Source organism: Moschus berezovskii, chromosome 2, assembly GCF_049115385.1.
Source record: "Moschus berezovskii isolate FMDL1 chromosome 2, NW_MosBer_1.0, whole genome shotgun sequence".
Taxonomy (NCBI): Eukaryota; Metazoa; Chordata; class Mammalia; order Artiodactyla; family Moschidae; genus Moschus; species Moschus berezovskii.
In genome coordinates, this window is record NC_142461.1 from 11,298,736 (window position 1) to 11,421,568 (window position 122,833).

Sequence of the window (122,833 nt, forward strand, 5' to 3'; positions counted from 1 at the left end):
ATGCACAAAAATTGAGGATAACCTGCTTTTAAGTGTACTGCATTTCAAATTGACCCTCAAGACTCGATGGACATGAGGTTGAGTGAACTCCGGGAGTTGGTGACGGATAGGGAGGCCTGACGTGCTGCGATTCATGGGGTCGCAGAGTCGGACACGACTGAGCGACTGAACTGAACTGAGTTTTGCTTCACACACACCACTCCCCCACCCGCCACCACTTTGGGAAGATTATTCCTGCCTGGAAAATCCCATGGAAGGAGGAACCTGGTAGGCCACAGTCCAAGAGTCGGACACGACTGAGCGACTTCACTTCATAGTTGAAATTCAGCCGGACAGGGGCTGGACACACCTGAACCCTGAGCACTCCCTGGAGCCCAGTATTGAACTCTCTCCTTCCAAGTCCAAATGCCTTTGTCCTCCTCCGGACCAGGAAAAGTGCCCCAGCCTCTCTCACACACAGCGGGCGGCGCATGCTGCGAGACGCCGTATGGAAACGAGCAGCCCAGAGCTGAGAGAAAGGTTCCCGCCATTTTGTCCGGCCCCGCTGTAGCCGGCTCCTCTCGGAGACTACAAGTCCCATGAGCCCCCGCGGCGGCACTTCCTACCCCTCGCTGTCCCGCCCGCCGCCTTTCCCCCCTCCTGGGGGCCGAAGCCTGTGGCTGCAGCCTGGCGGCCGGCAGGCCAGGTAGGATTTCCGGGGGAAACTGCTGTGGAGGCTGAGGAGGCGGCCGCGGCGCCCCGGGTGAGTTCGGCGAGTAAAGGAAAGTGAGCGGGAAGTGCGCAGGGTCGGCCTGCGGGTGCCCGGTAGGCTCGGGCCGCGCTCTCGGCTCCGCGAGGGGCTTGCGGTGCGGGCCGGGGTAACGGCCGGGCCGGGGTCGCTTCGAGCCAGGGCGGGGCGGGCGATGGCCGCCGCCTCCTCCTCCGCCCTCCCACAACCTTCCCCCGTGGCTTCTCCGCCTGCGGCGCGCCCCGCGCGGGCTTGCCCTCTCCGCCCACCGACTTGGCAGGGCCCTTTTGTCTCGGCAGCTTTGTGCCCCTTTGTGCCCCGGCGTGGAGTCACCTCCTCGGGGGAGCCCGCCGGGCCATTCCCTGATGGGGGCCGGTCCTTGGGAATCCGGTCACTGTAACCAGATCGGGTCGAAGTCCATTTTTCAAACCTGCCCTCCTTCATACCTCTGCATCCCAGCTGGGCAGCTCGAAAGCTTCGGAGCACTGGCGAGGCAGACGGAGTTTCTGCCGAAAACCTCGAGTTTATTGTCCAACTCTTAAACGTCAGCCCCGGGTGGCTTCAGGACACTTAATCTCCTCCAGGCATTTTTCTCGATAGGGGGATGGGCCTCTGGGAAAGAAGCGAGCCCCACTCCCAGAGAAACCGGGAAAGGATCGGATTTGCTGCTCTGTCTGTATGGGTCGCAGCTGTGATCGAGGAAATCACAGAACCTATGCGAATGGCCAGAATGGTAGTTCACATACCTCTAGAATCTCGGAGGAGAGAAAGTGATTTCTAGGGCAACGAGCAGCCTCTTCACAGCACGCAAAAAAATGTCTACAGTAGTTCATCCAACCGCTCCCTATTCGTCCATTAGTAGAAGAAGGACCTGCTTTATAGAGAAACCAGAAACCTAGTGGCTTCTAGAAAGCTCTTAGAATAGAAGTGACTTACCGCTGAGAATCCCAAATTGTGTTACTGATGTTGTGTAGGGGTTTGTTGTTGTTCAGTCGCTAAATCCAGTTGGTCGGACTCTTTGCGACCCCTTGGACTGCAGCACGCCAGGCTTTCCTGTCCTTTACTCTCTTCCGGAGTATGCTCAAATTCATGTCCATTGAGTTGGTGATGTTATCCACCGTCACGTCCTCTGTCGTCCCCTTCTCCTGCCTTCAGTCTTTCCCAGCATCAGGATCTTTTCCAGTGAGTTGGCTCTTGGCATCAGGTGGCCAGAATATTGCATCTTCAGCTTCAGCATCAGTCCTTCCAATGAATATTCAGGGTTGATTTCCTTTAAGATTGACTGGTTTGATCTCCTTGCTGTCCAAGGGACTCTTCAGTAGTCTTCTCCAGCACTCCAGTTTGAAAGCATCAATTCTTCCGAGCTTAACCTTCTTTATGACCCAACTCTCACATCCATACCTGACTACTGGAAATAGGAAATGTTCAATTTGTAATCTGTCAATGAGTGGGGATTGTGTTTTTCTGACTATACTTTGAAGAAGCATCCACAGAATTACTCTAGAACTTGACTGTTAATTATTTGTTCAAACATGACAGTGCTATCAGTGCCTTTTTTGGGGGCCTCACCACCTGGCTTGCAAGATTTAGTTCCCCTATCAGGGCTCAAACCCATGCCCCCTGCAGTGGAAGCCCAGAGTCCTAATGAATGGATTGCCAGGGAATTCATACAGTGCTGTTTTTTTAAAAGCAGTTCATATACAGTATATAATTTTTTTTTTTGGCTGTGCTGCGTGCAGGCTTTCTCTAGTTTCAGTGAGCAGGGGCTATTCTTTGTTACAGTGTGAGGGTTTCTCATTGCAGTGGCTTTTCTTGTTGCAGAGCATGGGCTGTAGGCTTTCTTGCTCCAAGTTATATAGACTCTTCCCGGACCAGGGATTGAACCTGTGTCCCTTGCATTAGCAGGCAGATTCTTATCAGTTGTACCACCAGGAAAATCCTACATTATATGATTGAATTCTCACTTCGAGATGGTGGTTCTCTCATTTTACAGCTATAAAGTGTTAAGTTTACAGCCTCTGAAACGTTAAGTGACTTGCTGGAGGTCACATAGTTAACCTGGGTAGGATAGAGTCGAGTGAACCTTACTCCAGATCAGTACTCTGTCATACATTGAGTTCAGTCGCTCAGTCGTGTCCAACTCTTTGTGACCCCATGAACCGCAGCACGCCAGGCCTCCCTGTCCATCACCAACTCCCGGAGTTCACTCAAACCCATGTCTATCGAGTCGGTGATGCCATCCAACCATCTCATCTTCTGTCGTCCCCTTCTCCTCCTGCCCACAATCTTTCCTAGCGTCAGGGTCTTTTCCAGTGAGTCAGCTCTTTGCATCAGGTGGCCAAAGTATTGGAGTTTCAGCTTCAACATCAGTCCCTCCAATGAACACCCAGGACTGATCTCCTTTAGGATGGACTGGTTGGATTTCCTTGCAGTCCAAGGGACTCTCAAGAGACTTCTCCAACACCACAGTTCAAAGCATCAATTCTTCTGCGCTCAGATTTCTTTATAGTCCAACTCTCACATCCATCCATGACTACTGGAAAAACCATAGCCTTGACTAGACGGACCTTTGTTGGCAAAGTAATGTCTCTGCTTTTTAATATGCTGTCTAGGTTGGTTATAACTTTCCTTCCAAGGAACAAACGTCTTTTAATGGATGCAGTCACCATCTGCAGTGATTTTGGAGCCCAGAAAAATAAAGTCAGCCATGGTTTCCACTGTTTCCCCATCTATTTGCCATAAAGTGATGGGACTGGATGCCATGATCTTGGTTTTCTGAATGTTGAGCTTTAAGCCAACTTTTTCACTCTCTTCTTTCGCTTTCATCAAGAGGCTCTTTAGTTCTTCACTTTCTGCCATAAGGGTGGTGTCATTGGCATATCTGAGGTTATTGATATTTCTGCCGGCAATCTTGATTCCAGCTTGTTCTTCCTCCAGCCCAGCTTTCTCATGATGTTCTCTGCATAAAGTTAAATAAGCAGGGTGACAATATACAGCCTTGACGTACTCCTTTTTCTATTTGGAACCAATCTGTTGTTCATGTCCAGTTCTAACTATTGCTTCCTGGCCTGCATACAGGTTTCTCAAGAGGCAGGTCAGGTGGTCTGGTATTCCATCTCTTTCAGAATTTTCCACAGTTTCTTGTGATCCACACAGTCAAAGGCTTTGGCATAGTCAGTGAAGCAGAAATAGATGTTTTTCTGAAACTCTCTTGCTTTTTTCATGATCCAGTGGATGTTGGCAATTTAATCTCTGGTTCCTCTGCCTTTTCTAAAACCACCTTGAGCATCTGGAAGTTCACGGTTCACATATTGCTGAAGCCTGGCTTGGAGAATTTTGAGTATGACTCTACTAGCGTGTGAGATGAGTGCAATTGTGCAGTAGTTTGAGCATTCTTTGGCATTACCTCACACCTATTGCAGTTATTTATCACAGCACCGCCAACAGCTTGTGGTTTGCTGAAATTTAAATATTGGAGAAAAATAATGGAAATATTTTCAAATGGAGCACCTGATTTATAAAGAACTGGAGTTTCTAGAACCGCAAACAATGTCATACTGAAAAGATATGCTGAACATTGCTTCCATTACCTTGTCTTGTGGTCTGCCGGGATCCTTGTCCCTAAGCAGAATGGCAGTTTTATGGGGCCCTGGAGGTGGAGAAGGATGGTGAGTTATTGAGCTGTGGTTTTGACTAATGGTTATTCAAAGTTTTATTTACTAAAAGGTTTTGACTAATCTTTGCTTAAAGACATATTAAGAAGTATGTTGGAGAACATATTTACAGCAACTTTGGCTATTGAAGAAAATCTGACATTCAGATATTTTTCTAGTCAAAGTCAAGACTCAAGAAAGTGCTTTCTTAGTTTTTGCTCTTAATAAAAACTTTTGATCAGTTTCAGACTTGCAGTTTAAGCCTTGGGTTTATGTCAGTACATGCCATGAATGTGACATCAGAAATAGAAACCTACTTCACCTCCTTAAATTCTTCTTAGATAAAATGCATTACATGCCAGTGGAATTGAGTCAATACAATTAGTCTAGCCTTTCTAACTAGTAGAAGCCTGTTTTAAATCTCTCTTATTAAACCATCATAATGGAAAGGAGTTTTTTTACCTTGTGTTTTTTGCTGTTGGTCTACTCTGTTTCACATCAGTTCAGTCAATGAATATTTATTGAGAGCCTGTTGTGTTTTAAGCTTTTTTGTAGTGCCTGAGAAGAAAGCAATGCGAACAAAAACCTTTTTTCTTTGGGGCTTACAAACTGATTAGGGGTGGATTGGGCGGGGGTGTGGTGGTGAGAATGTAGTAGTAAGACTGTAAACGAATATTAAATAATGCCTCTCTTATTTAGTGTGCAGTTTTGAGCAGTAAGCTCTTTGATCTTTTGTTTTCTCATCTTTACCATAGGTGTAATGATTCCTATTCTACCTAGTTTGAATTGTTTCCAGAATCAAGTAGGATAAAAATTTGGTTGCATTGTACCTTTCCACATTCCTGTGGTAAGTTATTGTTACTACTATTAGCAAAGGAAAAGGAACGTTGGGGGAAAGTTGTTTGTAAAGAAAAGACAGAATGGCTGATTCTGTATTCTGAGAGAACCTGATGTCCCATTGGTAAACCTTCTGTGACCGTTAGACACATCTTCACAGGGCTACCATAACCCTTCATGTAGGCCTTTTAAACAGCTCTATCAAATAAGACCATTATTATTCTGTATTGTTACAGTTATTAATAACTGTCTTAATGTCAGGTGCCATGCCCTAGCCTACATCCTTACTGCTTAGCACATAGCTTCAGGTATTGCATTGGAACTTCATAAATGTTTGGTGAATGAGTGAATGAGTAACAAAAATAGATAACAGTTGAGTGCCAAAATGGATCTTTTACTCAGCAGATATTTTTGTTTTGCCCATCATGTGCTTGGACCTGGGTTATGTTCCGGCGGTACAAAGATGTGAAGGTATACAGCTTCTGCCTTAAAGCTTACATTGCAACACCTAACAGTCTGGTGAGTGTTAAATAGGGATGTGCTATATTGATATGATAAGGGACTGAATGGTTCTGTTCTGGTAGACAGTGAAAGAAGGCATTAGAGAGGAAGTAATTTTTTTTTTTTTTTTGCGCCTGTTCCGGAGGGATTAATAAGAACAGTTACAGTTAAAGTTATTCCAGCCAGAAGGAGCAGTTTGAGCATAGGAATGGAGATGCTAATGTATAAGGTGTGTGTCTGATATGGCTAAAGGTAATTACAGTTGGTTTTTACTTTTTTTTTTTTGGTTCAGTTACCCCTCCCCCTCTAGAAAATTTGAGAATAGCAATAGATTTTTCATCCCAGAAAAATGCATATGAGCAAGCATATGCACATCATTCTAGACAGTTATGCAGTTCTTAGGGATCTCTGGACCAGTGGGACTGAGAAGTTGAAAAGTGCAATGGCTGGTGAAAGGAACAATTGATGGCTGGATGCTGAGAAAGATTCTGAATGCTTGTTGAAGACTTCAGGCTATGGGAGTTCCCTGGTGGTTCAGTGGTTAGGGTTTAGCACTTTTAGTGCTGTGACCTGGGTTCAGTCTCTGGTCAGGGAACTAAGATCCTGCAAACTGTGCAAAGGCTTGGCCAAAAAAAAAAAAAATGATGTTAGCCTTTATGATTAAGGAATTGTGCGACGAGTTGACTCACTGGAAAAGACTGATGCTGGGAGGGATTGGGGGCAGGAGGAGAAGGGGACGACAGAGAATGAGATGGCTGGATGGCATCACCTACTCGATGGACATGAGTTTGAGTGAACTCCGGGAGTTGGTGATGGACAGGGAGGCCTGGCGTGCTGTGATTCATGGGGTTGCAAAGAGTTGGACACGACTGAGCGACTGAACTGAAACCATCAAAAGTTTATTAGCAGGAAATTGATATAATCTGATCTGTTTTGACAGGTAATTGTTTGCTATTTTCAGGATAGTTTAGAGGGTTTAGGAGCATATTTAGAATAAGTGCTAAATAGGAGGTAGGATTGAGGGCCTGTTTTTTTTTTTTTTTGGTTTTGGTTTGATTTTAAATGATGAGAGAGACTTGACATGTTTAAAGAAAGGAAAAGGAGCAAGCAGAGAAGCAGGTATTGACGTTCTACACAAAAGAAAAGGAAGAGAATAGAGAAACCTTGGGAGGAGATAAAATCAAAGCTCATAGAGAGGTGATCCTTGAAAAGGAAACATGAAGATGGGATGGAAGAAGATATATTTGGAAATGATCAAGGTGGAAGTTGAATTTGGAGTAAGCTACCAACAGCTGATTTTTAATTTGTTACAATATTGTTTCTTTTTTTTTTTTGGCTGAGAGACACCTGGGATCTCATCTCCCCAACCAGGGATTGAACCTGGACTCCCTACACTGAAAGAAAAAGTCTTAACCACTGGACTGCCAGGGAAGTCTTCCCATCAGCCTGTTTTGTACCCAGACAGTGATCTAGGTACTTTTCTGTGTGCTATTTCATTTAATTTTACAAAAATTCTATAGCTTGTGTGTGTGATAAGTCACGTCTGATTCTTTGTGACCCTGTGGACTGTAGCCCTCCAGGCTCCTCTGTCCATGGGATTCTCCAGGCAAGAATACTAGAGTAGGTTGTGCTCTCCTCCAGGGGATCTTCCTGACTTAGAGATCGAGCCCATGTCTCTTGTGTCTCCTGCATTGGCAGACGGATTCTTTCCCACTTGCGCCACCTGGGACGCCCATAGCTTGGTTGGATATTCCCATTTGACAGCTGAAGGGAGGTATGGCTCAGAGAGATTAAATTTCCCAAAGACACCTTTATGGAACTGAAGAAATCTGGAACCCAGATATATATTGACTTCAAAATTTAATAATTTCTACCTTATAGGGTCTGTTAATGCTTTATGATTTTTTCTTTTTTAATATTTTCCCTTCTGAATGAATGAGTTATCTGCAGAATGATCAAAGGATAGAGTGGGCTAGAATACTCCAGTTCAGTTCAGTCGCTCAGTCGTGTCCAACTCTTTGCGACCCCATGGACTGCAGCACTACAGGCCTCCCTGTTCATCACCACCAACTCCTGGAGCCTACTCAAACTCATGTCCATCGAGTTGGTGCTGCCATCCAACTATCTCATCCTCTGTAATCCCCTTCTCCTCCCGCCTTCAATCCTTCCCAGCATCAGAGTCTTTTCTTTGCATCAGGTGGCCAAAGTATTGGAGTTTCATCTTCAGCATCAGTCCTTCCAATGAATATTCAGGATTGATTTCCTTTAGGATGGACTGGTTGGATCTCCTTGCAGTCCAAGGGACTCTCAAGAGTCTTCTCCAACACCACAGTTCAAAAGCAGTAATTCTTGGGCACTCAGCTTTCTTTATAGTCCAACTCTCACATCCATCCATGACTACTGGAAAAACCATAGCTTTGACTACACGGACCTTTGTTGGCAAAGTAATGTCTCTTATTTTTAATATGTTGTCTAGGTTGGTCATAGGTTTCTTCAAGGAGCTTTTCTTCAAGCTTTTTTTCAAGGAGCAAACGTCTTTTAATTTCATGGCTGCAGTCACCATCTGCAGTGATCTTGGAGCCCAAAAAATAAAGTCTGTCACTGTTTCCGTTGTTTCCCCATCTATTTGCCATGAAGTGATGGGACTGGATGTCATGATCTTAGTTTTCTGAATGTTGAGTTTTAAGCCAGCTGTTTTATTTATTCTCCTCTTTCACTTTCATCAAGAGGCTCTTTAGTTCTTCACTTTCTGCCATAAGGGTGGTGGCATCTACGTATCTGAGGTTATTGATATTTCTTCTGGTGATCTTGATTCCAGCTTGTGCTTCATCCAGCCTGGCATTTCGCATGATGTACTCTGCATATAAGTTAGATAAGCAGGGTGACAATAAACCGCCTTGACGTACTCTTTTCCTGATTTGGAACCAGTCTATTGTTCCATGTCCAGTTCTAACTGTTGCTTCTTGACCTGTGTACAGATTTCTCAGTAGACAGGTCAGGTGGGCTGGTATTCCCATCTCTTTAAGAATTTTCCAGTTTGTTGTGATTCACACAGTCTTAAGGCTTTGGTATAGTCAATAAAGCACAAGTAGATGTTTTTCTGGAACTCTCTTGCTGTTTCTATGATCCAGCAGACGTTAGAAGTTTAATCTGTGGTTCTTCTGCCTTTTCTAAATCCAGCTTGAACATCTGGAAGTTCATAGTTCACGTACTGCTGGAAGTTCACTGTTGAAGCCTGACTTGGAGAATTTTGAGCATTACTTTGCTAGCATGTGAGATGAGTGCAGTTGGTAGTTTGAGCATTCTTTGGCATTGCCTTTCTTTGGGATTGGAATGGAAACTGACGTTTTCCAGTCCTGTGGCCAGTGCTGAGTTTTCCAGATTTCCTGGCATATTGAATGCAGCACTTTAATAGCATCATCTTTTAGGATTTGAAATAGCTCAACTGGAATTCCATCACCTCCACTAGCTTTGTTCGTAGTGATGCTTCCTAAGGCCCACTTGACTTCACATTCCAGGATGTCTGGCTCTAGGTGAGTGATCACGCCATCATCGTTATCTGGGTCATGAAGTTGTTTTTGGATAGTTGTTCTGTGTATTCTTGCCACATTTCTTAATATCTTCTGCTTCTGTTAGGTCCATACCATTTCTGTCCTTTATTTTGCCCATCTTTGCATGAAATGTTCCCTTGGAATCTCTAATTTTCTTGAAGAGATCTCTAGTCTTTCCCATTCTATTGTTTTTCTCTATTTCTTTGCATTGATTGCTGAGGAAGGCTTTCTTTCTCTCCTTGCTATTCTTTGGAACTCTGCATTCAGATGGGTATATCTTTCCTTTTTTCCTTTGCCTTTAGTTTCTCTTCTTTTCTCAGCTATTTGTAAGGCCTTGTCAGACAACACTTTTGCCTTTTTGCATTTCTTTTTCTTGGGGATGGTCTTGATCAACTGCCTCCTGTGCAATGTCACGAACCTCCCTCCATAGTTCTTCTGGCACTCTATCAGATCTAATCCCTTGAATATATTTCTCACTTCCACTGTATAATTGTAAGGGATTTGATTTAGGTCATACCTGAATGGTCTAGTGGTTTTCCCTACTTTCTTCAATTTAAGTCTGAATTTGGCAGTAAGGAATTCATGATCTGAGCCACAGTCAGTTCCTGGTCTTTTTTTTCTGACTGTATAGAGCTTCTCCATCTTTGGCTGCGAAGAATATAAACAATCTGATTTGGTATGGACATCTGGTGATGTCCATGTGTAGAGTCTTCTCTTGTGTTGTTGGAAGAGAGTGTTTGCTCTGACCAGTTCTCTTGGCAAAACTGTTAGCCTTTGACCTGCTTCATCTTGTACTCCAAGGCCAAATTTGCCTGTTACTCCAGGCAGCTCTTGACTTCCTACCTTTGCATTCCAGTCCCCTATAATGAAAAGGACATCTTTTTTGGATGTTGGTTCTAAAAGGTCTTGTGGGTCTTCATAGAACTGTTCAGCTTCAGCTTCTTCAGCATTACTGGTCGGGGCATAGACTTGGATGACTGTGATATTAAATGGTTTGCCTTGGAAATGAACAGAGATCATTCTGTCATTTTTGAGATTGCACCCAAGTACTGCATTTTGGCCTCTTTTGTTGACTATTATGGCTACTCCATTTCTTCTAAGGGATTGCTGCCCACGGTAGTAGATATAATGGTCATCTGAGTTAAATTCACCCACTCCAGTCAATTTTAGTTCACTGATTCCTAGAATGTCGATGTTCACTCTTGCCATCTACTGTTAGACCATTTCCAATTCTCCTTGAATCATGGACCTAAAGTTCCAGGTTCCTATGCAGTATTGCTTTTTACAGCTTCAGGCTTAACTTCCATCACCTGTTACATCCACAGCTGGATGTTGTTTTTGCTTTGGCTCTGTCTCTTCATTCTTTCTGGAGTTATTTCTCCACTCTTCTCCAGTAGCGTATGGGGCATCTACCAGACTGGGGAGTTCATCTTTCAGTGTCATACCTTTTTGCCTTTCATTCTGTTCATGGGGTTCTCAAGGCAAGAATACTGAAGTGGTTTGCCATTCCCTTCTCCAGTGGACCACGTTTTGTCAGAACTCTCTGCTATGACCTGTCCGTCTTGGGTGGCCCTACACAGCATGGCTCATAGTTTCATTGAGCTGTGGTCCATGTGATCAATTTGGTTAGTTTTCTGTGATTGTGGTTTTCATTCTGTCTTCCCTCTGATGGAGAAGGATAAGAGGCTTATGGAACCTTCCTGATGGGACAGACTGACTGAGAAGGAAACTGGGTCTTGTTCTGATGGGCGGGGCCATGTTCAGTAAATCTTTAATCCAATTTGCTGTTGATGGGCGGAGCTGTGTTATTTCTCTGTTGCTTGACCTGAGGCCAAACTGTGGTGGGGGAGATGAAGATAATGGCGACCTCCTTCCAAAGGTCACGGGTGCATTGCTGCACTCAGTGCCTCCGACCCTGAAGCAAGCCACTCCAAAGAGTGTTAAAGTTTGGAGTAGCGTCATGGAAAAAGTAAGGGAGCCACCAGAGATGAGCAGATAAACAAAAGGGCTGTCGAACCTCAGGACCCTACTGAGGTTGGACAGATTACCCAGTCAGCTATCCATTCTGTCTCCAGCAATTCTCAGACGTTTTTGAATTCTGTTGATGTGGGCCTGAGAAAAAGACACACTGTGTTGTAATGGGAGACTCAGAGCAAGTCACATGTCTTGTGCTTCAATTTTCTCATCTCTGTAAGGGTCTGGATTTGTTGATTTCTCAAATTCTAGGACTTCTATGGTATTCCGAGGAGTTTTAAGAGAGGAAGTGTGTCTAGTGATTGATTTTTTTAGGGAAGAGGTGGTTGAAACCACACAGCTTTCAGATTCAAGCTTAGTTTTCAGTTTAACTTCTCTATTATAAAGTACTAAATGTTCAGTCTGAAAGTTCTGACATTTATTCAAAGTAATGTATTTACTACCTTTGGAGTCTGAAAACCTGGATCCTAATTTAAGCTCTATCACTTCCTGGATATGAATATCCAAGTCAGCTGACCTTTAGTTTCCTCATTTATAAAATGGAGCTAGTCCATTTCTTCAAAAGTATCAGGATAATGTATGTGAGAGTTCTTTGTAAAACTGTAGAGTATTTAGTAAATACAAGAAAAGATATGATTATACCTGGCAAGGAAAAGGATTAATACTGTGATCAGTGCTGTACAAGGGAGTGAACTCTGGTTTAAAGTGCATCTTTCAGTTCCAGGGTGCTGAGTGGTAAGAGAAGCCTCTCAGGTGCATACTGTCACTGCATTGAATTTAGACATTTATTTGTAGTATGTGATGTTACTGGATTTTTTTCAAGTGTACATTTAAAATCAAATTTTATCTTGAATCAAATCTGTGACTTAATAAAACAGCCTCCATTGTTGAATATTCTCTGTATTTATTCTCTCAAATGTGAACTTGTTAGCCACATTTCCAGGAGTATTTTTAAAATAGCTCTTGACTGTGTTTTGAGGGTAAATTTTATGATTATCTAACAGAACTTAATTACATTGCTTAGTTTGTTTGTTTCCTTTGTGGATGGCTGATTCTGATGGAACTCAACATCATCTCTTATAGAGAACTGTCTTAGCCCACCATGACCCTGCAAGTCTCATCTAGCAGATAACCAAAATACTTGATTCTGTCTACCCAGCTGCTTACTCTCTTCTTTGTACTTAGGTTGGAAATACAGTGTCAGAAATTGGCAGAAAAGGTTAATGATTCATCTTTACCTTGAGTGATCCCAAAGTTCTTTGTCCATGTCTCTGCAGGGCACTTTTCCCTCTGTAGCTTATTTACCTCTTTATTCTCCCCACTGAACAGTGACTGTTTATGAAAATAAACTGAACTGAGGGGGATTCCCTTGTGGTCTAGTGATTAGGAGTTGGCATTTTCACTGCCATCAGCCCAAGTGCTATCCCTGATGGGGAAACTAAGGTCCTGCAAGCCACGTGTGTGGCCGCTCCCCCAAAAAAGTTAACAACTGAGCTAAGGATTCCTTTGTTGTTGCTTTCAAATTATTTAACCATTAGGCTTAATGCTGCCACACAGGTTTTGCACATGTTACTTTTTTCTTTTAAAATGAAATTACTGCTACATTCAATATCCTATGATAAACCATAGTGGAAAATAATATGAAAAATAATGTGTGTGCACGTATGTATGTATAGCTGAGTCACTTTGCTGTATAGCAGTAATACAGCATTGTAATTCAACTATACCACAATAGAAATAAGTGTAAAAAAAGAATGAAATCACTGGATCAGCAGATATGAACATTTATATAGAGCTTCGTTGTTTAAACTTTTTATTTCCTTTTTTTGGCCGTGCTGCAGAGTTTGCAGTAGTTTTCCCACCAGGGATTGAAACCAGGCCACAGCAGTGAAAACCTGGAATTCTTACCACTGGGCCAGCAGGGAACTCCTTAATTTTATTTATTTATTTTAATTGGAGGATAATTACAATATTGTGATGGTTTTTGCCATACAGCAGCATGCATCGGGCATAGGCATACATGTGTCCCCTCCCTCCTGAAACCTCCTGTCACCTCCCTCCCCGCCGCATCCCTCCAGGTTGTCACAGAGCACCGACTTTGGGTTCCCTGCGTCATATATACAGCTCTCACTAGCTGTCTGTTTTACATATGGCAGTGTCTATGCTTCAGTGCAGTTCTCTCAAATCATCCCACCCTCTCCTTCTCCCACTGAGTCCAAAAGTCTGTTCTTTATGTCTGTCTCCTTTGCTGCCCTGCATATAGTATCATCGGTACCATTTTTCTAAATTCCCTGTATGTCCATTAATATATGACATTTAAAAATATGGAATGCTTCACAGATCTAATTTCAGCAAATTTCAGGTATGCAATACTTTGTTATTTGTTAGTACATGCTGTACTTTAAGGTCTCCAGAACGTACTCATCTTATACCCTTTCATCAGTGCCTTTCCTCTTCTCCTTTCTCTTCCCCCCAAACTAAATACTTTATTCTGTTTTTTATTCACTTATTTACTTTTGGCTGCACTGGGTCTTTGTTGCTACGTGCAGGCTTTCTCTGGTTGCGGTACACAGGCTCTAGGCACTTGGGCTTCAGTAGTTGCAGCACAGGGGCTCATTAGTTGTGGCTCTCGGGCCCTGGAGTGTGAAGGCTTCAGTAATTGTGGAATGTGGGCTTAGTTGCTCCTCGGCACATAGAATCTTCCCGACCATGGATCAAACCCATGTCCCCTGCCTTGGTAGGTGGATTCTTATCCACTGTATCAACAGAGAAGTCTCAAATTTTTAGCCATTGTGATAGGCAAGAAAAATCAAAATAAAACTCACTTTACATTGGCATTTTCCTTATTAGCAATCAGGCTGAACGTATTTTCATTTTTATTAACCTTTTGTGTTTCTTCAGTGAATTCCTTCTCATTATTCCCATTTATCTGTCCATGTGTGTCAATCACATAGCTATTTTAAAAGGTTAAGTTGACAACAAATATGAAATTTCATTTCTTTACATGTTTAGTTTTGAGTTAAATTATTTTTGGAGATTTTATAAATAGTATTTTCATCAGAGTTAATATTAATGCCAAAATTGTTTTCTGGGAAGATTTGAAATGTCACTGAATATTGTAGCTTTTTAAAAATATGTTTTGTTCTGGGGGATTTTCTCATAGTGTGATATATATATATATAACACGCCAGGAAGAAACCATGCTGTTTTTCTAGGTGTAGATTTTGTCATGGTCAGTGATGTTGAATTGCCTTTGCTGAGGCCTGTCCTTTATAACTCACTAATATATTTCCTGAGAGTACTTTTGCTTATCAGTAGGCTCCACCTCTATTTCAAAGCTGATTCATGCTGCTTAGTGTGACAGAGGACTGTTTAACCAGGAGGAGGAGGTCACAGTTTTTCTTGAAATGGAAAATTAGTTTCATTTTTGTCTTTACCCTTAATTAATGTTAGATGTTCATTATATGTTTTTAAAATTAAGTAATCTTTTTGCAAGTGTAACTTTTGCTGACTTCTAATTTTATTCTTTTTTTTAATCCAACAATAATTATAATATTTATTTAAAGTAATACATTTACAGCCCAAATAGTTCTACATTGTACATTTCCGGTTTAATCAACTTCATAAAAATACTTGAGAACAGCTGTATCCACAGATTTAGACGACTAAATTATTTCTTTGCCCATTCTTCTCTCTCTTTTCTTTCCCGAATAACCTCTTTCAGATACGGTTCAAGGTAGAATTTATCCTCCTCGTATTTTGTCCACTGCTCTTTAGGCAGGATCTGCTGCCTCATGCTGAGGTCCAGTGCTCTCTTAATGCGGAACACTCTGTCATTATAAAGGTTCTCAGGAAGTCTTCTTATGGCTTCTTTTACATCGTCATTCTCATATATTGTGTCATCTCGCATTAAGCCCAGTTTATTGAACCCAGCAGCGTTGTAATACCATTTTCGAATACCCTCCAGCCACCTGCTTGATGCTGAAACAGCTGGCTGGCCCACCATGTTGACCTTAGTTTTATTCTTTTTTTAACATTTATTTTATTTGGCTGAGTTGGGTCTTAGTTGCAGCAAGTGGAATCTTTAGTTGTGGCTCATGGACTCTCTAGTTGTGCTGTGCAAGCTTCGTTGCTCCAAGGCATGTGGGATCTTTTTTTTTTTCTTGGCCACACCATGGGACATGTGGAAATTCCCTGACCAGGGATTGAACCTAAGCTCCCTGCATTGCAAGGCAGATTCTTAACCACTGGACTACCAGGGAAGTCCCTGAACAGACCTTTTAAAAGACATTTGTGAAATTGTTTTACTGAGAGTGTGATTGTTAATCTCTATTTTAAAATTTTCAGTATTTTTTATTTCTACAAAATCCTATTTACATTTTTAATTTATCTATATCTCTTTATAATGTTCCATTTTCCCAAAAAAGCAAAATCAAATTAAATTCTTACGAACTATTTGTAGCTACCACATTTCTATGTAGTATTAACAAGAATAATTGAGAAATAGCAAAGAAAGTAATTTTAAGAAATGAAAAGTTTTCTAATCAAAAGGGGAAAAGTTTTCCAATCAAAAGGGGAGATTTTGTGGTGAAGGGTAATAAAGGTACATGTAGATCACAGTGTTAACTCCTTGTGTTAAGTAGTAGCATCTGTCTGAACAATTGTAGATCACTATAGAAGAGCAGTTGATACACTGTTTCTTTTTTTATAGGGAAAACTTTTATATTTGGAATTAGCCAATTGGACTCAGTTTAGATAGATGAGCCCAGTTTCATAGGCAACATCCAAAGCATCAGTCAGGAGCCAGTTGAACATATGCCTTCTTCTCTCCATCAGGCCTGATCAGGGTATTGACTTTAGCCACGTCAATGTCATAGAGATTCTTCACAGCCTGTTTAGTTTGGTGCTTGTTGGCCCTGACATCCACAGTGAACACCAGTGAGTTGCTGTCTTCTATTTTCTTCATGGCTGACTTGGTGGTGAGGGGGAATTTGATGATGGCGAAGTGGTCAAGTTTGTTTCTCCTAGGGGCGCTCTTCCAAGGATATTTGCGCTGCCTCCTGAGCCGCAGTGTTTTGGTCTGGATCTTTTGTGTGTGTGTGTGGCTGTGGACGCCTTTTGACATTGCTCTCTTGGCCTTCAAAGCTTTTGCTTTGAAGCCTCTTCATGAAAAGGCCACTGTTTCCTAATCTTGTTTATTCCTCTAATGGTTTGCTTTTCAGTAAAGTCCAAGAAATAAATGGAAATAATATTTTAAATTGTCCCTTCTCTGCTAATGTATAGTGGTTTCATCATCTTGATAATATTTTTAGATACTACTCATTTTGATCAAGTTTGACCTCTTGCCAGCTAAAATCTGCGTTGAGTTTTGTTTTGGAACTAAAATCAAGGAGTTAGGGGAGCTTTATTTAGCATTATGAAGAAGTACAGCCCTATTTCTCATCTGGTTAGAAAGGGAAGACTCTCTTCTTCGCTACCTGTATTTCCATTATTACACATATATTGTATTGATACCTTCTCCTTAATCTGACCATCTGTTTTTCTCTACTGGTATTGCTTTTGAGGTTAAGGACCATAAACTTACTCTTCTTTGTATACTATCTGGCGTGGTACTTGGCTCTTAATAGTCACTTGCTTAGCTCAACAGTTATTCCGTTCAGTCGCTCAGTCGTGTCCGACTCTGCGACCCCGTGGACTGTAGCCTACCAGGCTTCTCCGTCCATGGGATTCTCCAGGCAAGAATACTGGAGTGGGTTACCGTTTCCTTCTCCAGGGGATCTTCCCGACCCAGGGATCGAACCCGGGTCTCCCGCATTGGAAGCAGACGCTTTAACCTCTGAGCCACCAGGGAAGCCCCAACAGTTATTAAGTACCTACTGTATATAGGCACAGCTCAGTTTTTTGTTTATTTATTGGGCTGTGCGCAGTCTTAGTTGTGTCTTGCGTGATCTTTGATCTCTGTTGCAGTATGTGGGATCTTTAGCTGTGGCACGTGGGATCTAGTTCCATGATCAGGAATCGAACCCAGGTTCCCTGCATTGGGAGCTTGGAGTCTTAGCCACTGGACCACCAGGGAAGTCCTATTTTGAGCTAATTTTTGTATTTTCTATTTCATTGATTGCTACTGTAATTCTTATTATTTCCTTCCTTTTGGTTTATTTTGTTTCTCTTCCTACAGCTATAAATTTCCCTCTAAGCACTGAGCAACTGAGCACACAAACACAAGCACTGCTTTAGCTGTATCCCGTAAGTTTTGGTATTCTGTGTTTTCATTTTCATTCATCTTATCTATTTGTATATGTTGGGAGTGTAGCTGGAGGGCCTCTCTTCCTGGGGAATACTTAGAATGGAAAGGTTAATACTTTGTCTCCTGCTGCTGCAACTGTCTCAGGGTTACAACTGGTAATTTTTACGTCCTCCCACTCTCCATTTCGGATTCCACTTGCCCTCAGCTATCATCTCTGCCAGCCTCAATGACTTTACTTGGTGGCAGGACCCAGACCCTCATTCCTGAGGAATCTGAACCACTGGTTACATACATGCTTTTCTCAGATCAGTTTTCCAACTTGTCTGTTTTACCATACTATCAGAATTGGGAAAGGAATACCAGTAGACACCCAAGTGGATCATCTGGATTCTAAATATACTTTCACTGTCTCCTTTGCAGTGTAGAATAGCAACCTTCTTTGTGATAAGGAGGTTTAGTTACCCCTGCCAAGATGGTAGTTCCTCTTCTTGCCTGGTGATCCCTGGATGCAAGGACTCCACAATGCCCAGGCAATAGCCATAGCTTATTTACTCTACTAGAGTGGACCCCTTGTCATGAAGTGATGTTATGTGAGTTGATGCTTGTTTGCTCAGTCATTCATTCATGTCCAGCTCTTTATGACCCTATGGACTGTAGCCTGCCAGGCTCTTCTGCCTTTAGGATTTCCCAGGCAAGAATACTGGAGTGGGTTGCCAATTCCTACTCCTCAGGATCTTCCCCAGCCAGGGATCAAACACATGTCTCCTGTCCTGGCAGATGAATTCTTTACCACTGAGCCTAGGAAGCCTTGGGATGATGCTTACTGGTACATTAAACATTTCACCAACTCTCATGTACTGTTCCCTGGAGGAAAGGCAAATGTACACCCAGAAAATAGCCCCATTTCTTCCAGAGTTCAGTTCAGTTCAGTCGCTCAGTTGTGTCTGACTCTGCAACCCCATGCACTGCAGCACGCCAGGCCTCCCTGTCCATCACCAACTCCCGGAGTTCACCCAAACCCATGTCTGTCGAGTCGGTGATGCCATCAAACTGTCTCATCCTCTGTTGTCCCCTTCTCCTCCTGCCCTCAGTCTTTCCCAGCATCAGGGTCTTTTCCAATGAGTCAGCTATTCACATCAGTTGGCCAAAGTATTGGAGTTTCAACTTCAACATCAGTCCTTCCAATGAACACCCAGGACTGATATCCTTCGGGATGGACTGGTTGGATCTCCTTGCAGTCCAAGGGACTCTCGGAGTCTTCTCCAACACCACAGTTCAAAATCATCAATTCTTTGGCGCTCAGCTTTCTTTATAGTCCAACTCTCACATCTGTACATGACCACTGGAAAAACCATAGCCTTGACGAGACGGACCTTTGTTGGCAAAGTAATGTCTCTGCTTTTTAATATGCTGTCTAGGTTGGTCATAACTTTCCTTCCAAGGAGTAAGCGTCTTTTAATTTCATGGCTGCAATCAGCATCCGCAGTGATTTTGGAGCCCAAAAAAATAAAGTCTGACACTGTTTCCACTATTTTCCCATCTATTTCCCATGAAGTGATGGGACCAGATGCCATGATCTTTGTTTTCTGAATGTTGAGCTTCAAGCCAATCTTTTCACTCTCTTCTTTCACTTTCATCAAGAGGCTTTTGAGTTCCTCTTCACTTTCTGCGATAAGGGTGGTGTCATCTGCATATCTGAGGTTATTGATATTCCTCCCAGCAATCTTGATTCCAGCTTGTGCTTCTTCCAGCCCAGCGTTTCTCATGATGTACTCTGCATATAAGTTAAATAAGCAGGGTGACAATATACAACCTTGACGCACTCCTTTTCCTATTTGGAACCAGTCTGTTGTTCCATGTCCAGTTCTATAGAAGGGGCCAAATATAGTCAACTTGCCCTCCAAAGGCTGGTTTGTTTCCTTAAAAGATGTCTTATTGGAAGCTTCATGTTTGTCTCTGTTGCTGACCATTGGGGCTTTTGCTGTCATCAGTAGCTAGGGCATCTTTGGTAAGTAGGAGTTCATCCTGTTGTCTGTACATAGAGTTTATCTGCTGCATGACCGCCTTCTTGAAGTTGCTCAGTTTTCCAGCACGGGGGAGGCCATGAACAAAGATGGCTAATGTAAACGGATTGAGTCATTGGTTGTTTTTGTGCCTCTTTCAGAGTAGATAGTCTCTGATGACTGTTAACATGTGATCGGAAGATCTTCAGATGTGTCTGTTCCTGTATCCTCCCACATGCCTTTACCCTAAGACCTCTTTCCCCTAATTTTCTAATCATTCTCCTTTTATGCTCTGTGCCCAGCATGTCAGGACATTTACCTGTGAATCCACATATATTCTAACTCAAACCAATTCTTTGCCTGCATAGAGTAGACAGTCTGTCTATAGCTGCTGTCTAGTCGGTATCAGTCAGTATCAGTTCAGTGGCTCAGTCGTGTCCGACTCTTTGCAACACCATGAACAGCAGCATGCTAGGCCTCCCTGTCCATCACCAACTCCTGGAGTTTACCCAAGCTCATGTCCATTGAGTCGGTGATGCCATCCAACCATCTCATCCTCTGTTGGCCCCTTCGCCTCCTGCCCTCAGTCTTTCACAGCGTCAGGGTCTTTTCAAATGAGTCAGCTCTTCACATCAGGTGGCCAAAGTATTGGAGTTTCAGGTTCAACATCAGCCCCTCCAATGAACACCCAGGACTGATCTCCTTTAGGATGGACTGGTTGGATCTCCTTGCAGTCCAAGGGACTCTCAAGAGTCTTCTCCAACACCACAGTTCAAAAGCATCAATTCTTTGGCGCTCAGCTTTCTTTATAGTCCAACTCTCACATCCATGCATAACTACTGGAAAAACCATAGCGTTGACCAGATGGACCTTTGTTGGCAAAGCTGCTGTCTAAAGCTCTGCCCATTGGGCGCTGCCTTTAGTGCCACGTCCTGATGAGACTATAGTGCAGCCACTGTCCAGTTTTGACTTAGATTCTGTTATAGCCATCTGTAAATAAGGTGAGACCTTTTCCTTTGTCAGCTGGCTATGAAGGCCCCCCAGTGGCCAACGGTATATGCTAAGGCAGGGGCACTTTGCAGCAGTGGTAGGTGATACGAGGATTTGGGCTGTCTGCTCGTGCTCATGACTTCTGGTCCTACTTGTGCTTGATACTGGATGTATCACCTTCACCTGAAGGCTGGATTATTGCTGGACCCAACCAACCTTACGACTTGGTATATCTCATACTATCTAGGTCATGGTGGATGATTCTGGATGAATGGTCAACTTGGTATCACATCATCAGGTGTTCTATATCCGCCGATTAATAAACCCTCCTGCAGAACAACTCGGAGAAGGCAATGGCAAGCCACTCCAGTACTCTTGACTAGAAAATCCCATGGATGGAGGAGCCTGGTAAGCTGCAGTCCATGGGGTCGCTACGAGTCAGACATGACTGAGCGACTTCACTTACACTTTTCACTTTCACACATTGGAGAAGGAAATGGCAACCCACTCCAGTGTTCTTGCCTGGAGAATCCCAGGGACAGGGGAGCCTGGTGGGCTGCCATCTGTGGGGTTGCACAGAGTCGGACACGACTGAAGTGACTTAGCAGCAGCAGCAGAACAACTGGATTCTGAAGGCAGGTTTGGGCCTCAGCTTTGCTAGTCCCTGCCCCCACCTCACCCAGCCTGGACAGAGCTTCTCATGCATTGAGAGCTCATTCTGTGCTGATCGACTCGGCAGGTAAAGAATTCACCTGCCAATGCAAGAGACATAGGCTTGACCCCTCGGTTAGGAAGATCCCCTGGAGAAGGAAATAGCAACCCACTCCAGTATTTTTGGCTGGGAAATCCCATGGACAGAGGAGCCTAATGGGCTACAGTTCATGGGGTCTCACAACTTAGAGTCAGGCACAACATAGCAACTAAACTACCACCACCATTAATATAGTAGGTCAGTGTGATATTTTTCAGGAAGTCCATATTATCATAGGACTGGACTTCATGAGATGGTGGCAAAATTGACATAGTCCTGTGAAAGTATGGTGTAATCCATTCCATGTGAATTGTTTTTGATCCTACTTCATTGGGAGGAGTAAGAGAAAAAGAGTTAATCCTTCCATGTTTGTTTGCTTACTATGCTTGTGGCTATGTTAATCGGCTCTAGCAATGATACCGCATCTGGCATGACAGCTGCAGTTGTGGCTACTATTAGATTTTGTGATAATCTCCTACCTTCCTACAGGATGTGTCTGGTTCCTGCAGAACCCACATGGTAAATGCTGCATCCTGTAGGAGTGCAGCACTAATTTCTGTCATCTCCCCTCCATTGCCCCCAGAATACAATATTGTCTTCTTTTGTATGTATTATCTTGGAAAGTGGGATGGGCACCAACTTTTAGAGGCTTTCTTCCACATGGCCTTTCCCAGTATAATAACTCTTACCCCTTAGGCCAAGGACTAACTGATTTCCAAGCGTGTCTATTTCAGTATACATTTGGGGCCCAGGGAAATGACCACCAGGAGGTCCACACACCCAGTGGCCCATTGTGAACTGGATCTTAGGCAGGACTCATTTATTTCCTGGTCCTCGTAAGTCCATGATGATACTTCCAGACTCCCGATGTCAATGTCAACCTTCCCTTAGAAAGTTAGCATTCCTGTTTATGCAGTTTACAGTTGCCTGAGTAAGTCACCATAGACAGAGCTGACAGCATTATTTGTGTGCTGGGTACTCCTAGATTGAGAATGGTCAAGAGAAACTGCCCATCAGAAGTGCCATAGCACTCCTAGCCTGAGCAGGGAAAGGATAGCCAGGTGGGGCCAGAGGGAGGGGCCAAGAGACCCCTCCTGGAAAGACAGGAAGAGGTGGACTGAGTGTGAGGCTTCAAGCACATGCTTCATTTTCCCTATCAGATTTCACTATGGAACCGAAATTCATAGATAAAATTATTAAGGATTTTAAGACAGTGACAGTGTGTTAGTCCCTCAATTGTATCTGACTCTTTGTGACCCCACAGACTGTAGCCCAGCAGGCTGCTCTGTTCATAAGATTCTCCAGGCAAGAATACTGAAGTGGATTGCCATTCCCTTCTCCAGAGGATCTTCCCAACTCAGGGATCAAACCCAGGTCTCCTGCACTGCAGACTGATTCTTTATCATCTGAGCTACAGGGAAGATCCAAAGTCACTCAGTCGTGTTTGACTCTTTGCAACCCCACAGACTATACAGTCCATGGAATTCTCCAGGCTGCAATACTGGAGTGGGTAGCTTGTCCCTTCTCCAGCGGATCTTCCCAACCCAGGAATCGAACCAGCGTCTCCTGCATCGCAGGCGGATTCTTTACCAAATGAGCTATCAGGAACGCCAGTACAGTGACTGCAGAGCGTTAAACTTCAAATGCAGAACCTTCTGAGTGGAGTCCATGAGATCTATAGCATATGGGTCTCTTAGGCCATTGGAGAAGGGAATGGCAACCTCCTCCAGTATTCTTGCCTAGAGAATCCCATGGACAGAGGACCCTGACGGGCTACAATCTGTGGGGTCACAAAGAGTTGGACACACCTGAGCGACTAACACTACTCTTAGGCAATAGGAAACTTTCTTAGGGAATTTTTATACTTGCTTTGGTGTTACAAGTTCTTTTCTCTTGGGTACCTGGCCTGCTTCAGTCATAGGGGTCAGAATCTGAAACTGATTCAGGTTCAGCAATTGGGCACTGATTCTGATTTTTTTTTTTAATTAAGGTGACTGCCCTCAGCATCCTGATCTTTCATCCCTGATTTCTTTTGATGTGACAGATTTGAGAAGTGCTCTTATTAGCTGCTTGTCTGTTTTGCTTCTAGTGACATCAGGCTTTATTAACTATCTCCATAAATCTGTGAGTCAGATCCCTTTGACTGCCACCCTGACTTTGGTGATCTTTATAGCAATTGTGTCCATCTGGCTTCAAACATTAAGTACCACAGCCTGGTCTCCTTTGTTTTAGGATCGTGTCATCACCATTGCTATCAGTGGCATTAGTTTTGTACCAAACTCTTACGGAGAACAGCTTTGAAACTTCAAGTAACATAGTACTTGGATGGATTTTTCTGGCCGTTTCAGCAAGCCAGCTTCACTGTGTGAGCCTTTTAATCCCTTCCTCCCCCGTCTGCCTTTGCAGTTTGGGCATTGCTATTTATCATGGGCCATGACTTTTCCGGCTTTTAGGAACCATCCTAGTGGTAAGTTCATACCATATTCTGAGATTTTTGCCAAGGTGTTAGATCTTCTATCTTCGGAGAGTGATCAGGAACCTTGTGTTCTGGTTCTCACATTCAAGCCCCCTCAGAATTCACGTTCACTCTCACCTGGCCCCTGTTGGGTGCATGCTGGTTAAGTCTTCCATTGCCCTTGGGTTATAGTTCCTTTCAGACCTTATCAGGCATCGCACATCTGGACCGGGTTACGTCGTGACCTACTACACGTTAAAGGCCTCCTACCTAGGAGGCCTGGAGGTAGCAGGTCCTGAAGAGACATTGTTTACTGGGCAGGGTGGGAAGGCCTCTGCATTATCTACAGGTGAGGGGAGAGCGCCAGATCATATATGGATGATGGGCCCCTTTTGTCCTTTAAGGGGGCACTTTCACATTCACAATTTTGGAGGGGCATCAACTCAGTTGTCTCCATCTCGTGTTAGAGTCTCATTCTTTCCCAATCAGGACCCTGATGTTGACAGAGCATACCTCCCTTGGCCGAGAGTTAACCTTCTTTGGTGCTGGGCTACCCTGTTGATTAACTCCTGGGCCTGGTTTCTAGCTTCTCTCCTCCTGCTGCCACAGAAAAGAGCTTCTTTGTAAATTAAAGAGCTTCTTTGTAAAAGGCCCTGTGGCCTTCATATTTGATTTTCTTTCTTTCTTTTTACTTATTTATTTATTTAGGCAACACCATAGGACTTATGGGAGTTTAGCTCCCCAACCAGGAATTGAACCAAGGCCATGCTCAGTCGTGTCCGACTTTTTGAGACCCCATGGACTATAGCCTGTCAGGCTCTTCTGTCTGTGGGATTCTCAGGCCAGAACACTGGAATGGAGTCATTCCTTTCTCTAGGGATCTTCCCAACCCAGGTATTGAACCCAGGTCTCCTGCATTGCAGGCAGTTTCTTTATCAGCCGAGCTAGACTACCAGGGAATTCCCCATATTTGACTTTCAATTGACCGTTAATCACTCTTAGCTTTTTGTTGTCTTTTTCTAGAGCATCACTAGAGTTTAGCAATAGCCATTCAATTTCGTTCAGTGCAATTAGTCGCTCAGTCATGTCCAACTCTTTGTGACCCCATGGCCTGCAGCACACCAGGCCTCCCTGTCCATCACCAACTCCCAGAGCTTGTTTAAGCTCATGTCCATCAAGTTGGTGATGCCATCCAACCACCTCATCCTCTGTCATCCCCTTCTCCTCCTGCCTTCAGTCTTTCCTAGCATCAGGGTCTTTTCAAATGAGTCAGCTCTTTGCATCAGGTGGCTGAAGTATTGGAGCTTCAGCATCAGTCCTTCCAATGAATATTCAGGGTTGATTTCCTTTAGGATTGACTGATTTGATCTCCTTGCAGTCCAGGGGACTCTCAAGAGTCTTCTCCAACACCACAGTTCAAAAGCAGTAATTCTTTGGTGTTCAGCTTTCTTTATGGTCCAACTCTCACATCTGTACATGACTATTGGAAAAACCATAGCTTTAACTAGATGGACCTTTGTCGGCAATTCAGTTACATTATCATTATTATTTCCCGCTTACTCTTCAGGTGCCTCATAAATCCAATCAGCTAGAACATTCTGTCCACAGATAGATCATCACTCTTCAGCACTAGTGGAAGTTTAACTGGACCAGCACCTTGTGCAAGGGATTATTTCTGTTACACCTGCCACTGAGTGGGTCCTCAGTGCCAGCTAATCTGTGAGTGATTCAACTCCAAAACCCTGTCACACTCCTAATTTTCTCAGATCACTGCTGGCCCCAACTGTTAGGTATATTCACTCAAAAGCAGACTGTAGATTGTAGTTTAGTATTCAAATTGTTAACTAATTAAGCTATGAAAGAGATAAAAAGCAAGATTGAGCAGATTTGGTCCTTGTTTTGATTAAGGGTGAGGGATATTAAGGGTGTTGAATATCTATACTTACTCATCTTTTTTCAAAACTTTTTTTGTTTTGTTTTCACATTTGAGCATTCTTAATTTACTAAACTACTTTCTTCAGGCAAAACCAATTCCTTCATTCTATGATGTCCTCATATTCTTTCCCAGATATTTATGTGAGTTTTGTGGGGTTTATTTGTTTGTTTTTTGCATAAACGCTTAACTTTTGGACTTCCGTGGTTGTGGAGTGGTTGAGTCTGCCTGCAAGTGCAGGTGACATGGGTTTGATCCTTGGTCCGGGAGGATTCCATATACCGCGAGGGTACTAAGCTTGTGTGCCACAAGTACTGAGCCCACACTCTAAAGCCTGTGCTCTGCTACAAAAGAAGCCGCCGCAGTGAGAAGCCTGCACACCTCAACCAAAGAGAAACCCATCAAGAACCAAAAATTAAATAAATAAATAATCTTCAAACAGAGACGGCCTTTCCCGCAGCTCTCTATTTCTCCTTCTCGTCTTCCTTCTCCCCCTCCTCACCCCTCCCTTTTCCTGCTTGTCCCCCTTCCTAAAAATTTTTTTCTTAATTTGCCTTTTTCCTCACGCTCTGGTAATATTCAGGATGGAGATTGGAAAGGGAACTTATTTGAGGAAACTGAGGATGATGTATATTTTTAAATGAAAATTAGCCATGAATGTTTTATGATAATTTTATATGTATGTATCTCAACTCCCTTAAACTAAATCCCAGTTTAAATTATTACCAGTGTGACTTAATTGGGTCTATTTTTTAAGGAATATAAAAGGTGATGGATATTATGTTTTAAGTATATCATTTGCCTTTTTCTCTCTTTAGAAACTGTCTGTCACCTTCCTAAACTGGTTAATAGTGGCATGGAAGATCCATTTGGTAAGTATCACCTGCATTTTTCTTAGTAAATGATATTTGTGTTTTATCCTTACCTCCATTAAAACTTTGAGAGTAAATTGATTATTTTTCATATTTATTGTGCTAAACTCTCTATCAGTTCTCAAACTTTTTGACCTCAGCATCGTTTATACTCTTATGTATAATTGAGGGCCCCAAAGAACTTTGTTTGTATGACATATATCTATTGATATTTACTATATTAAAAATTAAAATAGAGACATTTTTAGAATATTAATTCATTTAAAAATAACATTAATAAACCATTCATATGTTCAGTTCAGTTCAGTTCAGTCGCTCAGTCGTGTCCGACTCTCCGCGACCCCATGAATCACAGCACGCCAGGCCTCCCTGTCCATCACCAACTCCCGGAGTTCACTCAAACTCATGTCCATCGAGTCGGTGATGCCATCCAGCCATCTCATTCTCCGTCGTCCCCTTCTCCTCCCGCCCCCAACCTTTCCCAGCATCAGAGTCTTTTCCAGTGAGTCAACTCGTCGCATGAGGTGGCCAAAGTATTGCAGTTTCAGCTTTAGCATCAGTCCCTCATTTTAATGAAAAATAGCTCCCCAAATAAAAAAGATTAACAGGAGGAGTGGCATTGTTTTATATTTTTGCAAATCTCTTTAGTGTCTGGTTTAATAGAAGACAGCTGAATTCATGTTTTGGCTTCCTGCATTTAATCTATTTTGTTGTCACATACCCGGCAGACTTTGGAGAACTGACTGTACAGTTTGGAGCTAATGAGAGTGAAAAGGCATATAGCACTTTTGTATTATAAAAAATAATTCTGACATTGCTGTGAGGCACCCACACTTTGAGATCTAGGTGCCCTAGAATGTTAGTTACTTCAAATAAAGCAAAGAACCATTTGACAAGTTAAAATAAGTTTTAAATTCTGTAACTAGCAACTAGTGACTAGCCAAGTCACTTCAATCGTATCCAACTCTTTGCAACTCTATGGACTGTAGCCTGCCAGGTTCCTCTGTCCATAGGATTCTCCAGGCAAGAATATTGGAGTGGGTTGCCATGCCCTTCTCCAGGGGATCTTCCCCACCCAGGGATTGAACCTGCGTCTTTTAAGTTTCCTACATTGCAAGGTGGGTTCTTTAGCACTAGCACCACCTAAGAGAGTATAAATCTAGATACACAAAGGTTTTATATTTACCTTTTTGACTAAAAAGTCAGTCACTGTGTACTCAACCCTGTTTTCCTATTGAAAACAAAGAGGTAATGTCTGGGATAATTAGTGGACCATTTTGAACATTTGTGCCTTGGGGTGTTTATTGAAGCTTTAGGAAAACTATTGATGTCTCTTTAGTATCCTTAAGGTTACCTCCATGCTTTAAAAAGTGTCTCTGAAAAAAAATAAAAATAAAAAGTGTCTCTGAGGAGAGACTTGGTATTACTACCAAAGGCGAGAAATGGTATTACTACCATGCTTTATAATTCTCTAGGATGAGACACCTTAGCTTTTTTCCAGGCTTTTAAATATTAAGCCACTCAGCTTGCCTACATGTTACTGCAGATACTTTTAAAAGTTTGCGATGTGGTCATCTAGAAAGCCCATTGGGGGAAACGTCATAGTTCCAGTGTCATTGGCATACAGCTTCATTAGAATTCTTGAGGCGTAGCTGAAATGAGCCTTCTATTATTTTTTAGTTCTCCTAGATACCATTGAGAACTTTGAAAGTAAAGATGATGGGTAAAAACTTTAAAAGGAGCCTTTCCATTATCTTAGGTTGCAGGCAACTTTGTAGTTTTATTTATTTATTTTTAAAATATTTATTTATTTGCCTGCATTGGGTCTTAGTTGCGGTGAGCAAGTGGGATCTTGGTTGTGGCGCACGGGCTCAGTCGTTACAGAGTGCAGATACAGTTTTTTAGGTTTAACGGATTGTGTATCCCTAAATTTACATTAATCACTATGCTAATGAGTATGTAAAACATTCTTGCACATTGATGAATATTATACCTCCCTCCATTAAAAGTATAACAGCCAAAAAATAAAAAAAACAAACCCAAACTATACACTGGGAAGACTAGTTAGGAAGTACTTTCCAGTTAAAATATGCACCACTGGTAGTCCAGTGGTTAAGAATCTGGCTTCCAGTGCGGGGGACTTGGATTTGAGCCCTGGTCCTTGGGGAACTAAGATCCCAAGTGCCTGGAAGCTTACACCTAAGCCTGCACAGCGCAGCTACTGAGCCCTCGCTCTCTGGAGCCCACATGCCACAACTGGAGAGGAGCCTGCACACCACAAGCAGGAGCCTGAGAGCTGCAGCTAAGAGCCAGCACACCCGAAGATAAATAATACAAAATAAGTAAAAATACGCATCAGCAAAAAAAAATCAACCAGAGACAGTTTTCCTTGATTAACCTCAGCCTGCTAGAGGCAGGTTTTAATGTGAATATTTTGTGATTTTTCACCAAATGGGAAAAATCCGAATCTCATTTTATGGCAGTATAACTTTTGAAGTGCGTGCTCAGTTACTTCAGTCGTGTCTGACTGTTTTCGACCCATGGACTGTAACCCAGCAGGCTCCTCTGTCCATGGGAATTCTCCAGGCAGAAATACCAGAATGGGATGCCATGCCCTCCTCCAGGGGATCTTCCCAACACAGGGATTGAACCTGCATCTCTTATGTCTCCTGCATTGGCAGGCGGATTCTTTACCACTGGCACCATCTGGGAAGCCCTTAACTTGAAGTAGTATAGTTAAAGTGTTCCAAGTGTCTATTCTATTCACACACAGTGAAGCAAAACTTCACTGGTGTGTCCGACTCTTTTGCAGCCCCATGGACTTTAGGCTCCTCTGTCCATGGGATTTCCCTGGCGAGAATACTGGAGTGGGTTGCCATATCCTTCTCCAGGGGCTTTTCCCAACCCTGCATCCTCTGCATTGGCAGGTGGATTCTTTACCACTGGGCCACCAGGGAAGCCCACAATTACCATAGATGACTGAAATTAGGCTCTTTGGGCTCCTGGTACAATTAAGTAATCAGACCTCTCAGATTAATAGCTATTGTCTTGTTTTGAAAAGACTGCTGTTTTAAACCTTGTCAGATCAGAATTTCTCCTCTGATTTTAATGACCCTGCTAAAGCTGAAACTCCAATACTTTGGCCACCTCATGCGAAGAGTTGACTCACTGGAAAAGACTCTGATGCTGGGAGGGATTGGGGGCAGGAGGAGAAGGGGACGACAGAGAATGAGGTGGCTGGATGGCATCACCGAATCAATGGACATGAGTTTGAGTGAACTCCAGGAGTTGGTGATGGACAGGGAGGCCTGGTGTGCTGTGATTCATGGGGTCGCAAAGAGTCAGACTAGTTTGAACACTAGAGGGCAGTTAGTACTTTATTCATAAATTTGTAGCTTCTGGGGCGTTATTTATGAACAATTTGGTAAATTGGGTTGATATATTAATAGTTGCCTGGTGACAAATCCTAAAGAACATGTCCATATGATAAATTAGTGTAACATATGACAATTCCAAAGGCTTTTATGGGAAATTTTTTTTTCCCTTTGCGGGACCTCTTTACCTCACCTAATTTAAGCATATTGTAAATGGACTTTAATCTGAGTAAACTTACTATTAAACTAATTAAATTCAACTTAAAATTAAATGTAACTTAAATTTGGGCTCCCTTGGTGACTTAGTGGTAAAGACTTCACCTGCCAATGCAGGAGACACAGGTTCGATCCCTGGGTTTGGAAGATCCCCTGGCGAAGGAAATAGCAATCCACACCAGTATTCTTGCCTGGGAAATCCCCTGGAGAGAGGAGCCTATAGTCCATGGAGGTCACAAAAGAGTCAGACATGGCTTAGCGACTAAACAACAATAACTTAGATTTACTAGAGAATTCCAAAGGGGAAGTTGCTATGAAAGTTATAATTGGCTAGTAGTCAGTTGAAATATAAATTAATATGTGCTTTTGATCACTAATATGAGAAAAGGTTTGTCTTCTATGCTAGTGAGAGGATTTTTTTTCCCCTTCTATTTTTTTATTTTTTAAATTTAATTTGGTTATAGTCCCTGCATTGTACAGTATATCCCTGAGCTTATTTTTATAGAATAGTTTGTAGGATTTTTTTAATTGCTCACAAAATGTACGTATGATAAGAATTTGATTTACTGGTTACAGTCTACTCAGTGCCATTAACAAAGAATAAGAATTCTGAATGCAAAGTGAGTTTGTTTCTGAGAAGTGGAGCCTTTAAAAAATGATTGATAATTTTGTTACAGTTAGATTAACTAACAGTTATATAGATACTTTGAAAAAGAATTATTTGTTGCATTCTTTTTTTTTTAATTTATTTTTTTATTTTACAATATTGTATTGGTTGGTTTTGCCATACATTGACAAGAATTCGCCCCAGGTGTACATGAGTTCCCCCTCCTGAACCCCCCTCTCACCTCCCTCCTCCCTTTATCCTCCCTCTGGGTCATCCCCGCACACCAGCCCCGAGTTGCATTCTGAAAATTAAAGTGAGAGATTTAGTGGGACAGACCTAAGGCCTCTAGGATGTTTCTTACTTACATGGACAGATGTTTACACAGTTTATTATATTTTAAAATTACATTTGTTAATACCACCACTGGTCTCAGTGCACAGTCTTTAGGTATTGGGAAGTTGGCAAGCTCACTCTGGTAGGTACGTTTTCCAAAATTCAAATTTTCTCTTGAAAGTTTGATGTATCTCACTGGCAGCAAGTACTGTTAATTAATTTTCATTTAATCATTCCAATAAAAATGGTATTTCATGAAAAAAATTACTAGTTCAGCTTGAGACTCAATTATACAAGTGCCTTTTGTGAAGGTGACCATTGTATTTATCATTTCATCATGCAAAGCAGTAAAAAGACATATAGAAGCCTTGAGATTTATTAAAACTAATAATTTTTACAAATTATCAGGGATTTTATTTCTTAAATTTTCATTATTTTTGACTATAATTATACAGTGGTGAAGATTATGCGTCCTACTACAGTTTGGTGCCACTGCCTTGATTTGTGTGAAGGTACCAGCAGTTTTGCTTGCCATTGCTTTTGTACCCTCAGTACAAGTGTCAGCACAGTGAAAAATACAATTCATTCTTTAGTATTATTAAGTAGATCGTTGTACCTCTTGGGTCCTAAAAGGATCTTAGGGACCCCCAGGCATCAGCGGGCCACATTTGCTTCAGATACCTACTTTTCACAGAGTCCCTTCTGTGGAAGTCATGGACAGAGTCAAGACTTAGTCCTGGAAATTGTTTTGGGCAGGGCTTCAGTCTTGGACACTTGGCAGAAGAATGGTCAGAGGGAGTGAGTAACTCTGTGGTCTCTCCTAAGTTGATCATGACCTGCCTGCAGCTTTTGGTGTTGCTGCTGCTGAGTCGCTTCAGTTGTGTCCAACTCTGTGCGACCCCATAGATGGCAGCCCACCAGGCTCCTCCGTCCCTGGGATTCTCCAGGCAAGAATACTGGGTTGTCATTTCCTTCTGACCTGCAGCTTTTAGGAATAGGTTAAAGAACACTTCTGTAGGATGAAATGAGTCTTCTGATCTCATCAGGAAGCTCAGTATTTTGAGAAGAAATTCACCAGCATTTAGTTAAGACCAGCTCACCTGAGCATTATCTTCCTTAAAAAAGAGAATAAACTGCAGCAGAGATCTTGGTATGACGGTCTTCAATATGTCTGTTGGGGCACACTGCTCCAACATGGACATGTGTCCCTGCGTGTGGTTCACAGCTGCCCTCCGGGGGTGTCCTTGTTCACCTGGGACTCTGTTTCTCTCCTGTATTGACTCTTGTTTCTCTCCTGTATTGACTTTTGTTTCCTAAATCCCATGTCTTCCTCTTTCTTGATTGCCAGTAACTGCTCGGTGATGGACCTCGTGAAATAGTTCTCTAATTTTCATGTCTTTTTTTCTCTAGCTCCTAAAAGATTTCTTCACCTTTATATTGTATTAAATTTTTCTTTTATACTATTATGTTTTTTTATTTCTAGGAGATTTCTTTTATGCTCTGAATATTTCTGTCATAATATTCTTTATTGTCTTCAACAGATTTACTTTGCCCTGCATAGGTTCTTTTCCTCCAAAGTTGCTTTCCTTTGTTTTGATCTCATGTAGGAGTTTTCTTCTGAAGTCTAGTAATAATTAGCTGTATGCTTATGATTAAGAGTAGTGAGTGAGCTTTAAATTAGCCTTTGGGCCTTACTGTAGGGTGAGCTTCTTGTCCCTATTGTTGAGGAAAGTGAAAATGAAAATGAAAGTCACTCAGTTGTGTCCAACTCTTCGCAACCCCATGGACTACATTCTCCAGGCCAGAATACTGGAGTGGGTAGCCTTTCCCCTTCTCCAGGGGATCTTCCCTACTCAGGAATTCAACCAGGATCTCCTGCATTGCAGGCGGATTCTTTACCAATTGAGCTATCTAGCTCAGTAGATTGTTGAGGAATATCTCTTTTTATCAGTAAAAGGGTTCAGGGGGTGGAGTCTTCCCAGCACTGGATGGTGAGGGGTGAGAGGGTTGCTGCAACCAGTATTCATTATGTTCCCTCAATTGCCCTCAGTTTTCCATGCTCTGTTCCCATCATCAACCACCGTTTGAGTCCCCTAGTCCAGAGACCATTTAGTTTTATCCCTTCCAGAAAACAAGCCTCCAGAGTTCTGCCAGGATTCATATGGGACAGACATTCAGGATCATGGAATGGGAAAGGTGATAAAGGAATCAAACAGCTTTTACCCTAAATCTCATTTTATTCCTTTTCTTTCAAAGGGACCTGTGGTAGAATGCAGTGAAAGTATTAACTGTCAACTTATATTGGTTTAAGCTGCTAGTGTTTTTTTTAAAAAGTAAGGGCTACATGGTAAGTGCTGAGGGAAGGAAGGGTCCAGAGAAGATATGTGTATAGTTTGAGCTAATGTGATGCTTCTTACCCCACTGCTTTTTAAAAATGGCTTATTCCTGCTTCTGCTTTCTTTCTTCCTCCCTTCGCAAATGTTTATGGGTTAGCAGTCATTCTTCTAACAGCAGACCCAGGAGGAGAGGTTCTGTGTATACTAAATTGACTTCTCAAAATGTTTTAAATTTTCTAACCACTTCATTAAGTTTCTGTATACCCTCCCTTCCACAGAAGTGAGCACAGTTTGTTGAAAAAAGTTTTTGGTTGTGTTTGATGAAATAATTATTTAATTTGAGAAAGATTGTTGGTGTGAAGCCTGAGTTTAAAGCTAGCTTCAAAAGCTTTAATTCATGTGCATGGTATTCAGGGAACAGATTGAACAGATTTACAAGGTAATAGCTCCTTTTGATTAGAATTTGTATCATATAGGAAATATGAGAATCAGTTTGTTGAAGCAGAAAACAGAAGCCATATCCTAAACAAACTTAAAGTCAATTATTCCTGTTCTAAATCTGAATTTATAAATTATTACTATGTTTTAAAGGGGGTTTTCCTAACCTTTCAAGGACATTTGTTGAGGAGCCATGCTCAAGACTAATGCATTTCACTTAAGTTCATGGGAAAATTTTTTGTGATATGATCATGTTGTTACCACTTGAAGCTCAAAATGTGCTAATAACACAGCCCTTTCCTCCCTTCTCTTTAAGAATGAAGGACAAAATACGAACTTAATTAGTTTTGAGATTCTTAAGGTGTAGGAGGTAAATGCCTCTGGTATTAAACCATGCCAAAAATGACGTTAGTTCTATTTTTTTCCTCTTGTGTTCAGTAGAAATTTAATATAACATTATTATAAAAGTAAATATCTTCTGTCACATTATTTCCTGATAAGAATATAAACTTATGGAGGGTAAGGTCTTTTTACTGTTCTATCCCACTGCTCCATAGTATTCACCTGTATTTCTTAGAGTGGTTTTAAATTTTCAGCATGAAATAGAATCTACGCTCTTAAGGGAAATAGAGTACGTAGAACCCCAGTTTGTAGTAGAACACTATGGATGTTAATAACACAGATGCCCTATTTTTTCTGTCAGTAGAAAAAGAGCCATCTCTGTAGTAATGCCAGCCGAAAAATAGTGATGCTGACTTTCTGGACTGTCTCCCATATCCTCTCACCACTTTTTATCACTTGTGACTGTTGCTTACTCCCTAGAAAATTATAGAAAGTGTAATAGGTGGACTAAATGTGTAGGGGGTTTTCCATCTGAATTTATTTCTGCATACTGAGCACTTTATCAGTGTGTCCTGGACACTACATAGGCGATGATGATAAGAATGAAAATTAAAAGGGAGGGATAGTGGGATTTCCCCAGCGGCCAGTGGTTAAGACTCAGAGTTTTCACTACCATGGGCTGGGGTTCAGTCCCTGATCAGGGCACTAAGATCCCCAAGACTGCGCAGTGTGGCAAAAAAAAAAAAGAGGGGGGAGGATAGGAAGGATGGCTGGTTTTCAGTTAACATTTTGTATATTCCTATATGGTTTGTGAATGTATTTTATTTTTTAACGTAGAAAAGGATTTTATCTGGATTGAAGGGTTATTGGCATTTTAGTTCCTTCTTTATGTTTCTGTTAAAAATTAAGATATATAAAACAAAGAGAATAAATTTTATATGCAGTAAACTTACCTTTTAAAGTATGTAATAGTGCCATTTGGCAAACATGGAAAATCGTGTAACTGCCACCACAATCAAGATGTGGAGTGTTTCCTTCACCACCAGAAGTCCCCTGCTTACCTTTTGTGATCAGAATTATACGTATGTAGCTTTGTCTGCTATTTCTGCTTAGCATAAAGCTGTCAAGATTCATAGATGTTGTTGCATGTATCAGTAGTTCATTCCTTTCATACCTTTTCCAGAATGTAATAACATTGGAATCATATAGTAGCTTTTTCATACATAGTTTTTTCAGAGTGACTTCTGTCATTTAGTGGTATGCATTTATGGCTCCTCCAGTGTCCTTTTGTGACTTGATAGCTCTTTCCTTTTTAGCTCTAAAAAATATCCCTTTGTTTGAATGTATTGTGACTTATTTATACTTTTACCTACTGAAGAGCATCAGTTTGCTTCCGAGTTATGGCAGCTGTGTGTAGGTTTTGTATGGACATTAGTTTTCAGTTATTTGGGTAAATACCAAGGGGTACCATACTTAGAATGTATAAGAGTATGTTAGGTTTTTAAAGAAACTCCCGGGACATCCGTGGTAGGCCAATGGTAAAGAATCCACCTGCCAATGCAGGGGACATGGGTGCTATCCCTGGTCCAGGAAGATTCCATGTGCCATGGGGTAACTAAACCGGTGTGTCACAACTGCTGAAGCCCCTGCACTGTAGAGCCTGTGTCCCTCAGTAAGAGAAGCCAGCACTATGATAAGCCTGTGCTCTGCAATTAGAGAGGCTCGCCGACACTAGAGAAAGCCTGTGCATAGCAACAGAGATCCAGCACAACCAAAATAAATAAATATAATATCCCATCTTGTCTTCCTGAGTGGCTGTACCATTTGGCATTCCCATCAGCAGTGAATGCGAGTTCCTGTTGCTACACACCTTCACCAGCGTTTGGTGCTATCAGTGTTTTGGATTTTGGCCATTCTAATAATTAATAGGTGTACAGCAGTATCTCATATCTCATTGTGGTTTTAATATGCAGTTCCCTCATGAGTAATACTATTGAGTAAGTTTTCATATGTTTATTTGCCATTCATATCTTTTCTGTGATGAAATATCTGTTCAAATTTTGGTCTTTTTAAAAATTGGCTTATTTTTTTGAGTTGTGAATGTTTTTTACATGGCTCACATATAAATTCTTTGTAAGTGTTACTACAAATGTTTTTTTCCAGCCTGTGGTTTCTCTTATTTGAGTTAACTTTTGGATATGGTATGAAGTTGAAAATACTCTTCATTGTCCCCTGAATACTTTGACACCTTTATTAATAAATTCTTGATGAAATAGGTAATTTTCTAGGGAAGTACAATTTGCCAAAGTGACTCAATATATGAAAATCCCATATAGACTAACAGGCATGATAAAAAAGGTAAAACACAGTGGGTTTTATGGATAATTTCATTCATATTTTGAAGAAGCAGATAGTTATAATGCTATATCAACCACAGTAGAGAAAAAGATAGATCGTATACCCATTTAGGGACTTTGCTGGTGGTCCAGTGGTTAAGACTCGATGCTCCCAATGCACGGCACACAGGTTCGATCCCTGGTTGGGGAACTAGATCCCACATGCTGCAGTGAAAGCTCCCACACCCGGCAACTAAGACCTGACACAGCTAAATAAAGAAAAATTTTTATTTTTTAAATAGAAAGCACATTTTGTATGCAGTTTTTTTCTTTTTTCTTTTTTTTAACTTAGTTGATTTTAAAATTGGTAACATTAGGACATGTTTTATAAAAATCAGATCTAATCTCCTTTTACCAGTTCAATGACAACGCATAACATGAATGTTGTATATATCCTTTTAGTTCATTTTTTTTCTTTTATAATGTGCTTATATAACCCTTTAATAAAGAACAGCTATGTGAAACCAAGAGACACTACTGAAGTTACCATGAAATATTGAAAAAATGTCTGCTAGAGCAAGAACAAGAAAAGAATGCCCACTGTTACTTTATTTAACATTATTTTGGGGGTTCTTGGTACAGTAAGATGAGCAATCATTAGAAATATGGTTCCAGTAATGAACAGAATAAGTATATACGTATTGGCTAATATTATTCTCTCTTTAGAAAAATAGTCCCAAAAGAGTCAGGTGAAAAAAAGTTCAGTAAAATGGCTGACTGAATGCAAATTAAATGTTCAAAAATGAATCATTAAAATTTTTTTATATATGTAGATAAATATCTTAAAAACTAAGGGGATTTGAAAGTATTTACAACTGAAATCAAAATACCTGTGAATGAGATTAATAAGAAATAGTGTTAGGCTGCCCTTTTTTATTGATTTATGATGCCATTTTGCTCAAGTTGAGTTTTAAAAGGTCTCAAGTGTATTTTTTGGACTATATAGTCTGTTCTGTTGAACTGTCAGTTTTTGCCCCAGTTTTACATTGTATTTATTATCATAGTCATTTTAAGATCTAAGAGAATATTCCTTATTCTCCTTAACTATTTACCTTGATAAAGAGCAGTGTGCACAGCACAGTGTATTAGCATATTCCCATTTAAAAGTGTGCATTACTTTTATTAAAGAAAACTTTAAAGTTCTTGAAATTTTTACGGTTTAATAGTCAGTGATAAGTGGGACTTTCCTGGGGGTCTGGTGGTTAAGACTCCATGCTTCTACCACAGGGGGCATGGGTTTAATCCATGATTGGATACTAAGATTCCACAAGCCACGTGGCATGGCAAAAAAAAAATCACAACTTCAAATTCAGATTGCATATGATCGGTGAGATTTAAAAGTTGAAAGTAAAACTAGTATGAAATGAAGTGAAGTCGCTCAGTTGTGTCCGACTCTTTGTGACCCTGTGGACTGTAGGGGTCACAGGCTTCTCCTTCCATGGGATTCTCCAGGCAAGAATACTGGAGTGGGTTGCTATTTCCTTCTCCAGGGGATCTTCCCAACCCAGGGATCGAACACAGGTCTCCTGCATTGCAGGCAGACGCTTTAACCTCTGAGCCACCAGGGAAGCCCCAAAACTAGTATGAACATTTCATATTAGGCAGGGGACCATTAGTTTCAAAACAACCTCAGTGGTTGGCTTCTTGGGCCTCTAGAGTTCTATCATATTAAAAATGACCTTTCATGATAGAGCTTTGACTTGACTCAAAGACAGGATAGGTTTTACAGGATTGCAATTTGAAACATCATTCGCACCCAGAACACAGACATGTGCACAACACATACACACCCCATAATGGAGGCTTCCATTAAAAGAAGGGGATAGTAGTGTAATGGACTGTCCTGTGGATGGTGTTCAGTTCAGTTCAGTTCAGTCGCTCAGTCGTGTCCGACTCTTTGCAACCCCATGAATCACAGCACACCAGGCCTCCCTGTCCATCACCAACTTCTGGAGTTCACTCAGACTCATGTCCATTGAGTCTGTGATGCCATCTAGCCATCTCATTCTCTGTCGTCCCCGTCTCCTCCCGCCCACAATCCCTCCCAGCATCAGAGTCTTTTCCAGTGAGTCAACTCTTCGCATGAGGTGGCCAAAGTATTGGAGTTTCAGCTTTAGCATCAGTCCTTCCAATGAACACCCAGGATTGATCTCCTTTAGAATGGACTGGTTGGATCTCCTTGCAGATGGTGGATGGTGTTAATGGCCTTCAATTCCTCATTGAAGACTGGTGTTTTGTTTTTTCCTCATCATACTAGTGTATATCCATTGCTGGCCAGAGTGACATCATATCAGATTGCAGTCTGTAGCTATAGCTTTCCTTTATTTCACTGCATAAGATTAAATAAATACTACATTTTACTTGACTATTTAAACATCTTAAAACTTCATATTCAGGTTTCTTTTGATGATTGTATATTTTGTTTTTCTTCTTTGATCTCTTAAAGAACTTTAATGCTGTAAAGCAGATGGATCTGCCTGCTTTGTTTGTCCATTTTGCCGCACCCTCAATCCCCACCCCTATCCTTTCCCTTTTCAGTCTGGAGCTTAATAATCAAAGCGCTTGAGTAGCAAGAACCCGTAAGAATTATGTCTTAATAGTAAAAGAGAAAAGTGGCAGCAAAGGAAAGACATTCTTGGCTGGGGTGAAGCATTTGGGGTGTGCTTGTTATTCTAGTTATAATCTCATAATGCATCCGGGCCAGTAGTTTAACGTTTAACAATAAAGTCCACTTAGTTTTGCTTGATGATTTATTGTCATACTTACAACATACCCTAACCAATCAAAAGGAGAAAAAGTAGATGGATGGTTGATTGGTTGGCTGAATGATTCAGTAATTCATTTAATAAATTTTCTTAGGCACATTACCCTAGCTGCCATGGGGTGGGGGACAATAAAATACAGTTTCAGCACTCAAAGAGGAGATTAAAAACTATTAATGCTACACAGAATGAATGAATGTTTTTATATAGATAAAAATAATTGTTATTGAAATTTCATGCCACATTTTTCAGCATGACTTATACTTAAGGAAATTGTTAAAACAAAACTTGCTTTATAGTATTAACATTCTTTTCTATACCTATGTTCTTTGAACACTTTAGAATTGATGACTTAAGGAGAGTTTGTCTTATTGTTTTTGTCTTGAATCTAACAGGAAAAATTGGTGGACATGGCAAAACAGGAAACACTAGGAGCTTCTTAAGTACCTTAGGTAGTGTGGGTGGACAGGACAGGTGGTAAAATTTGGGTTTCTCGTGAAATACTAGGACTGAAGTATTTTTGTCCTAGATTTGGTTTGAGGAGTAGTAGAAACGGTTCTCTCCCATGTAGTCAACTTTTCTTTATTCTGGACCTTTCACTTATTTTCTAAGAAATCCCTTTAAAATTGATTTTTAAATAAGAAACATCACTCTTGTTGGTGGTCATACTGGAAAATATCAGAGATAAACTGAGAGAATTAATTTTTGGTGTTTTTTAATTTAACATTGTCATTTTGGGCAATTGACATAACTCTTCTGTATCTGAATTTTACTTTTGTTAAAGTACTATCTCCTAAAGTTTTTCTGAGGCTAAAAATAAATGTTCTTATCTGACACCTAGAAGGTTTTGTGTGAATTCAAAGTCTGTTTAGTAGTAGTTGGGAGTGGAGATTTACACCCACTTAGATGTGCTTACTGTTTGGATATGAAGATTACTTAGGTATGAAGCGTAGCTTTGCCATTTATTAGCTATGAACTCCTTGGACAAGTTTATCCCTTGTTGACTCAGTTTCCTCAACTATTAAATGGGGATAATAAATGTTATCCTTCTTATAGGCTTGCTGTAAGAGTTAGACAAAACTCAATGTTTAGAATAGTCCCTGGTGTTATAATACGTGCTCATTAATGCTAGTTGTTATTCTGAGAGAATGGGGAGAAGGAATGCAAAGTAGTTGAACGTAATTTATCTTCCCTGAGTTTTAGCTTTCTTTTTCATCAAATCTTTTGTTAGAGATGTTCATATGTAACAGTAAACCATTTTGTGTAGTATAATTTATGTTTTGATTTTTTTTTTTTTTAAGGGAAACTTTTACTATCTGAGCAGCAGCAGTGAGCACAGCAGAAAAGCACAGAGGTCAGGAAGCCAGATGTGCTCAGTGGGTTGCTGTTTGTTCCCCACCCAGGGGTCAAACCCGTGTCTCTTGCATCTCCTGCATTCTCAGGCAGATTCTCTACCACTAGTACCACCTGGGAAGCCCCATTTAGTGAAATGATCAGAAACCAGGAAATAGGAATGAAGGGGAGAAGAAGCAAAGACCAGAAATCAACTCTGAGTGATTAGAAACTGGTAGTGCTACTTTCAGCCCACTCCAGTATTCTTACCTGGTGAATCCCATGGCCAGAGGAACCTGGCAGGCTGTAGTCCATGGGGGCACTTGTGTTTCTCTTAGGAGCTAAAAGAAAAGCTGAGCTTTTTTAAAAAGTGTTTTTTATAAATCTAAAAGCAACAGTAATAAAAAGATTGTGTTGCTGTGTCTGTGGAAGTGAATTTATAATAACATGTAACGTATAACCAAGCTAGCAAGGTAATCTCAATTATGTCTTTTTCTTTCCTGTTTGTCACGAAACTGTTCAGTGATTATTATATGTTCAGTACCTACAGGCCTGGCATGTTTCCCAACACAAATACTCCATAACCTGAAAGGGACACTTAGAGTCTAACCTAGTGAAAGATCTTACTTTTCCCTTTGCCCCCCTCCACTTAAAAAAATATATTTATTGAATGCCTGCTGTGTCCTGAGAACTATGTTAGTTGCTGAGAATGAAATGTATAGACAATTTCTGCTTTCAGAGAATGTAAGACAAATATGTGGATAATTATAGCAAAAATGATTTATACCTACCCCTGTATGTAGCGATATATACAAAGCAACTTTGAAGCACAGAAGAATGGTGCATAATTCAGTCTAAAGTACAGAAAGGTAGATGTTCATGGAAGGCTTCCTAGAAGAAGTGGTACATAAACTGAATTTTGTGGGAGTGGGAGTTAGCCAGATTAAGAAATAGATGGAAAGGACATTTTAGGCAGCTATAACAGCAAATGCATGGGTCGGAAGACCTGGACAAATATGTCATAGTTTAGGAATTCCACGTGTCTTGGAATAGGACTAACAACAGCAGCCATAGGAGAGTGGTGAGAGAAAAGTTTAGGTAGAAAGATGAGGCGCTGGTGCAGCAAGATGGATGGACCAGAGATTTTCATACTGAGGGAAGTAAGACAGAGAAAGACAAATGTATAATCTGAAAGGAAAGGCATTGGGCCAGGTATCGACGTATTTTTTATAAACTGTGAAGAACCCTATCGGATTTGTGTTTTTATAAAGGTCATGGTGGCACCGCTGTTGAGACTAGATCAGAAAGGGACAAAACTGAGGCAGGTAAGAAGGAAATTATTAGTGTCCCAAACGCACATAAAAGATGTCACTTTCGAACGCTGTGATCCACAAATTCTGTCAGATTGGGAAGATTTATAAGATTTTTTTAAGGATATAGAAGATGTTTGGCCCAAGTGAATAAATCCCAGAAGAATCATTTTGTCGTTTTTCTTTTTCATTCACTACAAGTTAACACAGCAAATTTGGTTATCGGCAGTTGGGTTTTAGGATAGGTGGTATTCTGAAGGCTCTTGGTGCCTAGGTCTGGGAACAAGGTGAAAATGGGTAAAGTACTTAATAGCTAGTTGGATCTTGTTTGATTTAGGGCTTTTTCAACAAAAGACATTATTTTATTTTTAGGATGAAAAAACAGTAATCAAATTTGTCTCTTGAAAGATTTTATTTGGTGACTCCATTTTTGTAGGCTTGGTAGTAGCCCTAATAAAGATTAGCTTTTTAGAAAGGTTAAACTAGGAAAGGTTAAACAAGAAGGCAAAGTGGTTGTCTGAGGAGGCCTTACAAATAACTGAGAAAAGAAGGGAAGTGAAAGGCAAAGAAGAAAGAGAAAGATAACTGAATGCAGAGTTCCAGAGAATATCCAGGAGAGATAAGAAAGCATTCTTAAGTGAACAATGCAAAGAAACAGAGGAGAACAAAAGAATGGGAAAGACTAGAGATCTCTTCAAGAAAATTAGAGATACCAAGGGAACACTTCATGCAAAGATGGGCCCAACAAAGGAGAAAAATGCAAGGACCTAACAGAATCAGAAGAGATTGGCAAGAATACACAGAAGATTTGTACAAAAAAGGCCTTAATGACCCAGATAACCACAGTGGTGTGGTCACTCACCTAAAGTCAGACATCCTGGAGTGTGAAGTCAAGTGGGACTTAGGAAGCATTACTACGAACAAAGGTAGTGCAGGGGATGGAATGCCAGCTGAGGTATTTTAAATCCTAAAAGATGGTGCTGTTCGAGTGCTGCACTCAACATGCCAAAAAATATGAAAAACTCGGCAATGGCCACAGGACTGGAAAAGGTCAGTTTTTATTCCAATCCCAAAGCAAGGCAACGCCAGAGAATGCTCAGACTAGTGTGCAGTTGTGCTCATCTCACACGCTCGCAAGGTAATGCTCAAAATCCTCCAGGCTAGGCTTCAGCAGTTCGTGAACCAAGAACTTCCAGATGTACAAGCTGGTTTTAGAAAAGGCAGAGGAACCAGAGATCAAATTGCTAACATCCACTGGATCATGGAAAAAGCAAGGGAATTCTAAAGAAAACCATCTGCTTCATTGACTGTGCAGAAGCCTTTGTGTGGGTTACAACAAACTGTGGAAAAGTCTTAAAGAGATAGGAATACCAGACCACCTTACCTGTCTCCTGAGAAACCTGTATGCAGGACAATAAGCAGCAGTTAGAACTGGATATGGAACAACAGACTGGTTCAAATTGGGAAAGGAGTATGACAAGGGTATATATTGTCACCCTGCTTATTTAACTTATATGCAGAATACATCATGAGAAATGCCAGGCTAGATGAATCACAAGCTGGAATTAAGATTGCCAAGAAAAATATGAACAGATTCAGATATGCAGATGATCCTGCTCTAAAGAGAGAAAGCAAAGAGGAACTAAAGAGCCTTTTGATGAGGGTGAAAAAGAGTAAAAATGTTGGCTTATCATTCAACATTCAAAAAATCATGGCATCCAGTCATATCAATTCATGGCAAATAGATGGGGAGGAAGTGGAAACAGTGGCAGATTTTGTTTTCTTGGGCTCCAGATTCACTGTGGACGGCGACTGCAGCCATGAAATTAAAAGACACTTGCTCCTTGGGAGAAAAGCTATCCTAGACAGTGTATTGAAAAGCAGAGAAATCACTTTGCTGACAAAGGACCATGTAGTCAAAGCTGTGGTTTTTCCAGTAGTCATGTATGGATGTGAGAGTTGGACCATAAAGAAGGCTGAGTGCTGAAGAACTGATGCTTTTGAAGTGTGTTGCTGAAGAATAATCTTCAGAGTCTCTTGGACAGCAAAGAGATCAAGCCAGTCAATCCTAAAGGAAATCAACCCTGAATATTCATTGGAAGGACTGATGCTGAAGCTGAAGCTTCAGTACTTTGGCTGTCACATGATGTGAAGAGCTGACTCATTGGGAAAGACCTTGATGCTGGGAAAGATCCAGAGCAGAAAGAGAAGGAGGCAACAGAGGATGAGATGGTTGGATAGCATCACCAACTCAATGAGCATGAGTCTGAGCAAACTGCAGAAGACAGTGAAGGATAGGGAAGCCTGGCGTGCTGCAGTCCATGGGGTCTGCAGTGAGTCGAACATGACTTAGCAACTTAACAACTACAAAACTAGGATTGGTCTCATTGCTTTGTCAGATGAGTGAAGGGACAGTTTGTTCCTATTTCCTCTGACCTCATGCATTGTTTCCCTAAAGTGTTAATATGTTTCACTGTTACTTTTTTTAAAATAAGATTTAGAAGCAAAGGTATGTGTAATCCAAAATACTTCTTCTCTTTGATTTTAGAAATTATAGATACAACCAATTTTTCCTCCAGGCCTCACCTCCTGGGTTCTGTGATTGTGAAAGTTTGAGAGTTTTGAGGGAAGAAAATGGTATAAAAGAGATGGATATCTCTTACATAGAAAACAGAATAAAGTATATTGAATCACTGGATGGAGCAAGTTTGATAGAAACACCATTTGTATAGTCACCCTTGGTTCTTTTGTGGAATTACTGTTGACTCATGGTGTAACCAGGTGTTCATTACTCAGAATTTTTATTTAGTAGAAGATGAAGTATATATTCTGCACATGTACCAGAAAAGAATGTTTAAGGAGATTTCCTGTTGGAAATTTCTGAATAACTGTTAACAAATGTTATAGCTATCATCAGGCATGAATTGTATTTCCCCTGGATATGTGGCTGAGTATTGGTAATTAGATTTCTTTCTTACTGTCTTAAAATGAAACTGAGGGCCAAAGAAGTTAGAGTTATGAAAGAGAGAGAAGGAAGGAGAGAAGTGATACTGGCTCAGAGTCATCTCTCTGAGTCATCAGCAGTGAATGCCACTTTACTGGAGAACATCCAGTGTGTCAAAAACCCTGTGATGGGCAGCTCCTTAATTTCTGACTCGTTAGTTTCTACACATCATTGATACCTCCAGGTTCCTTAGTAGAGGCCATTTGGGACTTAGTTTTTATGGATGTTATGTGGTTTTATAAAATATTTTTGTCTTTAAGATAAGATTTCTCAATCACTTTCAGTATAACTACATGAAAAAAGTACTATTTGGAGTAGAAAGAATATTAAATGGATGTTCAGTAAAATGGAGGTTGTTGATTTTCAAGCAATAACAAATGGATATAATTCTACATAGATCTTTACACTGAGATAAAACCATCCTTCTTTAGGCTTTAAGTTGTTATTAATAGTCAAAGGCTTTACTTACGTGTTACTAGGAAAGGAAATAGTAATTCAGCTGTTAAAGGAAGAGTATCAAAGATTGTGAGTATAAATAGCTCAATAGATTGTAACTGAATAAAAGGAAACTTTTTTAAACTGTCAGTGTTTCTTCAGAGTATACTGCCTTTAGTAGTTGATGTTTAGTGGTTGGTGGCATGGAAAATAGATACCACATGCTGATGAAATACTCTGTTTTGTTGTTAGTGGAAGACTTGTAAGTGTGCTTTCAAAATCCTTTGGGTTCGCCCTGTCTGGTAGAACTTTGTGCAGTGATGGAAATGTTCTAGATCTGCACTGGCCAGTGTGGTAGCCGTGTGTGAAATGTAGCTAATACAGTTGAGAAACTGAACTGCAATTTGTGTTTAATATAAATGTATTAATATTAATGTAGATAAATAATCATATGTAAGAGGGACTGCAGTGTTAGCACATCTTTTAAGTATTTGAGAACTGACCAGCCCATTTGATAACCCTTACTTCACTGACCAGTCATTCAGTTCAGTTCAGTTCAGTCGCTCAGTCGTGTCCGATTCTTTGCAACCCCATGAACGGCAGCACGCCAGGCCTCCCTGTCCATCACCAGCTCCCGGAGTCCACCCAAACCCATGTCCATTGAATCGGTGATGCCATCCAACCGTCTCATCCTCTGTTGGCCGCTTCTCCTCCTGCCCTCAATCTTTCCCAGCATCAGGGTCTTTTCCAATGAGTCAGCTCTTCGCATCAGTTGGCCAAAGTGTTGGAGTTTCAGCTTCAACATCAGTCCTTCCAAAGAACACCCAAGACTGATCTCCTTTAGGATGTACTGATTGGATCTCCTTGCAGTCCAAGGGACTCTCAAGAGTCTTCTTTGACACCACAGTTCAAAAGCATCAATTCTTCGGTGCTCAGCTTTCTTTATAGTCCAACTCACATCCATACATGACTACTGGAAAAACCATAGCTGCAATTATAGTTGCAATTAATATTTATTTTTAGTACGTTAATTGAAGAATGTGTTGCAGAGGTCTCTGTTTACATATCATCTTCCCAGTGAGGCCCTTCTGCTTGCACAGTTTATAATTTATTCCCCCTCTCTCAGCCCGTCCTATTTCCTTTCCCGGAATAATTTTTTATAGCAGTTATCACCATCTAACACATTAGAAAGAAGGCGTAGATTTTTCCTTCTTTATATCTAGTGCAGTGTTTCCAGCACCTAGAACAATACCTAATACTTCAGAGGTGCTCAGGAAATATTTGTGGGATGAATAAATGAGGATTGTGGCTTCCCAATAATAATACCCCAATTCACTAAGCACTTATTTTGCATTCTGTGGCAAGCATGGAGTTGGATTAGCCATATTAAGTGCACCGTGGCCACTGTTCTCTGTAATAAAACCTTTCTTGGGACCATTATTTGAAACAGAACACTGAATTGGTTAAGTCATTAGTTTGACTCTACTGTAGAATTTCAGAACTCTAAGGAAGCTTGGCAATAATTTAATCCAAATAGCTGATGCCACATAGTGGGTTAAAGTTTCATCAATGCCATTTTTATCCTCTTCTCATTTCCCTTTTTCCCTCATCCATACAATCTTTTTGCTCAATTATTTTTTTCCACATCCGCTCATCTCCATTCAGCTAATTCTCGTTTTCATCTTGGCTTACCTTTCCCACTGTGCTGTGAAGACCTGCCTAGTCCCTTAACTCAGGCAGAGAGAAACCCTTTGTCTTTCTTAACTGAAACTTTCCTCTTCACTGTAATTTTTATAACTAATTCCTCAAATCTAGAAACATCTCCTGACCACTGCCTGCCTGCTAAGTCGCTTCAGTCGTGTCCGACTCTGTGTGACCCTACGGACAGCAGCCCACCAGGTTCCTCCATCCACAGGATTCTCTAGGCAAGAATACTGGAGTGGGTTGCCACTGCCTTCTCTACCAGTTTCAGTTCAGTTCAGTTCAGTCGCTCAGTCGTGTCCTCCTCTTTGCGACGCCATGAATCACAGCACACCAGGCCTTCCTGTCCAACACCAACTCCCGGAGTTCACTCAAACTCATGTCCATCGAGTCGGTGATGCCATCCAGCCATCTCATTCTCTGTCGTCCCCGTCTCCTCCCATCCCCAATCCCTCCCAGCATCAGACTCTTTTCCAGTGAGTCAACTCGTCGCATGAGGTGGCCAAAGTATTGCAGTTTCACCTTCAGCATCAGTCCTTCCAGTGAAAACCCAGGATTGATCTCCTTTAGAATGAACTGGTTGGATCTCCTTGCAGTCCAAGGGACTCTCAAGAGTCTTCTCCAGCACCACAGTTTAAAAACATCAATTCTGCGGCGATCAGCTTTCTTCACAGTCCAACTCTCACATCCATACATGACCACGGGAAAAACCATAGCCTTGACTAGACGGACTTTTGTTGGCAAAGTAATGTCTCTGCTTTTCAATATGCTATCTAGGTTGGTCATAACTTTCCTTCCAAGGAGTAAGCGTCTTTTAATTTCCTGGCTGCAGTCAGCATCTGCAGTGATTTTGGAGCCCAAAAAAATGAGGCTAATTACTTTACATTATTGTAGTGGCTTTGCCATACATTGACATGAATCTGCCCCGGTTGTACATGTGTTCCCCATCTTCCCCCTCCCACCTCCCTCCCCATCCCATCCCTCTGGTTCATCCCAGTGCACCAGCCTCGAGCATCCTGTATCATGCATTGAACCTGGACTGGCGATTCGTTTCACATATGATAATATACATTTCCATGCCAGTTTACCTGTATCTAAAAGTGATAGGTTCTCCTGCCCCTCTGCCTGACCACTAGGGCACCCTTAAGTACTTACTATCTTTGGAAAAAAAAAAAAAAGCTTTAAGAGAAAACAAAAAGAATTCCGATAGCTCCCATTCCCTAGCCTGAGGTCTTTTGTTTCATGGGTCTGAAAGCAGTCCTGCTGGCATAATTTCCGTTTCTTTCTCCCATAAACACAGTCCAACATATTGCAGGCTTGTAAACATTACATTACTTCATGTCATATATATAGCCTTGGTGATGTAGAAGCACGTCAGAACCTCTCCCATTTTTTAAGAAACTGTGATGCTTAAAATGTAAACATTGTGGGGTCATTTAAGTATGTAAAGAATCTTAAGTGGGGCAAGAAGAAGCCAAATATATTAAGCACCTTCAATCATCAGGCTATAATTTAGAGATTTCTCTTATTTAATCCTCACAAAAACTCTGCGTAATTATCTCTGTATCATATAAGTTAAGTAACTTGTTCAGAGTCTCAGTAAATGGAAAAACTGAAATTGTCCTCAGTTACATATATGTAATTCCAAAACCTTGCTTTCTCTCTGGGGTAAGCCATGCAGCCTTCTGGAAGTAGGGGCAGGCAAGGGACAACAGTTGCTGTATTTGATGGAGAATAAATAGGTGGCAGGGTTGTTCATTTTTTGCCTCCAATGAGCAAGCCACAGAAAGAAAGCAGTGTTACTGGGAGTCAGGGATGGCAGTACCAGTGGCTCCCCCTTAACTTTAGCCTATGTCTTTCAGCCTGTTCTTCCAGTTAGTTCACTTGAAGTAGACGTGCTTTCTGCTTGAGCCTAGCAGTTGTGATTATATGAGGATCTGTGTAAACACTTACCTGACACGTTTGTCTTCTTTCAAAGTTGTTACCGCTTGCAAAGCAGTAAATTCTCAAAAACCATCCTAAGATGCCATTTTTTTTTCCCGTGGAATTGAGAGTTTCATAGCAATTCTCAAGATTGTTTAGAATGATAGATTAGTCTATGGCCTGTATATTTATTCCATCCTTCATCTGTGATACTTTTCACCTTAACTGCCTTTTGTTACTATGGGGTTGGCCAAAAAGTTCCTTCAGTTTTAAGGTGAAAGTAAAAGACACATTTCTCATTTTCACCAAGAATTTTATTGAACAAAATGTTCACCATTTTGTTCCGCTGCCTTCTGCTATTTTTCAGGCAGTCTTATAATTCTGTCTTCTCAAAACTTTTTGTCTTTCTGAGCAAAGAACTTTCCCAGGTGCCTTTTACAGTCTTTCAGGGAACTGGAATTTTTTTCCATTTAGAGAATTTTTTAAAGACCGGTATAAATGGATGTCCAAAGGTGCAATGCCTAGATAAATCAGAACTTCCCAGCTAAGCTGTAACAGTTTTTGCCTGGTCATCAAAAAAACATGGTCTTGCGTTATTCTGATGGAAGATTGTGCGTTTTCTGTTGATTTAATTCCAGATGCTTTTTATCGAGTGCTACTTTCATTTGATCTGATTGGGAGCAGTACTTGTTGTAATCATTTGGTTTTCTGGAAGGAGCTCATAATAGAGGACTCCCTTTCAATCTCATTATACACGCAGCATCACCTTCTTTGAACAAAGACCAGCCTTCAGTGTGGTTGATGGTGGTTCATTTCACTTGCCCCACGATCTCTTCCATTCTACATTATTGTGCAGTATTCACTTTTCGTCACCCCTCCTCATTTGTTTTAAAAAGGGAACATTTTCATTACATTTAAGTGGATAATCATATGCCAAAATACAATCAAGAAGGTCTTTTTTTTGTTTGTTTAACTTATGTGGAACCCAAATGTCAAATTGATTGACATAATCAAGCTGGCGCAAATAACTTTTCAGTGCTTGATTTGGATATTTTGAGTATGTCAGGTATCCTTCACCTGGTACAGCATTAATTGTTCTCAAGTCACATCTCAATTTGATTGCAGTCAACTTCAACTCGTCTACCTGACCTTGGAGCATCGTCCAAGGAGAAATCTTCGGCACAAAACTTCCCAAACCACTTTTGACACACTCAGTCAGTCACAGCACTTTCTGCATACACTGCACAAATCTCTTTTTGCATTTCAGTTGCATTTTTACCTTTCTTGAAATAATAAAGCATAATATGTTAAAACATTGTTTTTTATTCCATCTTTAATATTAAAATGGCTACACAAAAATTCACCAATTCTGATTTTTTTAATACATACTGATTTAACCGCTGTCACAGTGCAAGCCAACAAAATTGTTTCGAATGAAGTTAAAGACAATTGAGTGCTACCTGTATGCAGGTCAGGAAGCAACAGTCAGAACTGTAAATGGAACAACAGACTGGTTCCAAATAGGAAAAGGAGTATGTCAAGGTTGTATATTGTCACCCTGCTTATTTAACTTATATGCAGAGTACATCATGAGGAACGCTGGGCTGGAAGAAGCACAAGCTGGAATCAAGATTGCTGGGAGAAATCTCAATAACCTCAGATATGCAGATGACACCACCCTTATGGCAGAAAAGTGAAGAGGAACTCAAAAGCCTCTTGATGAAAGTGAAAGAGGAGAGTGAAAAGGTTGGCTTGAAGCTCAACATTCAGAAAACAAAGATCTTGGCATCTGGTCCCATCACTTCATGGGAAATAGATGGAAAAACAGTGGAAACAGTGTCAGACTTTATTTTATGGGGGCTCCAAAATCACTGCGGATGCTAATTGCAGCCATGAAATTATAGACGCTTACTCCTTGGAAGGAAAGTTATGACCAACCTTGATAGTATATTAAAAAGCAGAGACATTACTTTGCCAACCAAGGTCCGTCTAGTCAAGGCAATGGTTTTTCCCGTGGTCATGTATGGATGTGAGAGTTGGACTGTGAAGAAAGCTGATCGCCGAAGAATTGATGCTTTTGAACTGTGGTGCTGGAGAAGACTCTTGAGAGTCCCTTGGACTGCAAGGAGACCCAACCAGTCCATTCTAAAGAAGATCAATCTTGGGTGTTCATTGGAAGGACTGATGCTAAAGCTGAAACCCCAATACTTTGGCCACCTCATGCGACGAGTTGACTCATTGGAAAAGACTCTGATGCTGGGAAGGATTAGGGGTGGGAGGAGACGGGGACGACAGAGGATGAGATGTTTTGATGGTATCACCGACTCGATGGACATGAGTTTGAGTGAACTCCGGGAGTTGGTGATGGACAGGGAGGCCTGGCGTGCTGTGATTCATGGGGTCACAAAGAGTCAGACACGACTGAGCGACTGAACTGAACTGAGAGCCATCTTACAGAAAAGACCTAATGAACTTTTTGTTCAACTTATAGGTGCTATGAGCAAAGCTTAAAGTTGAGGAATGCTGTTTCTTCTGTTGTACTGAAGAATAATAAATACTTTTTGCATATCCACTGTGTACTAAGTTGTGCCAGGCATTGAGGGTTTCAGTATAAATACATCATGGTTCCTGCTCAGTAGAGAAGTCTGAAGATCATTGCAATTTGTTTTCTGTGGTAGTTGTTATTCAGTTGCTAAGTTGTTTCTCATTCTTTGCAACCTCGTGGACTGCAGCATGCCAGGCTTCCCTGTCCTTCACTACCTCCTGGAATTTGCTCAAACTATGTCCATTGAGTTGGTGAAACCATCCAGCCATCTCATCCTCTGTCAACCCCTTTTCCTTCTGCCTTCAGTCTTTCCTAACATCAGTATCTTTTCCAGTGAGTCAGCTTTTCAGGTCAGGTGGCCAAAGTATTGGAGCTTTAGCTTCAGCATCAGTCGTTCCAATGAATATTCAGGGTTGATTTCCTTTAGGATTGACTGGTTTGATCTTCTTGCTATCCAGGGGACTCTCAAGAGTCTCCTTCAGCACCACACTTAGAAAGCACCAATTCTTTGGCACTCAGCCTTCTTTATGGTCTAACTCTCACATCCATACATGACTACTGGAAAAACCATAGCTTTGACTGTACAGACCTTTGTTGGCAAATTTAGGGTGATAGATCTGGTATGATCAGTCGTGGTTGGCTCTTTACTCTTCCGGTGCTATCTCTTGCTGCCTTGATATTTTTCTCACCTCTGTTATTTCTTCTATGACTGACTCAGATTTTAGAAGTCACTTAATTCACAATGTTTTCTCTGATCACTCAGGAGAAAGCAGAGGCCTCCACGCCCACTAATGTGTTTGTGTAGTACCTAGGCACTTATCATGCTCTAGTGTAGATCCTATTTCTTTGAACTGTAAGCACCTTATGGACAAAAACTATTGTTTTTAGTTCCAACACATTGCTGGGCATATAATCAGTGATAAGTAAATCTTTGTTTGAATTCTGCTTGAGTAACTAAGAAAAGGCTTGTAATAGTGGAAGCAACATTTGAACCAATTCTTAAAGGATGAGTAGGAGTTCCCTAAGTGGATAAGGAAAAGAAATTCCAAACCAAGGGAGAGGTTTATACAAATAAATGAGACAATGAAGTGCTTACAAGTAACTCACAGGGCTTTCTAATTTCCACTTGGAATTTGAGATATAGGTTATTGTAGGATGTTATCTCCTGTTCAGACTGATGTTTGAAACTGAAACTCCAATACTTTGGCCACCTGATGTGAAGAGCTGACTCATTTGAAAAGACCCTGATGCTGGGAAAGATTGAAGGCGGGAGGAGAAGGGGACGACAGAGGATGAGGTGGTTGGATGGCATCACTGACTCAATGGACATGGGTTTGGGTAAACTCCAGGAGCTGGTGATGGACAGGGAGGCCTGGCGTGCTGCACTGCATGGGGTCTCGAAGAGTCAGACACGACTGAGTGACTGAACTGAACTGATCTCCTGTTCAGAGCCAGCCAGAGTAGATAGAATTAGGTGGTGGAATAAAGAATAGAAAGCTGCTCACTCCCTCAATTATATATCCAGAAGTTGAAAATTAGTCTTTCATTTGAATATGTGTCTTTTTGAGCTGTTAATTTTTCTCGGTGGGCCTTTCCCAGAGGAAAGTGATTTTCTTCCCAACCTCTCACTAAAGTTCCTTCTTGAAACATCTCAAACTTGAGAAAGTGGTATGCTGAATTATTGTGAGGGAAATGTGATTGAAATTGTGAAGAGCTCACTCTCCTAGGTAATCCAATTTATACTGATACTTCAGCATAAAAGTACATTTATATGGAAGCATTACACTTTTTTGATTGATCTTGTAAACTGTTGAAAATATAAAGCATGTTGTCACATTATTGTCTGATGTGCTGGCCAAGAGGAATCGAACCTATTGTAAACGTCACTAAAGGTTTTGCGTGCTTACCCTTGTTTGCTTAGAAACAGTTCTTCAGTAAAATGTGACAGGTTAGAAGGCTTCATTTGCTCTCTAAATCTAAGCTGTGGGGTTTCCCAGGTGGCTCAGTGGTAAAGAATCTGCCTGACAATGCAGGAGACACAGGAGACACAGGTTCTATTTCTGGGTCAGGAAGATCCCCTGGAGGAGGAAATGGCAACCCACTTCAGTATTCTTGCCTGGGAAATCCCATGGGCAGAGGAACTGAGGGCGACAGTCCATGGGGTTGCAAAGAGTTGGACACGACTGAGTGACAGCACACACACACACACACAAATCTAAACTGTAGCTTAGATTCCTTTGCATATTAAACTTCATAAGACCTCTTTTGCTCTTTCCCTAAATAAAATCGGAAGAGATTCACAAATTTAAACCAACGACTTGCCCCATTCCTTGAGGCAATACTCTGTGAAAGGGAAGTATTCTAAAAGAAAGTATCTTAGTAAGTAAGTAAGTAAGTGTTAGTCGCTCACTTGTACCCGACTCTTTGCGATCCCATGAATCACAGCACGCCAGGCCTCCCTGTCCATCACCAACTCCCGGAGTTCACTCAAACTCATGTCCATCGAGTCGGTGATGCCATCCAGCCATCTCATTCTCTGTCGTCCCCGTCTCCTCCCATCCTCAATCCCTCCCAGCATCAGAGTCTTTTCCAGTGAGTCAACTCGTCGCATGAGGTGGCCAAAGTATTGGAGTTTCAGCTTTAGCATCAGTCCTTCCAGTGAACACCCAGGACTGATCTCCTTTAGAATGGACTGGTTGGATCTCCTTGCAGTCCAAGGGACTCTCAAGAGTCTTCTCCAGCACCACAGTTCAAAAGCATCAATTCTTTGGTGATCAGCTTTCTTCACAGTCCAACTCTCACATCCATACATGACCATGGGAAAAACCATAGCTTTGACTAGACGGACCTTTGTTGGCAAAGTAATGTCTCTGCTTTTTAATATACTATCTAGGTTGGTCATAACTTTCCTTCCAAGGAGTAAGCGTCTTTTAATTTCCTGGCTGCAATCAGCATCTGCAGTGATTTTTAAAGCCATCAGGGGGCCAATATCTTCCCCTCTGCCCACTTGTCTACTTTTGTTGTTACAGAGTAAATATTGAAAGTTCTCTAGCTCTCTAGGGATTAAGACTTTGCTTTCCAATGCAGGGGGTACAGGTTTGATCCCTGGTCAGGGACCTGGGATCCCACATGCCTCACCACCACAAAACCAAAGCATAAAATCAATATTGTAACAAATTCAATAAAGATTTTAAAAATGGTCCACATTAAAAAAAAATCTTAAAAAAGAACATAAATATTGATTGTTAGAATGAAACTGAGACATGCTGGTTAGGGAACATTTGTTGGTTTGGTACATCAGTTAGTTCAGTCTCTCAGTCGTGTCCGACTCTTTGCAACACCACAGATTGCAGCAGGCCATGCTCCCTGTGTACCAACTCCCGGAGCTTGCTCAAACTCATGTCCATTGAGTCAATGATGCCATCCAACCATCTCATCCTCTGTCGTCCCTTTCTCCTCCTGCCTTCAATCTTTCCCAGCATCAGGGTCTTTTCCAGTGAGTCCGTTCTTCCCATCAGGTTTCCAAAGTATTGGAGTTTCAGCTTTAGTATCAGTCCTGCCAATGAATATTCAGGGTTGATTTCCTTTAGGATGGACTGGGTTGATTTCCTTGCTGTCCAAGGGACTCTCAAGAGTCTTCTCCAACACCACAGTTCAAAAACATCAATTCTTTGGTGCTCAACTTTCTTTATGGTCCAACTCTCATATCCATACATGAGTACTGGAAAAACCATACCATAGCTTTGACTAGACAGACCTTTGTCGGCAAAGGAATGTCTCTGCTTTTTGATATACTGTCTAGGTTTTTCATAGCTTTTCTCCCAAGGAGCAGGCGTCTTTTAATTTCATGGCTGTAGTCACCATCCACAGTGATTTTGGAGACCAAGAAAATAAAGTCTGTCATTGTTTCTGTTGTTTCCCCATCTATTTGCCATGAAGTGATGGGAGCAGATGCCATCATCTTTGCTTTTTGAATGTTGAGTTTTAAACCAACTTTTTCACTCTCCTCTTTCACTTTCATCAGTAGGTTCTTTAGTTCCTCTTCGCTTTCTGCCTTAAGGGTGGTGTCATCTGCATATCTGAGGTTATTGATATTTCTCCCAGCAAACTTGATTCCAGCTTGTGCTTCACCAGCTCGGCATTTCGCATGATGTACTCTGCATATAAGTTAAATAAGCAGGGTGACAATATACAGCTTTGACGTACTCCTTTCCCAGTCTGGTTTGGTACATAGGTGACAGAATTTCTGAGAGATTTGTGATTTTTGTCGAGTATGGATTTCCTTGGGAAATGATTCTATCTTTAGAAAATAAATATATCCTTAGCCATTTTTATAAGAACCAAAGTTGAGTCCTGGAGTTAGAATCAGGAGACTTGGGTTTTAGTGCTGTCTCTGTTAAAAAGCATTTAACCTCTTGAACCTTCAGTCTTTCTTTTATAAAGAGTAGGAGATTAAGCCAGATGATCACTAAGATTCTTTATTTACTCTTTGAGTTTCTTGTGCATGCATGCTCAGTCACTCAGTCACGTCTGACTCTTGGCACCCCATGGACTGTAGCCCTCCAATCTCCTCTGTCCATGGGGTTATCCCGGCAAGAATACTGGAGTGGGTTGCCATTTCCTCCTCTAGGAGATCTTCCGGACCCAGGAATCAAATCCGAGTCTCCTGCAGCTCCGGCACTGGCAGGCAGATTCTTGATCTCTGAGCCACCTTGGAGGCCTTGGGTTTATTACTATTTTCAAATACCCAAGATTAGCAGTGAGCCAAGTCAAGCTGGGCATTTAAATTTGGTAGATGGTAAACAGTAGCCATGTGAGATAAGGATCCTTAAATCTATCTGTTCTACTCTTTTTTAAAAAATTTATTTTTGGCTATGCTGGGTTTTCATTGCTGCATACAGGCTTTCTCTAGTTGAGGTGGGTGAGGGCTGCTCTTCCTGAGGTGCGTGGGCTCCTCACTGTGGCGGCTTCTCTTGTGGAGCCCTAGAGTGCAAGCTCAGTATTTGCAGCCTGCGAGCTTTGTTGCTCTGTGGCATGTGAGATCTTCCCTGACCCAGGGATTGAACCCATGTCCCCTGCTTTGCCAGGCAGATTCTTAATCAGTGGACCATTTGGAAACTCCCTGTCTGTTCTGTTCTTGTATGGTTCTGTCAGCATGAACTAGATTCTGTAGTACAGTTTCCGGGCTCTGTGTATATGTGTGTGTGTTTAATGTGCGTGGTTTGAACTAATTCATGATAATCCACACATCTGGGCTATTCCATCTGCTTCATGTTTCTGTCCACCAACTCTGATTGTGTTCAGACTTCCTCCTTGGCCTGCTTCTTCCAGTTTGCTCTCTGAATTCATGGTACAGAAATGTCATCCTCTTCCGTTTCTGACTAACCTTTTGGTAATGGCTGGATTTTCTGACATTACTTTGGCTGGCTGTTCCTGACCAAAGCTCTCCTTTTTTGACTTGTTTTTTCACTATAACAACAATGATGAGTATTGCTTGCATTTATTGAGAGCTTTCCATGAACCAGACACATTATAAAGTGCTTTATTTCTGTTCGTGTCATTTAATCCTTACTACTTTGCCAACCAAGGTCCGTCTAGTCAAGGCAATGGTTTTTCCCGTGGTCATGTATGAATGTGAGAGTTGGACTGTGAAGAAGGCTGATCGCCGAAGAATCGATGCTTTTGAACTGTGCTGTTGGAGAAGACTCTTGAGAGTCCCTTATACTGCAAGGAGATCCAACCAGTCCATTCTAAGGGAGATCAATCCTGGATGTTCATTGGAGGGACTGATGCTAAAGCTGAAACTGCAATACTTTGGCCACCTCATGCGACGAGTTGACTCACTGGAAAAGACTCTGATGCTGGGAAAGGTTGGGGGCAGGAGGAGAAGGGGACGACGGAGAATGAGATGGCTGGATGGCATCACCGACTCTGTGGACATGGGTTTGAGTGTACTCCGGGAGTTGGTGATGGACAGGGAGGCCTGGCGTGCTGTGATTCATGGGGTCGCGGAGAGTCGGACACGACTGAGCGACTGAACTGAACTGAACTGCCTTGTACTGCTAAGTATTGTTATGCCCACTTTACAGATTAGGTAACTGAGGCCCAGGGAGGTGAAGTAACTTGCCTAGTGTTCACACCTAGTAATAGAACTGCAATTAAAATGTTAGTCCGAAAAAAAAAATATTAGTCTGCCTCCAAAGCTCATCTTCTTAAACTATATGCTGTGTTTTCTTCATGATGATGCTAACTGTGATATGTTGAGCATCTACTAGGTGCTGGGGAGTGGCTTTCCCACCTTTGCTTTCGCATTTTCCAGTAGTCAGAGGTGCTATTGCACATGGTGTGCTTTTAGGCTAATAAATGTAAGGGCCAGCTTTGAAGGTATTTGACATTCTTAGGTTGGAGCATTCTTTCAGTGTAAAATTTCAATGTATTTTTCCTTTTATTCTTTCCGGTTTTAATGGTCAGTATCATATTTTTTTTTTTTACTGTTACTAACAACTGATTTTTGTCCAAGTGTACACATTTTTTTCTTACTGATGCCTTACCATTGTCATTTTCTTATTCCTTGGTGGTGGTTTAGTCACTGAGTTGTGTCCAACTCTTACAATCCCAGGGACTGTAGTCTGCCAGACTCCTCTGTTCACGGGATTCTCCAGGCAAGAACACTGGAGTGGGTTGTCATATCCTTCTCCAGGACACCTTCTCTAACCGAGGAATCAAACCCAGGTCTCTTGCATTGCAGGCAGATTCTTTTACAGATTGAGCTGTGAGGGCAGCCTGTTATTCCTTACCTTTGCTATTTAATCAAAAGCAGATAATATAGGGAATTTCTTGAAGGTCCAGTGCTTAAGACACCACATTTCCACTACAGGGGGCATAGGTTCAGTCCTCATGCTGGGAAGCATGGCCACAAAATTTAAAAAAAAAACCCAAACAAGCAGATAATAGAGATAAGATAATGGGGAAAGAAGAGCAGTGCTAATGAAAGGCAAAGGGAAAAATCCAGATACTAGAAATCTTCCTTGAATCTGAGTTTGCAGAACAAAGATTTAAGCTAAAAGCTCAGTTTCAGGGGTAGCTGTCTTTTGTTAAAGTAATACTAGGGCTTTGACAAACACAGGATTTGACCTCACTAGCGTTAGTATTCTTATCTGATAATAAGGTAAATAATATATTCTTCACAATTCCTGTTTAGTTGTGGTGATAATTAAAGGATATAGACAATGTAAAGCTCCTTAATATAGTGCTCAAAATGATTAGTTCCCCCTTTACCATCAGATGTTGAATTCATTAAATTGTATCCTTAATATTTATGTATTTGGCTGTATGTAAATTAGTTATATCTGAATAAAAGAAAAATCAGCATGCAGGCTGGCCCTTCCATTGCTGCCTGTGGTTAGCTGATACTGCCTGTGTGTTGTATGCAGCATGCAGGGCTCAGTTGGGTTCAGTCACTCAGTCATGTCCAACTCTTTGCAACCCCATGGACTGTAGCACACCAGGCTTCCCTGTCCATCACCAACTTCCAGAGCTTACTTAAACTCATGTCCATCAAGTCAGTCATGCCAGCTAGCCATCTCATCCTCTGTCGTCCCCTTCTCCTCCTGCCTTCAGTCTTTCCCAGCATCAGGGTTCAAATGAGTCAGTTCTTCGCATCAGGTGGCCAGAGTGTTGGAGTTTCAGCTTCAGCATCAGTCCTTCCAGTGAACACCCAGGATTGATCTCCTTTAGGATGGACTGGTTGGGTCTCCTTACAGTCCAAGGGACTCTCAAGAGTCTTCTCCAACACCACAGTTCAAAAACATCAATTCTTCGGCGCTCAGCTTTCTTTATAGTCCAACTCTCACATCCATACATGACTCCTGGAAAAATCATAGTTTTGACTAGAATGACCTTTGTCGGCAAAGTAATGTCTCTGCTGTTTCATCATATGCTGTCTAGGTTTTTCATAGCTTTTTTCCCAAAGAGCAAGCGTCTTTTAGTTTCATGGCTGCAGTCACCATCCACAGTAATTTTGGAGCCCAAGAAAGTAAAGTCTGTCACTGTTTCCATTGTTTCCCCATCTATTTGCCATGAAGTGATGGGGCTGGATGCCATGATCTTAGTTTTCTGAATGTTGAGTTTTAAGCCAACTTTTTCACTCTCCTCTTTCACTTTCATCAAGAAACTCTTTAGTTTTTCTTCACTTTCTGCCATAAGGGTGGTGTCATCTGCATATCTGAGGTTATTGATATTTCTCCCAGCAATCTTTATTCCTCAAGATTATTATTGAACTTAAGCAGAAAGAGATGTATTACAAGTTGTTGTTCAGTTGCTAAGTCGTGTCTGACTCTTTCGTGACCCCATGGACTTTAAGCCCTCCAGGCTCCTCTGTATGTGGGATTTCCCAGGCAAGAATACTGGAGTGAGTTGCCTTCTCCAAGAGATCTTCTCAACCCAGAGATCAAACCCACATCTTCTGCATTGACAGGTGGATTCTTTACCATTGAGTCACTAGGGAAACCTGAAGTATTATGTAATATCTTACAAATGTTTATTTCAATTTTCCTATTTTAGTGAGCCAGATTTTCAGATATATTTCTTTTTATTTTTATAAAGTCTATTTAGTTCTAAAATATTGTTTCTGTGGGAGAGGGTGAAGGTGGAATGATTGGAGAGAATGGAATTGTAGCATGTATATTATCATAAGTGACCAGTCCAGGTTCGACGCATAAATTTTCCTCTGTTCATTTCTTTGCATTTGTGCTTTTTTAATAAAATTCTTTTTCAGAAATAAAAAATAAATAAATAAATAAAATATTGTTTCTAATGTTATTAATTCCAAGTACACAAATCTCATTCTGCTCTGAGTATGCTCTCACAGGTAGGAAATACAGTTTTAGGGCAAGCAGTGAAGAGTCGGAATGGTCTGATTTTGAGGCAAGCCTGTGTCTAGAACATACCTTTGAATGGACTTCTGCTCCCATCAGCCTGCTTATGCATAACCCTGGTATTTTTTGTGTGATTAAATTAAAATTAAATCGAAGTCTTTGGTAGTCTCACTTCATGACTGGGAATCTGGAAAGTTGTAACCCAGCTCAGTGTCAGGAAAAGTAGGTGTGGACTTTTAGGGCTGTGCCTCTCAGCAGCTAGAATGTGGTTGGCAGTCTCCTCCCCTTCCTGCCCTGGAGCTCTTCACAGTGTGCACTCTGGAATGACAGGCATTCCTGTGTGAAGAGAGCCAGCGTGAAGACAGATTTGTGAGAACCACCAGTGCCTGGCCCGGGCGGGATACAGGGAAACAGAAACTCCTACAGATTAACTGACCTGGTGTCGTGTCCTGATGTCTGGCGGTGACACTGAGAGAGGAGTGCACGACCCCTCCTTATGTGGATTTATCATTTAAGAAAAGTTTGCTTTGGTCCGGGACAATCTGCTGTTGTGAGACACATCAGACAACATAATCATGGGGCAAGCTGACATCTCCAGACCGGTAAATCCAGATGGAGTCGGTGAGTAATAGGCAACGAAACAAAATCTTGACAGAGGCAAGGCAGATTTACAGGTGAAGTTGAATATTTTATAGGAATTTGAATGTGAGGATTTTGATGTTTCTAACTTTAGGATGTTTAATCACTTTGTGAAGAATAAATGAAGAAATATGTTAATTTTTCATTCAGTTATATTAATTTACAACTCATAATTTTGTTTTACTTGATCCTTTTGGACTTTTAAGATAATGTTGCTAGGAAACCATCTGTTAATTTCTTAACCCTTGCAGAAAATAAGTGCTACAAGAACTTGTGGTGTTTTACTGCTGTTTTACAGGACTTGAACTGTTGATATACACATGTGGTATAGAACTAGAATTGTTGTCTTCTATAAACAGGACATGTTTTGTTTTGGTTTGATTTGTTTTTTTGGCCTTGGCATGAGGGATCTTAGTTCCTGAACCAGTACCACCGTGCCCCCTACAGTGGAAGCACAGAATCCTAACCACTGGACGGCCGGGGAATTCCCAACAGGACCATTTTTAAGATTTGAATTAATTTTTTAGACTCAGTTGTACATTTTCCAAATAAGTCTTAAGCTTCTTCCATTGTGCTGGTGTTTCCGTTTCTCATAAGGCAACATTTGGTATAAACATTTCTGAAGTCAGTGCTATGCATTTGAAGTGTTATTGTCTCAGAAATAGTTAGAGACCAGGCTGATCATTTTAAGTGTAGCCAGAGTTTCAAAGAATATAAGTGAAATGGAAGTTCACTGTCACTGAGACTCATTTTCCTAACATTGTGGGGTTTTGTATAAGATGAGGATGGAAAGTTGGAAAAGATAGATTTAAGTGGATATTCATTAAAGGGTTGTTAAATATAAACAGAGCAGGGGAAAAACTGTGAATCATTTCTTGACATTATACTTTTTAAAAAAAGGTTTATACCTTGTTATACCTTCTCTTTGATTTATGAAACACCATAAAATATGTTCAGTCCCAGGCTACTCTTTTTTTCCCCCAGAAATAAAAAATGTTAGTGACTTTAAAGAAAGCCATGAAGTGTGGGAACACAGGTAACACTCCCAAATGTGTCTTGTGATTTAATGTAATTTCATTTCTAGAGGTGTGTTTTCCCCTGAGGACTTGCCAGATGAAATTCCTACAAAGTAATTTTCATGTTTTATTGAAACTTGGGCATGTCAATTGCAAAGTAAGCCATTCAGCCACAGATTTTTAGAACTGAAATCAGAACTTGACTGACTTTACTTTGATCACCAGGGCTGAGTCTGTATCAATTCAGTAGCTCACTTTTTTTCTTAATGAAATATTTTATAGGTAGAGAAGGGTATAGAGGAGAACATAAAGGACCCTCTGGGGCTTCTGCTTACTTAAGAGATGAAATTAAAAATGGAGATATTCCCCCCATCCCCTCTCTCTATGCCCACACTCCCTTATGATAGCATTTTGCTTCTTTGCTCCCAAAGGTAACCACTCTCCAGAATTTAGTCAATTCCCTTTTGGGCCTCTAAATTTTCCTGTGGTTTGTACTACAAAGATAGTTTTTTGTTAATAAGTCAGGATGTAAATCATGCTAGGCATTTATCTATGAGATGAAAATGAAAGGTCTTTGAAAAGCAGGAAATGGGTAAACAGGTACAACTTACTAATGAGTGGTGATATTTATGCAGAATGCCCATTTAACATCTAATACTAGACAAAAATTTCATCTCAGTAGATAAAATTTGTAATCTTTTCTGTCTATAAAAAAAGTGGAACTCATCATTCATCAGTTTTCCTGCCTACCAACAACCCTAATAAAAGATTTCTGAAGTAGGGATTTCCCTGGTGGCCTAGTGGTTACAATTCTGGGTTTTCACTGCTATGATCTGGGTTTAATCCCTGGTTCTTGAACTGAGATCCTACAAGATGCACAGTGCAGCTGGAAAAAAAAAAAAAAAACCTATGAAGAAGAAATAGATATCACTCGGGTACCTAACTAAGGCTTTTATATTCTGAGTTTAATTTTTGGATTTTATTTCCCATTATCTATGTAATTCAAAGGTAACAATAAGCTATTTTCATGGGCAGACTTCATTTTATCATTTATAATTCAGCATGTATTCTATCTGAGTAAATCAGGACCAGGTCTTGAAGCCTCAACATTGATGACTTTGAGGACTATACCATTACTATAAAGTCTTTTACCAAATATAACAGTTTCTTCATGAAATTTTAAAAGCATTTCAACGGGTAGATGTCTGGTAATATATTACCAGATTCTTTGGAAAGATAAATGTAGAAAGTAAATTAAGACCTAAGTCGTCTGTTCAGAGTTCTCAGCCTGTAATATAGTAGTTAGTTTTGAGCTTCAAACTTGATGGTACTGGGTTTGGCAAGCCAAGTGATGCAAAAATAAATGAATTAATGTATTGATTTCTTATTATTTTCAAAGCACTGTGAATGTGGCAGACCCTATGGGTATAATTCCTGTCTGTGCCTTTAAGAAGTTAACTTTCTAGTTAAGAATTTATAATATTGGGCTTCCCTGGTGGCTCAGTGGTAAAGAATCTGCCTGCCAATGCAGGAAACATAGCTTCAATCCCTGATCCAGGAAGATCCCACATTCCGCGGAGCAGCTAAGCCCATGCACCACAACTGTTGAGCCTGTGCTGTAGAGCCCAGGAGCTGCAATTCTGAAGCTTGAGTGCCTAGAGCCGCCGTGCTCCACAACAAGAAAAGCCACCACAATGAGAAGCCCAAGTACCTCAAGTACCACAACTAGAGTAGCCCCTGCTTGCCTCAACTAGAGAAAAGCCTGCGCAGCAACAGAGACCCAGCGCAGCCAAAAGCAAACAAATAAATTTTAAAAGAATGTAAAATATTAAAATTTTTACATATTTTAGAATTTGTATAAGACTTTCCATTTTTTAAGGTTGTTAGACACCCATGGCTTGTAATGGAAGTATCGAGGTGTTAACCAAGAAGAGTCTGCTTTCAAATAAATAACCTCTGCAGGAGAACTCACATGCAAATTTATGAGATGTTGTTTAGAAACAAGTATTTTTACTGTAGGTTCTTTCTAACAACCGGTGAGCCAATAGAGAATTTGAACACAGAGTAAGAATTTATGCTGTGGTGTCCATTCAAGGAAATAAACAGTTTTCCTCAGCAGTTCATATTTTAAAAAATCCTAAAATGAAATATATGTATAGGAGAGGTCTGTAGGTTTACTGAGATAGGGACTTCCGTGGTAGTCCAGTGGTTAAGACTCCATGCTCCCACTGCAGGGGACACAGATTCAATCACTGGTTAAGGAACTAAGATCCTGTAAGCCATGCTCTGTGGCCAAAAATAAAAATTACTGAGATAAAACTTTCAAATAATACTCTGTAATTCTCAATCAATGTAAAAGCTGTTTCTGTGTTCACTGGAATCTTTTACTATGTTATCATATTAAAACAAACACTTAATTATCACATGTCCCTAAATTAGGCAGAAAGAATTTTAATAAATTCTACCTAACCATTTAGTCTAGAACTATCCTTCTCTTTCTGTCTTTCCATTCCCCCTGTCTAGCTCTTTTTTTTTGGCCCCATCATGTACCTTTCACTCACTAATTGCCCTCTCCCCCCTGCCACTTTTCCTTTGTATAAGAATATGCTACATCAAAAGATATTGTATTGTCATATTTTCTCTTTCCTTCATTCCTTTTCCATCAGTATTTGATTCATTTTGCTCTGAAACTTGTGGGTTCTTAGACATGAAAATAGGAGTGGTTTGGGGAAAGGTGCTTTAGAAATAATACTGTTATTTGAAAGCAATATCAGTAAGGGGATTGGTGGACAAACAAATTTTAATATAGTTATATAAGAATATTAACATAGAAATGAATAATAGATGGACTAATTAAAAATAAACTTCTTCATGAGACTTGAAAGAACACTTGGCACTCACTACTTGGTTATCAGAATTATCAGACATTTCTCATACCTGTCTAGACCTAAAAATAAATGCTTCTGAGGAAGAAGGAACAGGATTACTTTCTTCATGTGATGCAAGAATCAGGAGAAAGTGATAGGGGTCTGTCATGAACTCCTTAAAGGATTTTCTGTTGTTATTAAATGTAGAATAGCAATCAAAAATTATTTTCTGAATAGCCCATTGTCACAATAATGTATTCCTTCTTTCTACTTGCTGGTTAATTTTGAGAGGTTTAAAGTTTTTTTCCATGAGAGAATATATTATCTGGCACCCCACTATAAAAACTTTCAACTTGTAACTTTTATCAAAAAATTATACACATCTAATTTGCCAGAGCAAAGTACCATAATTTCTTGGTGCAATGATGGTCAAAGAACTGTTTTCCTAGAGTTGGAATCTCAGACCTAGTTGTACCTGCAGGTACAGAGAGGTACAGAAGAGAGCTGTCTTCCTGAGTTCCTTCCCAATTCTGTTTCCCAAAGGCCAGAACCATGCGGTATTTCCAAGGGAAGTTATGGGCCTGTTGCAGACAAAGCGTGCTTTGTTTGTTAGTGGCAGGTTTTGCTTTCTGTAATTTTGTTGCAGTTTTCTAAAACAGTTTTTTTAATCCAATAATAATCCTCTTTTTGAAGGCAAAAGCAAGTGCAATAGTGTAAGTACCATAAATTAGTATTCTCCATTTAGAGTTCTAATGCTGTTAAAATGCTTGTATAAAAGCAAGATCTGTTTCAAGTTAGATGGGCATAAAAGGAGATTAAACAGAATCATGAGATTATAAAAGTAATTGGTCACTATATATGTAAATCAGATCATTATGCTGTATTCCTTGAACTTAAAAAAAAAGATAATTGGTGCCTCTTGATAATGAAGTGTGTGTATCTCATTGCACAAAGCTATGTATTTTTAAGTTTTACACTTTAAGAAATAGATCTCAAACTGAGACAGTCCCGGTAAGTTTGTTGCTTATTACTAAACCTAGTGAAGGGTAGTGGGTAAAGAAGACTGTCTTGAAACCTAAGTTATCCGTCAGCTACAGTTGCCTGTGCCTTAGCTTGCCTTCCAACTTGGATGACTAAGAATTGGCTGTAAATCAGATTCTAAAATGAACTAGGCTTACTGTTTAACCCTGTTTTATCCTTTATCTCTAGCAAGTAATGTAGGTATAATATGTATCAACAGCAACTAGTCAATGAATACTTTATCTGAAGATGAAAAGTGCTAAGTAATTTTTTAATAATACTATCCATTTATTTAAAAACACCTCAGAAATTCATCTGGATCAACTGAGCCTGAACTAAAAACATTGAGTTAAATACCAACCAGGAAAAAACTGAGGGTTGAAGAACGAACTGCTGGAACTCTACGTAATACATAAGAAAGAAGTCTAGGACTTCCCTCGTGGCCCAGTGGTTAAGAATCTGCTTTGCACTGTAGGGGACACAGATTCAGTCCCTGGTCCGAGAGGATCCCACGTGCTATAGAGCAGCTAAGCCTGTGTGTCACAACTACTGAAGCCTGCACGCTCTAGGGCCTGCGAGCCTCAACTCCTGAGCCCGTTGGCTGCAACTCCTGAAGCCCATGCACCTGGAGTGTGTGCTCCGCAACAGGAGAAGCCATGCAGTGGAAAAAGCCCACAATGTACAGCAACCAGAGAGAAGCCCCCACTCACAGCACCTAGAGAAAGCCAGCGCAGCAACAGAGACCCAGCACAGCCAAAAATAATACATAATTTAATTAGTTGAATTTACAAAAAGAAACAAGTCGTTGAAATGTGAGGTTCTACAACTTGAAGGAGAGAGTAAGTAGTTTAAACATTGGGGCACAGTTTCAAGATACTACTGAAGCTTCAAACTCCAGACTGTAATTTAGTTAGGTATCTCGCACTCGTAGCCTCCACCCTCTCCAGAAAGCACCAGGACCTCCACAGCTTTCCTAGTGGCCTGCAGTTACGTGACTTCTTTGGAACACAGAACCATAAAACTATAAGCAGCATTCTACACCCTGTTTTCTGGCAAACAAAGGGAAACAAGGAGGGAAACCACCTTCTTTTGGCTCTCATGGAAAACAGAATGGGACCATAAATATATTTCAAGTTCTGTAATTAATTTAAACAATGAGATACCCAAATGTGACTCCTGTATTTCTTCTGTGAAATTGACAATAGGAGGCAGATGGTCGTGAAATCAGAGTTGTTGAGAACAAATGTTTGGTTGATGTGCAAATTCGCATATGAGTGGTTTCAAACTCCACGCTCTAAGTCCTTTATTTAGGAGTATAGAAACAATATTTGAGGTGTAATTGTATCATTAAAAATTTTTTAAATGGTTTAGAGACATCTGAATTATACTTTTTGTTGTATCATTTATTCATCCATCAGTTTTTCTTTCTTTCTATTGCAGTTTTCTAAGTGGTGCAATTGAATTTTCTTCATGTCAGACAAAAATTCATAGTAAGAAACCTGAACAGTTTTAGTGGATTCAAGAATGCTACGGAGATTAGTGGCTTCAGTTATAATCAGCCACCCCTATCAAGGATTTGTGCATACTTTAAAACCCTTCATTCCACAGCTGAAAAGCTTACACCTGGTAAATTTAGATTACCATTAACTTTGTTCTCTAAAAAAAAAAAAAAAAAGAAACTTTGTTCTCTAGCTTCATGTATCACTGTTCCAGATCCCAAAGAAAATGTCTTTGAATGGTTTAATTTGCTTAAAATTTCAGATTGTGATTTTTATGTGGGAAATAATTCATTTTTATAGGAAGGAGATCCATTGGAAGGACTGATGCTAAAGCTGAAACTGCAATACTTTGGCCACCTCATGTGATGAGTTGACTCACTGGAAAAGACTCTGATGCTAGGAAAGGTTGGGGGCGGGAGGAGAAGGGGACGACAGAGAATGAGATGGCTGGATGGCATCACTGACTCTGTGGACATGAGTTTGAGTGGACTCCGGGAGTTGGTGATGGACAGGGAGGCCTGGTGTGCTGTGATTCATGGGGTCGCGGAGAGTCAGACACGACTGAGCGACTGAACTGAATGTTTAGGAAGAGTTTTCCATTGTGTGTTTATGTATATACTGGACTTTATTAACTGTCATGGGCTCTCACTTTCAAAGTAAATTTGTTTTTGTTCCAATTATAAAAGCCATCCATGTTCATTGTAAAGGAAAAACACACACACACAAAATATAAGAAGCTAGAGAGGAGAAAAGCAAATATCCCATAATCCTACTATCAAATTATGTTTATATTTTAGACTGGTTCCTTCCATTCTCCTTTTTAACGTGTAGTATAGTTTAGATAATGTAATATGTATAAATATATACCCTGTTTTTAACCTTGGATTATTAATTACTCTAGAAATCTAGTTTTAATGATTATACATTTTACGTAGAATTTTCAGTTTATTTATATACCCATTGTTATACATTAAGATATTCACAATTATATACCAGTCTAAATAACACTGTCAGAAATAATATCTTTAGGCAGCTTCCATCTTCCAAAGCTGAGTCTACTAGATTTTTGTGTGAATGTTAATGAGAACTTAAGCTGTTTGATCCTGGCCCCTCTAGTTCTAAATAATACTTTGTTCAGTTCAGTTCAGTCGCTCAGTCGTGTCCAACTCTCCACGACCCCATGAATCACAGCACGCCAGGCCTCCCTGTCCATCACCAACTTCCGGAGTTCACTCAAACTCATGTCCACAGAGTTGGTGATGCCATCCAGCCATCTCATTCTTGGTCGTCCCCTTCTCCTCGTGCCCCCAACCTTTCCTAGCATCAGAGTCTTTTCCAATGAGTCAACTCGTCGCATGAGGTGGCCAAAGTATTGGAGTTTCAGCTTTAGCATCAGTCCTTCCAATGAACACCCAGAACCGATCTCCCTCAGAGTGGACCGGTTGGATCTCCTTGCGGTACAAGGGACTCCCAAGAGTCTTCTCCAACACCACAGTTCAAAAGCATCAATTCTTTGGCGCTCAGCTTTCTTCACAGTCCAAATCTCACATCCATACATGACCACGGGAAAAACCATAGCCTTGACTAGACGGACCTTGGTTGGCAAAGTAGTGTCTCTGCTTTTTAATATACTATCAAGGTTGGTCATAACTTTCCTTCCAAGGAGTAAGCATCTTTTAATTTCATGGCTGCAATCAGCATCCGCAGTGATTTTGGAGCCCAAAAAAATAAAGTCTGACACTGTTTCCACTGTTTTTCCATCTATTTCCCATGAAGTGATGGGACCAGATGCCATGATCTTTGTTTTCTGAATGTTGAGCTTCAAGCCAACCTTTTCACTCTCCTCTTTCACTTTCATCAAGAGGCTTTTGAGTTCCTCTTCACTTTCTGCCATAAGGGTAGTGTCATCAGCATATCTGAGATTATTGATATTTCTCCCAGTAATCTTGATTCCAGCTTGTGCTTCTTCCAGCCCAGCGTTCCTCATGATGTACTCTGCATATAAGTTTTTGGGTTTTTTTTAAAGAAGAATATATGCCCAAATGGAGTTTGATAATGGGAGGCTAATACCTGTTTCATACTCTTCAAAGTTGGATTTAGGCAGATGCTGAGTGGGTCTTTCCAAAGAATGTTATTATAAGTCTACTTTCAGTCAGCTACCTTCCCTTCTTGGGGATATTCTTGAATGTAAGTAGGTAAGGCTTGACTGGCTGCCTCTTACTGCCATTTAATTACTTAAAGATCCTACTCTTCATGTGTAGGACATTTGATGGAATCAAGTTTTTGTAAATTCCCTCTGGTGTCAGTATAGTTGACTTTGGGGAAAAAGAGGTGATTTACCCTTTTCCCTTTTCATTAAGAATGATTAATCTGCTTCTCTTTCTTCTTTTTCTGAAATCTTTCATGCATGAGAACACTCCCTTGATTCAGAATTTATTTCTTTCAGCAGGCACCTAAGCAAAGAGTTCATGGGAATAACTTTATCAACACTTCATTTTAATCAGTTATAGGTGTTACTTTTGAATAATGGCTAAAAGTTGAGCTTCTAGAGCACTCTCAAACTAGTCTCCTCTAGAAATGCCTAAGAGTGTGACTTCAGAGTCCTCTCTCCCATGTGTCTTATCAACAACATGAAGAATCTGTTTCAGCTTGAAGCAGAATCTTTTTTTTTTTAGCTGTGCCACAGTGGCACGTGGGATCTTAGTTCCCCTACCAGGGTTCAAACCCATGCCCCCTTCCCTGGAAGCGCAGAGTCTTAACTACTACTGGACTGCCAGGAAAGTCCTGAAACAAGATGTAAAGAAATAAGATGTGCAACAGTCTGTGAAGAAAGACTCCAAATACAGGATATGATTCATAAATAAGAAAGAAAAATCTGTAATCCAATGTAAAAATAGTGTATAATAATGATCTAAATCATAAAAATTGATTGCTATATCCAGTTTAAGTACAAAGTAATAAGTTCATTTTTAAAATTTATTTTTTAATTGGAGGAAAATTGCTTTACAATGTTGTGTTGGTCTTTGCCATAAAACTAATGCAAATCAGTTATATATATATTCCCTCCCTCTAGAACCTCCCTCTCTTTCAACCATCCCACCCCTCCAGGTCATCACAGAGCACCAGGCTGGTTTCCCTGTGTTGTATAGCAACTTCCCCCCTAGCTATCTGTTTTACATATGATAGTGTATATATGGTGGCTCAGAGGTTAAAGTGTCTGCCTCCAATGTGGGAGACCCGGGTTTGATCCCTGGGTCGGGAAGATCCCCTGGAGAAGGAAATGGTAACCCACTCCAGTATTCTTGCCTGGAGAATCCCATGGACGGAGAAGCCTGGTAGGCTACATACACTCCACGGCCTGGTAGGCTACAGTCCACAGGGTTGCAAAGAGTCGGACAAGACTGAGCGACTGAACGGAACAGATGTCAATGCTACTTTCTCAATTCGTCCCACCTTCTCCTTCTCTGTGTCCACAAGTCTGTTCTCTACGTGTGCATCTTGATTCCTTCCCTGCAGATAGTTTCATCAGTACCATTTTTCTAGATTTCATATATACACGTTAATATATGATATTTGTTTTTCTTTATCCATTCATGCATTCATGTGTTGATGGACATCTAGGTTGCTTCCATGTCCTGGCTATTGTAACTAATGCTGCCAAAGTAATGACTTCTAACAGAAATGAACAAAGGATTGATAAAGTACCTGTTGAAATTTGAAGTCATTGTAAGTGGGTGGCAAATTAGTTTATGTGCTAAGTCTCTCAGTTGTGTCCAATTCCTTGCAACCCCATGGACTGTTGCCCACCAGCCTCCTCTGTCCATGAGATTATCCCAGCAGGAATACTGGAGTGGGTTGCCATTTCCTCCTCCAGGGGTCTTCCCAACCCAAGGATCGAACCAAAGTCTCCTGCATCTCCTGCATTAGCAGGCGGATTCTTTACCACTGAGCCACCTGGGAAGCCCAAATTAGTTTATAAGGAAGCTCTAATAAGATACCTAGCTTTACTATTTGTACCCTTTATATATTTTGATAGAAAGTTTCCAAAGAATGAAACATACAACAAAAAGTAGTCCAATGGTGGGGGGGAGGGGAGAGAGAAAACCAATGAAATGGCATGTATAAAGTCCTGAAATAAATTTAAAAACTCAATCCCCAACTGAAACTACTTTACCCAGTGAAAATATCCTTCAAAAAAATGGAATAAAATTACTCTACTTGGAAGCAGAGAATTGCAGGAAGAAATGAAGAATATCTGAAAAAGCAAGTATGCAGGAAATACAAAAGAATAGTATTTGTTAAAACCACAATAATGTGTTCTGTGATTTATTGTTTTATGTATGTATAAGTAAAATATGACAACACGAATAATGGAGTTGAAATGTAAAGTTCTTGCATTGTTTTATATGTTGTGAAAATACTAACTTAAATGTAGACTGTAAGTCAAGGATGCACAGAACAAATGAGGCAAATGGAAAATAAACAGCAAAATGGTAGACCTCTAACTGCCAGCTGTGTGTAAAAGCATTAGGTATAAATGGACTGAACATTCTAAAAGACAACAGTTTCAAACTAGAGAGAAAAACAAAGCAAGGATGTTATTAGAGCAATGTAGAGAAGTTCATCCAACCAGTCCATTCTAGAGGAGATCAATCCTGGGTGTTCATTGGAAGGACTGATGCTAAAGCTGAAACTCCGATACTTTGGCCACCTCATGCGACGAGTTGACTTACTGGAAAAGAGTCTGATGCTAGGAGGGATTGGGGGTGGGAGGAGATGGGGACGACAGAGAATGAGATGGCTGGATGGCATCACCAACTCTATGGACATGGGTTTGAGTGAACTCCGGGAGTTGGTGATGGACAGGGAGGCCTGGCGTGCTGTGATTCATGGGGTCGCAGAGAGTCGGACACGACTGAGCGACTGAACTGAACTGAGAGAAGTTCATAATGATAAAAGGGTCAATTCAACAGGAAGATACAGCTTTAAAGTATATAAAGCAGAATTAATAGAAGTAAGTAAAGAGATCCACTTTCATAGGTAGAAATATCAACATACCTGTCTCAGTAACTGATAGAACAAGCTGACAACATATCAAAGGAATATTTATTAATGATTTGTATAACATGATTAACCAACGCGACATAACTGGCTTATATAGACCACTGCACTCACTAACTGATACACTATATTCCCAAGTACACATGGAACATAGTATGTTATAAATCTGGAGAAGAAAAAGAAAACCCATTAATAACAAATGGCTGGTCTCTAAAAAAAGTTATAATAAATGACTAATTCCCTTTAAAATCTAGGGGGAAAATTAATGTAAACTTTTTTATTTATTTATGATTTAAATTCTGTCTGAGTCTAGGAAACACAGGAAAGATCCTCCCAATTCTTCTGTAGGAATAATTTACCTGAGTCGGAAACTCTGGATTGGTGCCATGATTTCTGGTTTATTTTTCAACAAAGAATTAGGTTGCTGCTGCTGCTAAGTCACTTCAGTCGTGTTCGACTCTGTGCGACCCCATAGACGGCAGCCCACCAGGCTCTGCCATCCCTGGTTACGTGCAGATAATGTCTGCCTCTGTCTCTCTTAACATGCAGAAGCTTTCCAGATAGTATCTGGATTTGAATTTAGCAACCTGACTGATCATAAGAATCACCTGGGAAATTTTTTGAAAGCAGATTTCTAGGACCCACCTCCTGCAGATTCCATGTTTTGAAAAGGCAACTGAACTGATTCCAAGTGTTTGAACAGATTTGGGAGTCACGGAAATAATGTTCTGTTTGTTATGAAAGTGAGGAGAAGAGAAGGGAGAATGTGAAAATATGTAAAGGAGAATGTGAGAATATGAATGAATTGGGGATATTAATAACTGGGTTAGGACTGGGTGTGGCTGAGCCTCACTGCATGATGTAAGAGGCATACCCGCTTCTAGAGTTTTATGGATGTGAAGATTAAGCACATTTGCATAAAGCATCAAAGAAAAAACTGCTGTCTTTGCTTTTTGTATTCAGTGACTGGATGGCAGATGTATTCCTTTTTAATGTAAGCTGTTGGTATTTTCCAGATACACTGTGACTTAATATAAACAGAACTTATTTTGAGCTCATATGTTAGCAGGCATAAATATGTTTGAAAGGATATCATGATTTTGTTGTTTTGAATGTATTAAGAAAAAGGGGATATATGAATATGTTGTTCAATATAATGAAGAACTAAAACGGATAAACTATGTCCTACTTTAGAAGGTGATTTCCTGTTCAGTTGTTGTGTCCGACTCTTTGTGACCCCGTGGACTATAGCACGCCAGGCTTCCCTGTCCTCCTCTATCTCCTAGAGTTTGCTCAAACTCATGGCCATTGAGTCAGTGATGCCATCCCACCATCTCATCCTCTGTCACCTCCTTCTCTTGGCCTCAGTCTTTCCCAGCATCAAGATCTTTTCCAATGCGTTGACTCTTCGCATCAGGTGTTCAAAGTATTGGAGCTTCAGCATCAGTCCTTCCAATAATATTCAGGGTTGATTTCCTTCAGGATTGACTGGTTGGATCTCCTTGCAGTCCAAGGGACTCTCAAGAGTCTTCTCCAACACCACAGTTCAAAAGCATCAATTCTTTGGTGCTCAGCCTTCTTTATGGTCCAACTCTCATACCCATATATGACTACTGGAAAAACCATAGCTTTGACTATACTGACATTTGTCACAAAGTGATGTCTCTGCTTTTTAATATGCTGTTAAGGTTTGTCGTAGCCTTTCTTCCAAGGAGTAAGCATCTTTTCATTTCATGATTGCAGTCACCATCTGCAGCGATTTTGGAGCCCAAGAAAATAAAATCTGCCAGTTTCCATTTTTCCCCATCTATTTGCCAAGAAGGTAATTAGGTATCAAAAAGATAGTGAAAGCAGGCTAGGTTGGATGTATTTCATTTTAAGACTTTACAGACAGCAACTTTCTGTGATTTTCCATTCTAGAGGAGATCAATCCTGGGTGTTCATTGGAAGGACTGATGCTAAAACAGAAACTCCAATACTTTGGCCACCTCATGCGACGGGTTGACTCACTGGAAAAGACTCTGATGCTAGGAAAGCCTGGGGGCGGGAGGAGAAGGGGACGACAGAATGAGATGGATGGCATCACCAACTCAATGGACATGAGTTTGAGTGAACTCCGGGAGTTGGTGATAGACAGGGAGGCCTGGTGTGCTGTGATTCATGGGGTCGTGAAGAGTCGGACACGACTGAGCGACTGAACTGAACTGAAGATTTCTATAAAGCTTTTTGGCTATTTTTCTTTGTAAAAGCATCACATAGCACTTAGAATTTTTACTTTCACATTGTTAGTTTGAAGGTTTTTTGTTTGTCTTGGCTTGGTTTTTGGTTTTTTTATTATCTTCGCTATTACTTTTAACCAAACAGGCATTTTCCTTTGTGTCTTTGGAACTGAGTGAAGTTCAGTCATTGGGTGGGTTAGCAAGAGATTTAAAGTTTCAGTCTATCCCTGCCTCAGTAAGGAAGGCTAATATTTGAGAAAGAACAGCTTATGTTACTTAGCTCCATTCCTGAAAGTGTTATCATTAACATATGTTAAATATTTTATGATGAATGCTCTGCAATGTCTTCAGGTCTCCCTGACATTCCATAATTGGTAGAATACTGTCCTAGTTAAAGCACTCACTCTTAAAAACACTACGTGTTCACGCTAGTGCTACTCTTGATGGTCAGTCCCAGGACAGGAGCAACCAGCCTTGAAAAAATACGATCCAGTGTTATATTCTATTGCATTTCATGTAAAGAATTAGAATAGTCGAGAGCCAGGATGCCCTCAAGTAAAGACATCAATGGTGTCCTTTTCATCTCTTGCACTTCAGGAACCAGGCCCCTGTTTTGCCCTTGTCATTTTAGGCAAAGTAATGTATCGGCAGCCATCGCTGCAATCATTCTAATTACGATCGTGTAAATCTGACCTTTATCAACAGACTTCCCTAGACTCAACACCTACCAACTGAAAAAAGATTGAATTGGGCATGTGTTTCTTAAAAAAAATTAATGCTTGTTGATTGTGTATTTTCTCTTGTGAAAATATATCTATTAAGAGGTTATTTTAGTGCCTATATTATGCTCCTTTGTTTCTCCCCACCTCCAAATGCATTATTTGCTTCAAATGTGAGGTTATTTACAATAAATATGGTAACTTATTACGTGTGACTATATAGTACGTGGCCCTTGATGTATTTCTACAAAGTAAAGGCTCCACTTTAATTCCAGGATTGTTATTCCACATGACTCTTTTTTTTTCTTCTCCTCTAGACTTCTCCAAAGAGCCCTGGGACAGTAGGTGGAGTGCAAAGTTGTATTGTGTTGCCTTCCTGCATTTTTTTTGTTGTTGCCTTCCTGCTTTTTATTATTATTATTATTCTTGGCCCAGTCTTGGCTGCTTCTTTCTCTGCCACTAAAGCTCACTCACTCAACCCTGCATGTGGTCATTATGAGGGACTCATGGCCTTTCATTTCAGCCCTGCACATTTATCATGTCAGTTATGTTTCTTGTCAAATCTTTAGAATCAGTTTTGTCCCTAAAGCAATCTTGTGATAAGCAAACTGAAGTTTCATCTCTACTTTAAATTTTTCCTTTGTTTTGAAGCATCTCTAACACCCCTGTCCCACCCCCCAAGTCCCTTCCAGTACTCCCAAATGACCCAAGGTCTTTTTTGCAAAGGGAGAAAATAATCTGATAACATGCACAAGTAAGTGTTATCCCCTCCCTGACTGTTTAGGTCCTGAGAAAGGAAAGCAGGGAGAGGGCAGTGTTTAACAGAGAAAATGACTCACGGATGGTGGAATTCCCTGCTTCAGTGACTCAAGAGATAGTATTGTTAACTGGCTTCCCCCATGCCAGGAAGCCTACACTGAGGCAAGATCTCATGCATATTGGGAAGAGATTCACATTTGTGTGTGCATGTGCCTTTAAGAGATTTGAGCTGATTATGATCATCTCATTGAATTTTTGTCCTAAAATGATGTGTCAGCTCCATTTGGTTCTTTTTCCCCTTAGTAATTTATCTGTTATGGATTTTGATGTCTGGTGTCTATGTGATGTCAAGGAGTCTGTCTGCATGATTATTTATCATTGCTCTGATCCTTTCCAACTACCACAGGAAGAGAGGGGAAGGGGCATTTTCAAGATTATGTTGAAATAATAATTTGGCTGTTCTCTTCCCTCTCTCCCTCTCATGCAACAGAAGAAATAGGTCAGCCCACTGCAGACCTAGGCATGGTCATGGACTGTGTGGAAGCAGGAGACATAACGCCTCCCACCAAAAGGAAGAGCAAGTTCTCAGGCTTTGGCAAGATCTTCAAGCCCTGGAAATGGCGGAAAAAAAAAAGTGATAAATTCAAAGAGACATCAGAAGGTGATATGTTAAAATTTATGTATATGTTCTGAGTCAAAGAGTTCCCCATTGGAAGTACCTAACTTTTTCATTCTCTTCCCAATTTTCTATAACCCCCTATTTGAAGAGGAAATTAAATCTTGTAGAATTCAAAAACCAAGTGGTCACTCACTAAGTATTTTGGTGGAATTAATGTTTATCAATTGAGTGGTGAATGGAGCTCCTGAACTAAAGCAAGTCTAAGATGCTTTTTTTTTTGGCCGCACTGAGTCTTCATTGCTGTTTATGGGCTTTCTCTAGTTGCAGCGCGCAGGCTTCTCGTTGCAGTGGCTTCTCCTGTTGGGAGCACAGGCTCCAGAGCCTGGTCTCAGGGGTGGCACGTGCACTTAGTTGCCTTGTAGCGTGTGGGATCTTCCCAGACCAGGAGTCAAACCCATGTTTCCTGCATTGGCAGTCAGATTCATAACCACTGGGCCATGAGGGAAGCCCTAAGATGCTGCTTTTCTCCTATTCTGGCTACTTCCTCCCAGAAAAAGTTCATCCATAAATATCTCATTATTGAAATTTCCATAAAAAAGGAAGGAGGGACCTTGGAATGCAGAGGACTCGGGTTCCATCCCTGGTTGGGGAGTTAAGATCCCACTTGCCACAGAGCGACTAAGCCCTCTCCTAGCCAAATAAACAAATAATTCTAAAAAAAAAAGGAAGGAATTCCCTGGCAGTCCAGTGGTTAGGATTCCTCCCCCTCACTGCCAGAGGCCAGAGTTCAATCCTTGGTCAGGGAACTAAGGTTCCATAAGCCTCATGGCGTGGCTAAAAAAAGTGGGGGGAGGGTGGTAAAGCTGAACTTGTGTAGTTCCTTTTGGAAATGATACTTTCCCAATAGCACAGGATGCCAAAGAAATTAAGTTTTAAAATTTGAAGTTTGGTTTTGTATTCTTTTGTTTCCTAAGAATAGAAGAAAATTGAACCACTTTATTCTTTTACCTAAGGTATTGACTTTTGTCTGCCACATTTCTGAGTATTGTTTTCTAATTTAACGTTAGTTTTAGAGAGAAAAATATCTATGCGAAAACCAAGAGAAGAGCTGGTTAAAAGAGGGGTTCTGTTGGAAGACTCTGAGCAGGGTGAGTATGCATACACTCAATAGCATATGCCTGTCTCTGTACACTTGGTCTGTGGTTCTGACTAGGTATTTGAATTTTCTTTATTATTGCTGTTGTTCAGAGGGGAAAGGACTTTAAAAAACTTTCATCATCTAACATATATATTTTTAAAACTTTGATTAAAAAAGAAAAGGCAATCAGTAGTAAAGTCGGCAAAAGCACTGAACAGACAGTTCACTGAAGAGTACATGCAGATGCCCAATAAACAAAGAAAAAGGTTGGTTTCTTACTTCATTAGTAATTAAGAGATGCAAATGAAAACCAAAATAAAAGAGCTCTATGCATAAACTAGAAAACCTAAAATTAACCAAATGACCAAGAACAAGAATTGATGAGGGTATGAAATAAGTGGAATTTACATACAACTATTGTTATAAGTGTTAAAGTGGAATGATCACGTTGAAAAATAGTTTAACTTAATCTATGAAAGCTGGAAATATGTAAACCTATGTACAGTCTTTGGTATATATGGAACAAAAACATATGTATACATGTATATCAGGAGATATATATAAATATGCTCATAGCTGCAATGTTTATTAACAGAGCAAAACTAGAAACAACCCAGATGTCCTCAGTAGTAAAATATATAATAAGTAACTTGGGATATACATTGATTAAATAAAATATTACATGGCAATACAAACTATACCTACTTCCTTTAATGTGAATTTCATCAGTAATACTGAGCAGTTGAAGTCAGTCATAAAAGAATATATATTGTATTTATAAGTATAAAGTAAGAACACTGGAAATATATGATTATGTGGTTAAACTATAATAAAAACACAAAGAAAGGATTTTCATAGGAATTAGAAGAGTAATTGCTTTGTGGGGGAAGGAGAAACATTTTATAATATTTCTTAATGTCCATGATGCTCACTCAGGTGTTTTCCTGGTAATATGTTTTTGAAATTTACATTTCTATTTTGTACAGTTTTCTCTGCTGGTGTTAAACTTGACAGTGAAAAATACTAAATAATGATTAAGATATTTCTATAAAATTCAGTGTCATACCATCTATATTTTATTTATTTAAAGAAAGCCTTTTGAATATAATTTTAAAGGTTACTTTCCATTTAGAGTTATTACAAAATATTGGCTATATTCCTTTTGTTGTACAATACATCCTTGAGCCTGTCTTATACCCCACAATTTGTACCTCCCACTCCCTACCCCTTTATTGCATATAAGTGGGCATATATTTTTTGTGGGAATGAAAACATCTAGTGAAGAAAAAATATTAAATAAAACATAAAAAGTGAGGATAATTGATTTTTTTTAAGAATCTGAACTTAAGGGGTAAACATAAAATGATTTTATTTCTTCCAATAATTACCTTCTAATTTTCTATATTAAAGTTCATTTTCTTACCGAGGGGAATAAAAAAACCTTCCTTCAACCTTCCCTCCAAAGTGCCTCCTCATCTGGCTATGGTCTTTAAGTCTGGAATTGCAGTTTAGTGGTTGGTGAAGGATCCTTGGGGCAAACACTCTCTGTCTTTGTACATCCTCAGCTTTGTGCTAGCCGTAGTACTGTGTCCTTTCCTTTCTTTTTTTATCAAATACATCTCCACGCCCATATTGCTGCCCTAATCTTTCTTGTTAGTCTGTCATGAAGATCGTGCTTTGGTATTTCAACACTCACTGCTGGCTTAATAATGTCAGAACTTTCTAACAATGTGTGACTTATATGAAGCAGCTTATCAGAAAAGTAAGACTGTAATACACTAGTTGTATTTCATTTCTCTTCGTTAGAGCTACTTTGCGTAAGACAAAATCTGAAAGCGAAGTTTTAAAAATATATCATATTCTTTGGTTGGTGAGAGAAAGGAACCAAACTGATGGAATATTATACTCTAGATTTTGAACCATGTGATTCTGTTGCTTTTTTGCAAATTTTAATTAAATTATGTATTTATTATCTCAACTATATAAAAACTAAGCAGAGAAAACAAACTTGAAGGAAATATACTAAAATATTATTAGCATTAGTTATTTCTGGATGTTAGAATGGAAGTATAGAGGATTTTTTCTGTTTTTCTAAATTTTCTGCATAGTTAGTAATGAGCATGTATAACTTCTGTTTTTTCATGGGTCTATTTGTTTTTTACAGTAGGACACAAAATCTTCTAGGTATTTAGGCGGGTAACTACAATTATAATGCCTCTTTTACAGCACCTTTGGCCATTGCTTTTTTGATAATAGCTGTTCCTTACCCCATGTCCTCTCCTGCCTCTCACCTTTCTTGCTCACTCAGCCAAACCCCATACAATGCTTCCTTCTTGTTTTTCACTTTCATTTAGTCAGTTTTGCTATATGCTTCCTACTGGCTTTTGATCCAAGTTATTTTTAGGCTAGAAGCAAGCTTGAAGGTCTAATTGATAAGGGAATTGTAACCATTGGACAAGATGCCCTAACCAGAGAACTGATCTAAGCTTTATTCTGTAAGAAGAAATTGAGATGGGCCTTATGACCTGCTTATGGATCTCCAGTTTAGGTTAAAAGCAGTATTTGAACCTTGCAATTCTTTTCATATTCAGAAACAGCTTTTGGCTTGATTATGGTTCTGACTTGACTATATTATAAAATATATCATGGACTTTCCGAGTTGGGGGTTGCAAAGCACTCATAGATGTTCAGGCCAGATTCTGTTAATATTTCTATTCTACTCCATTAGCATTTAGCACAGACCCTTTGCATTAAATATAAGAAATTTTACTTCAAAGTAGACAGTCCTGATTAAGTAACTTGAGAAATGACTGATCACTTTTGCTGGTATGTGCTGAGTAGAAACTAGTTAATATTGTGTCTTAAACTTTCACTATATGTTTTTCAAAAGTAGGGGTCTTTGTTGGCTTTGAAGTGATTCATTGCTTTACACTCTAGAAAGCCCTGTTTTTTGTTGAAGCTGAGCTGTATTAACATGAGTAGTAACTTACTATTTTTGCATAGCTGTTGTCATCTTGCCCCTTCCTCTGTTTTAAAAAAAAAAAAAATACTGGTCAGAATACTTTCACTTTAGAAGTACATTTTCATTCAGTGCTCATTTGACTTAGACTTTTTTTTCACTACTTTTAACCCAAGCTCCACCTCTTATTGAGACTGTGTAAAGAATGATACCATCTAATTTCTTAGTAGGAAATGCTGGGTTGGGGTGCAGGAGTCTACAAGGAGTATCTCCCTATGAAAAAACGAAGAGAGTGACTAGAGAGTAATTAAATTAGTTCCAGTTCCATGACACTGGGAGGTCAGACAGTTTTCAGACTCTAACCTCAGTTTTTCAGTTCTCCTCCAAAGGAGTCTAGGTAACCTCAGCAGTAACTGGGAACATTTGTCTAATTGTTCCATGAAAAGTTCTTAACCTACAAGTGTAATAGCGATGAGTGGTCATCCAAAGCCTGCAGCCCGGTGATCATTCCTGCCGTTTAGCTTATAGGAATCCGTCATGTGTGTTATGTTTACCTTTAACCTGTCTATCAGTTCTCCCCCTTGCTGTCCACTCCTGATGCCCTCAGGCACATCTGCTATTTCTCACCTGCCTTCTGCTCATTATTAGCTTTCCCGTTCCAATCACTGCCTAATGCATCTTTCTCATCCTTCGCAGAGTTAATCTTCTAGAAGACAGAGCAGATCATATCTCTCTCCTACTTGAATTCTTTGGCTTCCTGTTACCTACAGGATTCAGTCCAGACTCCTTTCCCTGGTGTTTGGTACCCTTCATAGCCTGGCTCGTGCTTACCTTTCCATTCTCTGTTCTGTTCTTGCTTGTGTTTTCATTCCTATTAACGCTTTCTTCTGGGCATCTGTTCTCCTACCAGGCCAAAGTAGTTGTCAGTTCCCAAACATGTCAAATAATCTCATACCTTCATGCATGCTGTTCTTTCCTGCATGTCTTTCCTTATCTTGTCTTCGAGTGGTAGGCTCCTGCTCCCCCTTTAAGACCCAGTTTAGCTACCACTTTCTATGAAGCTTTTCTAACCCCATTGCCACCCCCAGGAGAATTGTTTCTTCATTCCTGCCGTAGCACTTTATTCATTATAGCTCTTAACATTTAGCATAGTGATTACCTATGAATAATGAATCTGTCTTATTCATGTAGCAAAGCACATAATAGACAATCAAACGTTTATTGGAGAAAGGAATTACTTATTTTCATTACTACTGAACTGAACTGAATAAGCTAAAACAGGAAGAGGGTTGGATAAAGGGAATAAGGAAGGTTAGAAATTGCCAACTCTTCTCCCTATCTGACGCCAGTCTACCAGTTTGCTCGTTCTTTTGGACCTTGCAGGTGGTGAGGATCCAGGGAAGTTGAGCCATGCCACATTAAAGAATGGCCATACCACCCTCATAGGGAGCACCAGATCTTCTAGTCCAGTCCAGGTAGAGGAAGAGTCGGGAAGAATAGCAAATCTTAGGAAGCCTGTTCCAGAAGAGGAGCCGAAGAAGCGACTAGGTAATTAACTCTGAATTTTTTAGTTTAAGAGCCATGGACCAGTCATTCTCATTTATCTCGGGGGATTGCAGGAGCCAGGGGAGAAGTAAAATCCAGAGGGGCTTCTGTTTCCCTCTAGCAATTCTTCAACTAGTTGCCCTTTGAAATAGAATTTCTCCCCTCGTTCTTATATTTACAAAATCCTAAATTTGTGATTCTCAAGGACTGATGTGTGTTAGTTGCTCAGTCATGTCAAACTCTTTGCGACCCCATGGTCTATAGCCTGCCAGGTTCCTCTGTTCATGGATTTCTCCAGGCAAGAATACTGGAGTGGGTTGCCATTTCCTTCTCCAGAGGATCTTCCTGACCCAGAGATCAAACCCAGGTCTTCCGTATTGCAGGCAGATTCTTTACTGTATGAGCCAACTGGGAAGAGGCTATCAAATATCAGATGTGTATGGGATTTTTTTCAGGCTAAACATCCCTTCTCCTTCACCCAAGGGACTCTGTGTCCAGTTGCCTGGCTCTTGTGTGAAAAATCACTATCATAACAAGCCTCTCTTACTGATTTGAGAAAGTGTTATATACCTAAAGTGTGTGAGGTTGGGAAGCTTTGTCTAAACCAACCTTTATGTTAAATAATAGACGGAGTTGACCATAAGCGGTAGGTGTGTTACCTTTTTCAGCCTGTCTTGTAACTCTCTTTCCTTTTAAATCCCATCTATTATTTCACAGGCTCCACTGGAAGCCAGGCTCATTCTGAAGCAGAGTTCGTTCCTGACAGTATACCCAAACAGCCTTTACTTCCCCCTAAAAGACACTTGTCCTCTTCTCACGAAGCAAATGAAGGGCAAGCAAAGGATGCCACTTCCTCTGGCAGCTCGGCAAGACCCAGCTTGTCCGCCTCCACCACTGCCATCACCACAGCACCTGCTGCTACCATGGCTGCCACGAACCCAGCAAAAACTGTCCATTCCTCTGGCCCCCCTTCCCAAGCACCCAGGACTCTTCCCGCTGCTCCTGCCAGCACTAACACCACCGCTACCCTGAGCCTTACTCACACAGGCCCTGCCAAGCAGCCCCCTATTCCACCCCCGAAACCAACTCACAGAAACAGCAACCCTGTCATTGGTACGTTAAGTCTTTAGCTTTCCAAAGTTTGGGATTTGATTTGGTTTTAAATGGTTGTTTTATTGGATAATTGGTACAATATTGATTTGGTCTGTGAGAGAGTTCTCCATAGCTTGTCCCTTTGAATGCCCTCAGTATAGAAAAAAGTCTTAAAAATGAGACAGATGGCTATGAATGGAAACAGAGTGGGGTCAGATGTCACTGAAAATAGGTTCATTAGGAGATTAATGTTTATTTTTCCTAAAGCAGTGTTTCTGAACTGCTGTTTATAGTTGGGGGACTAAACATATGAACAGACCACAGTGGGTTTGACCTACATGGTGAAAGGGTTTGTTTTGTGTGTTTTTTTTTTAACCTACTTTAAACTGCCAATGCATGTCTTCCTTCAACATAAACCCAGTAGATAAAATGATGATTGTAGAGGTGCCTGTGTAACTTGTGGTTCAGTATCTAGCATAGTATGTTCATGGGGAACTGCAAAGCTCCTTAAACTGTCCTGATAAAATCACATTTTATCTTGGGAGAGTTAAGGATACTACTCGTAATAAAATGAGTGGTAGAAGAATTAAAGCAGGGAAGATAGTAACTTTATGTTGGTTTAGTAAGTTTTTTATATGTACAGGAATTATATTTAGATTGGTTTTCCTTATATAAATTTAGAGGAATTTTCAAGAAAGGGAAGAGAAGAAAAAAGTAGTTTCTCAAGAAAAATGCTATTAGGTTTAGTACTGCTTAAAGTTTTTGTTAATGATTGAATGAAGAAATAAAAAGTGTGCTCATTAAATGGCTAGTTAACCAAATTAGGTGGAGCGACCAGAACCTTGAAAAACAGGATTAGAATTCATTGCGAGTATAACAGGTTGGAGTAGCTTGAGGAAAACAGGATGGAGGTTATTATTATTATCACCACCTTGGATGGATAGTGCCGTGTTGGCTTATCTCTGAGGATCAAGGAACTTTCATGTACTTATTTTCAAAACCTCCATATGAAGTTTCATCTATTTTATCTAGTGTATAGTTAGGGCAATAAGAAAGTGAAGAAGTTGTGATTAACTCAAGGTTGCAGTTAGTGAGAGATAGAAACCAAATCCAGGCCTTTCAACTCTGGAGTGCAGGCCTGTCTGTACATTTTTGTTTTCAAACTGTTGTTTATATAGGGGTTCTCATCGTGGTCACCTGGAGGGCTTGTTAAAACACAGAGTGCTGGGCTCTGCCCTTAGAGTTTCTGATTCAGTAAGTCTGGTGTAGTGCCTGCGAATTTACATTTCTGATGAGTTCCCAGATGATGCTGATGCTCTGTATATGGGAACCACACATCAGGCACCACTGTTGTCTGTGCTGTATGCTGGGCTAAACTATAGAGGCCACTCTTGGCCTCAGGTGAATAGCCCAAAGCAATAGGCCCTGTGACTGAGGGATTGACAGCAGTCCATGAGCAGTCCTCAGCTGAAAGAGAAAAATAGGATAGTTCACAGAGTTTTTATTTAAGTTATATAGATTTAAAGAACTATTCTTTACGGAGTTCCCTGGTGGCCTAATGGCTAAGATTCCAGGCTTTTACTGCTATGGTCTGGGTTCAGTTCATGGTCAAGGAACTGAGATCCCACAGACTGCAGGGCACGACAAAAAAAATTATCCTTTATTCTGAAATTATGGACCTTCTTGATTCTTTGGTGTTAAAAGGCCATTTCTTTCATGGAATGGTTATGCTAATGAGTGGTTTACTGAATATCAAGGCTTAGTTGAGGGAATTCCCTTGTGGTCTAGTGATTAGGGCTCCATGTTTCCACTGCTGGGGACCTGGGTTCAATCCCTAGTCAGGGAACTAAGATCCCAAAAGCCATGCAGCATGGCCAAGAAACCCTTAGTTGAAAATAATTAAAGATTAACAACCTGAGATTGGTTGAGAATGTCTTTTTAATAATGTTGGTCCTTGAAACACAAACATTTGGAAACCAGTATTTAGACATTGCTGTGTCTACTAACAGGCATGATAGCCTTAGGACTAAGGACTAATTAGGAGTATTGGGACTAAGGAAGGACCTCCATAAAACTGATGAAGGGAATTGTAACCCCTCCAGTGAACATTTTTCATCTTTCCCATGCCAAATGCCATTATCACAGTGTGTGTACCAGAGGTCCTTTCATTTTCAGGTAAATATTTCCCTTAAATCACTAAAGGTAACTTACTTTATCAATTCAGTTGTTAAAATACTCAGATTTGATCTTGTCAGGGTTGGATTTTGTTGTAGATGGAATAGCTAACCACTGTTTTTAGCCATTTCCAGCAACTGAACAGCAACAATTTTTAGCCAGCCAGCAAAAATCCAATCTACCAGAATATATCTCTTTCATTGATCCTAAAATTTCCATTTTTTGAATCCTTTTTTATAAGTATATGCAGTATTTTTCTAGAAATACCTTTTAAAATTTTACTTATGAAGAGTAACATTAAAACATTATCATATTAGCTAGACTTTTACTTTGAATGCTGCCAATGGAATGGGATTTAGAGCAATTAAATTTTTTTATTTTAGGGAAACTTGAGGTGTTGCTGTCTAGGTAAGACATATAAAACCTTTGTGAACAATTCGTGGGACCAAAGTGAGGGGTTTGGGTTGAGGGTCGGAGGTTGGTGACCAAGAGAACTACTGTTTAGAAAGTTAAAAAAAAAGAGAGAGAGAACTACTATTTAATTATTTTGCCAGGTTGTCCTTTTGTGACGTGACGATCCACTTCTTAAAAGCCATTTGGAGTTCTAAAAGGGACTTTGCTCAATCGACACCTGAGACATGTGGGCTTGGGGGATCACATAAGGATATATACTGTCATGGCACAGGGGAGGGGCCTCTCATCTAATAAGCATGTGTTGAGGACCACTGTGTACCAGGCACTGTGCCCCACCCTGTGAATATGCTGATAGAGACGAGGGATGCCCTGTCGTCACGGAGCCCATAGTGTACTGAAAAGTGGAGATGGCAGATTGGACGTAAAGGACAGGAAGAGGTGTGGGTACTAGTGAAAAACAAAGTCCTGGGAGTCCAGAGGATAGAACCTCTTAAGAATGAGTCCTGGGAACTAGCTGAGTCCTTACCAGTTTGTAATATGATCTTGGGCAAGCCACCTAACTTTCGAGGCCACAGTTTTTCCTTCTGTAAGATGGTAAAGATGATCTCTTGTATAAGAATATGGAGTGTTGTTAGACAAAAGAACTTACTAGCCACATTTTTTTTGTTGTTTCTTTTTGTATTAACTTTATCTACACCAAGATCAAGTCATAAAAAGTTGTCACGTCTGTTATTAAAGAAGTAAGAAATTTCTCATTAGAGTATTAAGGTAGTGGTCTTCTTACACCTCTGTATGTCTATTGGACCTTCTACATATTTAAATATTAATTTTTTGTTTCACGATGAGGTAGAGAATGGCAAAGCCATAAAATGATATAATTAGCATGGAAGATGAAGACTGAACTCAGCTCTAATTCTAGGTCCTGGGCTGGCCCCTCAAAGCACTGTAAAACCATCTTAAATTGAGGTACTGCTTTCTCTTTTCCAGCTGAACTGTCTCAAGCAATAAACAGTGGTACGTTGTTATCAAAGCCATCCCCACCTTTACCACCGAAGAGAGGCATTCCATCAGCCTTGGTACCCACCTCAGAGTCTGCTGCTGCTGCTGCCACCACCACCACAAAAGCACCAAGTGATCAGAGAGAGAAGAGCACATGCTCTCTGGGCTCTGAACCCCTGCTGGCTCCCTCCCCCTCCTCCCCACTGCCTGCTCATATACCTCCAGAACCCCCTCGGTCCCCTCCATTCCCTGCTAAGACTTTCCAAGTTGTGCCAGAAATTGAGTTTCCACCTTCCTCAGACCTACCCCAGGAGATTCCCCAGCAGGAAAGTCAGAAAAGGGAAGTACCCAAGAGGATGTTGGACCACAGCTTCGGGGAGCCCCACGTACCCCCTAGACTGCCCCCAGTCCCGCTGCACATCCGAATCCAGCAGGCCCTGACCAGCCCACTTCCCATGACTCCTCCCTTGGAGGGCTCTCATAGAGCTCATTCGTTGCTCTTCGAGAACAGTGACAACTTTTCTGAGGACAGCAGTACCCTGGGTCGGACCAGGTCACTTCCCATCACTATTGAAATGCTAAAAGTGTGAGTGCCTCTCAAGCTTGCTTCTTGTTCCCTCTTTACTCTAGCTAGCCTTTCTTAGAAAAAACTGCTTATAGAGAAAATGTGAACAAACTTAAATTAAGAAGAGTACTCACCAAATAAGACACATTCTTGAATTTGGACTTTTACCCTCCTGATTTCTATAACATTGTTTCCATGGCAGAAATTTCCATGATACAGAAATTACAAACTTCTCTACTTCAAAATTAAACCCACTGTGGATTTTTATGTCATATAAAGGAAGCAGTGTAACATGGTGCTTAAGAACACTGACCTTGGAGTAAGACAGCTCTGGGTTCACATCCCAGGTCTGCCTCTTATTCACTGGCTTACAGTAGTGTGTGTTACTTTACCTTCCTGCTCTTTAGTTGTCCAACCTGTAAACAGGAGTAATACCGACTTCATAAGCTTGTGAGAATGCAACTAGACAAATCTGAAACCTCGAGTGCCTGGCATATGATCTTGGTAGAGAGGGCAGAGAGAAACCTAAAGAAAAAGAAGGGAGCTCTGAAAGATGGCTCAGTATTCCAGCTCCATAGACTGGAACTGCTTATCTTTTCTCTAGTTCATCTGTCCCCAGTTAGTCTGTTCAAAGTAGCATTGGTATTTATTCCTACTTTGTCTGTCTTTTTAAAATTCAGACAAATTGTGACTAAAGAGGAACATTTCTTGGCAAGCTGGAAATTTGTCTTACTGAAAGAATTGTTGTAGAGCTGTTGCAGTATCCTCCTTTTTATTTATTCTGCCATAATTTCTTGTACTTCCTGGTCTTATTTATTTCATATCCTGGAAAGAGACAGTTTAGGAATTTGAAGTAGGTGAAGTCATAGTTTTATGCCTCTAGAATGTAAAGGGAAAAAGTTAGTTTTCATCTTTACTTCTCTTTGCTTCCTTGGTTTAAGAGATGGGTTCAATATTTTTATTGAGTATCTCCCATGAGCCAAGTACTGTGTTAGATGCTATGTAGTCTTCTCATTTAATCAGACCAAAGCAGACTTGCATCTTATATATAGATTATCAAGGCCCTGTGTGCCAGACACTAGTGCATTCTAGAATTTGTCTATTTCATTCTCACAACAAGCCAACAAGGTAGGTATCATCCCCATTTACAGAAAAATTAGGTCACTTAAAATCTAGTAAATAAGTTGTAGCTCTGGGATTTGAACCCAGAGCCCTTCAGATTAATAGCTGCTAAAAATTTCTTAGCAAGATTATTAAAAATAAGGAAAAGACATATAAATTATTTCATTCATGAACTTTTTCAGTTATTTAATACTTTGACTTGCAAATCAGTTACTCTTTATGTCTCTGAAAGGGAAATGTAATTATGTTAATTTGTTAGTCCAGACGATGAAGAAGAGGAGGAGCAAAGCCACATATTTGCATTCAGTGAAGATGTAGCATCTACCTCAGTCGTTCCTAAACTACCGCAGTGTCTGCAGGAGGAAGAAGAAGGGAAAGAGAGTGACTCTGATTCAGAAGGTCCGATTCAATACCGAGATGAAGAGGACGAAGATGGAAGCCATCATAGTAAGAAGGGGAGAGAAAGAGGAGAAGGCTCTCTTACAGATACAGCCATGTGTGGTCTTAGCAAGTGTAAGATGCATGGATGCAGACACCCTCTTCCACCCAGTCGTCTGGCTGACTCCTGTTGGAAGCCTCTGGGAAAGATGCTTGTCCTTGCTCCCATACAAGCCAGTGAGAGGGAGCCCAGTAGATTGAGTCAGTCAGGTTTTTATGTGTTTACTTTTGATTTAAAAAATGTTTATCTTGATGGTATTAAAGAATGTGGAGTAAAGGAAAGTTGGTGTTTGGGCTTTGTGGAAAAGACAAAAGTGATATTCTCCTTCAGCCTGATAAACTTAACTATGTTCATGGGGCAAAGGAAAGAAATATATATGTTCATATATACACATCTGCGAATAATAGAATCCTGATTCCTGAAAATGGAAAGCAATTTTAGGAGGAGGAGAACCATCTGAGGTGTGTTAGTTCGAATGCCTCTCTGTTGTAATTCAGAGGCTGTCCCCTGCTTAGATGATCCCTCCTCGAGCAACTCTTACTAAGAAGAAAATGTAGAGAGAGAACTGGTAGAAGAGAACAAGGTATATTTAACCCATCTGAGCCCATCTGCTACAAAGATTTTTAGATGTCATCAACTTTACCCCCACCTCTATGTTAGGTGACTCATTGGAGGCCAGCTAGAAAGCTGGGATTCTGATAATGTTTGTTCAGATTCTTACCTAGCTCCAGGTAAAGTTGAGCCTGAAACTTCTACATGTTTTTCTTTCTCTTGTGCAAAGATGCTCTGGCCAACAAAGTGAAGAGGAAAGACACGCTGGCCATGAAGTTGAACCACAAACCTAGTGAACCAGAAATGAATATGAATTCTTGGCCTCGAAAAAGCAAAGAGGAGTGGAATGAAATCCGGCACCAGATTGGGAACACACTGATCAGGTAGGCCTTTTCTTAGAATATATTGATTTGATTTGATTATGCTAGTATATGTGGGCTTCCCTGACAGCTCAGTTGGTAAAGAATCTGCCTGCAATGCAGGAGACCCTGGTTCGATTCCTGGGTGAGGAAGATCCCCTGGAGAAGGACTGGGCTACCCATTCAGTATTCTTGGACTTCCCTTGTGGCTCAGCTGGTAAAGAATTTACCTGCAGTGTGGGAGACATGGGTTCGATCCCTGGGTTGAGAAGATCCCCTGGAAAGGCTAACCAATCCAGTATTCTGGCCTGGAGAATGTATTAGAGACTTACTTGGTGGTGGAGCATTCATATATCCTTTTTTTTTTTTTAATTTTAGAAACAGCATAGTTTAAAAAAAAACTACATGTTGTACACAGATGGGTATCTTCAATAAATTTGGAAATTAAGGAACTAGATGGCTTTCATAGCTTTATACCATAAGATAGACATGCTGTTGTTGTTTAGTCACTGAGTCACATCCGACTCTTTTGTGACCTCGTGGATTGTAGCCCGCCAGACTCCTCTGTCCAAGGGATTTCCCAAGCAAGAATATTGGAGTGGGTTGCTGTTTTCTTCTCCAATGGATCTTCCTGACTCGGGGATGGAATCCACATCTTCTGCATTGACACAGGTGGATTCTTTACCACTCAGCCACCAGGGAAGCCCCAAGATAGACATAAGTATGGTTTTTTTTTTAATTTTAGTTTCTAAGAATTCAGATGGTTCCTAGAACAGCAAGGCTTTTCTGGCATTTATCCTGTTACTCATTCCTGAGGTCCCAGCCCAGTTAAATATCACACCCACAATTTCCATTGTATCTATTTCACATGTTCTATGTGACTGCCTCCTTTCAAAGTGTTAGTATTAATATATTTTTCAAGTCACTGGAACCAAAAGCATAGAGAAACTGAATGCAAGCCAGCTTCCTGCATATGTGCTACAAGTAGAGCCCAGGTATACAGACAAGTGTTTGCCCACCTCAGATGTTTCTCTAGGTAGAGTAAGGAAAAGAAGGTGAAACTCTTGGCATAGTCCTCAAAAATAATTAAATAAGGATGCCTGTTCATTAAAATATATTCTCCTCTCCTACCTCAGACACCAGGCTCTGCTGTTGGCCAAGATGGCAATCTTAATGCAGACCTGTGGCTCTCTGAGTATTACCAGGAGGTCATCAAGATTAGGAATTAGTTAAAAATGGGGATTTTTTTCTTTTTAATTTTATTGAGATATATTTGGCATACAGCACTGTATAAGTTTAACATATAGAGCATAATGATTTGACTTACATACGTCATAAAATGATTATCACAATAAGTTTAATGAACATCCATCATCTCCTATAGATACACAATAAAAGAAAGAGGAAAAATATTTTTTCCTTGTGATAAGAACTCTTGGGACTTACTCTCTTAATGAGTTTGGTATATATAACATATATATTAATTATATTAATCACATTGTATATTACCTCCCTAGTATTTATTTTATAACTGGAAGTTTACACCTTTTGACCACCTTCATCTAGTTCCTTCTCCCCCGCCCCCTGCCTCTGGTAACCACAAATCTGATCTCTTTTTTTCATGAATCTCTTTGGTTTTTGGAATATAGTTGACCTACAATACTATGTTAGTTCCCGGTACACAGCATAGTGGTTTAATATTTCTATACATTGCGAAATGCTCACCACAATGAATCTAGTTACCATCTGTCTCGATTCAAAGATTATTATTGACTATATTCCTGACACATTATACATTTTATCGAAAAATGGCAATCTTTGATAATAGATTCCTTTTTGCTTTATTACATAGATAGTTGCTCATCGTTGAGTGTTTTTTCCAGGTCATAGTAGTCTTAGAAGAGCTTGTTGAACTTTGGCCATGAATAGTCTGAAATTGAAATGCAGAAATATGAGAGATTAACATTTATAATAACAATTTACAATAGCATAAAAAAACTTTAAATATTGTGGATAAACCTGACAAAACATTGTGTAAGACCTGTGCATTGTAAACGGAGAAGGAAATGGCAACCCACTCCAGTGTTCTTGCCTGGAGAATCCCAGGGATGGCAGAGCCATCTCTATGGGGGCCGCACAGAGTCAGACACGACTGAAGCGACTTAGCAGCAGCAGGGCATTGTAAAATATAAAATAATGGTAAAGAAAGTAAAGAAAACCTAAATATATGGAGAGAAATAACATTTTCATGGATCAGAAGTCTCAGTATTATCAAGATATCAGATTTAATGCAGTTCCAATCAAAATGCCCCTTAATGGACTTTAACTGACAAACTGATTCTACAGTTGTCAGAAATATAAAGCAACTGTAAAAAAAACAGGATTGGAGGACTAACACTGTCTTATTTTAAGACATACAAAGCTAAAGTTACCTAAACACTATGACGTAAAGGAGGATGAACAAATAAATCAATGGAACAGAAGAGAGAGCCCGGGAAGAGACTCACTCATATAGAAGAATATGGTTTAGAGAAAATTTTCTTAGATATGATCTCAAAGCATGATTCCTAAGAGAAAAACATTGATAAATTGTACTTCATCAAAATTTTTTGTTCTGTGAAAGATACTTTTTCCACATGCCCCAGGGGAACTAAGCCTGTGTGACACAGCTGTGAGGCCCACAAACCCTAGAGCCTGTGCTCCACAACAGGAGAAGCCACAGCAATGAGACGTTAGAAACATAGAAATAAAGGTGGGAGAAGCCCAAGACTTTAAAAGGCACATCATGAAAAAAGATACACAGATGACAAGAATATGGAAAGATGTTCAACATCATTAATCATTTGTTGTTTGGTCACTCAGTCGTGTCTGACTCTTTGCAGCCCCATGGACTGCAGCACACCAGGCTTCCCTGTCCTCCACTATCTCCTGGACTTTGCTCAAACTCACATCCATTGAGTCAGTGATGCTATCCAACCATCCCATCCTCTGTCGTCCCCTGCTCCTCCTGCCCTCAATCTTTCCCAGCATCAGGGTCCTTCCCAGTGAGTCAGCTCTTATATCAGGTGGCCAAAGTATTGGAGCTTCAGCTTTAGTATTACTCCTTCCAGTGAATATTCAGGGTTGATTTCCTTTAGGATGGACTAGATTGATCTCCTTGTAGCCCAAGGGGCTCTCAAGAGTCTGCTCCAGGGACCTCCCTGGTGGTCCAGTCGCTAAAACTCTGGGTTTGATCCCTCGTCAGGGAACTAGATCCCACATGCCACAGTTAAGACTAAGTGCAGCCAAATAAAAAAAAATGCTAAAAAAAAATGTCTTCTACAGCACCACAGTTCAAAAGCATCATTTCTTCAGCGCTTAGCCTTCTGTGTGGTCCAGCTCTCACATCCATATATGATTACTAGAAAAACCAGAGCTTTGACTAGACAGATCTTTGTCAGCAACATAATGTCTCTGCTTTTTAATACAGTCTCTAGGTTTCTCATTGATTTCCTTCCAAGGAGCAAGCATCTTTTAATTTCATGGCTGAAGTCACTGTCCACAGTGATTTTGGAGCCTAAGAAAATAAAATCTGTCACTGTTTCCACTTTTTCCCCTTCTATTTGCCATGAAATGATGGGACTGGATGCCTTGATCTTAGTTTTTGAATGTTGAGTTTTAAACCACCTTTTTCACTCTCCTCTTTCACCCTCATCAAGAGGCTGTTTAGTGCCTCTTCACCTTGTGCCATTAGAAGCGTATCATCTGCATATCTGAAGTTGTTGGTATTTCTCCCAGCCATATTGATTCCATCTTATGATTCAGCAAGTCTAGCATTTCACATGATGTACTCTGCATGTAAGTTAAATAAGCAGGGTAATAATATACAGCCTTAACGTACTCCTTTCCCAATTTTGAACCAGTCAGTTGTTCCATGTCTGGTTCTGTTGCTTTTTAACTCGCATACTGGTTTCTCAAGAGATAGGTAAGGTAGTCTGGTATTCCCATCTCTAAGAATTTTCCAGTTTGTTGTGATCCACACAGTCAAAGGCTTTAGCCTAGTCAGTGAAGTAGAAAAGTGAGTGTCAGTCACTCAGTTGTGTTTGACTCTTTTCGACCCCATGGACTGTAGCCCGCCAGGCTCCTCTGTCCATGGGATTCTTCAGGCAAGAATACTGGAGTGGGTTGCTATTTTCTTTCCCAGGGGATCTTCTAGCATTTGAGGCAGAGTCTTTAGTCTGAGCCACCAGGGAAGCCCCTGTGAAGAAGAAGTGGATGTTTTTCTGGAACTCCCTTGCTTTTTCTATGATCCAACGAATGCTGACAGTTTGATCTCTGGTTCTTCTGCCTTTTCTAAATCCCGGTTCATGTACTGCTGAAGCCTAGCTTGAAGGATTTTGAGCATAATGTGAAATGGAAAGGAATAATGGAATTCTACAGAGCAGTAAATAGGAATGAACTACTAATAATGCCTCTGCTTATATGGATCTCAGTAATTATCCTGAGTGAAAAAAAAACTAGACAGAAAGAGTGCATACTGTATGGTTTTCTATAAAATTTTTTAAAATGGAAACTATACATAAAGCGTCTGCCTCCAATGCAGGAGACCCGGGTTCGATCCCTGGGTCGGGAAGATCCCCCGGAGAAGGAAACGGTAACCCACTCCAGTAATCTTGCCTGGAGAATCCCATGGACAGAGAAGCCTGGTAGGCTACAGTCCACCGGGTCGCATAGAGTGGGACACGACTGAGCGACGGAACAGAACGGATACATAAAAAAGTCATCGTTTGCCTGGGGGCAGGAGAGTTGAGAGTAAATAGAGCAGATGAGTGTTTAACTGGAGGCAGGAAGGTAGTGATTACAAAGGGGAAGGTAGTGATTACAAAGGAAATGAGACTTTGTCAGGAAGGTCATAGTAGGTAGAGTTGTACCTCCCAAAATGAATCCTAATCTCTGGTACGAATGGTATATATGTGCTCTGTTGTGTCCAACTCTTTGCAACCCCGTGGACTGTAGCCTACCAGGCTCCCCTGTCCATGGGATTTTCCAAGCAAGAGTACTGGAGTGGGTTGCCATTTCCTCCTCTAGAGGATCTTCCCAACCCAGAGATCAAACCCATGTCTCCCCCGACTCCTGCATTGCAGGTGAATTCTTTACCACTGCACCGCCTGGAAAGATGGTACCTATGAATGTGACCTTATTTGGATAGGGGTTCTGTGTAGATATAATCAATTTAAGATGAAGTCATACTGGATTTTCTTGGGCTCCAGAATCACTGTGGATGGTGACTGCAGCCATGAAATTAAAAGATGCTTGCTCTTTGGAAGGAAAGCTATGACAAACCTAGACAGCACATTAAAAAGCAGAGACATCACTTTGCTGACAACAGTCCATATAGTCAAAGCTATGGTTTTACCAGTGATCATGTACACATATAAGAGTGCAACCATAATGAAGGCTGAGCGCTGAAGAATGGATGCTTTTGAGTTGTGGTGCTGGAGGATCTGTGTTAATCCATATGCTAAAGGAGCAGATCTGTTTGGGAGTCACAAAAGCAGTCCAAATGTTCATTTTAGAGAAGTACACTCAGAGTCTAACTAAGCTTTTTTGTGGTGACAGAACTGTTGGCATCAAAGTTAGTCTCCTGTTTGCCGGTACAGCCCCTTTTTACATTGTAAAACATTGTATTAACACTTTCAGTGTGAAAAATGTTTCATAAACAATCAGTTAAGCAAATGAAATATCAAAACTTTGAAAATTTTTTTATTTCTTTCTAGTGTAGGTGCTAACATAAACTAAGATCAAAACAGATCTGTATAAACAGGATTGGGTGATTTAACATAGACAAAATTCTTATTTATCTCCTTTTTAGACGACTGAGTCAGAGACCAACACCAGAAGAACTAGAACAACGGAACATACTACAACGTGAGTCCAGATATGGAAATGAAGTTGTGTAGATTTTCTTTGTGTATTTCTGACTTGAATATACATAACAGAAAAGAGAAGCATTTTTCAACAAGGGCCAAGCAGAGAGTATTCCAGCCAAGGAAGGAGTATTCATAATTTTTCCCCCTGAAGGAACACAGTTCCCCAAGCTTCCTTTACAGAAAATCATTATGATATCGTTTTGTGTGCTGGAATGCTCCAGAAAATTGTATTTTAATATTCTCATAGTATCCTGCACCTCCCTTGGGCATTTGGCCAACCCAATGTTTGACTACACCAGTTGACAAGAAAATTGTCTTGAGTCCCAGAGTTAGTATTTATTCTGACTTGGAGCCTGTGAGAATTATCTGAGTGTAATCACTGAAAAGTTTGATATGCCGATTGACATTCTGAAGTAATATTCTTTGTTTCTGACTGTCAACCGTAGCTAAAAATGAAGCTGATCGTCAGGCAGAAAAACGAGAAATTAAACGTCGGCTCACTAGAAAGGTATGCTCCCCAAGTATGCAGTCTCAGCCTGTGTCTGGTATGTGAATGACCTGTTTGACTGGAAAGAAATGAGTTTGACTTGAACTGCCATAGATTTCTGTGAAAATAGAACACATGGTGAACATATAGAAAACAAAACAATACAGCATTATAAGAACTTTTTTTTTTTACTTTAACTATTTAAAGAAAGCCTGGTACAGGAAGGTGTTCAGTAAATATTTGCACAAGTTTTGACCTTTTCTTTAGTAGACCTGGAATTTTGGTATCAACTAAAACCTGTGGAAGTATGGGAACAGTAACAGGAAGAGTGTGTAGTGTTTGATTTTTCAAGGCAAACCAGTCATATTCTAATGAGAGAAATAACTGAATTGACCTGAAAAGTGTGAAAAACCAAGTAAGATTTTCTCATTGGTCCCAAATCAGTTAGGATAGAATAATTTCTGTCGCAGGCTTGTTTTAGCCCTTAAACTCTGGGAGTAAGCCATTTTTCCTTTACCTCCCTCATTATTAGTTGGTAATTACCTCCTGTAGATTCTTAGAATTGGTCTGAGTTCTATAGATATTTTTTTTTAATGTACAGGAATCCCCAGGAAAGCGAGAAAACTAGACATTCTCCTCCTGATTTTTCCTACTTCTCCCCTTCCCCAGGACTAGAGGAATTATCCTTGATAGATTGGGGGTGGCAAAAGGCTGTCACAGGATTTAAAGGCTTCCGATTGAACAGGTTAACTGATTGTTCAACCTTAAATCTTAATTTGTTACAAAATCTGGTATCTTGGGCATTACTCATGTTGAAAGGAAACTCACCCTTAATGTAACTCATTAATAGATATTGCTTTCATAGTCAATGTATTCACCTTCTAGTGTTATTAGATATGAATTTGTAGCCTGGACCCTTTTGCCACCCAACATGTGGTCCACGGACCAGCACCATTGGCATCACCTGGGATTTGTAAGAGCTACAGAATCTCAGGCCCCACCCCAAATCTGCTTAGTCAGAATCTACACTTAACCACATCCCCAAATGGTTTGTATGCCTGTTAAAGTTTGAGAAGCACTGGTTATACTGGTTTAATAGCAATTCTTGGTTCTCAATCTTAGCAGTGCATCATGGAGTTTAAAAAAACAAATTCCTGATACCCAGAATCTGAGGATGGACCCAGGGATCAGTCGTGTTTAAAAGTCCCAAAGTGATTCCGTTGTGCAGTGAAAATTGAATCTCTGGATTAGAGGCAATTTAAATGCATGATTGATGCCTGACTCCTGGCATAGTGAACTGAGGGCCTCCATTTCTTTCAGCTCAGTCAAAGGCCAACTGTGGCTGAACTACTTGCCAGGAAGATTCTGAGGTTTAATGAATACGTGGAAGTAACAGATGCTCACGATTATGACCGGCGAGCTGACAAACCTTGGACCAAACTGACCCCTGCTGACAAGGTGTCTGTCATTTGTCTGTCTCTCTTTATTCGAAGGATACAAGACATCAACTAGAAGGAAGAACCATAAACAAAATTTCTACTTCTTGTATAATGTTAAATGTCTAATTAAGACACAAAATACCAAGAAGTACAAACTAAAACATAGACTTCTTCACCAAAACTTACAGAAGAGAAAATCCCTGCTGTATTGCAGGGTACAAAAAGCTGCAAGGAAATAAAGCATATTTTTTAAAAGGAGTTATGTTTCATTGGAGGGAGTTTGGTATATTTTAACTAGTTAAAATATAAGCTGGTATATTTTAGTAATTACCCATATTTCATTTTTATAACAGGGAAAGCATTTTTACATGCTGCGAAAACTGTAAAAGCTACAGTCTCTCTTTTGAGCTCTTGAAGGGTTTTGATTTAACTGGAGATTTCAGGTTTATTATGAGACAAAGGTTGTCAGGAAGGCAATGTGCATCAGGCTCAGAGCCGCACACAGATCTCTGTGTTCACCTGACTTCCTCACTCCCTCTGGGTTGCCTGGTCAGAGTTAAGCATAGTAGAGATCAGATGACAAAGCATGCTGTTGCTGTTGTAGCAGACAGAAGATGCTGAAACATTTTTGTTTCTACTCTACAGGCTGCCATAAGGAAAGAATTAAATGAGTTTAAAAGCTCAGAGATGGAAGTTCATGAGGAAAGTAAACATTTTACACGGTAAGACCTAAATACTGGAAGCTAAATAGAAACCCCCAAAAAGCAAACGAGGCAGAGTTGTTCAGCTTGAAAGGATTATGAAGACATAGTTAAAAGAACAACACAGTGTTAATTACACAGAGACTATATTAAGAGAAAGAGATGAGAACTAAGAGGCATAGTTCATGCCTTATGGAGTATGGCATTTTATGTATTTTATATCTTACGTATTACTTGCATTAAACATACCAGGTGTGTTCATATCCCTATTTTATTAATGAGGAAATAAGACTCAAAAGGGTGAAGTAAGGTGCTTGACTTGCACAACCAGGATGTGGGAAAAGCAGTGAATGACTAAAAGCAGTTGGGTGCTCTCTTTTCAGCACCTCACTGTCCCAGGTTAAGCTGGAAAGGAACCTGTCCCCTCTGGTTTCAATCCTTTCTAGCACAGTTGATCTTACCAGTTTAGTGTATAAACATCATGAAAAAAGCCATGAAGCAGCCAAGAAGCATTTTGATTTGGAATTACTGTTGTGATTAAGGTCCCAGCCCATATCTAAAGACTCAGGTAGCCACAAATGGAATCTGTAGAAGTATCTAGGAGACTCTAAAACACTTATAAGAAGAGGCTAAATGAAAGAAGGTATGATGACAATTATGGTTTGCTATAAAAAGAAGGAACAAGCAAAGTTGGAAGACAAAATATAAACATTTTTCAATCAAAATACAGAACAAATGGTTATTTTAACTACAGAATTTTTTTGTACTGAACTATGACAGATCATGGCATCTGGTCCCATCACTTCTTGGGAAATAGATGGGGAAACAGTGGAAACCGTGTCAGACTTTATTTTTTTGGGCTCCAAAATCACTGCGGATGCTGATTGCAGCCATGAAATTAAAAGACGCTTACTCCTTGGAAGGAAAGTGATGACCAGCCTAGATAGCATATTAAAAAGCAGAGACATTACTTTGCCAACAAAGGTCCGTCTAGTCAAGGCTATGGTTTTTCCCGTGGTCATGTATGGATGTGAGAGTTGGACTGTGAAGAAAGCTGATCGCCGAAGAATTGATGCTTTTGAACTGTGGTGCTGGAGAAGACTCTTGAGAGTCCCTTGGACTGCAAGGAGATCCAACCAGTCCATTCTAGAGGAGATCAGTCCTGGGTGTTCATTGGAAGGACTTATGCTAAAGCTGAAACTGCAATACTTTGGCCACCTCATGCGACAAGTTGACTCACTGGAAAAGACTCTATGCTGGGAGCGATTGGGGGTAGGAGGAGGCGGGGACGACCAAGAATGAGGTGGCTGGATGGCATCACTGACTCGGTGGACATGAGTTTGAGTGAACTCCGGGAGTTAGTGATGGACAGGGAGGCCTGGCGTGCTGTGATTCATGGAGTCGCTAAGAGTCGGACACGACTGAGCGACTGAACTGAACTGATGACAGAATTAGAGAAGGCAGTTTCTTTGAACAACAGTTGTGCCATTCAGTTGTGTAATACGACCTCAATAACAAGCCATACTTGTCAGTAAGGTGATTATAGTCTAAGCCAGGAAGAGACCTGTGTACCACTCTGTACAGTCAATATGATAAATGCCTCAGTCATTCTGAAGGCTAAATCTGTCAGGTTTCATGTCCCAACTCCACCATTTCCTGCCTGTGTTCAGTTCAGTTCAGTCGCTCAGTCGTGTCTGACTCTTTGCGACCCCATGAACTGCAGCACACCATGCCTCCCTGTCCATCACCAACTCCTGGAGTCCACCCAAACCCATGTCCATCAAGTCGATGATGCCATCCAGCCGTCTCAACCTCTGTCATCCCCCTCTCCTCCTGCCCTCAATCTTTGCCAGCATCAGAGTCTTTTCAAATGAGTCAGCTCTTCACATCAGGTGGCCAAAGTATTGGAGTTTCAGCTTCAACATCAGTTTCTCCAATGAACACCCAGGACTGATCTCCTTTAGGATGGACTGGTTGGATCTCCTCGGAGTCCAAGGGACTCTCAAGAGTCTTCTCCAACACCACAGTTCAAAGCATCAATTCTTCGGCGATCAGCTTTCTTCATGGTCCAACTCTCACATGCATACATGACCACTGGAAAAACCATTGCTTTGTCTAGACGGACCTTTGTTGACAAAGTAATGTCTCTGCTTTTCAATATGCTGCCTAGGTTGGACATAACTTTCCTTCCAAAGAGCAAACGTCTTTTAATTTCATGGCTGCAGTCACCATCTGCAGTGATTTTGGAGCCCAGAAAAATAACGTCAGCCACTGTTTCCACTGTTTCCCCATCTATTTGCCATGAAGTGATGGCACCAGATGCCATGATCTTAGTTTTCTGAATGTTGAGCTTCAAGCCAACTTTTTCACTCTCCTCTTTCACTTTCATCAAGAGGCTCTTTAGTTCCTCTTCACTTTCTGCCATAAGGGCGGTGTCATCTGCATATCTGAGGTTATTGATATTTCTCCCAGAAATCTTGATTCCAGCTTGTGCTTCCTCCAGCCCAGTGTGTCTCATGATATACTACTATGCATATAAGTTAAATAAGCAGGGTGACAATATACAACCTTGACGTACTCCTTTTCCTATTTGGAACCAGTCTGCTGTTCCACGTCCAGTTCTAACTGTTGCTTCCTGACCTGCATACAGGTTTCTCAAGAAGCAGGTCAGGTGGTCTGGTATTCCCATCTCTTTCAGAATTTTCCAGTTTATTGTGATCCACACAGTCAAAGGCTTTGGCATAGTCAATAAAGCAGAAATAGATGGTTTTCTGGAACTCTCTTGCTTTTTCGATGATCCATCGGATGTTGGCCATTTGATCTCTGGTTCCTCTGCCTTTTCTAAAACCGTCTTGAACATCTGGAAGTTCACGGTTCACATATTGCTGAAGCCTGGCTTGGAAAATTTTGAGCATTACTTTACTAGCCTGTGATATGAGTGCAATTGTGCGGTCGTTTGAGCATTCTTTGGCATTGCCTTTCTTTGGGATTGGAATGGAAACTGACCTTTTCCAGTCCTGTGGCCACTGCTGAGTTTTCCAAATTTGCTGGCATATTGAGTGCAGCACTTTCACAGCATCATCTTTCAGGATTTGAAATAGCTCAACTGGAATTCCATCACCTCCACTAGCTTTGTCCGTAGTGATGCTTCCTAAGGCCCACTTGACTTCACATTCCAGGATGTCTGGCTCTAGGTGAGTGATCACACCATCGTGATTATCTGGGTCATGAAGATCTTTTTTGTACAGTTCTTCTGTTTATTCTTGCCGCCTCTTCTTAATATCTTCTGCTTCTGTTAGATCCCTACCATTTCTGTCCTTTATTGAGCCCATCTTTGCATGAAATGTTCCCTTAGTATTTCTGATTTTCTTGAAGAGACCTCTAGTCTTTCCCATTCTATTGTTTTCCTCTATTTCTTTGCATTGATCGCTGAGGAAAGCTTGCTTATCTCTCCTTGCTATTCTTTGGAACTCTGCATTCTTTTCACCGCTATTTGTAAGGCCTCCTCAGACAGCCATTTTGCTTTTTTGCATTTCTTTTTCTTGGGGATGGTCTTGATTCCCGTCTCCTGTACTATGTCATGAACCTCTGTCCAGAGTTCATCAGGCACTCTTATCAGATCTAGTCCCTTAATTCTATTTCTCACTTCCACTGTATAGTCATAAGGGATTTGGTTTAGGTCATACCTGAATGATCTAGTGGTTTTCCCCACTTTCTTCAATTTAAGTCTGAATTTGGCAATAAGGAGTTCGTGATACGAGCCACAGTCAGCTCCTGGTCTTGTTTTGGCTGACTATATAGAGCTTCTCCATCGTTGGCTGCAAAGAATATAATCAATCTGATTTTGGAGTCGACCATCTGGTGATGTGCATGTGTAGAGTCTTCTCTTGTGTTGTTGGAAGAGGGTGTTTGCTATGACCAGTACTTTCTCTTGGCAGAACTCTGTTAGCTTTTGCCCTGCTTCATTCTGTATTCCAAGGCCAAATTTGCCTCTTACTCCAGGTGTTTCTTGGCTTCCTACTTTTGCATTCCAGTCCCCTATAATGCAAAGGACATCTTTTTGGGGTGTTCTAGAAGGTCTTGTCAGTATTAGCTATTTGTAGCAGTAGTAGTAGTAAAGTACCATAGTGAGCAACAGTGCAAGAAAGTCATAAAGAAGGTGACGTTTAGGCTCATCTTACATTATGTAAAAGAATGTATTTGCACAGGAAGGAAGTTAGGGGACTTCCCTGGGGGTCCAGTTGTTAAGGATCCACCTGCCAGTGTAGGGGATACAGGTTCGATCCCCAGTCTGGGAAGATTCTATGTGCCACCAGGGCAACCAAGCCTAGTGCCACAGCCACTGAGCCCAAGCTCTTAGAGCCTGTGTTCTGCAATAATAGAAGGCACTGCAGTGAGAACCTCCCGCTCACCACAACTGGAGAAAGCCCATGCACAGCAATGAAGTCCTAGCCCCACCATCAATGTTTTATTAAAAAGAAGGAAGGAAGGAAGATGGTCCGCAAACCCGCCAGCTGTAGTGGGACTCTGAGAGGCAGGAAAGTGTGTGCTCTGTGCAGTAGAACATGGCACCGAGCAGAGGACGGGTGGGGCAGCATGGGAAAGGTGAGACCAGCAAGGCGGGCTGCGGTCAGGTTCTGGAGAGCTGTGACTCTTACGTGAGGATGTTGGAACCTCTGGGGTTCCTGTATTTGGGAACAAACCCTGGTGGAAGTTTGGAAGGGAATTTGGAAGAATGAAGAGACCAGCAGCAAGAGACCAGTTAGGAAGCAACTGAAATAGAGTGAGCATGCTGCAAACCAGGGAAGATCAATTTGAAAGACATTGCGTGCATAGAGTCAGTCAGACTTGCCAGTCTGCTGATTCCAGGGACAAATTAAAGGAAGTAATTGAAATGACTCTTCGATTTCTACGGGATTTTTGAGGACTGGTTAGTCTATAAGGAATTGAGTGAACAGTTTAGGACATTTATTCAGTAAATATTTATTCAGCACCCACTACATGATAGATACAGTGCTAGGTGCTTGGGATGTAGCAGAGAATAAGGTAAAGTCCCTGTCGTTCAGGGAATTACCCCTGTCCTTAAGGAGTTTTTATTCTAAAAGAAGAAGACAGACAGTGAACAAACTAGAAAGTCAATTATATATGTTGAGCCTATGACACATTGAACGGAGCTTCCTAGAAAACAGTTGGCTATTCAGCCTAGAGTCCAAGGAGAAAAAGAAAATATAAAGATTCAAATTTATGAGAAAAGATAGTGGTTCTTAAGGAGAAAAGTGCTTTATTTTTAAATGATGGACAGAAGAAAATGAATCAGGAAAGCAGATTGAGGAAAAGCAATTGAAAAAGAAGGAAAACTAGGGAAAACATAGTGTTACAGAAGTCAAAAGAAGTTTCAAGAAGAAAAGAAGATGGTCAGGAGTATCAGATGCTACAGAAATGTCAGGTAGGGTTAGAGTGGAGGAGAGGCAGTGTTTTTTTTTTAATTAGAACATAGCATTTCATTACTTTTAAGATAATACAGTTGACCTGTGAACAATGCAGAAGTTGGGGTGCCCACAACCCTCTAAGCAGTTCAGTTGAAAATCCACAAAGGATTTATAGCTGCTCTCCCTGTATGTGGCTCCTCTGTATCCATGGTTCCATTTCCTGTACATCCTGTTCGATCATGTAGTTCTGTGGTATTTACTACTGAGAAAAATGTACATAAAATTGGACTTGTGCAGTTGTTGGACCCTGTTGTTCAAGAGTCAACTGTCATAGCAAAGCAGTCTACAACATCTGGTAACTTGGCTCTTTATGATCATTTGTTTTAGCTACCACCGTCCGTGATGCTGAAGTTTGAGAGAGGATCTAACCAACCCCCCAACACAGGGCTGCTTCAGTGTGCAGAGAGACACGGAGGGAACTTCAGCACTTCCCAGCACAGCCAGAATTGAGTCCTCTGGGCTACAGTTCTAGGGTGAACAGCACTTCGATGAATGTAGCATTTCACTGGAATGGATTCTCATGTGCTGCCTTGGGCAAAACTGAACACTTTGTCAGCGCTTTTGAACCTTGTAATATTGCAGCATACCTAAGGGGTCTTCCTTCACCAGCCTCCATGTTCTGGGTCACTTGCAGGTTCCAAGTTTTATTGGCTGAACCTCACCCACGATGACTGCCTGTGCTAAGGCATAGGTTGCACCATTGGCCTTACCAGCCCTGTCCTATTGTGAGACCCACCTGTATAGATGCTAAATTCTAGCCATCACATCCAGTTGGTGATGGGGGAAACATGCTGGATGCCCCCAATCTTCCGGGAAAAGGGGCCCCCATCTCCAGCGAGAAGCCTTCATTTCACACTGGCATGTCAGCTAAAAGCACTGCACTGTACTTTTTGTAACACAGCAATACAGTCCTCTTCAGGCAACCCAGCCTGGGAGAAGCTCAGGATCTGACATGTTCTTCTTTTGGCACAAGTCATTCTGATTTGTATTTTTTTTTTTTTAATGTTGAAGAAATGATGGGAGCTTAACATTTTTCCTGTCTGTTAAACAGTCTTGAGGTGCAACTAGATTCCAAGTTGGGAAAATGAGACAGCATGTATGTTTTCTATATAAAAAACAAAACCAAAAAGGGCCTTTACATTAAGGCCAACTTGGCAGAAAACTGACTCATGGCTCGAGTTGTTTAGACTGTTGTATTTTTGTTGTACCAGATGATAACTCTAAATCATTCTAACCAACAGATGCATTCTCTCCCTAAAGCAGAGTTGCCACTCTGCGGGAGCACTCGTGTGCTGTCAGCCCCCACAATTCCAGCCAGAATCACATCAAGGTCCTGGGGGTGTGGGGACCGGACAGAAAAAGGTCCTTGGAGAAGCAGTGCGGAGGGGCGAGATCATGACCCACCGCTCCTCTCTGTTCCTCAGTACTGTTCGCCCTCTCCTGCCGCGCTCTTCCTCTTAACTCCCAACACTGACCCTCCTGCTCACCCTGTCTGGCAGCTTCCACCTCATTCAGCCCTCCTCTTCCGAGCTGCAGCCAGTGCAGTTGGTGCCTGGGCATTGGCTCAGCCCCCACACCCTTTTATATGTGTAATATATATTAATATGATTTCCTGAAACAGACGCTTCAGTTGCTTTCTTTGAATCTTTGTTGAAAACCATATGCCTTACTATGTCCCTCTAATTCCTATCCACTCTAAGTGGAAGGGAAAAGTAGTATATTAAACTGATGAATGTGGCTTCTTCCCCTGAATGTTCAGGAAACGCTGTTTTGTAGGTTTCTCCCGACTACTGCCAGTCCTTGTCCCGTGTGTGCTCTGTCAGTAGATTTCTCTCTGCTCCTCCTTTTGCGTCCGTGTAAGATTTGCTGAAGAATCAGAACATCAGGCCAAAACAAAGCTAAAGTGACCTTAAAGGGTAGTATCTTCTCTCCGTATGGGGAATAGGGAGGGGTTTGGATTTCTCAGTGACTGTCAAGTGCTTTATGGCTCTGGAGATACACTGGGCTTACATCTCCTGCAAGCTCCTTGACGTTTGGGATGACTGAGGGAAGATAAAGAGATGATTCTGCAAAGTTGTTAGAGGTCTGTATATAAGGCGGCCACACATGAAGCGCTTCTTCTAACCTTTCTTTTCGGTTTGGAGACTACTTGGCTTTTGCCAGCATCCTCTGTGGCTTCAGATGACATTTTTCACACCCCATTTGCTCCCTTCCTTTCCCTTAATGTGCCAAGCTTGAAACAGGATTTGATTTCCTGAGCTCCTTGTTTGCTTCCTATGTGCCACCAAGGAATCTAATTCATCTTTCATCTCACTTATGTTCTTTTGAAACAAGATACTTTGGGAATCAAGTCCTTTCAGGTGTTTATATAAATATATATATATATATATATATATATAAAGTGGATTTTGTGTTCTCCTTCCATGTAAGTAACAATTCACAATCATAATGTAAAGAAGAAATAGAAATCTGTTGTATTGTACTTCAAGATGCTTCCCTGATGTACAGAATCTCCTTGTAAAATAAATAATTGCATTGTATATCAGTCTTCCTATCAATATTAATTATTAATGTATTTTAGAATAAAAAGGACAAATTATATTATTTTGATATGTAGTATTTCTTTTTTATGTTCTACCTCATTCCAGAAGTTTTAAGGTAGGTTAAAAATGATTCCTCAGAGACTTCCCTGGCAATCTAATGGTGTAGACTTCCATGCTCCCAATGCAGGGGCACAGGTTTGATCCTGCTCAAGGAAGTAAGATCCTGCATGCAGCACAGCACAGCTGAAAAGGCGGGGGCGGGGGAGGGAAGTCCCTAAAATATTGCTAGACATCCTAAATGAGAAGTAAATGAGGGAGAAAAGTTATAGTAAGAACATTAAACGCAGCCAGAGATGAAGGTCAGTAATGTTTGTGTCTGTCGGTATAAATTGTAGAAAAGGAATAAGCTTCAGAGTTGAAAGCCAACTGTGAACCCCACACTATGTAGCCCTCAGTTCAGTTCAGTCGCTCAGTTGTGTCCGACTCTGCGACCCCATGAATCACAGCACGCCAGGCCTCCCTGTCCATCACCAACTCCCGGAGTTCACTCAAACTCATGTCCACAGAGTCGGTGATGCCATCCAGCCATCTCATTCTCTGTCATCCCCTTCTCCTCCCGCCCCCAATCCCTCCCAGCATCAGACTCTTTTCCAGTGAGTCAACTGGTCGCATGAGGTGGCCAAAGTATTGCAGTTTCAGCTTTAGCATCAGTCCTTCCAATGAACACCCAGGATTGATCTCCTTTAGAATGGACTGGTTGGATCTCCTTGCAGTCCAAGGGACTCTCAAGAGTCTTCTCCAGCACCACAGTTCAAAAGCATCAATTCTTCGGCGATCAGCCTTCTTCAGAGTCCAACTTTCACATCCATACATGACCACGGGAAAAACCATAGCCTTGACTAGACGGACCTTTGTTGGCAAAGTAATGTCTCTGCTTTTTAATATACTATCTAGGTTGGTCATAACTTTCCTTCCAAGGAGTAAGCGTCTTTTCATTTCATGGCTGCAATCAGCATCCACAGTGATTTTGGAGCCCAAAAAAATAAAGTCTGGCACGGTTTCCACTGTTGCCCCATCTATTTCCCATGAAGTGATGGGACCAGATGCCATGATCTTTGTTTTCTGAATGTTGAGCTTCAAGCCAACCTTTTCACTCTCCTCTTTCACTTTCATCAAGAGGCTTTTGAGTTCCTCTTCACTTTCACTTTTCTGCCATAAGGGTGGTGTCATCTGCGTATCTGAGGTTATTGAGATTTCTCCCAGCAATCCTGATTCCAGCTTGTGCTTCTTCCAGCCCAGTGTTCCTCATGATGTACTTTGCATATAAGTTAAACAAGCAAAGTGACAATATACAACCTTGACGTACTCCTTTTTCTATTTGGAACCAGTCTGTTGTGCCATGTCCACTTCTAACTGTTGCATCCTGAACTGCATACAGGTTTCTCAAGAAGCAGGTCAGGTGGTCTGGTATTCCCATCTCTTTCAGAATTTTCCACAGTTTATTGTGATCCACACAGTCAAAGGCTTTGGCATAGTCAATGAAGCAGAAATAGATGTTTTTCTGGAACTCTCTTGCTTTCTCCATGATCCAGCGGATGTTGGCGATTTGATCTCTGGTACCTCTGCCTTTTCTAAAACCTGCTCGAACATCGGGGAGTTCACATATTGCTGAAGCCTGTGTAGCCCTAGGTTTTATGAATCCCACCTAGTCTGGAAGGTAAGTAAAAATACACTCATTTAACCAGTGAAGAACTTCAGAGGTGAGTTACCTCCCCAAAGTCAAAGCAAATTATGTAATCATCCTTTACATATATTCAAGGAAAAGCAAGTGCATCCTGACCAATTGTTCCCCAAAGGGACTTACTGTATATGGACCAGATATAATTAGGCCTTAGGCTGACATTACAAAAATAGGACAGTTTGTAGCTCATGTATTCCACTCTGGCAAACAGCCCAGTTTCAACCCAGGTAGCCCCACCAATGACTCACTTTCTACTTTTCACTTCAGAGGCTGGTCTTGATTAGCATACCACCCTTTAGCTAGGGTTAAGAGAAACCATGAGCCAGAACTGCTCGAGTCATTGGGCTCCACCTGCTCCCTTATCTTCCTTCTACTAGCCCTCCAAAGAGACCTCAAACTGCCATTACCTTCTTGAGGTCATGTGTTGTCTCTAGAAGTGTTTGCAGCAGTTCACAACTCAGTGAGGTTAACAACAACAAAAACATGCACCTCATGTGTGGACCTTACTACCTCTACCGCCTACTTTATCAATTATCAGAATTAGAGATCGTAATATGTTCAGAGTCCCAAATGTGAAAATCTGGTATTACTATGTTTGGCATTCCAAATCTAAAACTTTGGTATTACTATATTTGCAAGTTCCTCTCTTACCTTGCAGAATTCTCTACCCCGGAAATATCTCAGTCCCTTTATCTCCTCTTGCCTTATTTACCACTCAGGTTTGAAGCCAGCATAATTTAACGGGACTTTATAACCTCCAATCCATCCTCCAATATTGCCACTAGAGTAACCTTTCTAAAAGGCAAAGAGAGTCATAGCAATCCTTTTATTTCAAAACTTATTAGCCCCTAGGACTTCCCTGGCAGTCCAATGGTTAAGAATCAGCCTGCCAATGCAAGGGACATGGGTTCAGTCCCTGGTCCAGGAAGATTCTGCCTACCTGGGAACAACTAAGCCCGTGCCCACAAGTACTGATGCCTGAGCATCCTAGAACCCGTGCAACACAAGTAGAGAGTAGCCCCTGCTCACCCACGTAGAGAAAGCATGAGCCCAGCGAAGACCCAGCAGAGTCAAAAATTTTTTGTAAATAAAAAAAAAAAAAAAACTTACTGCCCCTTAGATACCTACAGGATAAAACTTAAACTTTGCTTGGACTACAAGTTATTTTGTATCCAGCTCTTGACTACTTCTCATGCTCATGAGAAGTCCAGGCAGTTCTTTCGATGTTCCTAATCAAGCTGACCCCTTACCCTTCCTGGGAGACCACAGACCCGCCAGTTCCTCAGCCAAGAATGCTGTCATCATCTGCACTTCACCCTTCTACTATTCTTCTACAACCTTCTGCTATTCTTCTACTAAGAATCTGCCTGCAATGCAGGTGACCCCAGTTCGATTCCTGGGAAGGGAAGATCTGCTGGAGAAGGGATAGGCTACCCACTCCAGTATTCTTGGGCTTCCCTTGTGGCTCAGCTGGTAAGTGAAGTGAAGAGACGTGAAAATCGCTCAGTCGTGTCTGACTCTGCAACCCCATAGACTATACCATCCATGGAATTCTCCAGGCCAGAATACTGGAGTGGGTAGCCTTTCCCTTCTTCAGGGGATCTTCCCAACCCAGGGATCAGACCCAGGTCTCTCGCTTGCAGGCAGATTCTTCAGCAGCTGAACCACAAGGGAAGCCCTCAGATGGTAAAGAATAGGCCTGCAATGCATGAGACCTGGGTTCAGTCCCTGGGTCAGGAAGATCCCCCAGAGAAAGGAATGGCAACCCCCCAATATTCTTGCCTGGAGAATTCCATGGACAGAGGAGCCTGGCGGGCAACAGTCCATGGGGTCTCAAAGAGTTGAACATGACTGAGCTACTTAACACTTTCTTCTACTATTCCTTCAAGTTTTAGGTCAAATTTTAACTCCCCAGGAAAACCCTCTCAGCCTTTAGTCAATTTTTCAATTGCTCTATCCTCAGAATACCGTGTTTATGCCATACATCACTTATCAAGTAGTAGGATAATTTGCTGTCATGTCTGTTTCCTCCACTGTGAGTTCTCAAGGACAGAAAAAGTGGTTCATCTCAATTTCCAATGTCTAGCACAATGTCTAGCAAATTGTCATATCCACTATGGAAATACTGAATGAGTGATTGAAAGGCAACTGAATACTCATAATATCACCAGAAAAGTAGCAGAATTATTTGTCTTTCTTCCTCTAAACTACTAGTTCTCAAACCTTTTTGTTTCGTGACCCCTTCATAATTTAAAACATTACTCAAAACCCCAAAGAACTGTTGTATCTGTAGGTGATATCTATTGATACTGTACTAAAAACTGAGAAAATTTAAAAATATATATGATACATTTCAAAATAATAATCCATTACATTAATTGATAATGTATTTGTATTAAAAATAACTATTTTAAAAAATAGAGAAGAGTGGCATTGTTTTACAAAGTAATGCTCAAAATTCTCCAAGCTAAGCTTCAACAGTATGTGAACCGAGAACTTCCAGATGTTTGAGCTAGATTTAGAAAAGGCAGACGAACCAGAAATCAAATAGCCAACATCCACTGGATTATAGAAAAAGCTAGAGAATTCCAGCAAAAACATCTGCTTCACTGACTACACTAAACCTTTGACTGTGTGGATCACAACAAATTGTGGAAAATTCTTCAAGAGTGGGCTTCCCTGGTGGCGCAGATGGTAAAGAATCCGCCTGCAATGCAGGAGACCTGGGTTTGATCCCTGAGTTGGGAAGATCCCCTGGAGAAGGGGAAGGCTACCCACTCCAGTATTCAGGCCTGGAGAATTCCAGGGACTCTATAGTCCATGGGAGCACAAAGAGTCGGACACGGCTGAGCGATTTTCACTCACTTACCTGCCTCCTGAGAAATCTGTATGCAGGTCAAGAAGCAACAGTTGGAACCAGACAGGGAACAAGGCACTGGTTCCAAATTGAGAGCGGGGTACATCAAGGATGCATATTGTCACCCTGCTTTTTTAACTTATAGGCAGAGTACATCATGGGGTCGCGGAGTGTCGGACACGACTGAGCGACTGAACTGAACTGAACTGAACTGAACATCATGAGAAATGCCAGGCTGAATGAAGCACAAGCTGGAACCAAGATTGCCAGGAGAAATATCAATAACCTATGCATATGACACCACCCTTGTGGCAGAAAGCAAAGGAACTAAAAGCCTCTTGATTAAAGTGAAAGAGGAGAGTGGAAAAAGTTGGCTTAAAACTAGGCATTCAAAAAACGAAGATCATGGCATCCAGTCCCATCACTTCATGGCAAACCGATGAGGAAACAATGGAAACAGTGACAGACCTTATTTTCTTGGGCTCCAAAATCACTGCGGATGGTGACTGCAACCATGAAATTAAAAGATGCTTGCTCCTTGTAAGAAAAGCTATGACTAACATAGACGGCATTTTAAAAAGCAGAGACATTACTTTGCGGACAAAGGCTCCTCCAGTCAAAGCTACGGTTTTTCCAGTAATCATGTATGGATGTGAGAGTTGGACCATAAAGAAAGCTGACCGCTGAAGAACTGATATTTTTGAACTGTGGTGTTGGGAAAAACTCTGGAGAGTCCCTTGAACTGCAAGGAGATCCAACCCGTCAATCCTAAAGGAAATAAACCCTGAATATCCATTGTGGACATGAGTTTGAGTGTACTGCGGGAGTTGGTGATGGACAGGGAGGCCTGGCGTGCTGTGATTCATGGGGTCGCGGAGAGTCGGACACGACTGAGCGACTGAACTGAACTGAACTGATCCATTGGAAGGACTGATGCTGAAGTTCCAATATTTTGGCCACCTGATGTGAAGAACTGACTCACTGGGAAAAGACCCTGATGCTGGGAAAGATTGAAGACAAGCGGAGAAGGGGATGACAGAGGATGAGATGGTTGGACGGCATCATCGATGCTATGGACATAAATTTGAGTAAGCTCCGGGAGTTCGTGATGGACAGGGAAGCCTGGTGTCCTGCAGTTCATGGGGTCGCAAAGAGTCGTACACGACTGAGCGACTGACCTACTAACATTCCGCCTAAATGCACTTGCTGAAACCAGCACGCTCCTTCAAGGTACTGCGGGAAGACTCTAGTATCGCGAGATGCCGCTGAGACAGGTTAGGGGCGTTAACCTGCAGTGGGTTCCCAGAACCCTTAGCGAAATTCTAATTCCCTAACTGCGCATGTCGCGACGCAGGCGCAATAGGCATTTCTTGACTTCCGCTGGTTCCAGGAGCTATAAATACCGATGCCGTGCGTTTCTGAGGTCTTTTCGGGAGAGATTCTCGTCCTGCTCTCTTCACTTTTGGTGAGTGGGACCAACTGTCGGCTTCTTGGGCGCTTTATCTGCTATGGGATCGGCCAGTCTGCCTTTTCTGTGGGAATCGTACTATTTAGAATGATTCCGAGTCTTCGTCGTTTGTTCCATCGACAGCTGCTCGCAGAAAATGGGGTGGGGTAGGTCGGGTCGGGTTGGGCGTGTGTCGCAGAGGCCTCGCGCGGCGCCTGTCTTGGCCGTAGCTAAAGGGTGCTGGCGACGGAACTCGAGGGCTTGCAGGACTGCCGTCCTCCACGCCGAAAAGCTTGAGTGCGCAGCGCCCTCATTTCCTAGTGCGCCGTTATGCCGCCTCCTGGCGTGTTAGCGTCTTCAGTAGAGTTGCAGACAGGGCATTTTGTTTGATTCACTGATTTAGAAACGGCTCAACTGCCACTTATTTTTTTCTTTGGGGATAAAATTTAATTTTTGATGATAGACTTATTGGTCTTTAACTGTATAATCGCCTTAACTGCTTGCATTTGCTACTTAAAGTATTGCGACCAACGTGGATACCCCGGGAGGTCACTCTTCCCGGGCTCTGTCCAGGTGGCGTACGGGAGCATAGGGCTCTGCCCGGTGATGTACAGTCCCTTTCCACAACGTTGGAGATGAAGCCGGGCCTTGAGTCTGCGCCTGCATATTCCTACGTCTTCTCAGAGTCCTGTGGACAATGACTGGGGAGAAAAACCATGCAGGAAACAGCTCTCTGGAGCAATCTGTCCGGATCTGGGTTGCTCCGAAGTCAACTTTTTTTCTTTTAGCCCATTGTGCTGTGCAGTTGGGTTAAAGTTTTCCCTCTTTTGCAGCATTTCGTTTGGGATTCCAAATACAACTGGATTTGAGGTGAGTAGACCTATGAATTGATTTTGGCCTATCGGTGTTTGCTAATTTTGTTCCACAAAATTCATTTTCACTTCTTAAATACTTCTGATAGAGAGATTTATATTGCAGATGGACTAATTTTGACAAAGTGATTTAACCAAAGTCAGCAAAGTTTTCATGATTCTTGAGCTGTGTAATGTGTGTATCTGCTCAGTCCGGTAGAACTAAGGATTGAGTCTATGATATTAGAAGTGAAATTGGGCATATGCTCCATCATACTTATGAAAGTGACTAATATATAAAACATAAAATAGTCAATAGCTAATAAGAACTTTGAATTTGTGAGCAGTTTATAATCCTGTGGACTTTTACTTGGTTCAAGTATAGGTGTGAAGGGATGAAGATGAAGGGAAATGTCATCTCTTCAAGAGTGGTACAGTAAGTCTGCTACATAGACTTCTTTCTGTGAGAAGCGTTGTAGACTTACTACATGGCACTACAATATAGCCAATTCCATGGAGTTTACAGTACTGTATAGCCTATTGTGTTAGCTGAGTGCCTAGGCTGACTTTGGTTTAATATTTTGATACTGTTCAGATATTCCAACGTGGATACCTCAGGAGGTCACTCTCCCTGGGCTCTGTCCAGGTGGCATACGGGAGCATAGGGCTCTGCCCAATGATGTACAGTCCCTTTCCACAACGTTGGAGATGAAGCTGGGCCTTGAGTCTGCACCTGCATATTCCTACAGCTTCTCAGAGTCCTATGGACAATGACTGAGGAGACAAACCATGCAGGAAACATCCCATATACAAAAATTTTAAAGGTGAACTAAGATTGTACAAATGAATCTAATCCTTTTTTCTTTTAATGTCATTTTCAGGAGAGAAGAGGAGCCTCACCAACTTCACAGTTAGCAGTGCTTTGGAGTCTGTCTTTGACAGGGAGATTAGTAAAGATAATTCTCCAGGCAAAAATGCTGGAGTGGAACCCATTCCTTTCTCCATGGGGATCTTCCTGACCCAGGGATTGAACCTAGATCCTACTGCATTGCAGGTAGATTCTTTACCTTCAGAAACACCAAGTAAAGTGAGTAATTAATTGAAGATAAGCCTGAGAGATTTGGAAGTGTGTAGGTATGATATTTAACCCCTGGAACTGCACCTTAAAACCCAGCAGAGTTCTAGTGTTCTGTTGCCCAGGCACTTACTGAAATTTATAAGAAATGCCAGAGACTGTATGGGCAGGTCTTAGAGTATAGTGACCTAGAAGGCTTGAGAGACCTTTTCAGGTTTCCTATCTGGTGAAAATTTGATGTAATAGCACTAAGATAACTGACCTCTTTATCTAACAGTCTTAAAAGTGGAATGTAGGTACCCATGAGAATCTGCATGTCTTAAATTCATCAATTTCTAATGTAATCGTGAATTTAATAAAGATTACTATATATGTATTTGTGTGGTCTTTTGGGGGTTTTGTTCTGTTTTTGTCACATCATTCTGCTGGTAGAATCTTAGTCCCTTAACTTGTTGAGAAACTGAGGAAGAGGTTGCCAGAGGAGAAGGTCCTCACCAGAGGCAACGGCGAAGGGCCAGCCTCACTGTTTCCCAGGGCACGTCTCCAACATTCTCATAAACATCTTGTCATTTGAAGTTGTTTCACTCAGCCCTTAACAATTGGCATTTAGCTTAAGGAACACTCCCTGCACATGTAGTCCTTGAGATAATCCAAAGGTGTGCTGGGAACCATGATTAATAGCTAACTTGGAGCTTGGGAATTACACTTAGAAGTGGAGACAGGGTGTCTAGTAAAACTATGTAAACCTGATGATATCAACATTCTGCAGGTGTCTTGGGTTTTTGTCATATTGTTATAGCTTTTGAAGTCTTAATTCCTTGTAAAACTATATAATAATAGCGCCTGGAAAATAAAGCAAATTGTCAGTCTCCAGAAGGCTGTCCATGTCCTTTCTTTCAGAAGCAACTCCACCGAGCTCCATATCTTAACTAAGGATAAAACCCAGATTCCCTGCAGTGTAAGCCAGGGAGTTCTGTGTGAGGGTTCTGTCAGTCTCCTACATTGGCAAGCAGGTTCTTTACCACTACACCACCTGGGAAGCATAAAATTTTATAGATTTATACTTTTCTAACTTAGAGGTGTTGAGAGGTCATAGTCTGCCCCTCTGTCAAAGGGGTGTGCTTGAGTCACAATAGAACTTTGTCAAGCCCTTTATAGGCTGCAGCATTATGGGAAAGTCATGAAACCCTGAAGGATGGGGATGAGTGGGGAACCATCTAGAAGGTAGAGTAGATCTTCAGTGTGGCCATAAAAAGGGAATTTTACAAGATGGTGAGGTGGAATACCTTGTTTAGAAGCCATTGGGGTCAGGTATAAGGGAATTTTTTTTTAGTATACTTTTTGTTTGCTGTTTGGGTTTATTGTATAGCAAAGAAGCTTGGTAAACCGAGTGGCGGGACAGAACATTCAGACAGATGGGTGCCCATCGTGGCCAATGTGACCTTTGAGATAGGCACGTTTTTGCTCACGTCCGAGAAAACTGCCACGTCTAGGAGTTTAATTTTGAGGACGCTAGCTTTCTGTTGGAGAAGGAAATGGCAACCCACTCCAGTGTTCTTGCCTGGAGAATCCCAGGGACGGGGGAGCCTGGTGGGCTTCCATCTATGGGGTCACACAGAGTCGGACACGACTGAAGTGACTTAGCAGCAGCATAAGGGAATTTTTTAACTTGGTGGGCTGTGGCACAAACAGGAATGTTCAGATTCAATGCCAAGAGGGTAAAAGAATAGGTTGTGTCTTTTTTTCTGGGACTGCCTCCCTAGGTTCCTCTATCCTCCACTATCTTCCATTGGCTCAGGTTCTTATCTATTAAGGTGGTGACCAACTCATCCTCAGCCTGTTGGATTGCTTTATGGCTAGCTATACAAGTCATGGGCTTCCCTGGTGGCTCAGAGGTTAAAGCGTCTGCCTCCAATGCGGGAGACCCAGGTTCGATCCCTGGGTCGGGAAGATCCCCTGGAGAAGGAAATGGTAGCCCACTCCAGTATTCTTGCCTGGAAAATCCCATGGACGGAGAAGCCTGGTAGGCTACAGTCCATGGGGTCGCAAAGAGTCGGACACGACTGAGCGACTGAACGGAACGGATACAAGTCATTACCTAAACAAGTAGCAACACTTGTGCCTGAATTCAGATTCTAAGTACTTAGCATATGTTAATCACAACCCCAGGAGGTGGGTATTAATCTGACTGCTTTTACCGAGAAACCAAGGAAGAGAAAAATAATTGCCCAAATCTACAACTAGGAAGTGGACTGGCCCTCGATTTGTACCCCCAGGGTTGTGTCCAGTTCACATTTTGGCCTCATTCCCACATAAATGCTTTTGGATGGTAGATGCACAATAAATCTGAATAGTGTTTTTAGTATAAATTCTCAGGTTCTAGGTGTCTAGGTGGGATTTTTTCCAGTATCCAAGTCTGCAACCCCATGGACTGCAGCATGTCAGGCTACTCCTGGAGCTTGCTCAGACTCCTGTCCATCAAGTTAGTGATGCCACCCAACCATCTCATCTTCTGTCATCCCTTTCTCCCTTCAATCTTTCCCAACATTAGGGGCTTTTCACTCAAGCAAACCTTGGTCACATCCTTTCTGCTGAACTTTGGTTGCAACACACCTATCCTTAGACTGAAACAGGTTCTGGCTTTTTTCTGCATATAGGCCTTGATAGTCATATCAGTTGTTGCTAAACTCAGACTGCCTGAATTTGAATCCTGATACCACTTGTAGTCCCTGTGACCTTGGGCAAGCTGCTTAACTTCTTTCTGCCTCAATCCATGGGCTCTTGCATAGAATGTATTCATACATGCCCAGTTGTGTCTGACCCCATGGGCTGTAGCCCGCCAAGCAAGCTCCTCTGTCCATCAGATTTCCCAGGCAAGAATACTGGAGTGGGTTGCCATTTCCTTCTCCAGGGGATCTTCCCAACCCAGAGCTCAAAGCCATGTCTCCTACATTGACAGGTGGATTCTTTACCAACTTTGCCACCTGGGAAACGTGGGGACACTAAAAGTACCTACTTCTTGGATTTGTAAGGAGAATTAGTGTTAATGTTTGTAGAAAATTTAGTCTGCTAAGTACAATGAACCTGCAGGGAAATTCTGATTTAAAAGCAAACAACTGGCGACTTCATAAAGTGCTTTGAAGTGCTGTTTGAGTGCAGCACTTTAACAGCATAATCTTTAAGGATTTGAAATAGCTCAGCTGGAATTCCATCACCTCCTCTAGTTTTATTCATAGTAATGCTTCCTAAGGCCCAAATTAACTTCACACTGCAGGATGTCTGTCTCTGTGTGAGTGACTACACCAACTGATCCATTCAGTTTTATTGAATAAAGTCTTAGCACCAAAGGTAAATTACCTACTAAATCAAGCTCTTACTTTGCTTGGAACCCTACCTATCCAGGAGAGAAAGGGGGAGATGCAGGGATTAGTACCCTCCAAGATCAGCTAACTAGGAAATAGAGCCAGGATTTAAACCCATCTCCAAAACTGTATCAAGGTATACTACTAACTGAACAAGGCAGTGTGGTAAGGTACGTACATTACTTCATCTAGTACTCCATGCACCCCTGTAAAGTAGGTACAGTGTTTGCGCATTTTGCAGTGGAGACTGAACTTGGAGTTGAGGAACTTGCCCAAGTTATATAGCCAGTAAGTGGCAAAGCATGCATCTGAGCAAGAAAGTTGACTGCAGGACCTGTACTCAAACTACATCATTCCACGCCTCGGGAAGTGTTAGCTGTTTTCACCTTTTGTATTCAGCTAGTTAGTACCCACTACACCATAAAATTCACCCATTCTAGTCCATTTTAGTTCACTGATTCCTAGAATGTCTGTGTTCACTCTTGCCATCTCCTGTTTGACCACTTCCAATTTGCCTTGATTCATGGACCTAACATTCCAGGTTCCTATGCAATATTGCTCTTTACGGCATCGGACCTTGCTTCTATCACCAGTCACATCCACAACTGGGTATTGGTTTTGCTTTGGCTCCATCCCTTCATTCCTTCTAGAGTTATTTCTCCACGGATCTCCAGTAGCATACTGGACACCTACCAACCTGGGGGACTCCTCATTCAGTATCCTATCATTTTGCCTTTTGATACTGTTCATGGGGTTCTCAAGGCAAGTATACTGAAGTGGTTTGCCATCATGCAACAAAAGAGTCCAAAATGCAGTACTTGGATGCAATCTTAAAAATGACAGAATGATTTCTGTTCATTCCCAAGGCAAACAATTCAATATTACAGTAATCCAGGCCTATGCCCCAACCAGTAACGCTGAAGAAGCCGAAGTTGAACGGTTCTATGCAGATCTACAAGACCTTTTAGAACTAACACCCCAAAAAGATGTCCTTTTCATTATAGGGGACAGGAATGCAAAAGTAGGAAGTCAAGAAACACCTGGAGTGACAGGCAAATTTGGCCTTGGAGCACGGAATGAAGCAGGGCAAAGGCTAATAGAGTTTTGCCAAGAGAATGCACTGGTCATAGCACACACCCTCTTCCAACAACACAAGAGTAGACTCTACACATGGACATCACCAGATGGTCAACACCGAAATCAGATTGATTATATTCTTTGCAGCCAAAGATAGAGAAGCTGTATACAGTTAGCAAAAACAAGACCAGGAGCTGACTATGGCTCAGATCATGAACTCCTTATTGCCAAATTCAGACTTAAATTGAAGTAGGGAAAACCACTAGACCGTTCAGATATGACCTAAATCAAATCCCTTATGATTATACAGTGGAAGTGATAAATAGATTTAAGGGACTAGATCTGATAGATAGAGTGCCTGATGAACTCTGGACGGAGGTTCGTGACATTGTACAGGAGACAGGGACCAAGACCATCCCCATGGAAAAGAAATGCAAAAAAGCAAAATGGCTGTCTGAGGAGGCCTTACAAATAGCTGTGAAAAGAAGAGAAGTGAAAAGCAAAGGAGAAGAGGAAAGATATAAGCATCTGAATGCAGAGTTCCAAAGAATAGCAAGGAGAAATAAGAAAGCCTTCTTCAGTGATCAGTGCAAAGAAATAGAGGAAAACAATAGAATACGAAAAACAAGAGATCTCTTCAAGAAAATTAGAGATTCCAAGGTAACATTTCATGCAAAGATGGGCTCGATAAAGGACAGAAATGGTATGGACCTAACAGAAGCAGAAGATATTAAGAAGAGGTGGCAAGAATACACTGAAGAACTATACAAAAAAGATCTTCATGACAAAGATAATCACGATAACATGATCACTTACCTAGAGCCAGACATCCTGGAATGTGAAGTCAAGTGGGCCTTAGAAAGCATCACTACGAACAAAGCTAGTGGAGGTGATGGAATTCCAGTTGAGCTATTTCAAATCCTGAAAGATGATGCTGTGAAAGTGCTGCACTCAATATGCCAGCAAATTTGGAAAACTCAGCAGTGGCCACAGGACTGGAAAAGGTCAGTCTTCATTCCAATCCCAAAGAAAGGCAATGCCAAAGAATGCTCAAACTACCGCACAGTTGCACTCATCTCACACACTAGTAAAGTCATGCTTAAAATTCTCCGAGCCAGGCTTCAGCAATATGTGTACCATGAACTCCCAGATGTTCAAGCAGGTTTTAGAAAAGGCAGAGGCACCAGAGATCAAATTGCCAACATCCACTGGATCATGGAGAAAGCAAGAGAGTTCCAGAAAAACATCTATTTCTGCTTCATTGACTATGCCAAAGCCTTTGACTGTGTGGATCACAATAAACTGTGGAACATTCTGAAAGAGATGGGAATCCCAGACCACCTGACCTGCCTCTTGAGAAACCTGTATGCAGGTCAGGAAGCAGCAGTCAGAACTTGACATGGAACAACAGACTGGTTAAAATAGGAAAAGGAGTACGTCAAGGTTGTATATTGTCACCTTGCTTATTTAACTTTTATGCAGAGTACATCATGAGGAACGCTGGGCTGGAAGAAGCACAAGCTGGAATCAAGATTGCCAGGAGAAATATCAATAACCTCAGATATGCAGATGACACTACCCTTATGGCAGAAAGTGAAGAGGAACTCAAAGGCCTCTTGATGAAAGTGAAAGAGGAGAGTGAAAGGGTTGGCTTGAAGCTCAACATTCAGAAAACAAAGATCTTGGCTTCTGGTCCCATCACTTCATGGGAAATAGATGGGAAAACAGTGGAAACAGTGTCAGACTTTATTTTTCTGGGCTCCAAAATCACTGTGGATGCTGATTGCAGCCATGAAATTAAAAGACGCTTACTCCTTGGAAGGAAAGTTATGACCAACCTAGATAGCATATTAAAAAGCAGAGACATCACTTTGCCAACAAAGGTCCGTCTAGTCAAGGCTATGGTTTTTCCTGTGGTCATGTATGAATGTGAGAGTTGGACTGTGAAGAAAGCTGATTGCCGAAGAATTGATGGAGAAGATTCTTGAGAGTCCCCAGTCCATTCTAAAGGAGATCAGTCCTGAGTGTTCATTGGAAGGACTGATGCTAAAGCTGAAACTCCAATACTTTGGCCACCTCATGCGACGAGTTGACTCACTGGAAAAGAGTCTGATGCTGGGAGGGATTGGGGGTGGGAGGAGACGGGGACGACGGAGAATGAGATGGCTGGATGGCATCACCAACTCGATGGACATGAGTTTGAGTGAGCTCCGGGAGTTGGCAATGGACAGGGAGGCCTGGCGTGCTGCAGTCCATCGGGTCACAAAGAGTTGGACACTGAGTGACTGAACTGAGCTGAGACAGACGTGAGTGCAGTTTCCTAGGGAGTGAGAGCCCTTCCTGGCTGTTAACCTCTGTCTTTTACCACTTTCTGTCTTTTTGTACATCTTTCCCTCTGATGGATGGGATCTTAGTTCCCCAACCAGGGATCAAATCCAGGCCCCCATGCAGTGGAAGGGTGGAGCCTTAACCACTGTACTGCCAAGGAAGTCCCAGAACCTGTATCTTTATGAAGATATCTGACATTTGATGATGATTTGCCATGTGCTAGGAAATGGCAACCCACTCCACTGTTCTTGCCTGGAGAATCCCAGGGACGGGGTGCCTGGTGGGCTGCCGTCTATGGGGTCGCACAGAGTCGGACATGACTGAAGCGATTTAGCAGCAGCAGCAGGCATTCTTTAAGCCTTAAAACAGCCCTATACATGCAGGGACTTTTTTTTATATCCATGTTATAGAAAAGGAAGCTAATCAAGGCTAGATTAGTTGCCCAAAGTCACACATCTTTAGATAAAGGTTTGCATCTTTGGAGTCTGAACTCAACCACCGTCCTTACCTCCCTTTCTCCTAAGGACCCAGAACGGCCTTTCTTGAAGGGAGGGTGGGCACCTTGAGCAGTCCATCATGATAACATTATTATCATTCTAATGTGGTTACTTTTTACTTGATGTCCATCTAACCTACTAGTTGAGTTATCCTCAAAGAATGGGATGCTTGGCACATAACAAACCCTGGTTAATGACTTGGTTTTTCTGTGTTCTATTTCATTGTTTTCTGTTTTGATCTTTATTATATTCTTTTCTTCTGTTTCCTAGTTTCCTAAGGTAGAATCTGAGGTAATTAAGACCTTTCCTTTTTTTCTAGGACAGGCATTTAGTGCTGTGAGTTTCCCCTAAATACTGCTCTGACAATATTCCACAAGTGAAAAACAAAGAAACAATATCCCACAAGTTCTGCTGTGTGCTCTTTTCATTTAATTCAGTTCAAAATACTCTCAAATTCTGTTGTGATTTCTTCTTTGATCTGTGGGCTACTTAGAAGTACATGTTTTGTTTATATTTTTTTTATCTAGGCCACGCCACAGGGCTTGCAGTTTCCCACCAGGGACTGAAGCCAGGCCATGGCAGTGAAAAAGCTGAGTCCTAACCACTAGACCCCCAGGGAATTCCAAAAGTGTATTTGTAAATAATTGGGAGTTTTCCAAAGATCTTTCAGTTACTTGTTTCTACTTTCCATTGTGGCCTGAGTTTGTTTGCTTGAATCTTTTTAAATTTAGCAAGACTTTTCCTATAACCCAGTGCACTGGGAGTTGCTTCATGTGCACTCGGAAGGCATGAATGTGTTACTGTCTGAAAAAATCGAGGTGGAATGTGA

The 122,833-nt window shown here is 41.1% G+C and overlaps 1 protein-coding gene, 1 long non-coding RNA gene, 2 other non-coding genes and 2 pseudogenes across 7 annotated transcripts; 4 read left to right on the top strand and 2 right to left on the bottom strand.

Moving 5' to 3' along the window:
* Positions 1 to 598: 598 nt before the first annotated feature.
* Positions 599 to 106,989, top strand: PHACTR4 (phosphatase and actin regulator 4). Of its 4 annotated transcripts, none has more exons than XM_055398958.2 (15): positions 599 to 742; positions 26,441 to 26,494; positions 75,782 to 75,809; positions 76,714 to 76,884; positions 77,910 to 77,990; positions 82,323 to 82,487; positions 83,202 to 83,597; positions 87,153 to 87,750; positions 89,111 to 89,298; positions 90,072 to 90,225; positions 96,053 to 96,108; positions 96,557 to 96,618; positions 97,918 to 98,055; positions 98,682 to 98,758; positions 104,554 to 106,989. In XM_055398958.2, exons 4-15 carry the CDS (start codon positions 76,746 to 76,748, stop codon positions 104,567 to 104,569), a joined length of 2,070 nt encoding a protein of 689 aa, XP_055254933.1. In that variant the 5' UTR covers positions 599 to 742; positions 26,441 to 26,494; positions 75,782 to 75,809; positions 76,714 to 76,745; the 3' UTR covers positions 104,570 to 106,989. The 4 variants fall into 4 exon arrangements, with proteins under 4 accessions (XP_055254933.1, XP_055254930.1, XP_055254931.1 ...); XM_055398955.2 differs by having other exon boundaries at positions 616 to 742; positions 75,782 to 75,805; XM_055398956.2 differs by lacking the exon at positions 75,782 to 75,809 and having other exon boundaries at positions 616 to 742; positions 104,554 to 106,988.
* LOC129538687 (cytochrome b-c1 complex subunit 7 pseudogene) lies at positions 14,900 to 15,251 on the bottom strand (annotated as a pseudogene).
* LOC148778484 (large ribosomal subunit protein uL23 pseudogene) lies at positions 16,036 to 16,368 on the bottom strand (annotated as a pseudogene).
* Positions 106,990 to 112,712: 5,723 nt separating the features above from the next.
* LOC129538379 (uncharacterized) lies at positions 112,713 to 115,116 on the top strand. Its single transcript, XR_008682207.2, has 3 exons — positions 112,713 to 112,832; positions 113,648 to 113,684; positions 114,547 to 115,116. It is a non-coding gene; the product is annotated as an uncharacterized LOC129538379 (long non-coding RNA).
* LOC129538731 (small nucleolar RNA SNORA73 family) lies at positions 113,342 to 113,545 on the top strand. The gene has a single exon (XR_008682280.1). It is a non-coding gene; the product is annotated as a small nucleolar RNA SNORA73 family (small nucleolar RNA).
* Positions 114,266 to 114,469, top strand: LOC129538730 (small nucleolar RNA SNORA73 family). The gene has a single exon (XR_008682279.2). It is a non-coding gene; the product is annotated as a small nucleolar RNA SNORA73 family (small nucleolar RNA).
* Positions 115,117 to 122,833: the final 7,717 nt, after the last annotated feature.

Bases quoted from the DNA above. Each gene is read 5' to 3' on its own strand.
- PHACTR4 (XM_055398954.2), top strand. From the start codon at position 61,000: ATGGGGCAAGCTGACATCTCCAGACCGGTAAATCCAGATGGAGTCG. The intron at 96,109-96,556 runs GTGAGTCCAGAT...TGTCAACCGTAG, and splicing joins ACAACGGAACATACTACAAC to CTAAAAATGAAGCTGATCGT. The intron at 98,056-98,681 runs GTGTCTGTCATT...TCTACTCTACAG, and splicing joins AACTGACCCCTGCTGACAAG to GCTGCCATAAGGAAAGAATT.